Raw genomic sequence first — 144,179 nt, 5'->3', positions numbered from 1 at the left:
CAGTGTAGACAAGATAGACATTAGTGGCATGAATGCCCAAATAAAATAAATCAAATACACAAAAGAGAAAACCAAAGGGGCCAGAATGGGCGAAGAGAGAGACAGCTTGAGAGGGGCCATGACATTGACTGTGAGGGGCCGTGACATTGACTTCATAATTGACACTGGAGCGGCATCAAAAGCAAGCAAACGTTAGCCTTAAACAAGAAGTCCAAACACTGAGCAAAGTTCTTCAAGCCCAGCATCGCTTTGTCTTAAAAAATAAGCCCCCAATTCCCATCACAGAAGTTCATCCTTTCCAACCAAGAGTTAAAGTATGAGTTAAAGAGGGAAAAATAACCCTTTGACTCCCAGATGGAGAGGACTGAGAACTGTCATACTTTCCACCCCCGCAGCTATGAAAGCAGCTGGAGTTAAACCCTGGATACATTAGATACGAGTCAAGAGAGCAAGAGGGGGAGAGTAGACTGTAAACAGAAATCCTGAAAATCCTTTAAAAATCATTCTGAAAAAGCAGTAAGAAGACTCAGGCTAGACCTTACTGCGGACACACCGGGAGACTGTCCCCCTGCGTACGGTCAGACCTGCAACTGGAAAATTGAAGAAGGGGACTAGACCTTACTGCAGCTTGCCAGGTGAATAGCTGCCCGGCGTACGATCAGATCTCAAAGAAGATAAAACATGCGTGTTGTAGTGTTAGTAGTGTTGCATTGTGTTTCCTTAATAAGGTGCAAAAAGGGGGGTCTGCGCCTGGAAGGAGAAGTTTGTCCCAGTGATTTGCTGATAATTACTGGCTCCACCTGGCTAACATCACGAGAATAAAACATTTTTGTTTGCCAAGAGGTATACCTGCAAACAGGCTTATTAGCTCTTGCCTAATACCTGTCTGTAGATATCCTGGGAAAATTCAAAAAGATACCATGTTAAAAGTTTATGGTGTAAGTTTAACTTATTCCCAAAATGCTAATTGGGGCGTGGTTGCAAAGATCCTACCCCCTACAGAGTTCACTCTACGCACCCCCATCGTTGCTGAAACAAATACTACGTGTGCATGAATGCTTAATTGTCAAAAATTTTCCAGAAAATATAAAGCTATCCCTGGCCCCCTTCCACTGTAATAAAATTCAAAACATATCTTTTAATGATGCCCACATACTTTTGCCTCATGGATAGTTTTAGACATGTAGTTCCCGCACTTAGTCATTCATTCCTGCCAACTTGTCTAATAACCACCCATGTTGCCTCAGCCGCCAATTGAACTGGTGCCAATTCTTCCCCTGTGGCCCGAAAAAATCCGTTGACGGCAGCCTCGAGCACTCCAACTAACTAAAAATTGTAATAGTCATGTGCAGTTATATTCTGACTCAGAAAAATTGGCCTTAACAATGTCACTGGTTGAGGTTCCAGGTTTAGCCTTGGCTGATGGTCTGAAGATCAACCGGTTAGCTTGCAGCTTAGCCAAAAGCATAAATGCCACCTCACGAGCATTGTCATTGTTAAATAAAGAGCTGCGTGATCTAAGAGGTGCAGTTGTAGAAAATAGAGCTGGTATAGATTACCTCTTCCTTCTTCATCATTTAAGTTGTGAGACACACCAAAAGCTCTGTTGTTTTAACTTAACTGATAATAGCAATGCTGTAGATGAACAGATCAACAAGCTGCACAATATAGTAGCTAACAAAACAATAAGACAAAACAGTTAGCTCAATTAGTTAACCCCTTGGCTTCCAAATCTTAGCTGGCTTGAAAGCATTGTTCATCCTAATTCTACCAGTGTTGTTCACAGAGATACTGTTATGTCTCTGCGTTCCTTGTCTTATGCGCTGTTTAACCAATCTGTTTTATGTCTCAGCTAGTAAAACTGCTGCCCTCTACGCTCTAATAGCCCAACAAGAGGCTAAGTAGTATGTATGTCACAAAAAGCTTTGTATAGTTATCAGAAATGCTATAATTGTAATGAAATTATGCATTTAAGGGGGGACTGTAGCAGCCATATCGGGGGTCAGACTAAGTAGCCTCATGCAGTCTCATGCTTCATGTTCTTGCTGAGCTCTTTCTCCCTTGAATATATTGTTGTAAGCTGACGAGACACAGGAATTCCTTATCTTGTCAAAGGTCATACAATTGTATATCTTGTTCTCTGCTGTTCTCTTCTGTTCTCTCCTTATCATGGCTACCCTATAACCCAGTTCTTGTATTATAAACAATGGTGCTAAAAGAAGAAATGTTGAGGACTGCAACCCCACACGGGAGGGGGAGGAGGAGCCGTTTCATATGTGTCACAATGTCTATAAAACCAATGTGCTGATGTATTTTGGGGCTTCTGGCTCTTTGGAAATGATTCCAGCCTTAAGCCCGCACGTTAAATAAAGAATCTCTTTTTCCTTCACTCTGTGGTCTCTCTGACTCTGGGTTCTGCAACACCCCCAACCTGGGAGTGAATGAAAATTTCTCGACCCATGAGTGACTCTTATCAGAAATGTTGTCAATGCATAATGTTGTACATCCTAGAATCATAGAATAGTAGGGTTGGAAGGGGCCTACAAGACCATTAAGTCCAACCCCCTGCTCAATGCAGGAATCCAAGTCAGAGCATCCCTGACAGATGGCTGTCCAGCCTCATCTTGAATGCCTCCAGTGTGGGAGAGCCCACTACCTCCCTAGGTAATAATTGGTTCCATTGTCGTATTGCTCTAACAGTCAGAGAGCCAGTGTGGTGTAGTGGCTAGAGTGTTGGACTGGGAGCTGGAAGATCTGGGTTCTAGTCCCCACTCGGCCATGGAAGCTCACTGGGTGACTTTGGGCCAGTCACAGACTCTCAGCCCAACCTACCTCACAGGGTTGTTGTTGTGAAGATAAAATGGAGAGGAGGAGGATTATGTACGCTGCCTTGGGTTTCTTAAAGAGGAAAAATGGCGGGATATAAATGTAATAAACAAACAAATAAATAACAGTCAGGAAGTTTCCTCTGATGTTCAGCCATTCATCCTGCTTGACAATGCCTCTCCTTCGTGTGTTGTCGTGTAGAATGCTAGCTTGTATTTGCCTGAAGACAGTGCCTCAGTAGATCTTTATGGAAGATGCCATTATCTGTGTTTTATGCGCAGCTGTATGAATTAAACACACATGGTACTCTTGTGATGTGGGTATCGTGATGTGTGCTATAGGGTAGCATGAAATTGTTTCCTGGTTTTGAGATTTCAACAGACAAGGGTGAACTCGTGGGGAGTGGATCATGGTGCACGTGTGTACGTGCATGTGGGAGGGAACTGGCCTCAGAAGAAGTGTATGCTCGAAAGTCATCTCTGGCCCTTGTAGTCTTATGCGCTCAGTAAACTTCTCAGTAAACCTGCATAGGACTGTGCTGCACAACTGCACTCTTAACCACAGTTAGGGTGCAATTCTATCGATTATACCCTAGCCGCTTGGAAGCTCTCAAACTCGGAGGCTTCTGAATTTCCTATGCCCTGCTGGGCTGTAGCTGGCAGGGTGGGAATAGAGGCGGAGGGGATCTTCGACTCCCCGTCCTCCATCTTTCCTGATTTTTACAAGATGTGCTTTTCAGCCCTCTAGTGAGGCTGCTTTGGAGTGGGAGGGAAAGAAGCTGGAGGAGGTCTGGATAACTCATATCCTGGCCTCTCTGGTCTCCTCCCATTCCCTCACACCGGAATGCCCCCTTTCCTCCTCCTCTGAAGTTGCTTTTCTGAGCTTGGAGAGGCAGGGCGCACACTTATCTCCATGCTGGCTGTGAAGGGGAGGGTCAGGGGTTCGATCTCTGACTCCCCTTTCTGAGCCATCCTGCGATTCCTGGGACACTCGCCCAGGGACGATAGGGTTGCTCTCTTAATAGAACTCAGAGGGACTTACTTTTGAGTGAACATGCTTAGCCTTGTGCTTTAACAAACAGATTCTCTGAATGTCTGCATACAAGTCCTGCTGGATGTTTCCATTTAATATAACTTATACTGAAAGCTCATCTGTTGAGAGACAGGCTGTTTGTGGAATGCTTTACCCTTGTGCTGTTCTTCGCCCATTGCTGAAACAACTTGTCCTGATACTGTCAATGCTTATCCCATGTTCAGGTAATCATGACCCATCCTGCAGTAAAGGCAGAAGAACTGGTGAGTACATAATATTCTAGATGCATTGTATAAATCAGACACGTTCTGTACTGAGTTAGAAAAGACATGGGTTGTTTCTATGTTAGTGCCCTTTAGTGCTGCAGAGACAATGCCTTCCCACAATCGGCTGTAAGTGGAATTAAAAAGTTGGATCCATTTGGCATTGAATGTAGTGTTCTTCTCCCCATAAAACTACAGGAATTCCCATCCTAATGGGCAGAGTCACTCTACAGGTTTACTTGGGCAAAAGTCCCATTCAGCAAAGGTTCAGCTTATCTGTGAAACTATCCCTCACATGGTAGCTTCTTTCTTGCCCCCTTCATTTAAAACATCATCTGCTTCTATGATTGCTTTCTTTGTAAGTCTACAGCATTACTGAACAGGCCCTGAATTGGTCAGTTCTTGTTCCCTGGCAAAGGCATGGGGCTTTAACTATTGGCTTCCTCTTTGCAGTTAGAAAAAAATTGATACTAAGTTTATTTCTTTTTATTTTGAAATGTTGATAATAAAAATACAATACAGTAATGACCATGTTTTCTGGTTACAAAGAAGAAACTAGTGATTAAAGCCCTCTCCAATGCAGGGAACAGGAACTGACTAATTCAGGGCCAGTTCAGGAATGTGAACAAATGGGGTGGAAACTACTTTGTTTTAAAAGTGGGAAGGAGGGAGTTGTTAATTCAAGAGACAGTAGCCCTGAAAAACCTGAAGAGGTCTTCACCAGTCCCATTGGACAGGTTACTACTGCAACCGTGTTTTAAGAACAACAAATCACCACAAATTAAGTCTGAAAAATGATGGAACAAAGGAATGGAAGCACTACAACAGACTTGCAATAATATCATATAGTTTCTTCATATAAATTAAATGAACCAAAGGGGAGGGCCCATATGTGCCAACACCAGCACATATCAACCAGAAATCTTTTGGAATTTCCTCTGCAACCAGGCTCCACCATCTGATATGTCCCAGTTCTTGCTCCCTGGGCCTACCTAGATTCCAGAATAAATAAAAATCTGGCAATGCAATTTTCAGGCCTCTGTTCACCTATCCTTAGCTCAAATAGAAACTACACATGGAAACGTGTATTGCATATCAGATATCTGTCATCTAGCAGTCAGGGCTTGCACCCATGGGGTGCTCTTGAAAATGCAGGAATCATATATATCAGCTGTTTGAGCTGAGGACAGCTGGATCTATTCCCCTTGCTTCCTTATTCCTACTGAGCAGCTCACAACTGCTGCTTTTTGAAAAGGGCTCTGTGAGTGTTGCTCTGGCTGCTTTGTGCGCATACAGCTTGATCAAGGCCCAACTCAGACAGACATGACAGGGTAGCAAGCAACTCGGTTGTGGCATCAGTACACCCACATGGAGGGTGGGGTGGTGGGATAGGCATTTTATATTATGCTCTGACCATGTCTCTATGTATACACATATAATGCATGCTGCTCTTTCTCTCTTTCAAAAGATGTCTCCCTATGCTTGGATTCTCTGCTTCACAATGGTGCTTCTCCTTCTGGTCAACAATAATCCCATGCTACTTGAACTGGAGCCGGTGTGTGATCTGAATTTGAATCTCGGAACCCCCTTTGGAAGCATAACACATTGCCAGTTGCGCATCTGCCATGTTCTTTTGCTCCCCCTCCAATTCTAAATGAACATGATTGGCAAGTGGCAGGCCAGGAGCTCAATCTGGCCTCTGAGGGTTTCCACGGGGCTCTCAGAAAGGCTTCTAATTCCAAGATCCTCCCCCTTGAGGCACAAGCCAGTGGAACTGAGTAGCTGAAGACTATAACAAAGGGGAAACTTTGCTAAAGCCTCTGTTGCACTGGCAGGAAGACGTTTAAAGAGCTTGTGTCATGGAGTAATCATTTCATGTGTATAAAAAGTGGACCGTTTTGACAAAGACTCTCTAGCTGTTCACATAGCACACAGAGTGCACACAGAGTAAAGAGCACATTGTCTTGGCCTCTGCTTGCACAGGAATGCATCAGTAAGTGGGGCCACTTTGGCTAGTCCATCAGTCCTTGCCCAATACAAAATGCATCCCTTGTTAAGAGAAGTAGCTGCCAGCCAGAGACTTACAAGCTTCCATTGTCTCTTCCAGATTTCATTTGGTCCATGGAGCTGTCCTGAGCATCCTTTTTAAGGCTTGTTTGTCTGTAAACCAATGTTGCTCTGCTGATATTGCAAATAAAATGCCAAATGAATCACAGTTTGGTATTCAGTTAAGACCAGGGATGCTTCCAGATGGAGGCTTGCTAGTGCTAACAATCAACATTCATCATGCAGTTCCTCCTTCTTTCCCTCCTGAAATGGATTTTCTATGGAAAGAAAAGAAAGGTGAAAGAAGGTGCTTCCAGATGAGGCTTTTATTGTGCAGTCATCCTGCCCCAAACATGTAATATTATGACGGATTCAGATGCCATTGTCTCCAGTTTATAACTTCCTACGTTTTGCCACTTCTTCCTCTGTCTTTTTTCTTACCACAAAAAATATGTTAAGGAGGACAAGGCAGAATAGTTGCACAATGCCTTTTGATTGCTTGCACTAGGAGTTGTCCATCTGGAAGCAACTTGGGGATTGTTTAGGACCCCCCCCCCCATGCTCTCTGAGAAGAGGCTATTGAATTTCTGCTCATGGTTTTGTGGACGTTTTCTTTCCAAAAATTATGGAGATCCTAGAGGTGTTTATAAGTAAGAAACCAGCAAAGTTTCAGAAGAGTAGGTACAGCCATTCATGTGGAAGGGGAGCTCTGCAGTTTGGCGGGGCGAAGTGATTTGGTTCTACTTCCTTTTGTACACACACCTGTGTATTTTTAAAGGTGAATTTGTATAAAATAGCACAGACCATAGAAGTGTCCCCAGGCAAGAAAGATGCAACATTTCAGAAGATTAGGAGCAGGGGCTAGGGAATTATAATGTTTTAAATCAATTTTATGGTGTTTTCATACTGAAGCTTGATGTTGTCAGAACAATGGCCATCTCATGGTCCCATCCTTGCCTTCCCCTGAAGCACAGTGATTGGAGCCCATAGTAAAGTGTGTGCTAGGATTGAAAGGTGGACTTGTTAGTCACTAAACCACAGTCTCTTCCTCCTCTTGCAATGTTGCAAAAACCTAACCCAGAATATGTCATTTTGAGAAATAAAGTCTGCTTGATACTGCTTGGACTTCAGACTTTGTCTGAAACCAATGCACATTCCTGATAAAATGTGTCTCTCATATATATACGAATTACTTGAATTTATTTACATTTCATTAGCAGTGAAATAAAGAGTAACCCTGAGCTTATGCATAATGCTTTTCTCTCATCACTGAGAACTTACAGCATCCCCTCCCCATTCTGTTCCCCTCCACACAGCAATCCCTCGTCATTCTTTCATCCTCCAGTAACTCTTCATAAAAAGCAGATGCTTTGTTTTTCTTTTGTGTAACTCTCCTCTACCTCCTCCTTGTTATGTGCAAGCTCTCATCGTCTCTTCCTCCACATAACTTAATTTGTGCCAAGACTTCACCAGGATTCAGCCAAGGAGTCTGTTTCCAAAACTAAGGCTTAGTTATGGAGAAATTCTAAGCATGTTCTAAGTGCCTTTCCCTCACCACTGAATCTAGAGTCCATGCAAAACGAAAAAACACAAATGACAAAACATGCATAGGATTGGGCTAAAAGGGGAATCCATTGGATTAGAATTGGGTGGGCAGTTTCTTAAGTCTGCAGTACCATGCTCACAATGCAGGACTAATTTCTGAGTGAACATGCAGAAAATCAGGCTGCAAACCTCCCTGCAAAACTGCTGGAATCCTATGTATGTTTTCCTGGGAGTAAGCCTGATTGAACATAATGGGACTTACTTCTGAGTAGACATACATAGGATTGTATATATGAGCACTATCTATCTCCCCTCGATACCCCCAAAATTAACTCCTATTTTTATTAAAGCTTTCTGTTTATAGGAACATAGGAAGCTGCCTTATACTGAGACCATTGGTCCATCTAGCCCAGTATTGTGGCCACTGACTGGCAGCAGCTCTCCAGGGGTTCAGGCCTGATTCTTTCCTAGCCCTACCTGGAGATGCCGGGCTTTGAACCTGGGACCCTCTGCATGCTAAGCATGTTCTCTTCCACTGACCTATGGCCCTTCTTACACATACTTGAATTAATGTTATGAGGTGAGGCAGCAAAGGGCTTTTTCTTAATTTTTTTTTTAATTGTAAAGCCTATTTAAAAGCCCCAGCACTTCTTGGATCATGATGTCAAATAATCATAACCCTCCTTTTGGTATAATCTGCTGCCTGCAGCTACATGGGAAAAATGAAAGTGGAAGGGGGCAAAGATATTTGTAGAGGTTGCTGTGCTGAAGCTACTGATGTTCTGCAGAAGCCAAAGGTTCCAGTTTGAGGAAGTAAAATCAGATACTGTGTGAAATACCACTATTTCACAAGGAGCTCTTCCTTTTCTCCCTGCTCCCTCTTTAAATTTCATTGTGAACAAACTCTCAGCGGTAGACATGTAAGAGTAGAAAATACAGAGAGGTCTCTCCTGTAGTTGAAAAGCAGATGTCTTCATGTTACACTCTGTACTGGACTGCTAAGAGAGTGAGTCCTAAAGTCTTCCTGCAAGGCTACTGAGGTCAGAGGAAAGGACCTGGGTTGTATCAAGGCAGGTGATGGCATTGGGGCAGCTCAGAAGATCCAGAGCACATGCTCAGGTATGTTTACAGAAGAAAATCCCATGGGCCTTGGTATGTATCATTCTATTGGACCACATACGGAAACCCTTGCAGTGGCAAGATATACTTTTGTGGCTGTAAAATTGAAACAGATTAATTATGAGAAATGTTAACAATGGAGTGAAGAGTGTAACTAGTAAATTCGTCAAAACAGATGTTAGACTTGTGACAGACATGACTACACTGATTCAGCCTAACTTCGATTTTAAACTTTGCACTACTTTTCCCTTCTCAGAGGTTTTTTAAAAATGCACAGGTTAAGAATATGTTTAGCTTTTGCAGCTGCACTTCTCTACCCAGATTCATCTGTTTGTCATATGGTCTCTGTTCCTGCAGAGGTGGATATCACCGAAAATTACCCAGAGGTCTTGATTAACATAAATTCCTGACTGTTGTAGCTTCTCCTCAATGAAGAACTGAACTGAATTTGACTTCTATACCGGGGAGGGTGGTGGTGGTGGTGGCGGTCTTGGTCTTATTTGATAGGATACAAGCAGGTGAAAGGAATGTCTACAATGGAACACTTCACTCTTTTGTATTCTCTTCAAAACCTACATCACTAAATGGGAAATGAAATGGTGCAACATTGACCGAGCAGTATGTTCATGGTATCTTTCTTAGGATCTATTCCCAAATTGCCTCAGTGCTGTGGAGGCTGATGCTGCAGCATGGCTCCTTCTTGAATTGCTGGGGTACTGTAGCAACCCTCTGCGGTCAACTGAGAAGGCAGCCCATGTCCTCGTGTCGCAGGGGCCTTGGCTTTCTTTTAGAGAAGCATCAGCCCACAGCGGCTTAGGCAAACACTCAGAGGTAGGCTGTGAAATTTGGACACATGCAGTAACTGCGTCCTTTCATTCCCACTAATATTCAGTGAAGTTAAAAGGCAGTAATTATAGCATTTTGTTTAAAACGTAAAGGGGAAATCTCTAAAAGATACTTTCCTGGCTCAACTATCTTCTTCTTGTGGTAGAGGAGCAACCATGCATGCTCCCTTTCAACACCCACCAACCTGGTTCCTGCAATCTCCTCCCCTTTAGGGAGCTGAGCACAACCACTCATGACAGGCTTCCCTTACAACAGTGCTCACATTACAAAGGGGCTCTTCCATCACAGGAAAAAAATAGCTGGACTGGGTAATCATGTGACCTGGTCCTTAGACAATTCCTCCTTTTTCAAACACTGCTGGAATTATTTCCACATCAGACTTGGAAAGGACAACTGCATGGCAGGATTAGGCAACCTGGGAGTAGAACTACCACTATGCCCCATGTTGGCAAGGGCTTATGGGCGTTGTAGTCCAAAACACCTGGATGGCACTGGGTTGCCTATCCTGGCTTCAGTTCAAATACTGGATGAATACAGAGGTGGCTCCCAGTCAAAGGCCCCTGCTCCACAGATCAGACATTCTGTGCTATAAGCATCCTGACTAATGCCTGTCTACCCAGTTCTTGAAAACGTCTGTTAACGGACGGGCCACAGTGCAGCAACCTCTGCACCACTGAGGTAATTTTTGAGCTGAGGTTAATACTGTATCATTGTGTTCCACTTTTTGGGGCAGGGGGTTAAAAATGCTAACTGCAACAACTGCTCGGAGAGGAGCTGGTTCTTGTTATACCATACATTGAGTGTCTTAGTCTTGCTCTGTATATTTTTGTATTTTCAGACTTTAGCTTATCAATATTGTTGTGAAGCTCCTGGCGATAACTGAACATGTTTATATTAAGTATTTTGGTGATAAGCCATTTTTTTAAAATTTTGTTTTTATAAATTGAACGGTATTTGTATTGTTTATTGTTTTTGCATGATTGATACGTTATTGGGTTTTTGATATCATGTTGATGCAAAAGTGACCTCCAACAGAGCGTTGCAGTGTATGCCCACCCCTCAAAGGGCTGTGCTCCTGTTCATGGCAACAGGCAGACGGGGACAGGGGCCTTGCAGTGCTGTTCAGGCTTGGGGTGGTGGTGCGGGGGGGGGGGAGAGTTTCAGCAGTGGGGAAGGGAGAAAGGGCACTGGTTTCCATGCTGCTCCCTCCCTGAGGCCTTCTCTTTCTGTGTCATACAGTGAAATGGATCACAAAGAAGAGAAATGGGTTCTCAGGATGCAAGATAGAATTTATTATAAGAAGCCCAACACGTTTTGGCTTTTTTTCTTATTATTTTAGGCCTTCTTCATGGGGCTGTAACATAAATGATAATAAAATTTACAAATAGGACAACACATAGTTAAAACATTACTGCAGTACAAATTGCCACAGGGGCTAATACATGAATAACTTTATTTTAAAAATCATATGAAACCTATTTTATTCCTGAAAATAACATATAAATACATACTTATTAAAGAAAAAAGGCTGCAGAATTTAGCAGGATAACCCTGATATAAACAAAGAAACAAGCAAACAAAAATAAGATACAATCTTGGATTATCTGCTGTTCTCAAGAATCTGAGGCCCAATGTTACTGCACTTCATGAGGTGTACTACAGTATGAACAAACTGAAAAAAATCTAGCTTTTCTAGCTATTATTGTTGCTTTTGTTGTTGTTATTATTATTACTATCATTCTTGTAGAACAAAATAATAATTTTGGCCCAGAATGTTTCTGACAGTCAAATGGAGTGGCTCACTAGAAGGAGCCATGCAAGACTTGTACATCCTTCCCTCCCAGCTACAGCCATATCGTGTGCTTGTAAATGTGCTGGAGGGAGGGGACAGAGGCAGGCGTGCTTTAAAAGCCCTGATGGTCTCTGTCATCCTGCAACTGTAAGCGAGTGGGACTGAGAGACTGGGGTGGGGGAGAGAGGCCCAGCTGCTTCTGCACATTGGCATATCAACTTCGACTCTGTGATGAACCTGTTGTGGATTCTCTGTGAGTTGGGGAAAGGAGTGAAGGGATTTTGTGGAGCTGGCCTGCCACTAACCCGCGGACTGGACTGTGGGAAGCACATTCCAGAGTTCCCTGTCGCATCTTTCCTAGGATAAACTCTCTCATAATATTATATTATGTTACTATTTGTGATTCTGTACTTGCTTCCAGTCTGTTTCTGGTCCAGTTCAAAGTATGTGGGTATTAACCTTTAAAGCCCTAAGTGTCCCTAGGCCAGGTTACCTCAAGGAGTGCCTCCTCTTATATATAGCTGCCTAGACCCTAAGACCATCTTTAGAGGTTCTCCTCTGGGTGCCTTTGCTGAATGAGGCGAGGCAGGTGGTTGCTAAGGAGAGGATGTTTTCAGAGGTGGCATCCCAGCTGTTGAATGACATCCCAGGAGCGGCTCATTTGGTGGTCAAGTTGTAGTATTTTGGTTGCCAGGTGAAGACATTTTTCTTCTTCCAGTCATTTTAGTCCTTCAGTTTTGAAAAATGGTGTGCATGCTTTTTAGAGCATAGTAGTGCTGTTGGATTTACTTTGGTTTTAGGCTGTCCCTGTTTTTTCTTCTTCCAGGTTTTATTCTATGTTTTGTGATGTTCTGAACATTTTATGGGTTTAAGTTCTGTTTTGTTAACTGCCCACAGCACTTCAGTATAGAAATGTTACAAACAAAGAAACCAAGGTTACTTTGGCATGTGTCTCTTTATGGTATGAAATTGGCTTTTGCATATACTCTGATGGTTGCAGATTTCCCAAAATAAATATAAGCCACTTACACTAGATTACTAATCCCAATAGGGCTCAACAAAAATAAAATGGGTTAGGGGGCTTAGGTTGAGAGCTATACTATTCATTTTCTTTATAGAGGACTAGGGGACGGACCCAGCTTCGCACAGGTTGGAATTGCCTTTAGGCTGATCCAGAGAAGCCTTCAAGCAAACTCACACAGCCGTCACAGTTGGACGTATTGTGCCTGCCCCTTCTGAGTGAAGCCGTGCTTGCTGGTACCCTTAGGCACAGCCCTGCCATGGTCCACCCTTATAGCCCCCTGAAGGAGGGGTATGTCCACTCCACCCCTCTCAGATGGAGCTGCCCCACAGCAGAGGGGAGGGAACAGGCCTATAACTTGGCCCATTAATCTTCCCTGGCCTCAAACTGTGCGTGTTTTCTCTCTCTCCATACTTTATTCCCCCACCCCCAATATTTGGAGCTTGATTTGTTTTTATGTCAAAAAACCTCATGGAAAACATGAATATTGTATAGTTAAAATCTGCTCACTGCAGTGCTGACTCATGATGTGAAGTTTGGTCGAAATCGATCAAATGGTATTGAAGCAGTAAATCTTTAAAAATGTTGATTGGCCACCGTTGTGTTTCAAGATGGTGCACAAAATATTTACTATGCCTAAAACTATCCCAAACAGAGGTAGAACAAATCCTAAAAGTTTCATAACAGTCAGATGTACAGTTTCAAGTCCATCGAGGACATAGAAAGAAACACCCCCCTTTGTTTATATAGCCATAGAGAAGAAGAGAAGATAATATCTGAGGCCACAGTCCTATACACACTTATCTGAGAGTCTTTCCGATTGAATGCAATGGGATTTACATCCAAGTAGACATGCACAGGAATGTATTATTAATTGGTGCATCCATGTTATTGCAGGTGGTGTCTTTGCAACTCACTGGTGTTTGGGCAAAGGTGCTGGTAACACCAGCTCAGGGCTGTGCAGCGCTACAGGTGAGCATGAGACTGAGATGTGGCAGGCTATGCCGCTTCGAACATGCATTCCCTTGCCATTTTCAATTAAATGCATATTTATTTCACCTAAATGCTTAGTCTAAAGGCAGGCCAAGGCTACTTATGGGGGGATAAATTTGGGGAAATAAATGTTTCACATGATTTCCTGTGTTTTTCTCTGGCTGTCTTTCTGTGGGAAAAGCTACTTTTTCTGGGTGCACAATGTGTTCAAATTGTTTTCAGCATTGGGACCAGTGCTTTTTAAATTGTTCGTAAATGATCTGGAAGTAGGAGTGAGCAGTGAGGTGGTCAAGTTTACTGATGACAGCAAATGATTTAAAGTAGTTAAAATAAAAAGGGATTGAGAATAGGCAGTTCAATGTAAGCAAGGGTAGAGTGATGCACGCTGGGGCAAAAAACCCAACAAACTTCACATATACACTGATGGCATCCAAACTGGTGGTGATTGACCAAGAAAGAGATCTTGGGGTTGTGGTGGATAACTTAGTGAAAAGGTCGACCCAGGATGCAGCTGCTGTGAAAAAGACCCATTCCATGCTAGGCATAATTAGATACGGAATTGAAAATAAAACTGCCAATATCTATACTGACACTTGTATACTATCCAGTGTGACCACACTTGGAATACTATGTACAGTTCCGGCCACCACACCTAAGAAAGGATATTGTAGAATTGGAAAAGCTGCAGAAAAGAGCAACCAAATTGATCAAGGAGCTGGAGCAACTCCTGTATGAGGAAAGGTTACAATGTCTCAGACTGTTTAGCATAGAAAAAAGGCAACTATGGTGAGACAGGAGAGAAGTGTACAGAATTACAGTATGCATAGTGTGGAGAATGTGGGTAGGGAGAGATTTTTCTCCTTTTCCATAATACTAGAACCTGGGCTCATCCCATGAAGCTGATTGGTGGGAGATTTATGCCCGATAAAAGGAAAAACTTCACACAGTGCATAAACGATGGGATTCACTTCCGCAAGATGTAGTGATGGGCACCAATTTGGAGGGTTTTAAAAGTGGATTGGACAATTTCATGGGGGAGACAGTTGTCAATGGCTACTAGTCATGATGGCTATATATTATCTCCAGTATTGGAGGCATCTGTATACCACTTATTGGGAAACGCAACCAGGAGCATCCTATTGCACTCATATCCTGCTTGTGGGCTTTCCACAGGCAGCAGGTTGGCCAGAATGGGAATAGAATGCTGCACTTGATAGGGCTTTGGTCTGATTCAGCATGGGTGTTCTTACGTTCACCTCAGACCTGTCTTAAGTACTGGTTTTTAAACTGAGAATATGGGTCCTCAGTGTGAATAGTGAGATAAGTTTGTCTTAAGTGGAAGGAGTAATGAATTAACATGTCTTATATACCATGTTTATGAAACAAATAACTTACAGTAGTGTGTAACCATGAACAGTTAAATAGTATTCAACCTGAAATATTAAAAGAATTAAAGCAAGTACTAATACAAAGAATGTTGGTGAGACAAAATGAAAGGTGATAAATTATCATGCTTTGACAGGATTAAAAAATGGGAATATCTCAACAAGAGAACCTGAAGGTTCATGCCCAGAACTCCTTGTAACTAGGTCTGTGCACCAGTTTAGTCCGAAGCCTGAGCTCTGAACTGAAGCCTCCTAGGTGAGGCAGAAGGGGCACGAAGGGGCACAAAGTCAGTCAGGTCTCTCCGAAGTGCTTTGATGCACTTTGGCGCGGTCCAGAAGCCCAGCTACACCAGCCCTCAGCTCCTCTGGATGTGTGCCAGCAGCGTGCTGGCAGCTGTCTTCTTGTTCCTGAGGGTGGGGGGAGCCAGTCTAAAGATGGCTCCCCCGCTCAGAATAACAATTCAGTTGCTGGCAGGTGTTCAGAGGGCCCAGGAGTTGGTGGCAATGGCAGTGGCAGCAGCTCCCTCAGCGTTGGCTGGCTCCCCGGCTGGCAGCGTAAGGGTCAGGTAAGGATATGGTGGCTGGGCAGTGGGTCGCCCCCCCCGAAAACAGGATTTGGATGTCCGAAGCCCCCTTTGGCTCTGTAGGCCAAAGCGTGTTGGCCCCCCCCCCCAAATGCATCCCGAAGCGAATTGGGCCTGCTTCGGAAGCCCCGAAGCGGCCTCCGAGGCATATCAGGGTCCATGCACAGCCCTACTTGTAACCCTCTGTTATGTTTAAATGTTTTCTCTTGCTTTGTTTTCACATACTGTCTTTACATTGCTTTAGGCGAACTTCCAGCCCCTGACTTTTTCCTGAATGCAACTTCAGTGCAAGAGGGAGACTGGGTCTCGTTGCGATGCCTGCTTTCCACCAACTCTTTGGTGACCATTGTTTTCTTCTGTAAAGATGGGCGCCCCATATCATCCCAGAAAGCATTGCTCAATGATGGGACACACTCTCTGCCACTCCAAACCTCACATCAGACTGCAGGCCAATATGCCTGTGGGTATCAATACAAAGAAAGAAATAATCAGGCAAAGACGTCCACCCTCAGTGCTGCTCGGAATCTTACTGTCTTGCCAGGTAAGGCTGCTGAAATGATCAGCGTGGGGAGAGATCATGAGCTGTCAGTATCTTGGATGGGCCGTTTAGAATGTGCACAGAGAATTATTTCTGTTGCACAAGGGGAGTACATTTCCCTTGGTGGCACAATGAATTTCTAGGTTGCCAGAACAGATGTGTGACAGTGTAGCAGGTTCATATTGCAGCTTCACCCTCTGCCTCCTTCCTTGCTTTTGTCCTCATTCCTTAGCATTGATTTGCTGTGATTAGCTTGGTCCATCTCCTGCTACTTCTCTGCTTGTCATTTCTTGCCATGTCACAGAGAACATGATGGCCATGAACTGCACTGGATCACCTTGCTGTCCTCCATTAGCACATGCCCAGTCTGGGGGCATCTCTACACCAGCCTAAAATCCTGCATTTAAAACGGGGCTTTCTGCTTCCATTTTACATACAGGATCACAACGACTTCCTTTTTCACATGCTTCCTTTCCCCCTCACCTTTCCCCCTCCTTCTTCCTGTATCTGAGTCTTCCATTAGCTTTCATTGATCTCACTCCTCTTCCTGCTGCTTTTCCTCTTTTCATGGAAGAAGCTCAAGCGGAACACAATGGGGTAATTTGATAGCTCATTATCTGTGATCTATTTAAAAACGGAACAAAGGGTTTTTAGTACAGGAGAAGCCTTGGATGATCACGGTGTCATGTAAAGAGCCCACAAACTTCCGTGGAGCAATCTCAATTGCAGGATAAAAGCTCTGTGTGAAGAAAGCCTGGCTTAAGTAAGAGGAAGTAGCTTAAACACCCAGAGGACCAAAATAATGAGTGGGTTATGAGAAAGAGGATGCTAACCTCTGAAGGAAAATGAGCAAATAATTTATAGGTAGATGACATATATCTCCTCATGCTATGGAGGTGACTACTTCATATGTAAATCCTCTCCCTTTCAATATGTCGCTGATTCACAAAAAATGTTTTGAACCTTGTGCACAGTTCATAAATTGCAAGAACATATTTTGGTCTGTTCTTTTTGTGAAGGTTGCTTATGCTATGCGTAATCTCTGGCCCATGTTTTGCTTTAGTGAAATGGCTCACAGACATTCAGCCTGCTCCTAAGAATGGATAGTTAGAATTATATCCCATTGATATTGATGGGAGTCACTTCCCAGTAAGTGTGTTTAGGATTGCAGCCTTAGGCTGAAATACTTTGCAAAATTACCCTTCAGTGAGCCCTAGTGGGACTTCTTTCTGAGTAAACATGTATAAGATTGGGTTTTGTGCTTTGAAATCTTGCCTGCCCCATAAACACAGCAGGTAGTTTTAGGCAAACTTCTATCTGGGCTTCATCACACGGAGCTTTTATCCTGCGATTGAGATTGTTCCTTCACAGAAGTTTGTAGGCTCTTTACATGACACCATGATCATCCAAGGCTTGTCCTGTACTAAAAGCCCTTTGTTCCATTTTTAAATAGATCACAGATAATGAGGCATCAAATTACCCCATTGTGTTCCGCTTGAGTTTCCTCCATGAAAAGCAGAAAAGCGGCAGAAAGAGGAGTGAGATCAATGAAAGCTAATGGAAGACTCAGATATGGGGAGAAGGGTGGGGAGGGGGAAAGGAATCGTAGAATCATAGGGTTGGAAGGGGCCTACAAGACCATCGAGTCCAAGCCCCTGTTCAATGCAGGAAGCCTGATTCCCAGGCGGTCTCCCATCCAAGTACTAACCAGGGCTGACCCTGCTTAGCTTCCGAGATCAGATGAGATCAGAAGTGCATGTAAAGGGACTCAGTGGTGATCCTGCAGAAAGCCCCATTTTAAATGCAGGCTGGTGTAGAAATGCCCTCTGTCTCCCTCAGCCCCACATCCCTCAGTATGCTATTACTGAGCATATTACTCAGTAATATTTCTCTGCTTTACTGGATTGTTCTAAGGATTGCTGAGATCATGGATGTTGTAATTTGCATTCTAAAATACTTCCCTCCCTGAGGCTTTCAGGTGTACAGTAAAATCACAACATTTGGTCCATGACTGGGTCCACAAACATCATTCCCTGTCTTTGTGGTGTTTGAGGGGAGGGCTAATCTTTATGTAGCTAAAACAACACCAGCTGTCCATGAGGGAGGCATCAGCAGGGTTGGGGGAATCTGAAAGTTTGCAGAAATATCTTTAGAAAAATAAACATAACTCTGTAGAAAAACGCCAAACAGCCCAATGATGACTGAGCATGTTTGGTGGCCACAGAATGTTGTTGGTTGAGTGTGTGCGGTGTGTGCAGTGTGTGTGAGGGGTGGGGGGTGGGGGACAGAAAACCAGTGGGGAGGGGAAATGGACTGGAGTGGCTGGCTGACTAGCTTGAACCAGGCCCCTTTTGTATTGTTCTTTATTGTAATACAAATCATTTTGCAGTGGCTTGGCCTTGAATGGACTATATGACCCATCACATTTACAAAAATTCTGCTCCTGGTGGAGATGAAAACTGCAAGGAGTGGTTTGTTGATGTGGATCAACACAACTGCCTTAGGGAGCATTCCTATGGCTGCTAGACAGTGGCTAGACTGTTTTCTTGTTTTCCAGGAACTGACCTCAGAACCCACACTCTGAGGTTGGTTGCCAGAGAACCGACCTCCCCACACTTCTGTGCTGCCTCGGAGGCAGCGTGGAACAGCCCCATCCTCCATGCGCGCAGGAGGAGTGCGGAGCGGCCCAAAAGGGGCGTGTCTGGGGGCATTCCAGGGTGGGGAGGGCGGAAATACCAGTATGACACATCTGATGTGTCGTACAGCAACCTCCTCCCCCGCTCGGCCCCCCCCCCCCCGTGGCTAGACAGCCAAAATTAGCTGTCTAGCAGAAGATGGAGGGAACAATCTCCTCCACACTTCTCCTGCCCTACATTGGATAGGTGGTCGCCTATGAGTTCTGAGGCAGCTGCCTATCTGAGTAGGATTGCGCCCTTAATTGCTGGGCTCTCCTTGTAGGTGTAGTTATGAGAAGTATCATGATGAGCACCTGCACTTCACAATTTACCCCTACACCACTGTGTAGAACATTTGTCGTTGTGATGTTCTTGGCACATTGTTACTGTTACTGCTTATTTCTTGTCCAGGAAATCCTGATCAGTCCAGTGGCAAAGGCTTTAGTGCTGGTGAGTAAAAAGTTTGCCCATTAATAAGTGGCTTTGAAACTTGAAGGAGTCTAGTGCCCAGATTAAGGCTGCAATCTGGTTCACACTTACCTGGGAGTAAATCCAATTGAGCTTAATGGGGCTTACTTCTGAGCATGCATGCCAGCTCCTAGGAATGGTTACTTAGAATTATGTGCCATTGATATCGATGGGAGTCACTTCCAAGTAAGTATGCATAGGATTGCTGTTTTAGGCTGAAATACTTTGCAAACAATACCCTTCAGTAAGCCCCAGTGGGGCTTTCTTCTGAGTAAACATGCATAAGATTGGGCTTTATGCTTTGAAGAGAAGCCATTCCAGTTCTGAATACCCATGAGTGGGATTGGCTTTTGTGCTTTGAAGCAGGAAGCCTTTCTAGTTCAGATCTTGCCTGTCAGTAGGCAAAATAAACTCGAAGGTGGTTTTAGGCAAGCCTCTATCTCTCTGCCCCCCAAATGTGAGTATTGGGCAGAAATTCACACAAAAATGTATATATTATTAGAAATGTGCACACAAATGGTTATGAATTTTCATGCAAAACGCATCTGGTAAGACACAGTGTTTCTTGAATTCTTTCTCCTTGTGTTGCTCTTTCAACACTGATGAACCAAGTTGTTGTGATAGTGTCTGTGCTTAATCCCTGTCCAGGTAATCATGATCTGTCCAGTTGTAACAGCAGCTGCATTGGTGAGTAAAATGTTTTCCTAGCCCTGTGGTGAATGGTGAATTTGTTCAGGGTTATTTTAGGCTACTGTAATTGAATAACCAAGGCTGAAGTTCTGTGTGCGCTTCCCTGGGAGTAAATCTCATGGAACACTGTGGGACTTACCTCTGAGTAAATCTGCATAATATTGCTCTATCAATTGTGCTCTTGCTGCTCGGAAGCCCTTGCTGGGCTTTAGCTGGCAGGAGCAGCAGAGGCGATCATCACCTCCCCGTCCATCCATCTTTCCTGATTTTCATAAGATGGGCTTTCCGGCCCGTCTAGTGAGGCCACTTTGGAGGGGGAGGGAAGGAGACTGGAGGAGACTCAGGAGAACTCATATCCAGTTCTCCCCTGTTTCCTCCCCTCTGCCCACAGGAACGCCTGCTTTCCTTCTGCTCTGAGGTCACTTTTCTGACCTTGGAGAGGCAGCTGGGTGTGAGAGGGAGGGGTCTGGGGACCATAGGATTGCTCTCTTAATAGAACTCTGAGGGGCTTACTTCTGAGAAAATGTGCGTAGCCTTGTGCTGTAACAACCAGATGCTCTGAATTTCTGCATATAAGCCCTACTGGATGGTTCCATTTAATATAAATTATTCTGACAGCTCATCCTCCATGCTCCGCCCGCCCTGCATTGGATGGTCAGTCGCCTCCAAGTTTGGAGGCTGCCAGCTGTACCCATAGGATTGCACCCTAAGTTTTAAAATCGCATAAATATATCTGATATTGTCAATTTTTCCCCCACTATTCAGTACATCATGATCAGTCCAGTGGTAACAGGAGCAGCAGTGATCAGTAAAATGTTTGCTCGTCATAGTCCGTTTTGATGATTATACAGACTCTCAGCTTTAATTTTGTTTATCAAGGCACCCTTCAACTAGGGATGAGTGGATTTCCCAGTTCTGTGACGTTATTTTTCCACCATTCTATTGTTCCTTGGGTTGTGCTCCAACTGTCCTTTGGCAAGACAGAAGAATTCTGAAATGTTTTGAAATGTTACTGTTCCCACATCACGAGGCAGATTGAAATTTGTTCAGGAGACGCACAACTTGTGAAACACAAAACATGTGGGTGTAACGTGTCTCTGTGTTTATATTATTGGTGAGATTTTCACAGAAATTAGAAAACAGACGTTAGCTAGCAGGCTACATGAAAACAAAGAGAAACTGAAAATGTAAAGGGAAGGGAAAATTGAAGATGGCAGTTCATGATACAGACTGGCTTGTCTCTTCAAAAGACAAGATGGGGGAATGTTGCTTGGCTTACCCAGGGCTGATCCTGGCTCCGTGACAAGAAAAGGGCAGCATCCAAGCAGGCTATTGTGCAAGTGAGGGCACTGCTGATTCTGTTCTGCAAGTGGAGCCCACCATTTGCACAGCGGGGATTTATCACTATCTCTAGCAACTGGAAATGAGCAGAAACACTCATTTCTGGAACAGGGCAGGTTGGCGGAGGTCGCACCAACCTGTCCTGATCCAGAAAAGTGAGTTTCTGCTCATTTGGGGGCTTCCTAAATGAAGTGCTAAATTCCCGTTCCACAAGTGGTGGGTGCCACTTGTGGAATGGAATCAGTGATGGGCCCTGGTTGGATACTGCCCATAGACTCCTAAGGTTAGGGATGCTTTCGGAATCCTCTTCTGTTGCACTGGGCCCCAGGCTTTGAGGTTCTGCTTTGGCTGTTGTATCTACCAGTGCAGATCTTAAAACATTGGGATCCATTATTCTTCAGGAAATATATTTCCAGAATTTTGTAAGCTGAGTGAGGGGAGATTTCTGCTTGCTTTCCTGTGTTTTCCAGTAAAGAACAGCACAAGTCAATTATGAAATGAAAATACATTCTCCCCCTACCCAACCACAAAGGCAACCCAAATTATTTATTCGTTTTGCCAAATATGCAGGTCCGACATTCCACTCTGATTATATAAAATGATAGTTAAAAGGAAACATAGGTAATTGTGGCTTACGCGATCTTGACAATGCATCTGATTGGGTGTTCAGTGAGGAAACCACAAACGTGGGGACAGGGAGAAGAGGAGGGAAGGGAAATACATGGTTGCAACATGTGGACGGGTGGTATGCGGCTGCCTTGATAAAGCTCTTAATGTAAGTATGTAAAGTGGGGAGACACCACAAATTCAAGAGGAAGTTGGAAATCTAAGCCACCAAACTAGAGAGTGTGAGATTCAAGCGGTGCAGAAGAATGGGTGAGGTTTCTAAAGGTGTTCTTGACAACCCTTTGCCATTATTGCTGCTGAAGTGGATCATTTCTATTGTTGTGATGTGAAGGAGTAGAAGAGAACAGAGCTTCTCGGACCTCAGATATCCACATTTTAAATATAGGTACAATCCAGTCAAAGTTAAGCTCCTTACACACACACACACACACACACACACACACGGTATATTGTATGATGAGACTTACTCTGTCTTTGTTCTCAGATGCCAGGGTTGTGGGGCTCTGAAGAACTGTGGTGAGTAACTGTGTCAGACAAATCTTGGGTAATCTGTCATGGAGATTCTTCAGTAGAGTGTACCACATTCACTCCAGACTTTGACTAATTGGTTATGAGGGAATGCATAGATTTAATTTCCTTTCAGAGCGACCTAAGCTTATGATTAAGGGCACGATCCTATGCATGTTTATACAGAAAAAAGTCCTACAATTCCCAGCATGCTGGCTGGGGTATGCTGAGACTTGTGGGACCTTTTCCTGTCTAAACATGAATAAGATTGTACCCTAAATTAATACAATATTGTGCTCTTTATTGTTTTGCATTATATTGTATTTTATTCTTTAAAATATTTTTATTTTTAATTGTTTTTTTGTTATTTTAGCTTTCTAACTGTTTGTAATTTACCCAGAGAACATTAGTTTTTGGGGGGTTTAGCAGTGTAATTAATTAATATGGATGCCTGAATTTATTGGAGAAGACTAAAGGAGGGTGTGTGTGTGTAAGAATCAGTAGTTCAGGCCTAGGCCTGAGGGTAAAAGGTAGAAGTTGGAGGTGGATTGTGAGTGGGTGGGGTAAGAATTCATGCCCAGTATACACTTCACTGCTTAGGATATGTAAGTATGTACTCATTACTTCATTTAAGATATTTTAGCCCTTCACTCCAAGGCTCCAGGCGGTTTCCCGAGAACATAAACAATAAAGATAGCAATAAAAATAAAGATAACCATCAATAAGAACAGGAGCATAAAAAATAGCAACAACACAGGGGCATGTGCCTTGGATCATGGATTCCTGCAACAGGGGAAGATGACTTTGTTAGCATGCAACCAGGTCACATCACCAGGGGTTTCCATCTGACACCCAATGTTACGCATTATCATGTATGTGTGGAAGCAGAGAGTTAGCAAGGAGAAGTGGGTCATTGTGTACCCCATGTAACATGTAAAATTGCCCTAAGGTGCTGCCTTATTCATAGTCAGAACAACGGCCCATGTAACTGAGTTCTATTCACCTTGAGACATAAGATCTCTTGAATTTCAGGTAGAAGCCTTTGTCAGTCGTGCTACTTGAAATCCTTCACTGGGAGATGCCAATGACTCAGAAGTGCAAAGCATGCTCATGGACATACTCCCTTTCCCCCTTCCATGAACATAATGAGATCCCTGGACTACTCCTCCGGTTTCCAAGTAGGTGTTCCAGCTCGTTGGTAGAGCATATGATTTGCAAGCAGAAGTTCCCAGACTCAGTCCCTGGTATCTCCAGGGAGAGCTAGGGAAAAATCCTGCCTGACATCTGCAGAGGCGCTGCTAGTCAGTGTAGATAATACTGGGCTGGATGGACCAATGGTCCGACTGAGTACAAGGGAGCTTGCTATGTTCCTATGTGACAGGCAGACATTTTTGATGGCTGTACCAATAAAGCAACGCAGCAGAAGGAATGGAGTGGCATGAACCCTTCCCCATAAGTGGTGATGATTAGGAACCACATCCATACTTCCTTTCCCATAGAGTAGTGTTTTGTTTTTGGTTTGGTTTGAAATTCTGCTGTTTTGAAGCAACACTTTCCTTTGCTCTTCTTTGTATTTGCACAAGTCAGGGAAAAGTCAATAGTCTGGGGCAAGCTGCATATCAGTGGAGCTTGACCAGCATCTCTGACCTCATTGAGGAACCTTTGATAAGCTGGGAAGGACCGCAAAATGTTCCCCAGAACACATCTTGGAAGCCATTGAGGGTGAATTTGCATTTTTAATTGTAATTTCATCAGGGACAATTTAACCAGGTGTTAGAAAAGTTGGCCCAACTGAATTCTGTAAATGAGTCCATGGCTGGCATTTTATTAATTTCCTGTTTCAATTGTTGAGGCAAAGCCACCCTTGAATGCAGAAGGCACAGCCTATGCAAGCATTGCTCTGCTATGCAGAAAACCTGGCTTGGAGACCTCAAATGCATCACGTGCAGATGGAGTATCCTTGGAAGGGATGGCGTCTTGTGGGGCTAGATCATCTGGGAGGACTGGAGGTAAATTTTGAAAGAAGAATTTGGAAAACGTACACACCTGAAAACATCTGAGGAAGACTGTCCCATCTGATTCTCTTCTGTTATTTCACTTACTCTTATCTGCTTTGAAGTATTGCCAGTGTTCTCTGTATGTGCTCCTTCACCTTTTCTACAGTCCTCCTTTTTTCTTTTGTTAGGTGGTGACAAAACACATATTCATTGGGTGCTTCCAGATGATGTTTTTATTGCACCATCACTCTGCCTCATTTACATAATTTTATGAGGAGTTAAGATGATGTTGTTTTCCACCCGTAACCCTCCCATGTTTTCCCACCATCTCTTCCATCTTTTTATTTCAAGCAAGAAAATATGGAATAGCTGCACAGTGTCTTCTGACTGGTAGGACTTGGAGCCCTCCAGCTGGAAGCACCCATTTTTGCAATAAATATGTGTAAAATTCTTCTCTGTTGCTTTACAAGGCACCAAGTCTCATATTATGAACCAAGGAACTGTGAACTCACCACAACTTGGGATTTCAGTTTGCTGACAGGGACTCCAACCCTTTGACAATGGGAAGGATGGGGTTCTTCTCTTATTCATCTGACTTTTTATCTTTCTCATCGTATGCATGAATGAAATTTTATGGAATATTTGCTGGTGGTTTTCATACTTTGTGAAGTACTTCAAAGTAATAGGAATAAAGCATCTCCATACAAAATACCAGTTGTGGGTGAAACAGTTCAGTATCCAGAGCATCACAAATAGAGAGGAAGTACTGTAGCAGAGGAAGACGTAGCTGTCTGTAGTGAAAGAAGGCTTGTTTTTCAACCAAACTTTATTTTCCGCTTTCCACAAAACCCTGGCAAAACACAAATTACACACACAAAAAAGTATTTCAGATATAAAATGCCACAGATCTTTGGACTCACTTTAGATGAAAAAATAAAAGAAAATGACATTTGATATGTAGTCCATACCCAAGATATAACTTTCAAATGCAGTAAATACACATGCTGGACCAGCCAAGGGTCCATTTAGTTCAGTATTCTGTTTACAGTGGCCAACAAGCTGCCCATGGGAAACCCACAAACAGGAAATAACTGCAACAACACCCCCCCGCCCATGTTCCCCAGCAACTGGTATTTATAGACATGCTGCCTCTGATACTGGAGGTAGCATATAGGCATCAGAACTAATAGCCGTTATAGCCTCATCCTCCATGAATTTGTCTAATTTCCTTTTAAAGCCATCCAAATTGGTGGCCATCAATGTTATTCTCATTCATTCAAACACTATTCTTGTTCATATGTGGGTTTAGCAGACATATAGTGCCTGGAAAAGTTTGTCCTCAGAGTCAGGAATCAGGAAGATGCACCAAAGTCCCAATCTTTATTCCAATTACAACACAACCTCGAACATGGCTTGCTGAGACTGTAATTCTGTTCCCATTCACCTTGGAGTAAGCCCCCCCCCCATCCCAAGCTCAATGGGATTTACTTCTGAGTAGACTTCTGTGTTGGTAGGGATGATGTGGGAGTTTGAAAAGGGGGTGGAATCCAATGGATGTCCTCTGTGTCTGGCTTCTCAGACCCTGCTCACCGAGCCCTGAGGCGCTGACAGACCCAGCTGCCGAGTTCCCCAGAGCTTGACGAGTGGCTGGGAGTGTCCAGCGTGCTGTGGGCTGGCTGTGCCAGGACCTGTCCTGCCTCTCTTGGCTGTCAAGGGCTTCCTTAATAGTTGTTGTGGGCAAGAAGGGCCTCCACAGCACACCAGCACTCTTACCTTGGCTTCCTCAAGAGGAGGCCAGGGCGAGAGTGCTCGGGGCTGGCCGCGCCGAGGACTTGGCAGTCAAGTCCTCGTGTGCATAAAGCACAAGGGCCTCACTGCTGGAGTCCTTGGCATGGGGAAGAGGGGAGGCTCATGTGGCTTGGCAGGCCACATGTACTGGGTCCGGGCCACGTGAGCTGGGGGGCAGCTCGTCGTGCTCCCCTGCAGCCCAGATGGAGATGGGTCCATCCATTCCTATGTGTTGGTCTTTGCTTTTAGCCTTTCCCTTATTGCTGAAAGTAGTTGGTCAGAAGAGCCCATAATTGTTCAGGGAAATCCCAGCCTTTGTCTTGGCAGATGGTGAGGGGCTTCTCACTGTCACCCCCATCAGAGCAACCAGGGCTGAAGGATGGGTGCAACCTCTCAGATGTCTTGAACAAAATTTTCACAATAGCTTTCATGCCTTTGACATTATAGAATGAGACAGAACTCTCATTTCTGTCCAGATAAATCCCAACCACTTGAAGCTGAAAGAAATATTCTTGGAGCTCACAATATGCCTCCTTGGGGTGATATTCCCATCTGATCTCCTCAGTGACCAGTATTGATCTTCTTCAGGTGCATCAAGCTTTCCTGCTTTCAGTTTGTTCCTTGTGTCCTCTGTCAGCACCCCCTAGTTCCCAGTTTGGTTTATTTTATTTATTTATTTATTTAATTTATTACTCGCCCATCTGGCTGGTCACCCAGCCACTCTGGGCGATGTACAACATACAATAAAACAATAAAATTCTACAATAAAAACATTTTCTAAAATACCCTAACCCACCCCAAATGCCTGCCTGAACAACTACGTTTTTAATGCACGATGGAAGCTCATTAAAGAGGGGGCATGACAGAGTTCCCTAGGGAGGGAGTTCCACAGAGTGGGGGCCACTACAGAAAAGGCCCTCTCCCTCGTCCCCACCAGTCTAGCTGTCCTGGCTGCTGGGACAGAGAGAAGGCCATCCGAGGCTGATCTTGTTAAGCGGCCTGTCTGGTACTGCTGGAGGCGCTCCTTAAGATAGGCTGGGCTGGAACCATATATTATCCTCTACCTCACCTCCCAGTACTGCCTCCCATCCTCAAACACCTCTGTTCCCAATATAATCAGTACACCAGGCGTGACAGCTGACCCTCGAGATGTGTGTTGATGATAGACGCTGCTACAGTCCTGAGACACTGAACGTTCAGGGTGTTTACACTTTGGATCCAGATGAACATCAACTGGGGAGACAAACCAAAACTGATAAGCAAATGGTGCAGTAGTTCCAAAATGATATACAATTAAAGGAAAGTTATGCAGGGGTCAGCCAGGGAGTGAAGAATTCATGTAATCTCAGATCAGTGTTCCAAATGCCACATAGTGCTATTGTATATAGTATATGGAAAGTAATTGCTCTTCCCCTGGCAATCTCCAAGTGATTTAAACTCATTCTTGCTGAGCTTTTAAAGCAAATATCTTGGGGATGTGCTACGAATGATGATTGCTGAGGGAAACACATATGTGCACTCATCTCAAAAACCCGTTTGGCCCAGGTTTCCCAGATGCATGTACACGGGTGTTGACGTATATCTGAGCCTATGTCTGGTTCAGGATTGGGTGTGCAGCCTGTCTTAGATGGGGTTGTACTTCCCAAGAAAGATCTGGTTCATAGTTTGTGTGTGAGCCTTCAGCTGACGCTTCCATTGCATGTACAGGTGGTGTCTGTGTCAAGGAACGCCTTCCTCCAGCTTTGGCTGATTAGCCAACTATGACCCTTCCTGATGACTTTGGAGCTTGCCATGGCTATTCATGCCTTATTTATCTCCAGATTAGACTACTGTGACATGTTGTATGTGGGGCTGCCCTTGAAAACCATTCAGAAACTGCAACTTGTGCACAATGCTGTGGCTGGGCTGCTGACTTGAACTAAGCATTCAGAACACATGATGCCTATTTTGTTTGACTTGCACTGATTGCAGACTTGTTTCTGGGCTCAGTTCAAGATGCTGGTTTTGATCTTCAAAGCCATCAGTGGCTTTGGACCCAGGTACTGTAAGGACTGCTTTCTTCCATATGTTTCTTCCTGTGTGTTTGGTTGAACATCTGCGGCCATGCTCCAAGTTCTTTGGCTACATGAGGAATGATGGGGTCATCTACTATGAGCAGGGTCTTTTCTGTCATGGCATCCAACTTGTGGAATGCCCTACCAAGTGAGATTGCTCAGATTGCAACACATGATGCTTTTAGGCAGTCAGTTAAGACATGACTCTATAAGAAGGCATTTGGCTGAGTATCCTCTTGCCTTATTATGCTGATGCTGTTCTCTTTATGATGTTGTTTTATAAATTGGTGCTATTCATAACAGTGCAATGGTAACAATGCTTGCTGTGATAACAATGTTCCTTTATTATTGTTTTTGTTGCTGTTGTTGTTAGTACCAAAATTTATAATCCATCCAATAACCAATGTTTTCTGGGTGGATTGTTGTTGTTTATTCGGTGAGTCGCTTCCGACTCTTCGTGACTTCATGGACCAGCCCACGCCAGAACTTCCTGTCGGCCATCGCCACCCCCTGCTCCCCCAAGGTCGAGTCCGTCACCTCCAGAATATCATCCATCCATCTTGCCCTTGGTCGGCCCCTCTTCCTTTTGCCTTCCACTTTCCCTAGCATCAGCATCTTCTCTAGGGTATCCTGTCTTCTCATTATGTGGCCAAAGTACTTCAGTTTTGCCTTTAATATCATTCCCTCAAGTGAGCAGTCTGGCTTTATTTCCTGGAGTATGGACTGGTTTGATCTTCTTTCAGTCCAAGGCACTCTCAGAATTTTCCTCCAGCACCACAGTTCAAAAGCATTTATCTTCCTTCACTCAGCCTTCTTTATGGTCCAGCTCTCGCAGCCATACAAACCCTTAAAAGACTAAAATGCCATAGAAAAAGTTAAATATATTAAATACAATGCAAATATTTAAAAGAATACAATACAATACAATACAATACAATACAATACAATACAATGCAAGACAACAAACAGCAAAGGAATTAAAAAATAGCCATATGGTTTGATATTGTGAGGTTTACCTCCTTCTATATATTGTATAATGTTTTAATTTGCAGACTGTCTTGAATCTGTTTCCTTGTTGTTGTTTTTTAAAGTCAGATACATATTTATAAAGCAAATTAAAAAAAATATCAGTAATCCTATGCCCCTTAGACAGTGTCTGTGGAGACATAAGATTGTTTGGTTTCTGGGCTCCAAGGTTGGAAACAAGGTTCTGACCTTGGAACCCAGAAACTGTGGTCCCCACCTCTCCCCCTCGTAGCCAGTGTGGTTCTGGCTATGTTACCACACTCAAAAACAGAGCAGAAAGACAAGAAAAGGCCATTTCTGGTGGTATGGAGGGAAGGAGACCAGGACATCAGCCATACAACGTTTCCTGTGGCCGCCCCAGCATCCTTTCCTTCTCCGCTGAAGTGCCCTGCTGGATGGGAGAAATCGCCCGATCCTCTGTGGTTCACGACTAGCAGAAATGCAGGGTGGCTGGAGATCGGAGGTGAAAATAGCCTCTGCACTCCAGCTGCTCTGCATTGGATTCTCAGCAGCCTCTGAGTTTGGAGACTCCTGACTATCTTCATAGGATTCCGCCCTAAGTCTATTGCTTTGCTCTTTGCTTCAATAAGCACAGCTGATGTAACACTTTGGATTCCCACCGCAGTTACAATACATAGCAGTGCTTTTGGATTTGTGGGTTCACTAGGCACATTAGCCCAGTGGCTAATCTGACCTCTGAGAGTTTTACTCACCTAGGAAGCTTCAAGCCTTCCTGAACTCTGCAAAGCAAAAGGAAGAAAGATTGTTAAAATAATTTTGAGTAGACTCCTAAGTTTTGTCACAGTGAATCTTCCTAAGAATATAACATTGTTTTCGAAATGTCAGCCTATTTTTCATAATACTCGAGATTCTATTCTTTTCTCATAGCGCCATCCAACTCAGAGGTCAGCAAAAGAAAACAAACCAGTTTAGCCATCTCCTCAGGGCAAGCCAGTGAATGAAGAGTATGATGTAACCTTGCAAGCTAAACTGGGCAAGAGGCCTAGAAATGTACTCTTCATATTTTCTCTCATACTCTGTCATGGAGCATATATGCCCCTTTTGTGGCTTGAAGCTCCAGTCCAATGACCGTTTGACAAATGACAAAAAAAAGTTTTGTTTTTCTCCAAACATTTCCTTCAAAATTACTAATTGTTTGGGGAAAATGGCACATTTTGGCAAAGCAACAGATGTGTTGATGATTGTATTAAGAATAGTAACTGTTCAACTAGTAAGACTTTTGAGAAAAAATGATTAGAATTCTTAGCTGTGAACCTCTACTTTAACAGGTAATGTTTTAATTACAATACATTATAGTTCCAGTCCTGAGAAAGGAAGCTTTTACTTAATTCTTGAAAGCTTTTTTCAAGGACAACAGGAAGGAAGAAACAGTACCTATCCTCTACTTTTAGATGCACAATAACAATCTGGAGAGGGTTTAGAATGGGGAATTAGACAAACATTACTAAGCTGGCCCAACTTTAAATAGTATTCTGTGATAATTGAGTGACTTTTCTCCTTAATCACAGAACACTATTTTCATGTGTGTGTGTTTTAAAATGGAAGTGTATATGCTTGTGTAAAATACACAATAATTAAAAAGCCTCTGTACCTTCAGAATGAATGGGAAACAGTGCACACTACAATCCACAGGAATGTGTGAAATGACCATTTGGGAGCTTGCATTAGCTACAAGAAATGGGGAAAATGCATTGTAGGATGAGCATTAACTAACAAGTGCATAACTTTCCATTCACTAAAAGATATGTTACAGAACAGTACATTTTCTCAGAGGTTCTATTGAGTTCAATATGACTTTCTTCTAGGTTAACATAATTGCATTGCTTATGGGATTTTGCATATTATTTTATGCTGGAAAAAAACAACAACCCAACAACAACCAACCCTTGCTTGTGTTTTAAAGAGCAGTTTCCGTCATGACTTACACATAATGGGGAAAAGTCACAGCAATGAAAAGTAGGAACACAAAATGTTGGAAGACAAAACTGTACATGCAGTATTTCCACAATATAATATAATATCCACGTAGAAACCAGAAAACAGGTGGAATAGAATGCCGGACAAAGCCAACCAATGGAAAAGTTATGGAATAGAAGGGGGAGCTCTGTCCATATCTACAATAAGGAGGATAGAAACTGATATAGATATATGGTGTCTTACCTAGTTCAGTACATACTCAAATAGAAAGAGATGGTGTCATTATTCCCTTTAATCTTTAAAAACATTTCCCTCGACAAATACAGACCTTATGAACATCAGTTAGCTTGTTATGTATGGACGGTAGCAGACTAAATAACTCCTGCCCCACATATCAGTACTCTTGAGATTACTTTCCAGATGGGTGGCTTTGTTAGACTTTTGTTACAAACACAATCAAAAGTCTTGTGGCACTTTAAAGACTAACAAATGTAAGCTTTAGTGGACCAGAGTCCACTCCATCAGATGTATTCACCATGTGGTTGTTGGTAACTCTTTCATGGTGAGCAATATCTTGATTAGGGGCCCCTCAGTATGCTATGATTAAGGCCAAACCTAGGATTCATTCCCCATTTCTGTGTCTGATCAAGGCCACCTGCAGTTGTCTCTGTCCAACATCTCTCTAACAGAAGGTATAAGAGCTTACCAAGCATCCTTTGCAGGTCCTGGGTTTCTAGAAGAAGCAAAAAAAGAACACCAATCAATTATGGATCAGTAAGAAGAAAGTGATCCTCATTCAGTCAACCTTTAGAGTCATCTGCATGCGACAACTGAAGCAACATTTGAACATGAAGAACCTAGGCTCCATCTCCCTACATACTGTGGCATCCCAGGTCTCTGTCAACATGTTATTTCTTGATAGATCACCAGCATTAGACTCTGGCTCCTTCCTTGTCAGATTTACAAAGTAGGGCAAAATGGAGGGTGAAATGCTCAATGCTTTTTCTCCTATGGTTTTCATTGCCCCCCCCCCAGTTTTTGTTTTGTTTTAAAAGGGGTTCTTTATATCATCACTGTCAGGGTTACAGTCTGGAAGCTCACTGAAGGCTGAAGCTCAGTTATCACCAAGTAGGTGATGGATGTGGTGTCGAGGTTATGAAAAATTTCACACTAGTATGGCCCCCTGTCCAGAGATATTCCATCTAAGGAGCTAGGATAGAGCCTGAGGGGTGGTTGGAACCTCATTACTCCCTTCTGTGACCTGACAGCCACACTGACCTGGTTCTCACAAGACGACAACCCACCATGGCTGATGAGCCATGGTGGGTTGTCATGTTTTTTGACCTGGGATCCATCTGCATGGGAGGTTTTCTCCAATTCTGCTGTGGCTTAAAGTCGTTAGTGACACATGATGTCATGGCCATGCTGCAGCCACCCTGGAGTGTATGTGGGGAAGCCACAGTTTTGCAGGGTACTTTTCTTTAATTCAGCTCCCCTGTGGTTCACCTGCTGCATGCCCATCCCTCCACTTTAAATTCAGTATGATCAGGGTTTTCCTAGGGGTGTGTCTTTCACCTGGCCCTGCCCTTGGTAACCTAGGTAACAAAAGTAACTCGCCTCCCTTTCCAATGCATCAAACCCCTAGAGTGCTCTTTTGAGCCCTCAGAATCGCCCTGGACTCCAATTTAGTCAGTGGGAATAATTAGCATCTGTGATTATGGATTTCTCTGATGTTGCCTTAATTTGCTTCTCCGATGCTGTGTTAAATCCCTCCCCCGATGTTGTGAAATGTCACTTCTCTGATGCATTAGAGCTTTATTAGAGTGGTGATCTCATGAGCTCTCAGGATCAAGGGAGCCTGTCATTGAGGGCAGGGAGAAAGTGCCCAGAGAATGAGAAAGTGGGGGTGGATGCTAAAACTCCATGACAGTTTGCTGGAATGGGGTGAAACTGGGGGTGGTGGGATGCTCCCATAGGGAGGCTTCAGATGCTGTACTTGAGAATCAGGGATTTTGGCTACTTCGGGCAAAAGTTCACACACTGGGAAAAATTTCACACATTGGTGGGAGCAAGAAGTCTGTGACAGTTTGCTGAAATTGGGGAGGTGGGATGCTCCCATAGGGAGGCTTCAGATGCTGTACAGGATAATTGGGTTGTTTCTAGAGAATTGGGAATTAGATATTCTCCATTCTTAATAATGTAGTAGCAGGGGGGAGCCTGGACATGGGCCAGGAAACAAGCCTCTATCTCTGGTTGAGCAGCCCCTGCCTGGTTGTTGATGTTCAGTTCTACTCCCCACACCCAACCTGGAAGTATGTTTCTTTCAAGTGCTGTGTGACCCCTGAAAACTAGATTTTAAAGGTATGGTACACTTGGCTTTTCTTGCTTCATGTGTCCCTGATGGACCAAAGCTGATTCCATGAAAATCCGGATAATACTCCAACATGTTTCTCATTCCATTGTCGTGAAAATCCCCCTGCTCCCAGTATGGTTTCTGCAGGGTGGCTTATTTTTCCATGAACCAGCCACCCTGAGAACCCATGGCTTTTTTTAGGGTTCTTGATATCTGTGGTGGCTTGCCCTGTTGTCCGAACCTGGGAGGTTCATCATGGATTTTTGGGAATGGTTACAGAGCTGCTTTTGTAAACGTAGCAAAAAACCCTGCCACGTCTCACAATTTTGCTAGTGCTGCCACCATCCCCCCTCCTCCTATCTCAGTGTCCTCTCTACTCCATGCTCCTATAAATAGTGAAGAAGAGACACCGGGGAGTGTCCTGAACACGTTCCCAACTGTTTTTATTATTATTATTGGTCCTGTGCAAGTGCATAGGAGTAAATAACAGGTGTAGAAAATTTGTACAATTTTCACCTCCTGTTGACTGCTCTGTCTTGAAATTTGTGCAGTTCTTGTCTCTGTTTGACTGCTGTGCTATGGGATTTGCACAATTTTACACCCCGGTTTACTGTTTTGCCATGACATTTGCATATATTTAGACATCCTGCTCGCTGCTCTGCAATCCATATGCATATGTGACAGCTAGCAACGGAGGGAAGCAAGAGGCAGGAAGCTCAGGGTGGGGGGAGCTATACGTGGCTGGAGAGAAGGCATTTTGCCAGTGGGTGTCCTTCCTTCATGGTAATGTGAAGCAGCCTTTTTTTTTTTTTTAAGGTGTTGGCTAGCAAGGGAAGTGCCCAAGTGGAGGACATTGACAAGAGGGTTATGCTTGGCTAAATATTGGAGAGGCGGCCTTGCTGTCTTATGCAACAGCAGAAGTCTCTGAACATATTATTTTTAAAAAGAAAACAAAATTGGTGAATGCGTTCCTGCATTCATAAGGGCTTGGAAAATTTATTTCATTTTTGCAATCTGATGCAGGGGTGGGTGGGGGAGCCAAAAGCAGCTGGCAGCTGGAGGAGAAAAGGCGCTTCATTGCAACTTAAAACGGCCTTATTTTAAAAAACGAGTTTGCTAGCAAGGCAAGCACCAAAATGGAGGATGAGATTGACAAGGGCATTGACAAGAGAGGGATATCAGGATGCTGGGCTAAATACTGGAGAGACAGTCTTGCGTTCTTGCACAAGAGTGCAATTCCCCAAAATTTTGTTTTAAAAATGTTTGCAAACACGTTACCACATTCATAAAGGCTCTGAAAATATTTGGCAGTCTGATGCAGGGTGGGGGAAGTTTCCCTAGAGAGCCAGCAACTGCAGCAGACCAACTGCGGAAAGGGTGCTGATGTAGGGGCCAAGGAAATGAGGAGTTCCTCTGCAAAAGTGCCTGGGATCTATGCCTGAATGGGCAGAAGAAGGGCAGAGGTGGAATGGGGGGGGGGAACAAGCCATGACAAGTTGGATCCTCTGTGGACCCTCTGTGGACAAGCCTGTCTCATTGGTTGAGCAGCCCCTGCCCGGTAGATGAAGTTCAGTTCTACTCCGCACACCCAACCTATGGGAAGTATGGTCCTTTCACATGCTGTATGACCCCTGAAAACCAGATTTGAAAGGTATGGTCACTTGCAAGAGGAAAAGGTGGGGTATAAATGCAACAAACAAACAAACAAACAAACAAACAAACAAACGGGTACACTCAGCTGTTCTTGCTTCATGTGTCCCTGATGGAGCAAAGGCAATTCCCTGAAAATCCAGACAATACTCCAATGTGCTTCTCATTCCACTGTTGCGAAGACCCCCGCCCCCCATGCGGTGTCTTCATGGTGGCTTGTTTTTCCATGAACAAGCCACCCTGAGAACCCATGGCTTGTTTTAGGGTTGTTGATATCTGTGGTGGCTTGCCCTGTTGTCTGAACCTGGCAGGGCGACTTCATCATGGATTTTTGGGAATAGCTACAGAGTCAGCCAGCAAGAGCAACAAAAACCCCTGCCACTCCTCACAGGTTTGCTCTTGCTGTGCCATCCTCCCTCCTCCTTTCTCAGTGTCCTCTCCACCCCATGCTCCTATAAAAAGTGAAGGAAGGAAGCTGGAGAGTGTCCTGAATGAGTTCACAACTGCTTTTACTATTAGTTTTGGTCCTGCACAAGTGCACAGGAGTGATTGACAGCTCCATCTGACTGCTCTGTCTTGAAATTTGCACAATTTTTGCCTGTGTTTGCTCTGCCATGAGATTTGCACATTTTTTGCCTCCATTTGACTACTGTTCCTTGAAATGTGTGCATTTTTACACCCCAGTTTACTTCTTTGCCATGACATTTGCATATGTTTAGTGATCCTGCTCACTGCTCTGCAATCCATATGTATATGTGACAGTCAGTAATGGTGAGATGTGACAAGCAGGAATCGCAGGGTGGGGATGGGGAGCCAAAAGTGGCTGGACAGAAAGTATCTTGCCAGTGGGTGTTCTCCCTTCACTGTAATGTGAAACAGCCTTTTTTTAAAAAGGTGTTTGCTAGCAAGGTAAGTGGCAAAGTGGAGGACATTGATAAGAGGGTTATGCTTGGCTAAATATTGGAGAAGCAGCCTTGTGCACTTGCACAAGAGCAGAAGTCCCTGATTTTTAATTTTAATTTTAAAATAAAACTGGTGAATGCATTCCTGCATTTGTAAGGGCTTGGAATATTATTTCATTTGTGCGATCTGATGCAGGGGTGGGGTGGGGTGGAGCCGAAAGCAGCTGGCAGCTGGAGGAGAGAAGGTGCTTCAGTGTAACATGAAATAGCCTTTTTTAAAAAAAGGTGTTTGCTAGCAAGGGAAGCACTGAAATGGAGAGTGAAATTGACAAGAGAGGGATATCAATATGCTGGGCTAAATATTGGAGAGACAGTCTTCTGCTCTTGCACAGGAGCACAATTTCCTAAAATTTTTGTTTTAAACATGTTTGCAAACATGTTACTATGTTCATAACGGTGTATTATTTGAAAATTATTTGATGCAGGGTGGGGAGAGTTTCCCTAGAGAGCCAGCCACCAAAGCAGACCAATTGCAATAAGGGTGCTGATGTAGGGATCAAGGAAATGAGGAGTTCCTCTGCAAAAGTGTCTGGGATATATGCCTGAGCCGGGAGGAGGATGGAAGTGGAATGAGGAGGTAAACAAGCCACAGCAAGCCAGATCCTCTGTCAGGTTAGCAAGCAAACAACCAGCCCATGATGGCTTATTCGCAGGATGGCTTAGTATGACATGTGAACCTACCCACCAAGTCAATAAGGTGCAGTACCTCTCTCCATGCAACAAGCAGCAAAGAAGTGGTCCCAACATTTAGAAATTCACCATGCTAGTTGAGAAAATATGGCTGTGAAAGTTCAGTGGTGCTGCTAGCTGGACCTTGGGGTGAAAATCCAGAGTGGCAAGTGCAGAAGCAAACTCCATTTTATTCTTGAAGTCATGACAGTGCTGTGATCTGGGTGAGTTTAAAATGCAAAACTGCCTGTGAGGTTTTTTTTCTTTTTGTCCAGGGTCTAAAATTATTTAGCTGCACCACTGTGAAAGCCCCAGATGAAGACTCATGGTGCCTTAAAAGTCCACCTCTTTCTCCCCTTTACTTTCCCAGCTTGCCCTTCTGCCAGCATTGCTACATTTGGCGTTATCCCATCCTTATCCCTTTCAAATGGATAACTTGAAATTTAGTCACTATTTTTCATGTGGAACCTCACAAGTGAAAACTGGGTCAGACCATGGGGTTGATGGCAATTGCTACCTAACTGGGATTGGAAAGACATACCTGATTCCCTGACCTTCATGTTGCATTCTGAAAAGAGAAGCAAAAGAAAGAATTATAAAAAGAAAGAATTAGTAAAAAGTATAGAGTGAAGCAGCAGCATTCAGCCTATCCAGAGGCTTCCTCCCTCTGCTTGACCCCACCTGGAACCTACCTTGAATGAATCTTTCCTCCTCTTCAGTCTGTTTCTTCAGGGACTCGTTCCGCTTCTCTACAAGAGGTAAAGGAGATTTCCAGCATGTAAGAGAAGAAAGGAATGGTCCACACATAGATTAAATCAATATAAAGGGAAAGCCAGAGAACAGGAAAATCTAAGGAAGTCCGCTTCTCCCTTTACTGCCTCTCGGTGCTGACCAACATCCGTTACTCCTCTACGCTGCCTTTTATCTGCACTGACTCTGTCCATTGTGACGTTTTAACAATTCAAATTTCACCTGCTGCTGGTCCATGCTGAAATAACATGCTGTCATGACAGTGCAGATTAGGCAGCCCCCTCACTCCCATGGTCAATTTGTTCCAATGGGGGAGAATTCCAACTCAACAGGCAATGAGATAAGCCTACACTGTGGCACTAGGGTTGTGAGGGTGTTAGGGATGTGCACTGACTACACTGTTAGATTGGACCCTGACTGAGCAATCCAAAAAACAGCCCAAACTTGGTTTGATTTGGAAGCTGCCCACTTCAGCTCAGGTCTGAATCCGAATTTCTATTTGGAAATCCAGATCTTCATGCCTCCCACTATGATATATGCATTGCTTTTTGTGCAAGGAGAATTTTCAACTATATGTGTGTGGGTAAATGAAAATGTAATAGATGCAGGGGCTAGGGAATTGCAATGAATGAAAATAAGTTTAGACTTTTTTTTCCTGCTCAGTTGGCACCAAAGTCACAGAAAATGCAATAGGGCAGCAGGGGGTGGGGGGATGATGGATGTAGGGCACACAGTGGCTGAGGAAAGACAGGCTTAAACATCCAGCATTTTCAAGCAAGCACCCAACTGGAGAGAGTACTAGCAAAGAACACTGAACACTCAATCAGTCCTGCAATATATTACTTCATCATCCTTCCCCCAATGCACTGAGATTGGAGAGCCCTGGTGAAACCAGTCACTGTGATTGGAGGCTTGAGCTGCCAGTCACAAAACTACACCCTTCTCCTTTCCCTCTCAACAATCCCCACCGTGGTGTCTTCCTTATATGGAGAGCTTGGGGAGATTTGGATTTGGTCCTCTTTGGAGGAATTCTGCTTTGATTCAGACATCTCCCAAATCTGAATCTGAATCTGTCTGATTTAGTTCTCGATTCTGGATTTGGCCAAATCTAATGCAGAAATGCACATCCCATGTGTGAGGGCTGCTTATCCACAGTGAAACTACAACAGACAGGCAGGTGCTTGCTGCTTATTCAAAGCCCAGTGCCCATATCTCATTAGTCATCTGGCACAAGGCAGGATGGCTCAACTTTTTGGCCCATCTCCTATGACCAGCCCTGTAGAGGACAGCACAAAATATGCACTTGTTCCCACGCCGCCCTTCTCCTAATGGCTGGGAGGAACACTGTTGCTGAAATTTTCTGCATACATTAAATTTGGTAAGCTTTATTCTATTTATTTATTCAGAACATTTGTATCCTGCCCTATATCATTAAGATCTCAGGGTGGCTTACAGTTAATCAATTTAAACAGTATAAAACAAATAATTTAAACAGCAAAAAAACATATTAAGCCATTAAACAAGCTAAAACCAATTAAAAAATCTGAAACAATAGAACAGTTAAAACAGCGTGCAACTTTAGGGCATTCAGTTAGCCCTCAAAGGCTTTGGTGAAAACCCATGTTTTAACTTAGCGCTGAAATGAAGCCAACATCTGTGCCAATCGGGCCTCCAAGGGGAGGGCTTTTCACATCTCTGTCAATGTTTAAAAGGGATTGATGATCCAAATATAAGACCTCACTTTTCAAAAAGTAGTGTAATTCAAGTATGTAAAATGAATGATTTCATCTGGAAACCAATCATGATCAATATCATTTATTTAAGCATGTAGAAAAGGATGGATGGCATAAACACAAAATCCTGTGTTTTCAACCTATTCAATTGGCTGTACCTTACAGTACCTCTGTATATGAAATATGCTATGACTCCCAAACCTAGAAATGCCAGTATAAACAAGATCCAGAATGCAGGGAGCCAGGGAGAAGTATATGGGAAAATGTTTCCTGCAAAAACAGAGATAACAGAGAATGAGCTGAGGCTGAGATGGACTTAGATTTTTTTTTAAAGAATTCCATTTTATTTTTATATTATTATAATCACAATATACAATGTTTACACAACAAAATCAGTTACATTGATTATTTAAGAATAAAAAGGCTCATAACTTTATATTGTCCTCTATAATTCCTAATTTAAAAACAAAGTCGAGCAGCATTTTGCAGTTTGTTGCTCCAGAACAGTGTACACGTTCTCAATGTTTTCCATAAACAAGTTCTCTGTCTCCCTGCCTTCTCGTATTCTTATCATATTTTCCAGAATTTTCCTGTGGATTTTTGTATCAAAACTTTCCCTCTTGATAAAATTAAACCCATCACATGGGATTTCCCACAGCAAAACCTTCCCCAGAAGAATAGGACAGTCAGAGGATTATTCCATGGGATCTATCCCTTCCACATCATTTCACTGTTTCATATGTTACGAGAGCAGTTTGGCCAAGAGGAATTCAGCCAAGGAGAAGGGGAAACCACGTTGCTCAGGTAATACATTAATCAGACATGACATGACAAACAACAACTAGTTTTCTTTTCCTTGCTATTGAATTTCTGCATAAAGCAGATTTGGATGAACTCTCTGGCAAACTTGCTTCGACTTTTGTATTTCTATGCTTGTATGCAGCAGAGCCCCTTCATGGATCACTGCCTTGTTGTGGCGAAGGGGCTTGCGTAACTCAGTGAAGCCATAAGCTATGCCGTGCAGGGCCACCCAAGACGGACAGGTCATGGCAGAGAGTTCTGACAAAATGCAGTCCACTGGAGAAGGAAATGGCAACTCACTCCAGTATTCTTGCCAAGAAAACCCCATGGAACGTATCACAAGGCTAAATCCTAAAGGAAATCAACCCTCAGTGCTTGTTGGAAGGACAGATACTGAAGCTGAAGCTGAAATACTTTGGCCACCTAATGCGAAGAGAAAACTCCCTGGAAAAGACCCTGATGCTGGGAAAGATGGAAGGCAAAAGGAGAAGGGGACAGCAGAGGATGAGATGGCTAGATAGCATCACCGATGCAATGGATATGAACTTGAGCACACTCCGGGAGAGAGCGGAGGACAGGAAGGCCTGGCGTGCTATAGTCCATGGGGTCATGAAGTGTCGGACACAACTGAACGACTGAACAACAACAATGCAGCAGAGGCTCTAGAATTGATCCACTGGTGGAGTGGATCACCAGCTTCCGCTACTGACCATCATTGATGGTGGGGGACCAACCGCCCTCACCAGTGGTTGGCAGGCGGTAAGAGGCAGCATGGGGCCTACTTTACCACCATGCAGGTGCCTGCTGGTTAAGTGGAGAGCTGGATGTCATCATCCTGTCCTCATTAGGCACTGCCCTTTGCTCAGCAGCGCTGCAATTGCATGGTCCTGAAGTAACAGCTCTAGTGCTTCTGTGGTTGCCCCCTTCCCAGTGTCCTCCAGTAAGGGTGCCCATAACATCCTCTGTTTTGCAGCAGGATGAGCTTAAGACAAAATGGTGCCTCAGTCCTCCATACTCCCCCTCCATTGCATTAGCTCTTTGCATTCCTTGATTTTTATTGCATTTGTGGCCAATTTCCCAGTGCTGATGTAGTATTTTTATGCATGACTTATCCCTGTCTTGTAATACAAAAACTTTACAGGCTAGCATCAACAATTTTAGATTGCTGGAGGAAAATTCTGAGAGTGCCTTGGACTGCAAGAAGATCAAACCAGTCCATACTCCAGGAAATAAAGCCAGACTGCTCACTCGAGGGAATTATATTAAAGGCAAAACTGAAGTACTTTGGCCACATAATGAGAAGACAGGATACCCTGGAGAAGATGCTGATGCTAGGGAAAGTGGAAGGCAAAAGGAAGAGGGGCCAACCAAGGGCAAGATGGATGGATGATATTCTGGAGGTGACGGACTCGACCTTGGGGGAGCTGGGGGTGGCAACGGCCGACAGGAAGCTCTGGTGTGGGCTGGTCCATGAAGTCATGAAGAGTCAGAAGCGACTGACCAAATAAACAACACAAAATCAACAATTCTATATTGATGCCATATGAACTGTTTGTACTATTTGTTTCAGCTACTGAATGGTTATTTGGAAGATACTCTATGCTGGGTGTCCCCAAGACTGGCACCCCAGGTGGTTGCCTTGGTTGCCCACCACCAAATCTATCACCAACACTCAACATTGACTGAGGGAGTGCATGGGGGATACATTTTCTTTCTTAAATCATGACTAACTTAAGTCCCACTGACCTCAGTCAGTTAACTCTGAGTGAGACTAAATCTAGATCCATGCCAATGCATTTTTACAAATGAGCACAGATGCCAGAAACAGATTGTTTTTTTGTGACTCAACCATGGACTTTCAATAATAGGTTGGATCCATACTTCGTCATACTCAGAGTAGAACCACTGAAGTTAATGGGATGGGACTTAAGTTAGGCATGAGTAAGTTCAGTCCCACTGATTACAATACATCCACCTTAAGCATGCCTAAGTCTGGATCCAAGCTATGGAATACACTCAAGTGTTGATCTGTACCACTCTGATTTAGAACCAATGTGATCTAGAGCAGCCTTTCCCAACCTGGTATGCTCCAGATGTTTTGGACTACAACTTCCAGCATTCCTGACCATTGACCATACTGGGTGGGGCTGATGGGAGTTGAGGTTCAAAAAGTCTGGAGAGCAGGCTGGGGAAGGCTGATCTTGAGAGTGCTATGTAAAGGGGTACATTTGGCCAGAGGAGCTAAAACTGGATATCCAAGAACATTTCTGGCTCAGTCATCGGTATACAGCTCATATTACACTCAGCTCATGTGAAAGGAAGATGGTGAAGTTCTGCCTCTTCTGTAAACGGCTTTCATGGACCAAGCAGGTAATTTCTCCTGCTCCTGCATCTCTCAAGACTGTGATATTGCTTGAAACTCTGAACAGCTGCTCATGATCCTGCTTTGATTCAGACTGATGGCTGTTAGGCCTGATTTTTGCCAACCAATGCAGTTCAGGTTTGGGGAACCACCCTGCAGATCTGCAAGCCACTTTGATCCAATCACCTTCTGGACCCAAAATCTCAGTGGACACATTGCCCACAGCTGAAACAACGAAGACAGTCTGGTTATTGAGTGCAAATCTTGTATTTCATTGCAAAGCAAAGCTTCCATCAATGAGAGAGTGGTGTGTGAGAGAGACTGAAAGAATTGGGAAATTACTGTAATCACTTTGACTGATTTCAAATTTCAGGAGCTGGGCTAGTAAATTAAGTATTTAATGTGTGCAGCCTGTTAGTTGGTAATAGACATTGATGCTACCATAGGCTTAGTTCTCACAGAGAGCAGATGAGGTAGTAAATGGTATCTGGATTCTCCCATTTCAGAATGTATAAGGAGGCTTTCATGAATGGATGCTTCTCCCCCCCCCCCAATGCACATAGAAATCTGACTATCAGGGAGAAGGGTTCCAGTCTAGCTTTCTCTTTGATGTGCTCTTTTTAAAGAAAATGTGGAAGGATTGTATGTATGTATATATTTATTTATTTTGGTATGGAGAAGTATTTATCATGTAAGCCCCCACATGCAATCGGATGTGGTACAAGTTTATCTATTCAGCTGCTGTTTATGACAATGAAGATATATTAAGATGTGGTCTGAAAAACAGTGGATGGGTAGGCAGGGGAGAAGAAAATTTTCCTGGATGTCCTCCTTAAATGAAACTCCTGGTGGACAAAAAAAAATCATAAATAAAAGTCATAAAAAGTTGTTATAAAATGTTCACTAGTCTTGAATGTAATATTTGTATTTTGTAACAGTTCACATCATTTCATTTTTTCTCTTTCACTTATTTTAGTTGCATGATGAAGATATGAGGCAATGGCCAAATTGGCTGTTCTTCTCTTGGAACTTGCTGGCTCCATCCCACTTGTCCAACAGATGCTGGGAAAGTGGTAGGTATGAGCAGGTCCAGACCATGGCCGTATTCTCCTCCACTGAGGTGATGCTAATCAAAAGCAATGTGGATTGAGTCAAGTCTGCATTGGTTTCAACAGGCAGAACCCACATATGTAGAAATATGCCCCTGGGAACATAGAAAGATGCCCTTACAGTCTCATGAGGCAGTATCCCTTCCTTAGTTTTTGTACTGTGTCCATTCTCCAGCCTATAGAGGAAGTGTGCTCTGGGAATAGGGCGAGTGAGGAGAAGAAGTAGAAAAACAGACATCAACAGGGCTGACCCATGACATTTTGCTGCCAGAAGCAAAGCAGCAAATGGTGCCCCTCAGCCCAAGTCAAGGTGCCTAGTACCCAAAGCCAATGAAGTTATTTTGGCACCTGAGGCAGAAAATCCCACAAGCATCTCTCACCATCCCTGGCAGTAAAAATACAATTCACAATAAATTAAATCATTAGCAATCTGCTGCCCTGTCATGGCATTAAAAATCTGCTGCCTGAATTGGCTGCTTCACTCTATCTCATGGTAGGGACAGTGAGGCAGTGTCCCATTTTACCTTGAATTTGAAGCCAAAACACTAAAGCTGAACCACGAGCATAAAAATAAAACCTGACTTTTTCCTTTGCACTCTCCTCTGCTCTTGAGATCCGCACATTCCTATATCAGAACATATCCCTGGGCTACTTGTTTTCTGACCTGCAACAGGAAGAACTGTTCAGGTGGAAGCAGTCCAATCAGTGGACTTGACAATGCAACTGTAGGTTCCTTCATCAGTGACTTGAACATTCTTCAGCATCAAGGACACGTTTCCAGATGCCATTCCATTCTTTGCCAACACTGCCCTGTCTTGGTAGCCTTGCCCAAATGTTTCCTGGTCAGTGAGGGCTGTGAACTGGTAGATGTTATTCACATGATTGTCACCAATTTGTTTCCATTGAATTTCCATATTTTGGGGTTGTTTTCCAAGAGAGATCTGACATAGCAAGACCACATCTTCACCAACCTTAGCAAGGACAGATGGAGATGAGCTTAGTTCAAAATTTTCTACAAAAATAAATTATATATTAGTTTTTTTTAAAGTCAAAGTAGGGATGTATGAACCCCCCACCTGATATCTCTCTACAATAGCATTTTATCAGGAGAAACAGTACCATAGTCCTGTAAACATTCTAGAATTGTTGTAATGCCAAAACATGGGGAAGATCCCCTTTCGGTTGCATCCTATAGACCCATCACCTTGGTCAATCAGGATGCAAAAACTGCTTTATTAGCTCAACGTCATAACCGATTTATAACAAATTATTCATCAAGATCAAACTGGCTTTATGCCAGGCAGTTATATCAGTGACTCGATCAGAAGGGTATTAAATGTAATAAATTACTGCCAGAAATCTAGCACTCCTGTGGCTTTTCTCTCTTTGGACATACTCCAGGCCTTTGATAGCTGGGAATGGCCTTTTTTTTTTTTACTTACAATGTTGATTAAAATGAATTTTGGAAATTTCTTAAACTAATGCATCAACTTTATTTACAATCCTTAGCCAAAATTAGGTGAAATGCATTTGACTCTGCACCTATATCCATGGAGAGGGGGATGAAACAGGGGTGCCCCTTATCCCCTTTGTTATTTGCAGTTGCCATAGAAGCACTTGCAATATCTATTTGATCAAATGTATAGAAACAAGGATTAACTGTTCACAATGAAAAACACATTATGAACCAGTTTGCTGCTGATACCTTGCTTATGCTAACCGACCCCTCTAACAGCCATAATGAACTCATATGCACACTTGATGCCTTTAAGAAAGTAGCTGGTTTAGAGGTGAATTACTCAAAGTCACAGCTCTTGTGCCTAAACATACCAAGATCAGAGCAAACTGCATTAGTGGTAAAAGTTAACTTAATCTTACAAGAAGCTAGTTTTAAATATCTTGGAGTGCTTATTACAAAGGATTTATTGCAGCTTAAATGGCAAGACATAAAATCATGACAGGCATCATCACTGACTTGGTTGGGGAGAATCACTGCGGGAAAAATGATGTTTCTTCCAAGGATCCTCTATCTGTTTCAAGTGCTCCCAGTTTTCATCTCACTCTCCCAACTCCAAAACTGGCAGCGATATATTGAGAGGTTCGGCCATAAAGGCAAACAGGCCAGGGTGAACAAGGAAGCTCTTTATAGACATGTGAAAGATGGAAGAGTGGGTGTAGCCAATTTAAGAATACATTGGGAGGCCTGCCAAGTCCGCCAATTAGTTCCTATTATTCAAAGAAAATTGAACTGCCATGGGTCAGATTAGAAGGTCAACAAGTGTCTGCTATGTTTCAGGCACTTCCATTTGGCCCACTTTCACAGCAAGTATTGGACAATTTACACAACCCATTTTTTAAGACCATTTTAATGGCATGGAAAAGATGGCGAAAAGTTTTTACACCTCCACCTTCTCTTCTCAGTCCCATTCTGGATCACCCAGATTTTAAGAAGATAGAATGTTACAATCAATTTAAAGACTGGGAAGAAGCTGGGATCAAGCGTATGAGACATTTATATGAAAATGGTTGCCTGAGATTTTACACCAGTTTGTTGTCAGCACTTCCTGCTTCTAGCATGCAATGGTTGAAAGTCTCCCAAGTCCAAATCTTTGCTAAAAAATTAAACCTCTCTCATTTAGGGATGTCAGAGAATTCTGTGACGGATCTCGGTGAGGCCGAATGCCAGTGCATTCGGCCCCCCAAAATCCATCGCGGAATGAAGCCCCCCCCACGAAAGGCACGTGGGACGAAGTCCCCACCGCACCCACCCCACGAAAGGCACGTGAAACGGAGTACTTACCTGCTCCCGTCCGCGCTGCTTTGTGAATGGCGGCCGTCCTGCGGCCACCATTCGCTTCCTCCTCTTCTCAGCCATGATAGGCTATGTAAATACTTATGTAGCTTATCACGGCTAACTCAGGGACGCCATTTGCATCCCTGTGGAGGCCATGATAGGCTATGTAAGTATTTACGTAGCCTATCACGGTGTGTGTGTGGGGAAACCCCAGCGTACGCAAATGGTGGCGGCTACTGCCATTTGCGTATGCTGGGTTCCCCCCCCCCTGCTGTGATAGGCTACATAAGTATTTACGTAGCCTATCATGGCAGGGGGGAAAAAACCCCAGCGTACACAAATGGCGGCGGCTACCGCCATTTGCGTATGCTGGGGTTTTTCCCCCTGCCATGATAGGCTACGTAAATATTTACGTAGCCTATCATGGCTCAATACAGGGATGCAAATGGCGGCGGCTATGATAGCCGCCATTTGCGTCCCTGCAGGGCTGCCCACCCCTTCATGGATCACTGCCTTGTTGTCGCGAAGGGGCTTGCGTAACTCAGTGAAGCCATAAGCTATGCTGTGCAGGGCCATCCAAGACGGACAGGTCATGGCAGAGAGTTCTGACAAAATGTGGTCCGCTGGAGAAGGAAATGGCAACCCACTCCAGTATTCTTGCCAAGAAAACCCCATGGAATGTATCACAAGGCTAAAAGAGATGATGCCGGAAGATGAGTCCCTCAGGTCAGAAGGTGTCCAATATACTACTGGGGAAGAGCAGAGGGTATTTCCAAGTAGCGCCAGAAAGAGTGAAGTGGCTGGGCCAAAGCTGAAAGGACACTCAGCTGTGGATGTGTCTGGTGGTGAAAAGAAAGTCCGATGCTGTAAAGAACAATATTGTTTAGGAGCCTGGAATGTAAGATCAATGAATCAAGGTAAGCTGGAGGTGGTCAAACATGAGATGGAAAGATTGAACATCGACATCTTGGGAATCATCGAACTAAAATGGAAAAGCATGGGCGAATTTAATTCAGGTGACCATCATATCTACTACTGTGGGCAAGAATCCCTTAGAAAAAATGGAGTAGCACTCATAGTCAACAAAAGGGTGGGAAAAGCAGTACTGGGGTACAATCTCAAAAACAATAGAATGATCTCAGTACGAATCCAAGGCAAACCACTCAACATCACAGTAATTCAAGTCTATGCCCCAACCACTGATGCCGAAGAAGCTGAGGTTGATGGGTTCTATGAAGACCTACAACACCTTCTAGAACTAACACCAAAAAAAGATGTCCTCTTCATCATAGGGGATTGGAATGCTAAAGTAGGAAGTCAAGAAATCACCGGGATAACAGGCAAGCATGGCCTTGGTGTACAAAATGAAGCAGGACAAAGGCTAATAGAGTTTTGCCAAGAGAACACGCTGATCATAGCAAACACTCTTTTCCAACAGCACAAGAGATGACTCTACACATGGACATCACCAGATGGTCAATATCGAAATCAGATTGATTATGTCCTTTGCAGTCAAAGATGGAGAAGCTCTATACAGTCAATAAAAACAAGACCTGGAGCTGACTGTGGCTCAGATCATGAGCTCCTTGTTGCAAAATTTCGGCTTAACTTGAAGAACGTAGGGAAAACCACAAAACCATTCAGGTATGACCTAAATCATATCCCTTATGAATATACAGTGGAGGTGAGGAATAGATTTCAGGGATTAGACCTGATAGACACGGAGTGCCAGAGGAACTATGGACGGAGGTCCGTAACATTGTTCAGGAGGCAGCAACTCAATCCATCCTAAAGAAAAAGAAATGCAAGAAAGCCAAGTGGCTGTCTGATGAGGCTTTACAAGTAGCTGAAGAAAGAAGGGAAGCGAAAAGCAAGGGAGAAAGGGGAAGATATATCCAACTGAATGCAGAGTTCCAGAGAATAGCAAGGAGAGACAAGAAGGCCTTCTTAAATGAACAATGCAAAGAAATCGAAGAAAACAACAGAATGGGAAAGACTAGAAATCTCTTCAAGAAAATCGGAGATCTCAAGGGAACGTTTTGTGCAAAGACAGGCATGATAAAGGACAAAGAAGGCAGGGACCTAACAGAAGCAGATGAGATTAAGAAGAGGTGGCAAGAATACACAGAAGAACTATACAGGAAATATCTTAATGTCCCTGATAGCCATGAGAGTGTGGTCACTGGACATCCTAGAGAGTGAAGTCAAGTGGGCCTTATGAAGCATTACTAACAACAAAGCTAGCGGAGATGACAGTATTCCAGCTGAGCTTTTTAAAATCCTACAAGATGATGCTGTTAAAGTGCTGTACTCAATATGCCAACAAATTTGGAACACTCAGCAGTGGCCACAAGACTGGAAAAGGTCAGTTTACATTCCAATTCCAAAGAAGGGCAATGCCAAAGAGTGTTCAAACTACCGTACAATTGCGCTCATTTCACATGCCAGCAAGGTGTTGCTCAAAATCCTACAAGCTAGGCTTCAGCAGTATGCGAACCGGGAACTACTGGAAGTACAAGCTGGGTTTCGAAGAGGCAGAGGAACTAGAGATCAAATCGCCAACGTTCGCTGGATCATGGAGAAAGCAAGAGAATTCCACAAAAACGTCTATTTCTGCTTCATTGACTATGCTAAAGCCTTTGATTGTGTGGATCACAACAAACTGTGGCAAATTCTGAAAGAGATGGGTGTACCAGACCACCTTACCTGTCTCCTGAGAAACCTGTATGAGGGTCAAGAAGCAACAGTAAGAACCGGACATGGAACAACCGAGTGGTTCCAAATTGGGAAAGGAATCATAGAATCATAGAATAGTAGGGTTGGAAGGGGCCTACAAGGCCATCGAGTCCAAACCCCTGCTCAATGCAGGAATCCAAGTCAGAGCATCCCTGACAAATGGCTGTCTAGCCTCGTCTTGAAGGCCTCCAGTGTGGGAGAGCCCACCACATCCCCAGGTAATTGATTCCATTGTCGTATTGCTCTTACAGTCAGGAAGTTTTTCCTGATGTTCAGCCGGAATCTGGCTTCCTGTAACTTGAGCCCATTATTCCGTGTCCTGCACTCTGGAATGATCAAGAAGAGATCCTGGCCTTCTTCTCTGTGACAGCCTATCAAGTACTTGAAGAGTGCTATCATATCTCCCCCCAGTCTTCTCTTCTCAAGGCTAAGGAGAGCCAGGGCCTGCAGGAGAAGCCACCACCATCACCGGGGAAGAGGCGTGCCTGCTACTGCTGGGCCTGCTGCTGCCACTGCCGCCACCGCCGCCGCTGCCACCACCACCAGTTCCCTGTGGACTCCTGCCTGGCATTATTTTAAAGGGGATTTTTAATTTTTTTTTTCTAGGGGATTTTGTTGTGTTTTTAGGGGTGGGTAGCCTGCCTGATAGGCGGGAGCGAGGGGGCATGTGTCCACCTGATGGAAGCAGTGGGGGGAGTGTTGGGGGCCAGAACATACCGAGGCTGGGTGGCAGGCGCTGGCGGAGTGCTAGGGGCAGGCCATGCCAAGTAAGGGGAACAAGGGAGAGATGTGTAATAACTGTCCCCTGCTCCAGGCCTGTCCAGAGCCAAAGGATGGTTGGGGGAGGCATGACCCCATCTTCTGGCCTTCGTTTGCTGCTCTGCAATGCCAGGTCTGTTACCCAGAAAACCTCCCTCATCCATGACATGATCCTGGATGAGGGTGCAGACCTGGCATGTATTACGGAGACCTGGCTGGCCGAGGCTGCTGCTCCAACCCTTGCAGCCATGTGTCCAGCTGGATTTTCGTATGCACAGCAGCCGCGGGCTGGGGATCGGGGAGGGGGAGTGACTGTTATCTACCGAAAGTCCTTGGTCTTCACCAGACCCCCTCTCTGGGAGACCAAGGTTGCTGAGTGCATGTACTGGAGGTTGGGCCCGATGGCCAGTCTGGGGATTCTGCTCGTGTACCGTCCACCCTGCTGCACGACTGACTCCCTGGCCGAGGTGCTTGAGGTGGTCTCTGATGTGCGTGTACAGTCCCCTAACTTATTGGTGTTGGGGGACTTCAATGTACATTCGGAGGCCATCCTCACAGGAGCACCTCGGGACTTCATGGAGACCATGGCCTCCTGAGAGCTGCACCATATTCTAACTGGGCCCACCCATGTAGCCGGTCATGCACTAGACCTTGTGTTTGTTTCTGGAGAAGCGGGGAGTGATCTGAAAGTCGGGGGTTTATCCACCACCCCCTTGTCATGGTCAGATCACTATCTGGTGACGTTGGACTTCTCGGTTCCACAACCCCTCCGCAGGGGTGGAGGACCCATTAAAATGGTCCGCCCCAGGCGTCTTATGGATCCAAATTGTTGCACAAAATGCTAGTTTCGCCCCCTGGAAGCTAGTCCAATTTGCCCCACAGAGGAGAGTCAACTTCAGGCTGGGTCCAACTCGATTTTATTGTTTGCAAACAGTTCGACAAAGGAGCTCACGCTCAAAAGCAGAGTCGACCCTGGGCAACCCCTGCGTTACAGTTTTATCACCTCAGCTTGCATTCCTCAGCCAGCATGTCACTTTGATTGGTTGCTAGCAGTTTGCTTGGCAACCTTATCTTAGGGTTACTGTCTGCTTATTTCAGGCATGCGCAGTTCTTACAATACTACGTGCTGCTTAAGACACATACAATGGCTTTTAGGTTACATTTTTACTACAATTCCCCCCTCAAAAGGCTTTTTTCAAATTTATACTCTCTTTGGTCCTGCGGTGGACTATGCACTTAAAGGCGCAAACTATTATTGCTGTGGCATTGATGGTTTTTTCTAAACAGCAAGTGAGGCCTAGGACGCCTTTGTTCTAGCTACTAGAATGTTGACAACAAAAACACTTTTTTTTTGAACTTTTGGAACTCAGTTTTGTTCTGTTCATCAGGAACCCTTGAAACGAGAGCGCCCCCTTTCTGTAGAGCTACTTGAGTCCTTTCAGGGGTTCATTATTCTAACGGTGACCTTCAGGTGGGTCAGCTTCCAGTGTGACCCTTTCTGGTGCAGGTGATGCCTTTATTCAGTGTGATGAATCCACTTCTTTTTTTTGGCGACTTTCATAGCAATGGGAGTGGTAAGTAGGATCTGAAACAGACCCTTTTGCTTCTTGGTAGGTGGTTCATCTTTCTAGGACTGGATTAGCACCCAATCGCTGGATTGAGATTATGCACTGGAGCATCTAAAGGCCAGGATTGGTGCGGTGTTGCAAACCTGTGAAAACAAAACAGACTGCAAGGCAGTAACACAATTTTGAATCTTAAAACTCTTACTTCTAAATTCACATTTAAGCTATCAGCCATAGGTAATATCTGAGGTGGGCACTTATGGAACGTTTAAAGGGTGTCAATTTAATACTTCCCTTGGGGGTGCACCGTACTCGAGTCAAGGTGATTGGCAAGGCCTGTGGCCTTTTAACTTAATCTTTCAACAAATTCTAATGAGCATTGTCTTTAAGGTGCGGTTCATCTTCTCAACTTGACTTGTAGATTGAGGTTTCTAAGGGGGGTGTAGCTTCTAGTTAGTTTGTTATGCATGGGCCACTACTTGCGTCACTTGTCCAACAAAATGGGGCCCCTGATTTGATTCACTCTCTTTAGGTAACAAGAGCTTAGGGATTACTTTTTAACAGGATCTTGGCTACTGTCTGTGCAGTGCAGTCAATTGCTTTTATCATTACTAGCAGGTACCGATAGCCATGAGTCTGGGGCAACTCTGAAAAGTCAATTTGAAATCTCTGAAAAGGATAGTAAGCGCATGGGCGACTTCTCATTTGAGCTGGGGGCTCAAACATCTTTGAATCATTTTTGAGGCACAAAGGGCAGTCAGCCACTGTTCTCAGGTCTTGGTCTAACCTGAAGGAGGTACTATCTGCCTCGGGCACACCCAAAATCGGGGTGTTAAAGGCGGATGATCCCTTTATTAACTAACCATAATTTTTGAACTTCTCAATGAGCGGCTTCAAGCCTGCACAGGTGGCTTTTTTTAGAGGATACTGCCTCACGCACACAGGGCTCTCCCTTTTTAAAGAAGATTTTAACTGGTGTCATGCATTTGCTCGGGCAGGGGTTCTGTCTGCCCACACACATGGATCAACATTCTCTAAAATCTCAGTCCCTTTGGCCTCTGACACAATTTCGATTGCTTGAAGGGCTATCTGCTAATTTGAGCCCTGCATTGCTGGCAGCTGTACTACAATCTGATTATCACGGAAGAAGATTTTAGCTTGCAGTTTTGTTAACAAGTCCCGCCCCAAGAGGGCAACCAGGTATGCAGATGAAACTACAAAGGCATGTTCCAGTATGTTATTTCCAGTCTTCGTGAGGAGGGGCTTACACATGGGCAATTTAGTTTGTTTTTTTTCCCTTTAATTCCTTTTATAGTTACATGCTTTCCACTTTCTCTCGCCCGGGGGGCTTCATAGGGATCATAGAATATGTGGCTTCAGTATCTACTAGGGCCTCACAGTCCTTGCCACCAACCCTTACTTTTACCTTGGGATTCTCCCGAGCGTTTGTTCGTAGGGTGGTGGCCCTTCAGCTAGACTCCCCCGCAACCCCGGAGGATCCTGCCCGCATTTGGCAGCCTTCAGGGTGAGTTTCTTTTCTCTTCTCTTTCAACTCTGGAAAATCTTTTTAGTGTCTCTTCTCTTGACAATACGCACATTTATTGAGCCTCGGTCGGCCCTTTCCTTTTCTGCCCCCCCCGGTCGCTTCTGTGCTCTCAAGCCATGGTTTATATCTCCGCCCATGGTGGCTGCCAGCATTGCCTTTTCCTTTTTCTAGGAATGGCACTCTTTTCATGTGCTCTCATGTGCACCATAGCTCTAAAAACTTCATGATCTGGGGTCTGATAAGGCTAAAGCAGGCGGTGATATTAAGGCTTGCTTCAATTTAAGAAAAGCCTTTTTTATTTTAATTGTCCACTTCTAGTGGGTAATATTTTTGTTAAAGCTTCATACGGGGGCTTCACCTCGGAGCATACCATCATGACTTTACAATATTGAACTTTATATTTAACCTTTTCTCGCCTTCAGTGGATTTTGGTTGGCACTCATCCAAATGCTGATAACCTCACCTTCCCTGAGGCAAATTTATTTCTTACTACTTGATTCAGACACTACCCGGGGTCTCTTGCCTCTGTGGTCCTTTGCCAGTAACACATTTACACATTTACACTTCTGTAACTAAGGGGGATTCTTTCCGCACCAATTTAACTAACCATCAATATAGGCAAATTGATCCCATTGCCCATTATTCACCACATTTTTATATACAGCATTTACAAGATTTACACCAAAGGATCCTATGTCTGGCCAACTAATTCCAAATGCTGGCCATTCCAATTGACAGAGTGTAACCAGCTTGCCTTTCAACATCTTAGTACACGGAGTCTGACAAATCTCAGATGCTTGACTTTGCTAAAGTTCTTTAGCATGCATCCCAAGGGAGTGGCAGAGCTTTCTAAACGGGAGCTACCCGCCCCCATTGTGCCTACCTCTATTTGAAACCATACACGGAGCCTGACAAACCTCCGACACTTACACGGAGTCTGACAAACCTCAGACGTTTACACAGAGTCTGACAAACCTCAGACGCTCCGAAGGCAACTCAAACAGAAAGACAGAAGGGAAATCAAGTACTTACTCTGCCCAACACCCTAGTGCCGTCTCTTCAGACCCGTTCAGCCTGGTTGACTCAATCAATGGAGTCCATGCCTTTAACCTCCTGGGTGTCCCGACCCCCGTTCTCTGGTGCCGTGGCAGACCTCAAAGGCGGTCCGGCGCGCCCCACAGGCACCTTTGCCGGTTCTGTCGTTTGACCCCAGGGTGGTCCAAGGGACTCCTGACTGCTCGCCAGTTTGTTGCACAAAATGCTAGTTTCGCCCCCTGGAGGCTAGTCCAATTTGCCCCACAGAGGAGAGTCAACTTCAGGCTGGGTCCAACTCGATTTTATTGTTTGCAAACAGTTCGACAAAGGAGCTCACGCTCAAAAGCAGAGTCGACCCTGGGCAACCCCTGCGTTATAGTTTTATCACCTCAGCTTGCATTCCTCAGCCAGCATGTCACTTTGATTGGTTGCTAGCAGTTTGCTTGGCAACCTTATCTTAGGGTTACTGTCTGCTCATTTCAGGCATGCGCAGTTCTTACAATACTACGTGCTGCTTAAGACACATACAATGGCTTTTAGGTTACATTTTTACTACAAAATGGATTCCTGAACGCACTTGGGGATTCTCTGGAGCACACCAACGGCCACTCGGTTGAGACCCTGGTGGGTGGCTGGAATTCCACAATCACTGGGGCATTAGATCAGGTGGCTCCGAAACGCCCTCTCCCCCTGAACAGGGCTCGGACTGCACCATGGTTCAATCTGCGGTTACGAGCTCTGAAACAGGAGGTGAGACGGCTAGAGCGCCGGTGGCGGAAGTCTCACTCCAAAGACGATCAGACACGGGCTAGAGCTGTATCTTCAGCCTATCACGTGGCGGTGAAGGCAGCAAAAAAAGAATATTATGCTGCCTCTATCACGTCTGCAAAGTGCTGTCCCAGGAGGCTGTTCCAAGTGGTCCGGAGCCTGGTCGGTCCTGTGGCTCCGGAACCACTGGAGCATTCTAAGGCCTCCTGTGAGGCCTTGGCAAGGCACTTTGCAGATAAAATTGATCAGATTAGGTGTGTTACTCTGCACGCTGTGGATACAGTTAGTGAGCAAGAGGCGGCCTGTGGCAAACCGGTTTTGTGGGATCGGTTCCAGCTTCTTCCTCCTGATGAAGTGGAGAAGGTGCTTTCATCTGTATGGCCGACCACCTGCTTACTTGATCCTTGCCCATCTTGGCTCATTATGGGCTGCAGAGAGAGACTGGGTGAGGGGATCAGGGCGGTGGTGAACACCTCCCTTGAGGAGGGAGTGTTGCCATCAGCCCTCAAGGAGGCAGTGATAAGACCGCTCTTAAAGAAGCCCTCCTTGGATCCTCAAGTTCTGAACAACTTTCGCCCAGTCTCAAATCTGCCATTTTTGGGCATGGTGATTGAGCGGGTGGTGGCGGTGCAGTTGAAGGCACACTTGGAAGAAACTGATTATCTAGACCCATTTCAGTCGAGCTTCAGGCTTGGGCATGGGACAGAAACGGCCTTGGTCGCCTTGGTAGATGATATGAGGAGGGCTCTGGATAGGGGGGAATGCTCCTTCCTTGTTCTCCTCGACCTCTCAGCGGCTTTTGATACCGTTGACCACGGTATCCTCCTGGACCGCCTGGAGGGGTTGGGCATTGGAGACACCGTATTGTGGTGGTTCCGGTCCTTCCTCTCCGGCAGGTACCAGAGGGTAGCACTGGGAGAGGAGGTTTCAGACCTGTGGCCACTTACTTGTGGGGTGCCACAGGGTTCCATCCTCTCCTCGATGCTATTTAACATCTATGTGAAGCCGCTGTGGGCTATCATCAGGAGGTTTGGGGTGCAGTGTCATCAATATGCAGATGACTCGCAGCTCTACCTCTCGTTCAAATCTTCACCAAGGTTGGCCGTAGAATCCCTGTCCAAATGTCTGGAGATGGTGAGTTGCTCGATGGGGAGGAATAAGCTGAAGCTGAACCCTGACAAGACCGAGGTACTTTTGGTGGGAGACAAGAGGAGGCTAGGGGATGTTGACCTGGTGTTGAATGGGGTATGGCTACCCTTGAAAGACCAGGTCCGCAGCCTGGGGGTCATTTTGGACTCCCAGCTGTCCATGGAGACTCAGGTGTCAGCTGTGAGCCGGACAGCGCTGTATCAACTCCATCTGATACGGCAGCTGCGCCCCTTCCTTCCCGACCATCTGCTCCCATCGGTAGTACATGCCCTGGTCTCCTCTTGTTTAGACTACTGTAATGCGCTCTATGTGGGGTTACCCTTGAAGACGGTTTGGAACTGCAGCTGGTACAGAACGCGACGGCTCGCTTGATTAAAGGCAGCCGCCGGCGAGATCACATCACTCCAGTGCTGAAGGAGTTGCACTGGTTACCAGTTGTTTTCCAGGCCAAATTCAAGGTGTTGGTTTTGACCTTTAAAACCCTATATGGTTCTGGCCCAGCCTATCTTAAGGAGCGCCTCCAGCAGCACCAGACAGGCCGCTTAACAAGATCAGCCTCGGATGGCCTTCTCTCTGTCCCATCAGCCAGGACAGCTAGACTGGTGGGGACGAGGGAGAGGGCCTTTTCTGTGGTGGCCCCCACTCTGTGGAACTCCCTCCCTAGGGAACTCCGTCATGCCCCCTCTTTAATGAGCTTCCATCGTGCATTAAAAACGTAGTTGTTCAGGCAGGCATTTGGGGTGGGTTAGGGTATTTTAGAAAATGTTTTTATTGTAGAATTTTATTGTTTTAAACTGTTTTATTGTATGTTGTACATCGCCCAGAGTGGCTGGGTGACCAGCCAGATGGGCGATTAATAAATTTAATAATAAATAAATAATAAATAATAAATAATAAATAATAAATAATAAATAAACATGCCCAGTTCTTTCAGTCTCTCTTCATAGGGCTTTGTTTCCAGTTCCCTGATCATCTTTGTTGCCCTCCTCTGAACCCTCTCCAGTTTGTCTGCATCCTTCTTAAAGTGTGGTGCCCAGAACTGGACACAGTACTCCAGATGAGGCCTAACCAGTGCTGAGTAGAGGGGAACTAGTACTTCCCGGGATTTGGAAGCTATGCTTCTATTAATGCAGCCCAAAATAGCATTTGCCTTTTTCAGCCACATCACATTGTTGGCTCATATTCAGCTTGTGATCTGCAACAATTCCAAGATCCTTCTCGCTTGTAGTGTGGTTGAGCCACGTTTCCCCATCTTGTAACTGTGCATTTGGTTTCTTTTTCCTAGGTGCAGAACTTGGCATTTATCCCTATTAAATGTCATTCTGTTGTTTTCTGCCCAGCGCTTCAGTCTATCCAGATCACTTTGAATTTTGTTTCTGTCTTCCAAAGTATTAGCTATCCCGCCCAATTTGGTGTCATCTGCAGATTTGATCAGCATTCCCTGCACCTCCTCCTCCAAGTCATTAATAAAAATGTTGAAGAGCACTGGGCCCAGGACTGAGCCCTGCGGTACCCCACTCGTTACCTCTCCCCAGTTTGAGAAGGTCCCATTGATAAGCACTCTTTGAGTCCGATTCTGTAGCCAACTGTGGATCCACCAGATCGTTGTTTCATCTAGCCCACTTTGAGCTAGTTTGCTCATCAGGATATCATGGGGCACTTCGTCGAAAGCTTTGCTGAAGTCGAGGTATATGATGTCTACAACATTCCCACAGTCTACAAGGGAGGTTACTTGATCAAGAAATGAGATCAGATTTGTCTGGCAGGACTTGTTCTTGACAAATCCATTTTGGCTTCGAGTAATCACGGCATTGTTGTCAAGGTGCTTCCAGATGGATTCCTTTATCATCTGCTCCAGAATTTTCCCAGGGATTGATGTCAGACTGACTGGTCTGTAGTTCCCAGGTTCCTCCTTTTTACCCTTTTTGAAGATAGGGACAACGTTAGCCCTCCTCCAGTCATCTGGCACTTCCCCCGTTCTCCATGATTTCTCAAAGAGAATAGACAGCGGTTCTGAGAGTTCTTCTGCCAGTTCCTTTATGACTCTAGGATGCAGTTCATCTGGCCCTGGAGATTTGAACTCATTCAAAGTAATTAGGTGTTCCTTGACCATATGCCTATCGATCTCAAGCTGCAATCCTGCCCCTTCAGCCTGTACTTCGCCTTTGCCAGGGGGGTCATAGACCCTCTTTTGGGAGAAGACTGAGCCAAAGTAGGAATTGAGCACCTCTGCCTTTTCTTTGTCATCTGTTATTGTTTTGCCATCCTTATTTAATAGCTGAACCACTATTTCTTTCCTCTGCTTTTTACTATGCACGTAGCTGAAGAAAGCCTTTTTGTTGTTTTTAGCATCCCTTGCTAACCTCAGCTCATTCTCAGCTTTAGCCTTCCTGAATTGCCATCCCTGCAATTCTGTGCTATCTGCCTGTACTCTCCCTTTGTTACTTGGCCTTCTTTCCACTTCCTATATGTATCCTTTTTTGTTTTCAGGTCATCCCTAAGCTTTTTGTGAAGCCACATTGGCTTCTTCTGTTGTCTTCCACCTTTTCTTCTTGTTGGAATTGTTTGTGATTGTGCCTTGAGAATTTCCTTTTTTAAAAGCTCCCACCCATCTTGGACTCCTTTTCTCATTAGCGTCGCTTGCCATGGGACCTTACTGATCATTGTTCTGAGTTTATTAAAATAAGCTTTCCTAAAATCCAGGGTACGCGTTTGACTACACTCAGCTTTTGCTTCCCTTAGAACCAAGAACTCAAGTACAACATGGTCACTTTCCCCCAGAGTTCCTGTAACTGCTACTTTATCCACTAAGTCATCTCTGTTGGCTAGGATCAAGTCAAGGATAGCCGATCCTCTAGTTCCTTCCTCTAGACTGCATATTGTTGCCCTGCTTATTTAACTTATATGCAGAGTATATCATGAGAAATGCCGGGTTGGATGAATCACAGGTCGGAATTAAGACTGCCGGGAGAATTATCAACAACCTCAGATACGCAGACGATACCACCCTAATGGCAGAAAGCGAAGAGGATCTCAAGATCCTCTTGTTGAGGGTAAAAGTGGAGAGTGCAAAAGCTCGTTTGAAACTCAGCATTAAAAAAACTAAGATCATGGCATCTGGCCCCATCACTTCCTGGCATATGGAAGGGGAAGAAATGGAAGCAGTGACAGATTTTATTTTCTTGGGCTCCAAGATCACTGCAGATGGTGACTGTAGCCATGAAATTAAAAGACGCTTGCTACTTGGGAGGAAAGCTATGGCAAACCTAGACAGTATAGTAAGAAGCAGAGACATCACCTTGCCGACAAAGGTCCGTCTAATCAAAGCTATGGTTTTCCCAGTAGTAACGTATGGCTGTGAGAGCTGGGCTATAAGGAAGGCTGAGCGCCAAAGAACTGATGCTTTCGAACTGTGGTGCTGGAGAAGACTCTTACGAGTCCCTTGGACTGCAAGGAGGTCAAATCAGTCCATCCTAAAGGAAATCAACCCTGAGTGCTCATTGGAAGGACAGATAATGAAGCTGAAGCTCAAATATTTTGGCCACCTAATGCGAAGAGAAAACTCTCTGGAAAAGACCCTGATGCTGGGAAAGACTGAAGGCAAAAGGAGAAGGGGACGGCAGAGGCTGAGATGGCTAGATAGCATCACTGATGCAATGAATATGGACTTGAGCACACTCCAGGAGAGAGCGCAGGACAGGAAGGCCTGGCGTACTATGGTCTATGGGGTCACGAAGAGTCGGACATGACTGAATGACTGAACAACAACAAGGGCTGCCCAGCGGCCAGATGTTTGGCTGCGGGTGGCTTGGCCGCGGAGCGTAGCTGGCTGGGCAGGATTCCGGGGGGAGGGATGGAGCGCCTTCCCCCCCATCGAGGATTCCAGGGGGAGGGATGGAGCGCCTCCCCCCCACTGCGGATGCCCCTGTGCGGAGCCAGGTAAGGGATTCGTACATCCCTACACTCATTAAATGACTAGGGATCTCAACTCATCTGAGAACATCTGCTTGGAATCTCCAAGCAAGAGAAAGGGTCTGATCTCCATTTTATATCACATAATGATAGATGCAAAATGTGACCAATTTTCCGGACTCAGGGCTGTTTGGGAGACAGACCTAGGTCTCACTATCTCTGACTCAATGTGGAAAAACATGTGGTCATCGCCTCCATTAAAATCTGTTTCCTGTTCAGTATGGGGAGTAACCTTAACATTGCTTCATAGATGGTATCTTACTCCGATGAAACTGAGTTTTATGAACCCTTCTTTATCCCCTAATGCTTGGAGAGGATGCACAGAATGTGGGTCCCTCTTTCACATGTGGTGGCTTTGCCCCCATGTATCAGATTTCTGGGATTGCATTTTTAATCAGATTTCTATTATTGCTAAACAATTAGATCCCAAAACCCCAATACTTGCACTCCTTTCCCAATTTATAGGTACAAAATTATTACATAGGGAACTTATAATTTTTCTTTTAACAGCAGCTCAATTTGCAACAGCAGGTGGGTGGAAATCTTCAGATTTTACTTTAGAGATTTGGTACAGTCATGTATGGAAGCTTGCCCTGATGGAAAAGCTAACTCACAACTTGTGTATGGGAAAGGGCATACTGATTTCAAGGCATATGATACTATTTGGCTTCCTTTTGTCACCTGTGTATCTGAAATCTCTTAATAAAGTGTTTTGTATTAAAAATAAAAATAAAAAAGATATCTGAAGCCGAAACTCATCCTTTAGAAGGTCTGGGAATGGCTATTTGGATTCCCTGGAGGAATCTGTGATTCTTTGTGCAGGGCTGGCCCTATCATTAAGCAATGTGAGTCAACTGCCTCAGGTGGCAGATTCTGGGGGGCAGTGGTGCCAGCCTCCCAGCTGTTCCTCATGATCTCTCCAGCTATGTAAGGCACACAACTTGTCCTGGGCTCCTTAAACTACCCACTGTTTCAGGTATGGTGGAAGTTGCTGTCCCATTGCTAGTGTTAAAGAAAGATTCACTGTATGTGGACTGGGGAGGGCGTGGCATCTTGTCCTTTGCCGCAAGCAGCAAATAGCCCTGGTATAAAGGTCAGTAGTGGGGATGGGTAACATAAGAGTTGCCTGTCTAAAGGGATTTTTAGACAATTAGACAATCTCTGGCTTGCCCCAAGCGTTTCCTCCCAGCTCCCTTTCTTATGCTGAAGGAACAGCGTTTTCATTTTTTCTGTTCTTCCTTTTCCTGAGCGAATACCTGGCTCCTTGGGACAGCTAACGCTTGGCAGACACCCATTTTTTTTTTTCTGAGGAAGAAGGTAATATGAGAGCAAGTGCCAGGGCAATGTTCCACATCTGACTTGGGTGGAGGTGAGGTTGTGGTGGTGGTAAGGAAACAGGTTATCTTGCTCCCTTTCACTTCATTTACAAGTTCTGCCTCCAGATTGAGGCTGCAGTCAAGAACTCTCTTGGTGACTGGGAATTAAATCCATTAGAAAATGTCCTGGGAGTTGCTTTGAACAAAACTTACTCCCTCCCCCAATTCACTTCCTCATTCTCAGGTAGTGAATTGGGGGTGGCAACTTCTCAGGTGAAAAAATCCATGGAAGATTCAAGCGAATACCACTGGAAGCAGCATCAATGATGCAGTAGACTCTCCCCCTCTCTTTTTTCTTTTTGTTTGTTTGTCTCTGTGGGTGCCACATAGGGCTTCTGCACCTTTGCTAGGGATGGATGAACAGGCTAAGTTTGTTCCCTTCCATATCTGTATGTGGCCCCCCCCCCATGGTTTCCCATCCCATTTCTGTGCAGTTGTTTAAGGAAAAGTCTTTTAAAATTGGTGTGGTTTTGTTTAAATTTTAAAAGTTTAACGTTTAAAAAATAATAAGGTAGATACTTACAAGGTGGTTTGAGGGCTCCATGCCCCCCTCCAGGTTGTTTTTTTAAAACAGTTTAAAGCTTCTTGCAGCAGCTACAAATTATTTTCAAAAATGTTCAGGAAGAGGCAGCATGTTATGATGTGCTGCTGCTTCCTGCATAAAAGTATGGAAAAATATGAATGTTATATTTTCCCCCCATACCATGTCCCTGGGAGGCTACCAGAAAAAAGCCCTGCTGTCCTAAGACCACCTCCTGAACTCTATCTATCTATCTATCTATCTATCTATCTATCTATCTATCTATCTTATCTATCTATCTTATCTATCTATCTATCTTATCTATCTATCTATCTTATCTATCTATCTATCTATCTATCTTATCTATCTATCTATCTATCTATCTATCTATTAATTGTATGGCACATTTACATTGCATTACAATAAAAACATAGAGCATAATAAATATGAAATGTAAAATATAAAATATAGACAGGAATATTACAAATGTATGTCTAGGTTACAGATATAGTTTTTTACTTCAGTTGTCACAGCCAGGAAATCAGCAAAGTCTCCATTGGAGGCTCGGTTTTGACACTCTGTCACTATATGTTGGATAGTTTGTTTTTCAGCCCCACAATCACAACCTGATGATGTTGTTTTGCCCCATTTATAAATGGCATCTGCACATCTACCATGACCCGTGCAAATTCGGTTCAAGGTTGTCCATATCGCATGGGGCTGGTCAAATCCAGGTGGTTTTTCCAAGACGCAGTGCAAGCTTCAGCATTGTGGAGGGCAGTTTCCTAGCCAATGTTGTTTCCATGTGTTGTGGATATTGAAATAATCTTCTAGAAGAGCTTTAGCAATAGAAATGGCTGGATGTCTCAATCTTAACCTGTTTCACTCCAAGTAGGTTACGTCATTTAATATTGGTAGCTAGAGATTGCTAATAATCTTCCGGTATTCTTGAAGAAGGGCGCTCTTTTGTCTTGCATCCGGAGGTGGTATATGGCTCAAAACAGGCAGCCAGTATGTGGGAGTAGGTCGTGTCGTCCCACTAACAATGCGCATTGACTCATGCAGTTGTGTATCGATCTTTCTCGTGTGCGGACTATTAAGCCAAACTGGGGCACAGTACTCTGCTGCTGAGTAAACCAGACTGAGTGCGGTCGTTCTCAGCGTATCCGCTGTCGAGCCCCAGCTAGTGCCACATAGTTTGTGTAGAATGTTATTTCTACTTCTCAGTTTGGCAGCAGTCTTCATCAGGTGTTCTTTATAGGAAAGTGTCCTATCCAGTGTGACCCCAAGATATTTAGGATGCATGTTGTGATTGAGCCGGTTTCCCTTAAATTGAATGTTGAGCTCTCTGCCTGCTGATCTATTACAAAGGTGGAAGCATGTTAATTCTGTCTTTGTTGGATTGGGCTGTAACCTCCACTTACAGAAAGATTTATCCACTATGTCTAGATCGGCAAAGGAAAAGGGGATGGCAGAGGATGAGATGGCTAGATAGCATCACCGATGCAGTGAATATGAACTTGAGCACATTCCGGGAGAGAGTGGAGGACAGGAAGGCCTGGCGTGCTATGGTCCATGGGATCACAAAGAGTCGGACACGACTTAATGACTGAACAACAACAACAATGTCTAGATCAGAAGTGAGGACATCTCCAGTTGTCTTAAAGGATTTATGTTGTGTGGCTATAGCCCAATCATCCACGTAGGCAAACTTCCTCGACTTTGTGTGTGGTATGTCAGCTATGTGTAGATTGAAAAGGAGAGGTGCAAGAACCGAGCCTTGTGGTAGTCCGTTGTTTAAAATTTTAGGGGGACAATGACTGTTCGTGTCTGTGACATTCCTTAAGTCACATGTGTCTCCTGGGTGGTGCTAAAGAACAGTCACTTCAAAGCAAACATCTGAAGCTTCGAAGTTATGGCAGCCAGTCAAGCCTAGTGATCTCCTGGCTATATTATATCGCATCAAATTATACCTCCTGAACTGCAATGAAGGTATGCAGAGTGATGTGAAACATGGTGAGGAACATGTCTATGCTGAGGTTCAAGGACAGGTCAGGAGGCATGCATTTACAAACGTCCACATAAAAATAAAATGAAAATGAAAACAATTCTCCCCCATCCTTTGCATTGCATTTGCAGCATTCTGCAGCTAGGCAGTGAAACGCTTTTGGAATTTTAGGAAAAATATCTGACAATGCAACTGCTGTGGTAGTCCATTAGGAATTGGAAGGGATGGTGGGGCCTGAATGTATTTGTATGTGCACTGTGAGGTTCTTCATGATGGGAATTGATTCAGTATTGCTGCCTCCTGTTAAAAAGGCAGTTAGCAGAGAAAAAGACAAAAGGCAGAACAGAATGAGCGTTTACCAGTCCCACATGCACACAAAGTTAAAATAAAAGGAGACCTCACCTTTCTTCAGTGAAGAAAAGGTAAAACAGTTTACTCACAATATTCTTGCATATAATATGCAGGTACAGCATAGAGTTTCAAACAGAGTTTGTCCAGTCCATTTCTTTGTGTTCTATAACACTGGCAGGAGTGAGAGAGAGCAAACCCAACTGCTCCCAGCAATGGAGTGGGGTGGGGAGGGGATGAGCAAAATCACAGGAAACTGCATTGTAGGCTATAGAGATCCTAAGGCTAGCTGTGGTCAAACTTCCCATGAACTAACTGCAACACTGCCCCTTTCCAGTAACTTGCAGACGAGGTTGCAATATTACCAACACTTCAACCAAACATGATTCATCACCTCACTCTAGAAGGTTCTGAACATTACCTTGAACAGGTGAAGACCCCACATTTGTGGTTGCATGGATGACCACTGGAAGAGGTATGGTTACAGGTAATCAATCTCTCTTTTAATGATGCTGCCTGTTATGGTGATGGAGGTGATGTTGATGATGTTGGCAGCACCAGGCAGGCATGCATTGGCTATTCACCCCTGCCGCCCCCAATGCCTGGAAATCGCATCATTCCAGATCATTCTTGGGGTGGCAGATGGTGGCCGTGAGAAAAAATGGCACCTGCCATTTCCACTCCCCCAGTTGACAGTTCAACCAGGGCATTCTGGTGGGTGGGTAGAAATATGGCTGTCAGCTGCTGGCTATTGAGAAGTGTTTAAAAGTAAAAACATCACTGGGCCCACTGCCAGTGGCAAACTCCTGAACATTTCAAAGATAAATTAATTAATTTCATTACATTTCTATAATGCCCAATAGCCAAAGCTCTCTGGGCAGTTCACAAAAATGAAAACTCTGAAATACAACATAATTAGACATAATATAACACCTGTACAATTTTGAAACATAACAAAACCAGAGTAAAAACGATCAGCAGGGAAATATATAAAAACACAAAACATTAAATAACAAACTGAAGGACTAAAAAGATTTTCACCCTCCCCAAAATCACAGTCCATTTTGCTGAAGGCCAAAATGCTCCACCCCAAATTTGAGCTGATAGTTCTCAAGTGAGAATTTTCAGCTTAGCCTTAAGTGGAATCTGTTTTGTTTCTTCCTTTTGGTATATCTTTCCCTCCAGTTCTCATACTACATTCTTGCACTCCTTTTGGTTACTTAATACGCCTTGTGTTACATGTATTCTACGATTAGATCTAAATTATTTAATATAATTTCTAAATCACCGGTATTAACAATTCATTACTAGAAAATTTAGGAACATAACATTCAGAGTGTAGTTATTTAATTTCACCTTTCCACTTTCCTCTTTTATTTTATTGCTGGCTAAAGGATTTAAGATGTAATTAAAATAGACACAAGTAGACAAAAGGCTAAGCAACTACTGTCCTACCTGGGTTTTTGAACTTCAAAATTCAGTAGTGTGGAGTGCGTGTGGGGAGAGAAATGAGAGCTTTGAAATGGAAAAGCAATGGATTTCTTAACCCAATAGATAAGATGTGCACAGTTTGGGGAAGAAGGGTTTGTAAATTTGCATTCTTGACTTTGCTTCTAGACTCACATAATAGCTGAACAACAGGGCCATTTATTGTTGTTGTTGTTGTTGTTGTTGTGGGAGGGGCCATAGCTTAGTGGTAGAGCATGTACTTTGCATACAGAAGGTAACAGGTTCCATCCGTGGCATCTGTAGGTAGGGCTGGAAAAACTCCTGCCTGAAACCCTGCAGAGCTGCTGCCAGTCAGTGTCAACAATACCGGGCTAGATGGACCAAAGGTTAGACTCAGTGTAAGGCAGCTTCGTATGTTCCTAGGGTCAACATAAGTTTGTGCCTCCTCAGCCCTGCCTTTTAAAAAATTTGCTGCCACGTTATCAGCTGCAGCGTGGGGAATCTCACCCGTCAATGCCACACCCTAGGCCAGGGGTGCACAACCTTTTTCCTCTGAGGGCCACATCCAGTGTTAGATGTAGGGCTGGGGGACAGATGTGTGCACACACACAGTGTGCAGCCCCCCTACACATACACACACACTCTCCCCCTCCCGATACGCAAGCTTACACATACTCTTCCCCCACACATCGAAACACATACTCACACACATACACAAACACACACACTCCCCCAGTAGGCACAAACACACACAGAGGGATGGGGAAGTTTAAACCTCCCCTCTCTGCCCACAGAAAACTAGAGACCACTGGGGATTGGGAGAGGCAAAAGCTTCTGCTAGCCACAAGTGATTTCCAGTGAGACTGCTATTTAACTGCTGCTGCTATTGAGAGAATAACAGTGTTCTTGCAGGCAAGGTTTCTGCAGGTTGGGAGTAGGGATGGCGGAGAATTCCACCACGGACTCCAATGAGGCTGGATTCTAAGAATCTGCCCCCCCAAAGTCCGCGGCGGAACGAAAGACTCACCTCTGCCACCTGGGGGAATCTGTGTCGGCTGGATCCTACCTGCCGCCGTCTGTCCGCTGCCGACCGCTGCTGCCTGTCTTCGGACACAAATGGTGTACGGCGTAGCAGACGCCATTTGTGTCCCTGCCTTTTGCCATGATAGGCTACGTAAAGATTTACATAGCTTATCACGGTAAAAGGCAGGGACGCAAATGGCGTCTGCTACGCCGGACACCATTTGCATGGCAGTGGCTGGAAGTCCAGCTGCGGATGGGCCCAGCCGGCAGCTCTGTGGACTCGCTGCAGAGCGGAGCCTGCCGGGGAGGCTTCCGGGGAGAGGGACGGATGAGCCTCCCCCCCCCCCCGCGGACCCCTTCAGCGGACTGGTAAGTGTGTTTCGTACTCCCCTAGTTGGGAGAGGCTTTCATCATTCCTAGCTGCCAGTCAACCAGGCTCCAATGGTGGCCGAAAGGTTTTAACTGTGGGAACTGTGGGGATTACTGAGTACTCAACAGTGCAGGTGAACTATTAAGAACATAAGAATGTAAGAAGAGCCATGCTGGGTCAGACCAAGGGTCCATCTAGTCCAGCATTCTGTTCACACAGTGGCCAATCAGCTGTCAACCGGGAATCCACAAGCAGGGCATGAGCGCAACAGCACCCTCCCATCCATATTCCCCAGCAACAGCTGTACATAGGAACACTGCCTCTGGTACTGGAGGTAGCACATAGCCATCAGGACTAGTAGCCATCAATAGCCTTCTCCTCCATGAATCTCCTCCAATCCCCTTTCAAAGCCATCCAAATTGGTGGCCATCACCACATCCTATGGTAGCTAATTCCATAGTTTAATTTATGCACTGTGTGAAGAAATACTTCCTTTTATCTGTCCTGAATCTCCCACCAATCAGCTTCATAGGATGACCCTGGGTTCTAGCATTTTGAGAGAGGGAGAACAATGTCTCCTATCCACATTCTCCACACCATGTATATTTTTGTAGACCTCTTTCACCTCTCCCCTTACCCTCCTTTTTCCCAAGCTAAACAATCCCAGCTGTTGTAACCTTCTCTCACTGGGGAGATGCTCCAGCCCCTTGATCATTTTATTTGCCCTTTCCTGCAGTTTTTCCATCTCTACAATATCTTTTTTTTAGGTGTGGTGACCAGAACTGTACACAGTATTCCAAGTGTGGTCGCACCATAGATTTGTATAGGAGCAGTATGATATTGGCAGTTTTATTCTCAATTCCTTTTCTAATTATGCCTAACATGGAGTTTGCCTTTTTTACAGTGGCCTTTTTTTACAGAGGCTGATCTTAGACACATGTTGCATATTTTGGTTAGAAGATCAGCGATTTCATATTTGAGTTCTTTGAGAACTCTAGGATGGATACCATCTGGGCCCGGTGATTTATTTGCTTTCCATTTATTAATAAGGTTGAGAACTTCATCTTTTGTCACCACTATTTGCCTCCATTCTTCAGACTCCCTTCCTAAAAACATAAGTTCAGGCACACGTCTCTGTCCTATAGCTTCTGCAATGAAGACAGATGAAAAGAATTCATTCAGCTTTTCTGCACTCTCCTTGTCCTCCTTCAGTACTACTTTAACTCCATTGTCACCCAGTGGTCCAGCTGCTTCCCTACTAGCTAGTTTCCTGCTTCTGATATATTTGAAGAATCCTTTATTGTTGGCCTTGATGTTGTTGGCGATACGCTCTTCAAAATGCTTTTTTGCATCTCTTCTTACCTGCTTGCATTGCGTTTGTGCAAGCTTGTGCTGCATTTTGTTTTCCTCACTTGGGCAAGAATTCCATTTTTTGTTGGAAGCTGTCTTTTCTCTAATAGCTCCCTTAACACTGCTCGTTAACCAAGCCAGTGACCTCTTGGACTTGGTGCTACCTTTCCTAACCCGTGGTATACATTTTACCTGGGCTTCTATTATTGTGCTTTTGAGTAATCTCCAAGCATTTTGAAGGGATTTAATCCTCTTACCCTTATAACTTCCTTTTTACCAGTTCCCTCATTTTAGAGAAATTTCCTCTTTTGAAGACAAATGTGACTATGTTGAACTTCCTGCACAATTTTCCACTTAAGTATATATTAAAACTGATAGCACTGTGATCACTGTTTCCAATTCATTCAACAACATTTACATCTCGTATTAGGTCTTGGGCAATGCCACTTAGGATTAAATCCAAGGTCCCCTCCCCTCTGGTCAGTTCTATGACCAACTGTTCTAGGGCACAATCGTTTCAGGCATCGAGAAATTTAACCTCTTTGTCATGGCTGGAAAATGCATTTATCCAATGAATGTGGGGGATAATTGAAGTCACCCATTATAACAACACTTCCTTGTTTGGAGGTCTCCCTGATTTTGTTTTGGATCTCAAGGTCATTCTAAGTATTCTGGTCTGGGGGATGATAGCATGTTCCTAGCACGAAGTTAGCTTTGGAGCCTGGTATTGTCACCCACAGTGCTTCTGTGGAAGAGCCTACCCTTTTAGGTGTTCTACTCCACTCGATACTATGTCCTCTTTGACCTACAGGGAAACACCTCCCCCAGTATGCCCTTGCTTGTCCTTCCTATGGAGTTTATATCCAGAGATGACCATATCCCACTGGTTCTCTCCATTTCACCAGGTTTCTGTAATGCCCACTTGTATTGGCCCCAGGCCTGTAGTTTTAGAGGGGCATAGAGATCCATAATGCTCTCTGACTTTAGTCCATCAGCTGCAGTTTTCCTCCTAGTAGGTCTCTTGATTGGTAATATGAGTCAAAGGTTGATATCACTGCCTCAGCACATTCCATGCTAATGAGCACTGGTCTTATCAGGGCCTAGGATGCGCTTGAGAAGGGAGGCTATGTTCATGCTGAGCTACAGGTGTCTGTGCTGGGAAAGTTCTGATTGTTTTCCTTCTGACCAAGCAACTGTTTAGCCTATGCCACAGATGAATGCTAATTAATGCCTGCTTCTGTCATGCTGCCTCACTGCTGACATGTACGGTATAAAACCCATTTTACCCCTTGGCTCTGGGTTCAGAGAAGCTGTCTGATCCAATCACTGGGTATGCCTAGGGATGTCAGAGAATTCCACCATGGACTGAAATGGGATTGAATTCCCTTCAGTCCATGCCATGGAATCCTCTGCAGAACGGCACCACGAGGTCCTGCAGAGCCAGCAGTCATGCAGCTTTTTTTCGGCGTCTGCAAAGAGTCGCGGAATTTTCATAAATAAAAATGCAGTGTAGTATATTCTGATAATAAATACATAAGTTTTTTTAAAAAATGAATTGTGCTCACTGCCTTGTTTGTGGGTGTTCTTTTTAAATTGAAATCCTCTGTCTCCATTTACTTTCAGCCAAAACACTTCCTCTTCCTAGGGGCTTCCCAAAAGAAGGCTGTCCTAGGTGTGCCTGAGAGATAAACTATTGGTTTAAAGCAACACTGTTTTAAAGAAAGACAAAACCTTTTAAAATGACCATGCTGGTCCTGGAGCATAAATAGTACGTAAATAAAATTTACATAAAAATCCATAAATATTTACGAAAAATAGCGATTCTTACGGAAGTTATGCAGACTCATGGAGACGGCTGGGCACCGGAATTATGGTTTTCGGTATGGATTTATTTTTGTAATTTTTGGAGCCGAAAAAAAGAGGAGAATTCTGGGGACTTGTGAATGGTGGAATGGAGCATTGGCCGCAAACTACGGAAGTCAAGCGGCATTGAAGGTACACAATTCGTACATCCGTAGGTATGCCTGTGTGCTGTAAGTACTCAATACAGTCTCCTTGTAAGTAAACCTGGATCTGGCTTATCACTATCTTGGCACCTCTAAATTAAGAGGCCTACTGCAGGGGCAGTACACCACTATATCCAGGTTTTCCTTTAAAATCAAGCAAGCTAGCTCCCCCATTTTGGCTCAGAGGCTTCTAGCATCTGCAGAAAAACACCTATACACAGTATCCCTCCCAGATGCCTCTGGCGTCTGCATCTTTTGTCATGAGACATTGGCCCCTTTGATTGATTATTATATTCTCCCATGTACTCTTGGCCTATTTCCTCCCCTTTTACATTTGGGCAATCAAAAACATTTTCATCTTCATCCTTTTGGGATGATTTAACCCGAACTGGATGCTTCCCAGCTCCCGTCGGCTTTCCCCCAAGGGTTTAGTTTAAAAGTTGCTCTGCCACCTTTTTTATGTTTAGGGCCAGCAGTCTGATTCCATTTCGGTTCAAGTGGAGCCCGTCCCTCTTGTACAGGCTCAGCTTGTCCAGAAATGTTCCCCACTGTCTAATGAATCTGAACCCCTCCTTCCTTCACCACCATCTTATTAGGGATGTACGAAAGTCACTTACCTTTCATGGATTATGTTGATGGTGGGGGGGGGGAGGCGTTCCGTCCCTCCCCCCGGAATCCTCCGCGGGGGGGAGGCGCTCTGTTCCTCCCCCCCGGAATCCTCCGCGGCTGGCTGTGCTCTGCGGCAGCTCCGCGGAGCAGCCAGCCAGGCCCAGCCAGGCCAGAGCTGCCCGGAGCCAGATTTCCAGCCACGGAGGGCTCTGGGAAAAACAACAACAACAACCGCGTACACAAATGGCGGCGGCTACGGCCACCGCCATTTGCGTTCCTTAGTTTGGGCCGTCTTAGTCTACGTAAATATTTACATAGACTAAGACGGCGAAAATAAGGGGAACGCAAATAGCATAGCGGACACTATTTGCATTCCTTAGTTTGGGCCGTCTTAGTCTACGTAAATATTTACGTAGACTAAGACGGCCCTAACTAAGGAACGCAAATGGCAGCGGCCGTAGCTGCCGCCATTTGTGTATGCCTTTTTTTTTTTTACCCAGTCATTTTAGGCTATGTAAATTTTTACGTAGCCTAAAACATCTGGGTAAAAAAAAAAAAAAAGCGGTACGCAAATGGTGGGGGCCGTAGCCCCCGCCATTTCCGTATGCCTTTTCTTTTTCTTTTTTTTTACCCAGATGTTTTACGCTATGTAAAAACTTACGTAGCCTATCATGTCTCTGTAAAAAAAAACAAAAAAACCTGCAAATGGCGGCGGTGGCAGCCGGTCGGAAGACCAGCCTCCGCCACCTCCGCAGCTGCTGCCGGAGCCACTGCCACCTGGAAGATCCGCCCCAGGTAAATCTCATCCTGGGAGGGATCCGTGGGGGCGGGCAGGGGGGTGGAAGGCCGTTCTGCCACAGATTTTGGGGGGCCGAATGCACTGGCATTCGGCCTCACCGTGATCCGTGGCGGAATTCTCTGCCATCCCTACATCTTATTCATGCATTGAGACTCCTCAGCTTCACCTATCTAGCTGGCCTTGCATGTGGAACAGATAGCATTTCAGAGAAAGCCACCTTGGTGGTCCTGGATTTCAACCTCCTATCTAGCAACCTAAATTTGGCTTCCAGGACCTCATAACTACATTTCCCCACATCGCTGGTACCAACATGGACCACAACCACTGACTCTACACCAGCACTATCTACTAGGCTATCTAGACAGCCCGTGATATCCGCAACCTTCACACCAGGTAGGCAATTCTTCATGTGGTCCACACACCCATCACAAACCCAGCTGTCTATGTGTGTAATGATCGACTCTCCCACTATCACAAGCCCCCCTGTCCCCGAAGGCACATCTTCAGTGTGAGAAGATATTGTTCACCTTCTGAAGAATGAGTCCATTCTAAGGGATCATTTCTCTCTTCCTCAGAATGATGCCCTCCTTCCCCGAGACCTGCATTGTCCATAACAGCAGAGGAGCTGTCACCCTAGGAGGGTCCCTGAAGGTCTCATCCACCAACCTCTCTGTCTCTCTTAGCTTCTCCAGGTCAGAAACCGTGGCCTCAAGGGAACGCACTTGTTCCCTCAGAGCCAGGAGCTCAATACACCGAGGACACACCCATGACTTCCGTCCAGCAGGTAGATAGTTGTACATGTGGCACTCAGTGCAGTACTCTGGATAGCCCCCACCCCCTTCTGGCTTTCTACCTGTCAGGGTTGGATTGGAGCCCAGAGAGCCCCAAAGCAATTCTGATTCTGAGGAAGAGATAGAAATCATGGGAGAGGAACCCGTGTGCTGTTCAGAGGTTCAGCCATGGGGAGACCCCCTCCCGGTACACATTCCTGAGAGTGATAGTGACCCTGGCAGGGAGAGGGAGGCACAACAGCAGTTTCTGGACGCTAGGCGCTGGTGCAGCATCAAGCGGGAGATGGCGGGTGCTGAGAGGAGGCATTCAGCCCACTTGGCGCAGTGGCAACAGCGGCACCCCAATGCCCCATGGGAAAGGGGTGGACTCTCTCTTCCTAGCCCATAAGTTCAGAGGTTTCCCTCCTTCCCCTCCAAATGGAGATCAACTGATTCCTAAGGTTAGAATCCCTGAGTAGGCAGCTCTCTTAGGTCTCACTCGTAGGATCAAGCAGTTAGCATCTGTAATCCATAACTGGTTTTTTATTTGGGTGTGTTTTCCCTGGAAAAGTTGGTTGTTTACTACAAGAAGTTGGGGAAATGATTTATAGTTATTTATTTACAGTTACTTATGGTGAGTAGGGAATAGGGAGGAAAGAGCTGACTGCTCTGGCTTCCTCTCCCAGTTGCTAATCTTGCATGGTTGCTTAACTCACTTGTTTGCTGACGCTTTGTCACTACGGCTGAGATGCTTCATAACTAAGGCTCCTCAGGCATGGAGAGTTGAGCCATATTGGCTGTGGCGTTTTCAGTGGTGGTTTTTCTGGTGGTGGCACATGGTGTTTTTTTTTTGCAATAGTGGCAGCAATGGCTGGGGATCTTGGGGGCCCATGCAGCAGGGCTTGGGGGCCTGCATGCAGCTCATTGGTTGTGCACCCCTGCTCTAAGGGGTCCTTCCTCAGAGAGAGTAACTGTGGGCGAGGTGGTCATGGGGACCACCTGCTTGGCCATCACTTTGCCACAATAATATGGGATACTGTTTAAAGTAACTTTAAAGCAACTTGAAACAATTATTTGCTGTTGTTATGAAAAAAAAACACCTGTTGTGGTTCAGGCAGTCTCTGAGCTACTCCACACACAATGCATCTCCCTGAGGAAGGACCCAACAGAGCAGTCTAGAGAGCTCCACTGGCCATATTCCTGATGTGAAAAATGCTGTCACGGCTTCTTCAACCAGAAGGAAAATGCAAGCTGCCCTATGGGTAGTAGATAACAAAGTGTTCCATATGCTGCAACCTTCTATCCACCACCTGTGCCATGTGACCCACCATGGAACATAGGAGGGCCAGGCCTGTTTATAATAATAAAACAGTAGAAAAATCTTAGGTTGCCTATCCATTTCTCTTTATTAGCTGATCCTTAACATTGAGTTCAGGCCTTATTACAATTATATAACATTTGGGACTAAAGATACACACCAGTAGTCCAATGCTAGAAGCCAGGATGGAGAAAACCTCCACAGCCACCATGTATTTCCCCTTTGTGCCTAGGTAAGTTGGAACAAAAGTGACCCACACACTGCAAAACAGCAATAAGCTGAAAGTGATGAACTTGGCTTCATTGAAAGTGCTGGGCAAGTGCCTAGCAAAGAAAGCCACAATGAAGCTCGTGAGAGCCATGAATCCCATGTACCCAAGAGCACAGTAAAACATGATGGGTGACCCTTCATTACATTCTACCACGGTTTCCTCAGGCAGAGAATGAGTGTCGAGGTCTGGGAATGGAGGAGCAATACAGAGCCACACACCACAAATCCCGACTTGAATAAAGGACCCGGAAAGAACAACAGCATTTGCCAGTCTTGTCCCCACCCATTTCCTCATCTTGCTCCCTGGCTTTGTGGCCATGAAAGCCAGAACAACAGTGATAGTTTTTGCTAGCACGGAAGAAACAGCCATTGAGAAGATGATGGCAAAAGAGGTTTGTCGTAGATAGCAAGTCACAGTGTGAGGTCGGCCAATGAAAAGCAGGGAGCAGAGGAAGCAGAGGAAAAGAGAGATGAGCAGTGAGTAGGTGAGGCTCCGGTTGTTGGCTCTGACGATGGGAGTGTTCTTGTGTTTAATGAAAATTCCTATCACCAAAGCTGTGATCAGAGAGAAAAAGAGAGCCAGGAAACCTAAGGCAATTCCCAAAGGTTCTTGATAAGACAGGAAGTTTGACATCTTAGGAAGGCAGTGATTGTGGTCCTTGTTTGGATATTGATCTTCTGGGCATTTGAAACAGTCATCCATGTCTGAAAAATAGAACAGGCAGGCATCACTCAAGCATATCACAATTTCCCTTCTTTCTGCATCATAATGACAAAACACAAATATTGCAGTGTGCAGAACCATACATGCAGCAGTCACATATTGATGGGTATGCCTGGCAATAGACAGGCCTCTGTGCTTTTAGGGAGGGTGAGTGATGGTGGGCATACAGCAAAACCCTTCCTCACTCACCTCAGCTGCATAAGCCCACTATTAAAACCGCCAGCAGCAGTTATCCGCACATGTGCTCACTGCATATGTGAGGTGTACATTTCTCAGAAGTAAATGCTGTGAATGCCAGGCTTTACAAAAACAACAGCATGGCTACACATGAGCATATCATCATACTGTAAAGCCAAGATGTTGTTGCATCTATGCCATTCTTTTATAAGTGATTCCTACAGTTACTGTGATACTGAAGAAATCATCATCACAAAATGTTCAGCTTCATGAGCACTGAAGAAGATCGCAAGCCCAAAAGATGCAAAAAATCTAGAGGATGATAGTGGAATATTTTGTTTTTATCTGCTGTAAGATTTCTGGCAGAGGTATGATGGGAATGGAAGACCAAGCTCCCAATACTGCTACAGTGAAATCCAACTAGTCACATGCAAAAAAACAGTGGCTGTGGGGATGCACACTCCCATCTTTTTTGAAAGGCACATGAGACAGTTCAGTGGGACCCAGATGAGCACTGCAATGTGGATGAAGATGGAATTCAGATGTGCCCATGCAACCACCTTTGCTGTGCACGCTTAACTCCCTAAACGGCTTTCTTTTCTGGATCATGGCAAATCCTGGGATGAGGACTGGAGGAAGGAAGCTTTGGGATCTGACTAGTAGTACTTAAATTGGAAGAGTGAACAAACAAAAGGATCACGTTAAGTAGAAGCTGCTGTGCGGGGGGGGGGGGGAGGGCCTCCCTTGCATGAAACGCTAATGCCCTGGAGCCTGTGGGACAGGGTAGAACATTTCATAAGCCACGACTTTCCTTTACTATAATCTTGTTTACCCTTAAACATCCCATGTTATTAATATTTGCAGCTTTGCAAGGACAGGTGCCATGTTTACTCCCCCCACCCAATGTCTCTTGGAAAATTTACATCTAATTTACTTTATTCATGCATTCCTTACACGCTCCAAGGAGGTCAAAGAATCTTACATATGGATCACAGCTAGTCTCCCATTCATGCATTATGTAGGGTCAGACCTGCTGGGCTTCAGCAGCACAATGGCATCACGAACCACATCTGAGCTGTGTGCAGGTTCAAAGATATACCCATGTAGGTGTGTTATTAGTCAAATCAGTTGCTTTGTCCAGACATCCCTATTATTTTTTTAACATTCCAAGAAGTGGTGATGCAAACTCAAACCAAGTTATTTGCATGGACTGAATATTTTCCAAAGCTCAGCATATTGCATCTCTTACCCTTCTGGTCTGCAATTTTCCCTTCTGGGCATGGTAAACAATCATAGCAACAAAATGGCTCCCCTTCTTTCTTTTTCCTGCTGTACCCTGGACGGCAGTGGTTGTTACACACAGCAAGTGGCAAGACCTATCCATAAAAAGTGGACATTTTGTATGTGCTCCATTTTTGTGATACTGTCTTTTCGACGTATGATTAACATGCCTTGAATTGAGATAACTGTATAATTGTCATGAGAAAGAACATGGCATGGAACTCCATTTTGTACCCCATGAACTGCCATTGTCCAGTCATATATACTTCTCAGATTAATATCCAGTGGTCCAAAAGTGTTACTAGTTTAATGGTGCCTGCAAGCAAGAAATCCATTGCAAATCCCCCTCCCCTAATTCAACATGATTCTTAAAGGACAGAATAGGACATAAAATGAGGATTAAATGAGTCTTCACATGTCTGTATGAATAAAGTAATAACCCTAATCTCAACCTTTTAAAATATTAATTTTATTGTATCACAATAGCAATCCCCCTAATTATACTAAATACCAAACCGGTTGATGATTATCTTCTTTGTTGTTCTAATAAAATGAATTCTTCTAAAAATACTTACTCATCCTTTCACAATATCAATCCCCAGTCAACTGACCAAATATTTTTTGACCATACAAGGGCCCAAGCCTAGTTCCAAACTCCTATACTTAGGTTAGTGGTTTCCAAAGGTTTTCAAATAGAAAGGGGAGGGGGTATGGATGTTTATGGGATAGTATTGGACCACTTTCCTCTTCAGCCGGGTTAGAACCTACAGCCAGATCCCACCTGGTTAAATTTTCTGTGCCATCTGATGGTCTTCTTGTTAAAGGTCACTTCTTTGCCTGGTGAGGCCTGGGGATCCATGCGTCCAACTGTTATTCTAATGATAGATTGGTTTGGAAAAGTGACCCAGTTGATAATGTCAAATCCAGCTTCTAATTCACCGTTGCTGTTAAAAAACACCTTGTCTCCAGCACTGTTGTTAAATGAGGTGCTCCTCAGAAAAGCGTGAAGCTACAAACAAATGAAGTAAAAGCAGACTGCATGACACTATGAAAAGGGACAACCAGTGTGCATGTCTCTGTGTGTGCATTTAAAGTATGTGAAGTAATTGGATTTCTCTTTGGGGACAATTGTACTTTAGATCAAGGTAGGCAACATCATGCCTGTGGGCTCCAATGTGCCCCTGGATACCTTTCTTGGGGGGCATCAAAGTGCCTGATCTCTCCCACTTTTAAGAAAAAAATAACTTAATTCAATGTAAGAAAAATTAGGATATTTTCTTATCAGCAGCTGGGATTGTTTTGAAATGGGTTTCTGTTGGTGCTATTGTTTAGTGTGTTGTTTAGCATGCTGGGACTTAGACCCCTTCTCTGCCTTGTACTCAGCCTTTGCGGTAGGTTACTTGTCCTTTGCCATGCCTCCCATAGCAGCCATTTTGTGGCAGTGCCTAGGACAGTTTCTCAAGTTGCCCAATGTTCCCATGGTCCAAAAAGGTTGTCTACCCTGCTTTAATGTCAGGTATTCTAGACAGAGATGTGAAAGCCTAGAAAAAAACTGAAAAAATTAAGAAAAAAACAAACTTTTTTTCTCCCCCCTCCAAGGCTATTTCTGTCTCCCCCCCACAAAAAACTGGAAAAATTGAACAGCTTTGAATGATCAAATATTTTCTTTTAGAATGTAAGACTATTGTTACCAAGCCTTTACTCCCCTCCAAATGATTTCTAAAAACTATGTAACAGGAAGACTTTTATAGCAAGACTAGAGAAGTAAAATGTCTGGAAATAATGAAGCCATGGGGAAAAATGTTTTTTTTTTTTAAATCCTCTCTGTAAGTTTCTCAGTATTGTTATTTCTTCCATTTCTTATTAAAATTATTGATCCAATGTATCTTTTACTGATACACATTTTGGGATGCTCCAAGTCATGCTAAGTTTCCCAGCATGTGAATAGAGTCACCATAGTGTAATATGGAAGAAAATGGACATTCTTCACAGATGGGGTTTTGTTCCATCGTGTCCTGTGTTTCTGGACATATCTTCCTTTGCCTCCAGTTCTTCCGTGCCTTCTGGCATTTAGGATGATTCAGATGTTTCAGGGACTACTTGCTGAAGTTCTCTCTGGTCAGACATAAACTAGGAACCTATATCTTATGTATAACTTGGTTAGCTCATAAAATTAATCATGTCTGGTAAATTACATTTTAAAAATTAAGTTTATTCAGACAGGAATTACACATTTACTGAATTTACTTTCTAAAGTGTTCAAAAATAACGATAGTTTTATGAGCACATAGTATAACTCCTCATGGATCACTGCCTTGTTGTGGCGAAGGGGCTTGCATAACTCAGTGAAGCCATAAGCTATGCCATGCAGGGCCACCCAAGACGGACAGGTCATGGCAGAGAGTTCTGACAAAATGTGGTCCACTGGAGAAGGAAATGGCAACCCACTCCAGTATTCTTGCCAAGAAAACCCCATGGGACGTATCACAAGGCTAAAAGATATGACGCCGGAAGATGAGACCCTCAGGTCGGAAGGTGTCCAATATACTACTGGGGAAGAGCAGAGGGTATTTCCAAGTAGCGCCAGAAAGAGTGAAGCGGCTGGGCCAAAAGCCGAAAGGACACTCAGCTGTGGATGTGTCTGGTGGTGAAAAGAAAATCCGATGCTGTAAAGAACAATATTGTTTAGGAACCTGGAATGTCAGATCAATGAATCAAGGTAAGCTGGAGGTGGTCAAACATGAGATGGCAAGATTGAACATCGACATCTTGGGAATCAGCGAACTAAAATGGACAGGCATGGGCGAATTTAATTCAGGTGACCATCATATCTACTACTGTGGGCAAGAATCCCTTAGAAGAAATGGAGTAGCACTCATAGTCAACAAAAGGGTGGGAAAAGCAGTACTGGGGTACAATCTTAAAAACGATAGAATGATATCAGTACGAATCCAAGGCAAACCATTCAACATCACAGTAATTCAAGTCTATGCCCCAACCACTGATGCCGAAGAAGCTGAGGTTGATGGGTTCTATGAAGACCTACAACACCTTCTAGAACTAACACCAAAAAAAGATGTCCTCTTCATCATAGGGGATTGGAATGCTAAAGTAGGAAGTCAAGAAATCACCGGGATAACAGGCAGGCATGGCCTGGGTGTACAAAATGAAGCAGGACAAAAGCTAATAGAGTTTTGCCAAGAGAACACGCTGATCATAGCAAACACTCTTTTCCAACAGCACAAGAGACGACTCTACATATGGACATCACCAGATGGTCAATATCGAAATCAGATTGATTATGTCCTTTGCAGTCAAAGATGGAGAAGCTCTATACAGTCAGTAAAAACAAGACCTGGAGCTGACTGTGGCTCAGATCATGAGCTTCTTGTTGCAAAATTTCAGCTTAAATTGAAGAACGTAGGGAAAACCACTAAACCGTTCAGGTATGACCTAAATCATATCCCTGATGAATATACAGTGGAGGTGAGGAATAGATTTCAGGGATTAGACCTGATAGACACGGAGTGCCAGAGGAACTATGGACGGAGGTCCGTAACATTGTTCAGGAGGCAGCAACTCAATCCATCCTAAAGAAAAAGAAATGCAAGAAAGCCAAGTGGCTGTCTGATGAGGCTTTACAAGTAGCTGAAGAAAGAATGGAAGTGAAAAGCAAGGGAGAAAGGGGAAGATATATCCAACTGAATGCAGAGTTCCAGAGAATAGCAAGGAGAGACAAGAAGGCCTTCTTAAATGAACAATGTAAAGAAATCGAGGAAAACAACAGAATGGGAAAGCCTAGAGATCTCTTCAAGAAAATTGGAGATCTCAAGGGAACGTTTTGTGCAAAGACGGGCATGATAAAGGACAAAGAAGGCAGGGACCTAACAGAATCAGATGAGATTAAGAAGAGGTGGCAAGAATACACAGAAGAACTATACAGGAAAGATCTGAATGTCCCTGATAGCCATGATAGTGCCGTCACTGAACTTGAGCCGGACATCCTCGAGAGTGAAGTCAAGTGGGCCTTAGGAAGCATTAGTAACAACAAAGCTAGCGGAGATGACAGTATTCTAGCTGAGCTATTTAAAATCTTAAAAGATGATGCTGTTAAAGTGCTGCACTCAATATGCCAACAAATCTGGAACACTCAACAGTGGCCACAAGACTGGAAAAGGTCAGTTTACATTCCACTTCCAAAGAAGGGCAATGCCAAAGAGTGTTCAAACTACCGCACAATTGCGCTCATTTCACATACCAGCAAGGTGTTGCTCAAAATCATACAAGCTAGGCTTCAGCAGTATGCGAACCGAGAACTACCGGAAGTACAAGCTGGGTTTCGAAGAGGCAGAGGAACTAGAGATCAAATCGCCAACGTTCGCTGGATCATGGAGAAAGCAAGAGAATTCCAGAAAAACGTCTATTTCTGCTTCATTGACTACGCTAAAGCCTTTGATTGTGTGGATCACAACAAACTGTGGCAAATTCTTAAAGTGATGGGAGTACCAGACCACCTTACCTGTCTCCTGAGAAACCTGTATGAGGGTCAAGAAGCAACAGTAAGAACCAGACATGGAACAACTGATTGGTTCAAAATTGGGAAAGGAGTACGACAAAGCTGCATATTGTCACCCTGCTTATTTAACTTATATGCAGAGTACATCATGAGAAACGCCGGGTTGGACAAATCACAGGTTGGAATTAAGATTGCCGGGAGAATTATCAACAACCTCCGATATGCAGACGATACCACCCTACTGGCAGAAAGCGAAGAGGATCTAAAGAGCCTCTTGTTGAGGGTGAAAGAGGAGAGTGCAAAAGCTGGTTTGAAACTCAACATTAAAAAAACGAAGATCATGGCATCTGGCCCCATCACTTCCTGGCATATAGAAGGGGAAGAAATGGAAGCAGTGACAGTACTTTCTTGGGCTCCAAGATCACCGCAGACGGTGACTGTAGCCATGAAATTAAAAGACGCTTGCTCCTTGGGAGGAAAGCTATGGCAAACCTAGACAGCATAGTAAGAAGCAGAGACATCACCTTGCCGACAAAGGTCCGTCTAATCAAAGCTATGGTTTTCCCAGTAGTAATGTATGGCTGTGAGAGCTGGACTATAAGGAAGGCTGAGCGCCGAAGAATTGATGCTTTCGAACTGTGGTGCTGGAGAAGACTCTTACGAGTCCCCTGGACTGCAAGGAGGTCAAATCTGTCCATCCTAAAGGAAATCAACCCTGAGTGCTCATTGGAAGGACAGATACTGAAGCTGAAGCTCAAATATTTTGGCCACCTAATGTGAAGAGAAAACTCTCTGGAAAAGACCCTGATGCTGGGAAAGACTGAAGGCAAAAGGAAAAGGGGACGACAGAGGATGAGATGGCTAGATAGCATCACCGATGCAATGAATATGAACTTGAGCACACTCCGGGAGAGAGCGCAGGACAGGAAGGCCACGAAGAGGTCACGAAGAGTCGGACACGACTGAACGACTGAACAACAACAACAAGTATAACTCCAGGAACATAAAGGCTGCTTTACCTTCCTAAACTAACCTTCCTCAACCTGATGCTCTGCAGATATTTTGGACCACAATGGCCAGCATTCCTGAGCACTGGCCATCCTGCTGAGGCTGATAAGAGCTGAAGTTCAAAATATTTGGAGGGCACCAGGTTGGGGCAGGCTGTCCTAAGGCAACCAAGTGACTTTAGATCTGCAAAGAATGCTTAAAAATAAATATTGCTTATTTTTCATTCCCCCCCAAAAAATTTGCCCCCCAAATCTCAGGATCCCCCCCCCATTTTTTCCCCATGGTTTCAAAATTTCTGGAAATTTTATATCTGTAATGTTTGAGCTAGTAAACTGAAAATGGGCAGATTTTATTTTATTTATGCCCTTTGGCATAATATTAAAAGTTATTTCAATGGCAGAAAGATGTTGTGTAATGATGAGATATTAGCTTGATAGCTGAATCATTGGCTTAATGGCCTTTGGTGGCTGGGATTATAAATGGCTGTCCCCAGTGACCTGATATTGGTGGAGTTGGAAGTAGAACACAAAAAGAGTTGTAGTGAGTGAGAACAAAGTCCATCTAGTCTACAGTCCTGTTCCTAAGAAAAGACCAGAAAAAGGGACTCACATGCCACCTGTATTGGTGCTGCTTATTCAGTGCCTTCAGTTACATAGCCCCATGCGATCAGGATGCCCAGTTGCATGGGTGTTTCAGTTGGGTGGAGCCCTTATGCGTGACCACTTGCTGAGGCACAGAGGTTCCTTTGTAGATGTCCATGCTCAGTGCAAGTGAATAAGGGAAGCCATGTCAGGGGTGGAACCCCATGGCTTCTCTCTTGCTTCAACATGTGATTTCCCTACACAAGAGTAATAGGGGGTAAACTCACGTTGTTTGTGTTTACATGAATGGAAGGAGGATGAGCTCATGCAGAGAAATGGAAGGAAAGGATCCTATTTATGAGAAAGAGTTTGGCAGTAATCGTGGGAAATACCTTATTGCCCAGATGTCTCTTGTACATCTAAGAGGCCAGAAAGGGAGGCAGGAGGACATTTCAAGGAAAGGTTATCTGTGGACATAGATGCTCTCTCTGATCAATGTTCTTGAACATATTAGCCATCTCATTGGTTGCATTGGATGTGAGACATTACCTGCCAGTGTTGCCAGTTTGGAAGCTCACACCTTTCTCTTTGTTTGGGCCTGGATGAGCATGTGGCATGGATGGCATGTGCTATGGTATGGAGAGCATTGTAGATGCTGTAGCTTTGTCCAGTCATGGTCATTTCAAAAAATGGCCCAGGAAGGTGCTCCAACTTCTCCTGTCCACTGCAGCTTTCTCTGTTCTCCTCGCCCAGATTAGAATCTGAGAATGAACAGTTGAATGCCTGCTCCCAGAAGACCCTGATAAAACCATCTCCTTTTGGATAGCGAGGGTTTAGGGTCTGAAGGAAATGTTGGAACTCCAACACCTCACTGGAGTGAATTGCGAAGGACAAGGAGCCATGGAAGACCTGAGAATCTAACCCCTGCTGAAATGTGTTTGATGTGAAAGCCCATTCAGTGGTCATAATCCACACCTTGCTTATACCTGTCATATCTACATTTGCTATTACTCCCAGAAGTATTAATCCAGTCAAAGCAAACATAGTATGTGTATGTGCATTTACGATAATGACACTGGTCATGTTTAGAAGAGATGCCATGTTCTCCATGTGTCCCATTAGGTGGAAAACGTCAAACACAGATGACATGATTGATATTCTTTCAGTGAAAGCTGCACAGATTCCACTCTGGGAAAGCATTGGTGTCAATGTTTGCATGAAATGTATCCCTTTGTCATCATCCATTGCAATGATCCCAACCCATGTCCATTGGAAATGCAGAAGTAGCTGGACAATTCCAGAGTACTGATACTCTTCTTTGGGGACCATCCGGTAAATGGAAGGGAACTTGGTTTTATCACTCATCACTGGAAGGAGGAAGCAATATGTGACCTAAGCAAAAACAGAATAATATTCACTGTGGAGGCATAGACTGTGTAGGTTTGAGCTGTGCGGTCAACTGCTTGCTAAATTTTAATGGGTTTTCCCAGATACAGTTGATGAATTGCTTCTGAGTAAATGCTCCATCTTACTGTGTTCAGCAGCACAATGAGGATCATACTTTCATAGAGATGCTGTTGGGTGGAAGGTTAGAGTGCTTTTCAGTATTTGGTATTTCTTCTCTGTCGACATAGCCATAAAAAAACCCCTTAATTCAGATATATGGTTCATAATTGACATGACTTCAAGGAGAGATGCTATGCTCTAGAACTATAAAGCCCTGCAGTTTCCATGCCTAGTATTTTCTTTTTAAAACAAATGAGACCTGCCTGCTTTATGTCAACAACAACAGCAACAGCAGCAACAGCAGCAGCAGGAACACTTTAAAATGTATGGATACGTTGCTTTGCTGTCAGCCACACCTGCAAAATGATGTACAATTTCCCTTCCCCTCCCAAGCAGTTGCAATTCAGGGAAGGGGTGAATCATTTGTCAAACTGTGAGCTCTAACTTATGACCAAGTCTTACCTGTGGAATCTTGTAGGTGCCTATGATGTTGGCTATGTGGAAGGAGGTTTCGGAGTCAAGTCCCCCAATGACAGCTACCAGATTCTTCTGAATGCCACATTTGTAGTTGGGAGCAGGCCTGTGCCGGGTGGACAGAAGAATCAGTGTGTTCTGATAAGTCAGCCTTGCATCAAAGTAGCTGTCATAGATGTAGAACCCCAAGGTGACATTGGGTAATATCTTGGGTGTGTCATTGATCTCCTTTACAGCAAATACCAAAGCCAGGACATGCTGGTAGTTCTTTGGCACTGAACTGAAATGACAGTTACACAATTTAGAAGCTGAATCTACTCTTTATGGCTTTCTTGAGTGTCTGCCTCAAGGCAAGTACCTGCCTCAGGTCAGCTGTGAACATCATTTTAGGATCAAGGTGTACATTACATCAACATTATACAGAGACAGGAGAGACATAATGTATCAGAAACTGGGAGAATGTACTGGGATCTCATGTCACTTTAAACACATCCATCTAATTCTGAAGTTCAACCATATAAATATGAGGATATGGCATGGTGCCTGTGACTGAGATAGTATAGAAGGGCATGCCTGTGGTTGAGAAGACTAGAGAATATCAGGCACAGTGTCATTCAAAAACTAATATAGAAAGGGTAGTAACTGAGCGGATCCGAAAGAGAAGGATGCTGAAAACCAAATAGTGAAGAAATGCTGAAAGCAATATAGTAGTATGGAGTGCTACAAAAATACAGAACTTATAAAAGTAAAGCAAAGACAAAGTCAAAACTATGGGTTTATGGTATAGAAGGATGAACATACACAACTTAGAAGCTTACATGCACTGGATTTCAATCTGTTTCTGGGCCCAATTCAATGTGCTTGTATTAACTTTTAATGTCCGAAATGGGTTGGGGCCAGGAAGAATTATGTCCTTTCATATATACTTGCCTGGACCCTAATCATTTCCAGAGGCCCCCCTCCTCCTGGTGCCCCTGCCAAATAAGTGAGGGGGTGGTTACTAGGGAAGGGAGAACCAGGGATGCTTGAGTTCAACAACGATCTCCAAACTCAAAGCTGTGGGGGGCGGAAGGGGGAGACATTTTGTTACCTGAGCAAACCAGAAAAAGATGCCCCGCCCCACACCATACAGCCTAACTAGAACAATCACGCAAAGACACTCTTCTTCAAGCGCCCCTGCCAAATCAGGTGAGGCAGGTAGCTACTAAGGAGAGGGCCTTTCTAGTGGTGGTACCCTGGTTATGTCCTCTTCAGAGAGGCTCACTTGACACCTAAATTGTAGTGTTTTGGGTGCCAGGTGAAAATAAAAAGCCTTTTTATTTTCCCAGGCTTTTTACTTCTACATTTTTAAAATGTGTTAGTGACGTTTTAGGTCTTTGCACGCTGCTCGTTTTTATCTTGTTTCCTGCTTTTTGTTCTTTTTTATTCTGGTTTAAATGTATGGTTTTTATATTATGTTTTCCTATCAAATTATTGTAAACTGGCCCAAGGGCATTTGCCAGTTGTTCAGTATATAAATCCAATCAATTAATTAATATACCTGGCTTTGAGAGACCCTGAGAAGGCAGCTAAGACAATGATCTATGCACACATACCTGGAAGAAAGCCCAACTGAACATAGAGGGACTGACTTCTGAGTAAGAATGCCTAGGATTGTGTGGTAAATCCTAAAAACTAGCACAAAACTTTTACAATTATTATGCTAATAATTTAGTATTTGAACAAGACATTGTCTTACTTCTCATTTGTCTTCATTGTTTGCATGAATATCAAGGGCCCAATCTACATGGAGGCATCTTCTGATGCAGTTCAAAAACACATTTTCCTGAATTCACATTTAGTCCTCCCATGGCACAGGTAGCCAATTAGTGCTTTGAGACTTGGTATAAATCCCACTTCCCTGAGGCAAACGGAACCTTAAACCACATTAATTTGGCTATATGTAGGCGGATTCTCATGGCATCAACAAGCTTCCTTTTTTTCTTTGTTTCAAATATTCATTAAAAATGTGCACATGTGATGGAGCTTTGGGAAGGCAAAGAGGAAGGGAAGGGGCTTCTCTCCTCAAAGCTGCTGCTTTTTACCAGGCTACCCCATGCTGAGTGGAGCCCTCTGAGATGTGTATGTTATTCACAGATTCACACATTCGCACCTGCGCATTAGTAATACTCTTTAAAAACAACAACAACCTGATCTTGGTCAGTGCATGGTGGACCTGACATGAACGTATTAACTCTTCTCCAAGTTAACTTCTCCTTTTAGGTCCACCTTTCACTGATGGCAACTTTCCATTCCCCCTTGTAGCGCCGCTATCCCCAGCCAGCACTGAAGCCAGCTGTGAAAAATTAGGACACACTGACTCCCAAAACTCAGTGAAGATCGAGTAAAGGGAGAATCCTTCACAAAAGGACTTTCTAAAAATGCGGTTTTTACAGCAAGAAAACCTGGGATAGATGCAGATCGGGTGGCATGTGTCATGTCCGTGTGTGAGATGGAGTAGCACTGCAGTAAATTTCCCATGTAGACTCCACCAAGATATCAAAGGAATGTTGCTATTAACCCCTCCCCCCATGCTGTAAGACACAACTCCGTTCTCCTGTTCTGCACTGGAATGATGGGACTGGGGTAGTTTTAGCTGGCTACAGCTGTCAGTGCTGCAATATAGTTTTAAGAATGGTCAAGAACAAGTTTTCGCATCCGAGTTTTAAGAGCGATTCAGTAATGAGAACAGGAGCCACAAACCTCAGGGAAGTCTGCAATGCTATACCTATGTACCTGGGAGTAACCCCATTGAACTCAGTGGGACTTACTTCTAAGTAGAGATACACAGGATTGCACTGTAAGACTGTGGAAATTAATTTTATGAGTTTTTTTTAAAAACACACAACAAAAATTAAAAGCAATGGGGGCATATTTTCAGAAGGAGGATAAGGGGCTGGCCTTTTACATCTCTACACACTTACTTCTGAAAGGCACATTCTATCTAAAGGGGTGAGGAAAAAGCAGTGCATCAAAAAGTGCACACTGCAAAAATTTAGACAGTGATCTAGAAGCGGAGAGTTGCCTTTTTCATGACAACTCCCTAGTCACTGCAATCGGTATTGCTTATAGTGCCAATATCAACACATATCAATAAAGAAGATGTTTTGGAGCAATTATGGGAGCCATAAATACTGCATCATTTTCACTACTATACTGGAGTTATCTTTCCCAGTCTTCTTTCTATCCTGTCTCCATACAGGTTTCAGCTTCACACCAGTACTAGGCGTCCTTCTTTTCCTGTTCACGGTAATACTCAAATATGAATTGAAAGAGGTGGTGGCTGCAGTGGGAGACAGGGGAGAATTAGGAGAAAAAGCCAGCAGGTTTGGAAGGATTCTGAAATCAAAGCAACAGAAGTTCATAAGTCCATCAGAAATTAAATTTCGAAAAGCGATTGTTTGCCATTGACTTGATAAGAATTGGCACTAATTTCTATTTTTAATGTCTGTGCAGTTGCTTCCATTTTGTCTCATCCTCATGATCCTCTGCCCAACCCAGACCACACATGGGTGCTGCACCCGCTGCCCTTCCCCTCACCAGGAGCCTCTCTGCTTACAATTTCCCAGGGGGAAGCATACGGACCATACACTAGAATTGGTCAGGCAGCGGATATGGTAGGCATGCTCAGTGGCTCATCTCCAAGCTTGACTGAAAGGAGGGGATGGCAGGCTGAGGCTCTCCTCACCTGGGAGCCGCCACATCATTGGGTTGTATTGGTCCCCCCCCTTTCATCATTGGGTTGTATTGGTCCCCATCCCCTTGCTTCCCAGTGGCACGCTGTGGGAGAGGAGAACCTGAAGTTCACTCCAGTCTCCATTCTCTCCTTTCCTCTGCAGCAGCACACTGCAGTCCAGACCGGGTGGGTGGGGAGGGAATGGCAGCCTAGTCCGGCAGCTTCTCGGTGACCAGCACACAGTCCCCCGTGGCAACCGCTTAGCCAGTCGAGGAGGCAACCCAGTGGCTGCGTGCAAGGCAAGCAGCACAGGCAGGGAGCAGAAGCCTGTCAGGGTGTGCTGCGTGCAGGTGAGAAAAAGCAGAAGCACATTGAAGGACAGGTCTGGAGAGCAGCAGGAGCAGCGCCATGGCCTCAGTCGCCACAAGCCGCCATCCCTGCTCCTCGCAATGTCCACCTGAGGTGAGCGCTTTGCTCTGCAGCACAGAAGGGCCGACTCTGCAAGGTTGGAGCCCAGCTCATCTCATTCCCGCTCTCATTTGCAACCTCTTTCTCGGTTCGTTCGACTGGGAACATTGTGAGTGGAAAAAGGGCATATTGTCATGCACATTTTTGACAAGTGTGCACTTTCCTCCAATTGACTAAAGCAAGAAAATGCGTATAATTTAAAGATTGCACTGTTTAAAGTACACATTTTTCAATATATGTGTTTTTTGAAAGGAAGATATTTCCGGACATTTCTGAAGAAAATACATTCCTATTCACATTCAGCATTATGAGCCTGGGAAGTTTGAACAATTTGCAGACTGAGAGAGCTTTGGCTATTGGGGGGTATAGAAATTAAATAAGTAAGTAAATAAAACAAATAAATAAACTGGAACAAATCTATAGTAGCTACTAAGGAAAGGACCTTTTTACTAGTGCCTATATTGTGGATTTTTTAGTGCCAGGTGAAGACCACTATGTATGCCCAGACTTTTTAATCCTTCAGTTTTGTTTTTGAATGTGCTATTGTGTCTTTTGATCTTCACCCTCCTGCCAGTTTTTATTCTGGTGTTATTGTTTTAAACTTCGGATGGTTTCATATTATGCTTTATCATGTGGTATTTTAGAGTTTTAGTGAATTTTTAGAGCTTCAGTGATTGGGCAGTACAGAAAGGTAACAAATAAATACATTCTCGATTATATATCCTGAAGCATATACATTGCTTTCTGAATGTGGTCTTCTTACAAATAGACAGATCTTTCCAGGTCGTTATTTCATTACTTATAACATGACTACATATGATGGAAAAACATTTTCTTACATCGGCTCATCGAGTGGCTTGATATTAGGGTCTTCCAAGAAAGATACCAAGTCAGCAATGGAGAACAGCTGAGAGACCATCCCACCAATGACAAGGTCTCCTGGCTGATAGTATTCATGCACGGTTGGAAGGGGATCATTCATGTTGCATAGAATGTGGTGTGCCTTGGAGTCAGCAAGAGGCAGCAGCTGCAGTAAAAGCAACCATAACATAAAGAAAACACACAAACCATGATTTTTCAACATAGAATCCATGATTTCCACCAAACTCATCATCACCCACTGTACAGCCTGATTGCATGATTCTGCTTTTGGCTTTCAGTGGTACCTTACTTTCATGACCAATTGATAAATGGCGTTAAACTCTAAAGGGGAAACTACTAACAGAAAGATTGATGGAGTGCTGCATGCCCATAGTCCTTTACCCCATTCTGAATGTTACAAGGGTAATTTATATAGATTTGCAAACTTATTTTTGAGATTATAAAGTGGGCTTTCTCATGAAAGCCATGTTTGGTTTGGAAAGACAAATTATTCACCACAGTCATTTGAAGTAATTACAGGGTTCACAATTACTTCCCCAAGGTATTATTTTCTTTGTGGCACTGTGAAAGAAAACATGTTTTCACTTAATTAGCAATGGGTGGAATCTTCTCCAAGTCTTTAGTGGCCACAAAGCCTAAGGAGCCAGGAAAAAAAGAAATTACTTTATTCAGGTCCTGTCCCCATTCTTGACACTGGGATATTCATACTGACATCCTATCATATATGCACATTGGTGGCTGAAGCCCAGTTGCAATTATATAGGGTGTTTCTTAATTATGTTGTGACACATCTCCTGATTGCCTGCACATCTGTAGTATATAGTCTGTGGGCTACAGGTGTAAAAATGTAGTGATAACAAATAAGTGAACAAGCACGCAACTGTAAAAAGGTCATAACAATATGAACACACAATGAATGTAGTGGGTGTTAGTGATCTATTTAAAATAGATTATTGTTGGAACAATATAATTATACATATGAAAACAATATGAATACAATTGTGCATATATTGGAAGATTGTTATATATTGTTATAACATTATACTATTATTACCTGACCTATTTACAGTTGTGTGCTTGTTCGCTTATTTCCTATCAGTTTTTACAACTGTGGTCCTATTTGTATTGAAGAAAAATGTAGCGGACATCACCATGTGGAGTGATTAAATGGGGTAGCCTTTAAAAAAAGAAGCTTATGGCTAGTAAAACTGAGAATTTGGGGGTTAACTGTTTCAAGCCTGTGGTGCAACTTGAGGCTCTGAGCAACTGTAGATGTCTTGGGATAAGAGAACATACCCACTTAGGGGTCAGTATCTGGTTAAGGAGCAGAAAGCAACGATTAGGAAGAAATGGACAGTTTTCATCATGGTGGGATGTAAATCGTGGGGTCCCTCAAGGATCTGTATTAGGACCGGTACTTTTTAATTTGTTAATGAATGATCTGAAGTTAGTGGTGAGCCAATTTATTTTGGGTGGCTAAAACAAAAAAAGGGTCAGCAAAGAGCACATGCAGTTCAGGTAAACAAGTGTAAAGTGATGCACATTGGGTCAACCCCCCCACTTCACTTGTACACTGGTGGGGTTGAACTAGCTGTGACTGATCGGGAAAGGGATCTTGGGGTTGGTACACTATCCAGAAGCTGTCCAACTGGGGAGCAGAATGTGGCTGGGAGAATGTGCCCCCTCTTTCCTGTGGCACACCATATGTAGGTGGGGAAGCCAGTGCTAAATCTTTCCTAGAAGGCCTGATTCTCAGCCAGAGTTTGGTATGTGCAAGAGCAGATCCCTCTTCGTTACGTAACGAAAGTCAGCCCCAGTGGTGGCTGGTTCCCACTGGGTCTGGTGGGGCAGAAGGGAGGGCGGCTAATAGTAGGTGTAGCCAAGGGGCTGACACTGGCAGAGTCAAGGTGTCTGCTTTGCAGCAGGTGTCTACCCACCACCCAGAAAGGATAAACTGAGGCATGCAAGTGAAGTTAAAGATCATGAGTGAACGTAGACGTCAACACAAAAGGACTCCTGTGAACCTACAGTTGTATGCTGCAGCAGTCACTCATTGCTCTGAAAGGGTAAAAGGAGGCATGCAAGTTAACTTGAAGCTTCCTTCCTTCCATCTATCCTTCCTTCGATCCCTCTTTCTCTCTCCCCCAGGCAGGCATTCTCTCTCGTCTTAAAACACATGCATGAACACAGGGGCAGATATTCTGTCCTGCACCCTCTCCCCCCTGAAATCACAGACCATTGCTACCTCCCATTGCTTTCACCATCCTACAATTGCCCAAGCCCTCCACCTCCACAACTTCTTTCTAAATGTTCCGAGTGTATATCTTACCTCCACACTCCATAAGGTTCTGTGTGGTGCTCACAGTGTGATCAACTGGGAAAATCACAAAAGTAAAGAAGTGCGTGTCACTCCCATCCTTTCAACGCCCCCAGAACCCCACACCTGCTTTCCTGCCATTATTTCTCCCTCTTTGACTGATCCACCCTCCTGACCCTTGGTCGGGGTTTTGTATGTCACACAGGCACCGCCTTGTTCTCTATTGACATTCAGCTAACACGAGCTTTTCCATTTGTGGGTTGTCATGCTGGAGGGGAGACCCATATGGGCCCCCTCTGTGTCCATGCTGCACCCCAGGTGGGTTCAGAGGTACTCCTCATGCAAGGGGTGTCTGGCCCGTTCTGGTGGCTGATGTCCCCCTCTCTCCCTGCTTCGCATTCTGGGGAAAATGTGGCTGTTAATTGGTGGCTGCCTGTCATGCCTTCCCCTGATGCCATGGTCTCAGCGGAAGAACCTGATGTAGGGCCTAGTTAAGGTATGGGATGTCAGGGTGTTGGCAGGTTGTCTCTGCCTGGTTTCACAGTTGGGGAGGCTGCTACTGCTGCTCAACTACAGCCAGATCAAGTCTGGGAAGAAGCAGGCAAGTTGCTGCAGCCCAAGGAACATAGTTTGATAAGTGGGCTAGAGGCAGACTTGGCTGAGGAAAAGTTTTGCCCAAGGTTACCGACGAGACAACTTGAGAGAATATTTGCTGCTGTGAAGGAAAAACTGTAGAGACACAGGCAGTTTCTGAACCAGCACACCCATAATGCATCTCTCTGAGAAAGGACCCCTCAGAGCAGACACTCTGGAGAGCTCCACTGGCCACATTCCTGTTGTGAAAAAGTGCTATCACTAGCCCCTGCAATTAGAAGGGAAATGTGGTCAAGTAGCCCTCTTCGTGGCAGGTGACAGAGTCTTTAATCTGCTGCATCCTCCGATACACCAACCATGCCATCTGACTCACCATGGCACATGGGAGAACACAGTAAAACATGATGGGTGACCCTTCATTGCATTCTACCATGGTTTCCTCAGGCAGAGAATGAGTGTCGAGGTCTGGGAATGGAGGAGCAATACAGAGCCACACACCACAAATCCCGACTTGAATAAAGGACCCGGAAGGAACAACAGCCTTTGCCAGTCTCTTCCTCACCCATTTCCTCATCCTGCTCCCCGGTTTGGTGGCCATGAAAGCCAGAACCACCGTGACGGTTTTCGCCAGCACGGAAGAAATAGCCATTGAGAAGGTGATGCCAAAAGACGTTTGTCGTAGACAGCAAGTCACAGTGTGTGGTCGACAAATGAAAAGCAGAGAGCAGAGGAAGCAGAGGAAAAGAGAGATGAGCAGAGAGTAGGTGAGGTTCCGGATGTTGGCTCTGACGATGGGGGTGTTCCTGTGTTTAATGAAGATTTCTATCACCAAAGCTGTGATCAGAGAGAAAAAGAGAGCCAGGAAAACGAAAGCAATTCCGAAAGGTTCTTGATAAGACAGGAAGTTTGGCATCTTAGGAAGGCAGTGATTGTGGTCCTTGTTTGGATATTGATCATCTGGGCATTTGAAACAGTCATCCATATCTGAAAAATAGAAGAGATGCTACTCCAGTCGTTCAGAGATATCACATACATGTAGGGGAGGAGGTACCTGGAGGGTGTCTTTGGCCCCCTTATTTCACCTGGGGCTCCTGATTCAGGCTGTTTCATCTCCCTCCCATCCAGGTGATATATAAATCTTGGGCCTGGGCAAAGGCACGAGTCCAAGGGCGAAAGCGCAAGGGCTCCCATCCCACGGCTCTCAGCAGAGGCGAGAAGCCAGAGAGAGGGCCTCTCTTCGATGAAACACTAATGCCCTAGAGCCTGTGGGACAGGGTAGAACATTTCATACTCCATGACTTTCTTTTACTATAATGTTGTTTACCCTTAAACACCCAATTATCATTAATATTGGCAGCCTTTCAAAGAGAGATATCAGGTTCACTCCTTTCCCCCCACGCCTCTTGCAAAATTTAATCTAATTTGTTTACTTCCCACATTCCTTACACTCTCTGAGGAGGTCAGAGTATCTTACATGTGATTCCAGGTAATCTCCCATTCATACGTCATGTAGGGTCAGACCTGCTGGGCTTCAGCAACACAATGGCATCGTCAGTCTTCAGGTCATGCATCGTGAGCTCTGTGTACAGCTTTGAAGATTTACCCATGTGGGTGTGTTATTTGTTAAATAAGTTGCTTTTTCAAGTCATCCCTATTATTTTTTAAGCTTCCCAAGAAGAGGTGATGCGAACCCAAGCCAAGTTATTTTACATGGTCTTAATGTACTCCAGACCTAAGCATGTTGTGTCTTTTACCCTTCGAGTCTGCAATCTTCCCTTCTGAGCATGGTGCACAGTCGTAGCAACAGAATGGCTCCCCTTCTTTCTTTTTCTTGCTGTACCCTGGATGGCAGTGGTCATTACACATAGCCAGTTGCAAGACCTATCCATAAAAGTGGGCATTCTGTATGTGCTCCATTTTTGTGCTCTTGTCTTTTCTACATATGATTAACATGTCTGGTATTGAAATAAATGCATAATAGTCATGAAAAAGAACGTGGTATGGAACTCTATTTTGTACCCTATGAACTGTCATTGTCCAGTCAATAACCATTTCTCAAAGTAATATCCATTAGTTCAAAAGTGTTACTTTTTAAATGTTGCTTGCAAGCAAGAAATCCTGCCTTCAATGGTGCCTGCAAGCAAGATTAAAACATTTATTAAACCAAAAAAGAGATATTGTCATAATGAACAATGGAGAGAAATGGGTCTGGCCCATTTTCAGAAGAAGTCCTAGGAAGTTTTGGGCTTTAGTGTCTAAGATGGAAGGGAGGTCAGACCAAGTTTTCAATGGATATATTTCAATGTCCAAATGGGAAAGTCATTTTAGGGAGGTGTTTAATGATCCGACCACTTCCATCCGAAGGAATAGGTTCAAAAGTTGGCTTTGACTCTAACTAGGCTCCTCATTGGGATTGTGTTATGATAGATGAAGCCAAAGCATTGTTAAGTCTACGGAAAGGGAAGGCTCCTGGTGAAGATGGCCTCCCCCCAGAATTATTTCTCTCTTTTCCAGATTGGTGGGCACCTATACTTTCAACGCTGTTCTCCCTTATAGATTGACCTGGTATCCCCCCATCCAGCTGCTTTTCAGCTATGGTGGTTCCCATCCATAAAAAGGGTCCTAAGGATGACCCAGCAAATTATAGACCCATTAGTCTTTCTGATGTGGCAGGGAAAATTTATACCAGACATCTGTTAGAGAAACTGGAGGACTGGGTTGAGGAAAAGGCTCTGCTCACTCCAGAGAAGGCTGGATTCCGTGCAGGGTGATCAACACTTGATTATTGCCTCTTACTTAAACATATTATAGATAAATATTTGTTGGCTTTCACCAAACAGATTTTCATTGCTTTTGTCGATCAAAAAGCTGCTTTTGATTCCATTTCGCGGAAACATCTGTGGATTAAGTTACAATCCTTGGGAATCGATGCACATCTACTAAATTGCATTATGGGTCTATACTCAGAGACTTCTCTTAAAATTAGAGTAGACCAAGAGGGTCAACTATCTAATATGGTGTCTGTTTCAACAAGAGTTAGACAAGGATGCTTACTGGCTCCACTTCTTTTTAACCCTTTTTAAAATGATGTTGTAGAGTTTTTAAAAAGGGATTGTTATTTTCCAGTTAAAGTTGGTCACAACAAGATTTCTATCCTTCTTTATGCAGATGATACCATTGTTATATCTCATGCTCTCATAGTAGTCTATGTAGGATTGCATAGACTACTAAGGCAGTTTAGTCATTATTGTAGAAATGAACAGCTTTCTATGAATTACAGTAAAACTATGATACTGGTGTTTGGTAAATCAAGGCATGTTTACAGTTGGAAAATGGATGGGAATATTCCCCTCTTTTAAGTATCTTGGGGTCATATTCCAGCAATCAGGGTCTGTCCCTCCAGATACAAACCAACACTGTGTTGGCTGATAAGATTCTTAATGGGCTGTTAGGCTTTCATCATACTAAAGGAGGTAAACTTTTGAATTTGGTGCTAGAACTTTACTGGGTTAGAGTCCTGCCACAAATAGTATATGGTGCTCCACTGTGAGCAGTGGCTAAATTAGATCCAATTGAAAAAGCCCAAAATAAATTTCTACCCAGACTCCTTTCTGTCCCAGTTTCTACTAAATTGGTAACAATCCATGCTGAATTAGGACTGATGTCAATAAAAGTTGAAGCCCTTAAATTAGCCTTGTTCTTTTGGCTAAAGGTGTTACTTAAGCAGACGTCTGACTTTGTATTGACTGCCGTTGAGGAAATGGGCGCCAATTCTTGGAGACAGAAGATTCTCTTCATTATTGCAAACATGGGGTTTTCCATTCCCTTCTTACTGACACTGAGTTATGATAGAGCAAAGTCAGTACTACTGCAATGCCTTAAAGATATTGAGATGCAGTTGCAACTGGCTGAAATTTCAAGCTGTTTATCGAACAAGGTATATGTGAATTTACTTAGTCCCTTCTTTTCTTAAACTTCCAAATTATTTTGCTGATTTACCCTCTAGTAAGATGAGACCAGTCTCATTCAGGGCAAGGCTAAATGTACTCCCATTGGCAGACTGTATGGGGCACCTTCATGCTATCCCCAAGAAAGGCAGAGTTTGCTCTTGTAATCCTTTAATCTTGGAAGATATTACCTATTTTATTTTAGAATGTGATGCCTACTCTGATATTAGGAAAATATGTAACCTTCCCTTCTTGGTTCAGATGAAAGGATGGTCACCTATTGAAAAGTCAATGCTTTAGCTTATGGAGAAATGTGCATTTTTGGCTGTTTTTTTAATTTTGTGTATTTTTCAATGACGAAATTTGCACAAAACTTTGGAATGTAAGAAAAACAAGTCTGCAAGTCTGTGGAATCTACCTGAAAGGGAAAAGCCAGTCCACTTCAGAATCCATGGGTGGGATTCATGAAATTCCGAACTCATTTGGTTCTATTGCGGATTTCTCCAACATCCCTAGCTGTTGTTTAGTATGTTGTTCAGCATGTTGGGGCTCAGACCCCACCTCTGCCTTTTACTTGGCCTTTGGGGCAGACTACTTGTCCTTTGTCATACTTCTCAAAGGAGCCATTTTGTGGTGGTGTCCAGGACAGTTTCTCAAATTGCCAAATGTTTCCATGGTCAGAAAAGGTTGCCTACCCAGCTTTAAAATCAGGTATTCTTGAGCTAGTAAACTGAAAATGGACAATTTTGCGCCATTTAGCATAATGTTAAAAGATATTGTAATAGCACAAAGTATTATGTTGTGCAATGATTAGATATTAATATCTCTCTAGGCTTCAATTTAGCTTAAGAGTTGAAGTGGTGGCTTAAGGGCCTTTGGTAGCTGAAATTATAAATGGCTGCCCCCGGTGACCTGAACCTGGTGGAGTTGAAAACTCCTAGAAGTGGTTCAAATACAGAGAAACACAGCTGCCTGGATCTTTGACCTCTCCTTGGGGGTGTAGCTGTGGGGACTGTCATGATGTGTCCCTGACCTTCAACATTTGCCACTACACCACTGCGCTCTACAAGCTATAGCAGGCACCCATCCCCCACAAAAGGCACATCTCGCACTACGAAGTCGAGCTGAGTTCTTACACATTCTAAATAAAAGATATGACCTCATACTTGCATGACCAAACAGCAAGAGGTACACAAAAATGCATACGTGTTGAGATTGAGAATGGCAGTTTCTGCCAGCAAACAAAAGAGTGGAGTATGGTACTTGCTAGAGCCACACTAATTACAAAAGGGGAATATGAGGTGTGAATGAGTATTCAGTGCTGTAGATGAGGTTCATAAGGACCTTACTTGTGAAATCCTTTTCAGCCCATTCAATTCCATACCTTCATTGGTGGGTAAAGTTTGCCTATTCTAAAGGGGGAAATTACTCTGAAATAGGATTCTCTCAATAATTATTATTAATAATTAATAATTGTATATCCTGCCTCGCTCACAGCTTTCAGAACATTATGCAGCAATGTCCGATCAGATCATGTCAGCCTCAGCTTGCATACATGATCCAGGCCTGTTAGAGTAGCTTCCTCTGTTTAAGTCAAGTCTTTCTGTAGTAACTACATCAGAGTTCTGGAACATCCCATGCCTTTCAGATGAATGGTCTGACACACCTTTGGGTGACTTCCTTGTTTCTCTCCATTTTATTGAGCTGCTTGTATTATTCACACATTTCGAATATGCAGAGTTTAAAAAAAGGGGAATGGGGGAGTAGGGGACCAACTGGGGGTAATTAATAGGATGGAATTGACCAATAAAAAGAACACTTCTGTTTTATTTTTTAAAGGAAGAACACAGCAAGAGTCAGAGTGAGTCAGAAAAAGGGTCTGTCTAGTCTACAGTCCTGTTCCTAAGAAAAGCCCAGAAAAAAGGACTCACACGCTACCTGTATCCTCCTACTGGTGCTGCTTATTCAGTGCCTTCGGTTATGCAGCCCCATGTGATCAGGATGCCCAGTTCCATGGGTTTTTCTGCTGGAAGGACCCCTTGTGTGTGACCACCCGCTGAAGCACAGAGGTTCCTTTGTAGATGCCCATGCTCAGTGCTCGAATAAAGGGGAAATCAGGACAGGGCTGGGAAGCCATGTCAGGGCTTCCCTACGTATGAGTAATAAGGGATAAAGTCACTTTGTGTTTGCATGAATAGGAGGAGGATGGGCTCATGCAGAGAAATGGAAAGAAAGGAGCCCATTTATGAGGAAGGAGTTTGGCAATAATTGTGGGAAACAATTATTATCTACCTTATAGCGTGGATGTCTCTAATACTTACAAGAAAAGGGACAGGGAGGCAGGAGGACATTTCAAGGAAAGGTTATCTGTAGACATAAGTGCTTTCTCTAAGCAATGCTCTTGAACACATTAGCTGTCTCATATTAATACAGTTGGTTGCATTGGTGAGAGATATTACCTGCCACTGCCAGTGATGCAAATTTGGAAGGTCACACATTTCTCTTTGTTTGGGCCTGGATGAGCACATGGCATGTATGGCATGTGCTACAGCATGGACAGCATTGTATATGCTGTAGCTTTGTCCAGTCATGGTCATTTCAAAAAATGGCCCAGGAAGGTGCTCCAACTTCTCCTCTCCATTGCAGCTTTCTCTGTTCTCCTCGCCCAGATTAGAATCTGGAGAGGAACATTTGAATGCCTGCTCCCAGAAGACCCCGATAAAACCATCTCCTTTTGGATAGCAAGGGTTTAGGGTCTGAAGGAAATGTTGGAACTCCAACACCTCACTGGAGTGAATTGCGAAGGACAAGGAGCCATGGAAGACCTGAGAATCTAACCCCTGCTGAAATGTGTTTGATGTGAAAGCCCATTCAGTGGTCATAATCCGCACCTTGCTTCTACCTGTCACATCTACATCTGCTATTACTCCCAGAAGTATTAATCCAGTTAAAGCAAACATAGTCTGGGTATGTGCGTTTATGATAATGACACTGGTCATATTTAAAGAGATGACATGTTCTGCATGTGTCCCATTAGGTGGAAAACATCAAACACAGAAGCCGTGTGTTGTATTCTTTCAGTGAAAGCTGCACAGATGCCACTCTGGGAAAGCACTGGTGTCAATGTTTGCATGAAATGTATCCCTTTGTCATCATCCATTGCAATGATCCCAACCCAAATCCACTGGAAATGCGGAAGTAGCTGGACAATTCCAGTGTACTGATGCCCTTCTTTGGGAACCATCTGGAAAATGGAAGGGAACTTGGTTTTATCATTCATTACTGGAAAGAGGAAGCAATATGTGACCTAAGCAAAAACAAAATAACATTTACTTTGGAGGCATAGACTGTGTAGGTTTGTGCTGTGCAGTCAACTGCTTGCTAAATTTTAATGAGTTTTCCTAGATACAGTTGATGAATTGCTTGTGAATAAGTACTCCATGTTACTGTGTTCAGCAGCACAACGGGAATCATACTTTTACGGAGATGCTGTTGGGCAGAGGTTTAGGGTGCTTTTCAGTATGGTAGTCTTCTCTGTCTACATATCCATAAAAAAACTTAATTCAGATATATATGACTGTTCGCATCCGTGACGTTCCTTAAGTCACACGTGTCTCCTGGGTGGTGCTAAAGAACAGCCACTTCAAAGCAAACACCTGAAGCTTTGAAGTTACAGCAGCCAGTTAATCCTAGTGACCTCCTGGCTATATCACATTACACCAAATGCCATACGATAAATAATAAATCAGATATATAGTTCATAATTGACATGACTTCAAGGAGAGGTTCTCATGCTATGCTACAACTATAACACCGTGCTGTTACCATGCTTGGTATCTTCTTTTTAAAATAACTAAGACCTCTCTGCTTTATGTCAGCAACAACAACAACAATACCAACAACAACAGGAACAGAAGCAGCAACACTTTAAAATACATATATAAATTGCTATTTTGTCAGCCACACCATCAAAATTATGTACAATTTCCCTTCCCCCTCCCAAGCAGTTGCAATTCAGGGAAGGGGTGAATCATTTGTCAAACTGTGAGCTCTAACTTATGACCAAGTCTTACCTGTGGAATCTTGTAGGTGCCTATGATGTTGGCTATGTGGTAGGAGGTTTCGGAGTCAAGTCCCCCAATGACAGCTACCAGATTCTTCTGAATGCCACAGTTGTAGTTGGGAGCAGGCCTGTGCCGGGTGGACAGAAGAATCAGTGTGTTCTAATAAGTCAGCCTTGCATCAAAGTAGCTATCATAGATATGGAATCCCAAGGTGACATTGGGTAATATCTTGGGTGTGTCATTGATCTCCTTTACAGCAAATACCAAAGCCAGGACATGCTGGTAGTTCTTTGGCACTGAACTGAAATGACAGTTACACAATTTAGAAACTGAATCTACTCTTTATGGCTCTCTTGAGTGTCTGCCTCAAGGCAAGTACCTGCCTCAGGTCAGCTGTGAACATCATTTTAGGATCAAGTTGTACATTACATCAACATTATAAAGAGATAGGAGAGACATAATGTTTCAGAAATTGAGACAACGTACCTAATTCTGAAGTTCAACCATATAAATATGAGGATATGGCATGGTGCCTGTGACTGATATGGTATAGAAGGGCATGCCTGTGGTCGAGAAGACTAGAGAATATCAGGCACAGTGTCATTCAAAAACTAATATAGAAAGGGTAGTAACTGAGCGGATCCGAAAGAGAAGGATGCATGAGGCGATGAACTACGACCTCAGACCAGAGTGGTTTTCAGCCCAAACCTCATAGTTCTGTAGTGAAGTACACTGCTAATAAATGATTCACTCCAAGTTTCAAAGGTAGCAATGTTATGCTCCTGCATTTGTCAGGGCTGCTGAAGTACAATCTTGAACAGTTCACAGATGGTGACATGCTTGTTACGCTCCAGTTCCAGTGCCAAGGATCACTGCCTGAGCTCCGCATGTCCCTCCTGCCCAGCCACCCAGTGCACACACTATAACACACTGGAGAGTGACGTGCCCACCTCAGGTGGCACACTGCGAGGAGCAGCAGATGAGGGCTGGCTCCGCCCCCCTCTCCCGAAAGTTGCCTTTGCATTTCCGCTTCGAGCGGTTGGGGCTGTGGCGCTGCTACTGCTGTTCCTCCAGGCCTGTCCTTGACCTTGCTTCCGGTTTTTTTTCACCCGGGCCTAGCACACCCTCACAGGTTGCTGCTCCTCGCCTGTGCTGCTCGCCCTGTAGGCAACCACTGGGTTGCCTCCTCCACTGCTAAATGTAGTATTTTGGCACCTTTATTTTTCTCAGTTGGCCAGACAGCTTTGATTATTGGGCTCTACAGAAAGGTAATACATATATAAATGCATTTGGATAATTCTTTTTTTAAATTTATGTCAAAAAGCAGATAAATTTCTTTCTGAGGGTGGTATTCTTACAAATCGATAGAGCTATCTCAAATGATATTTCATTACTTGTAACATGGCTTTGTGCATATGACGGAAAATATTTCCTTGCATGGGCTCATCAAGCAGCTTGATTTTAGGGCGTTCCATGAAAGATAAAAGGTAAGCGATGGAGAACAGGTGAGAGACCATCCCACCAATGACAAGGTCTCCCGGCTGATAGTATTCATGCATGGTAGGAAGGGGATCATTCATGTTGCACGTATGATGGTGGGTCTTGGACACAGCAAGAGGCAGCAGAAACAGTAAAACCTGCAGCAATGTAAAGAAAACAGGCATCTTGAGGGAACTCCTAAACCATGATTCTTTAACACAGAATCCATGATTTCCATTGAACTCATTGTCACCCTTCCTGCAGCCTGGTTGCATGACTCTACTTGCCATGTTTCCTTACTTTCATGACAAATTGATAAATGGCCTGTAAACTCTAAATGGGAATTACCAAAGAAGGATTGATGGAGTGTTGCATGTCCATAGTCTCTAATCCCAGTTCTGAACATTACAAGGGTAATCTATATACATTTGCAAACTTGTTTATGTGATCATAAGGTGGCCTCTGCAATCCATGTTGGCTTGGGAAAGACAAATTATTCACCAGTCATTTGAGGTAATTACAGGGTGCACAATTACTTTCCCGAAGTATGTATATTTTTGTGTCATTGTGAAAGAAAATATGTGTTTCAGCAATTTATTCCTGACATTGGGCATCATTCCTGACATTGGGATGCACATACTGATATCCTATCATATAAGCACATTGGTTGCTGAAGGCTGAAGCTCAGTTGTGATTATATAGGATGTTTCTTAATTATGTTGTGACACATCTCTTAATTGCCTGCAAGTCAATGGTTTATGTTTATAGTTTATGGTGACACGTCTACAAATTTGGAGGATATGAACATGTGGAGTGATTTAACTGGGTAGCCTTTAAAAAAGAAAAGAAAAGCATATGACCCTAGTCAAATTAAGAATTTGGGGGCTATGTATTTCACATCTTTGGTGCATTTGGGGCCCTGAGCAACCAGGGTATCTTGGGATAAGAGGAAACACCCACTGTAACTGTAACCAGTCAGTAACTGGTTAAGGAGCAGAAAACAAAGATTAGGAATAAATGGACATTTTTCACAGTGGTGGGATGTAGACAGTGAGGTCCCCCAAGAATCTGTACTGGGACTGGCGCTTTTTAATTTGTTCATAAATGATCTGATTCTTGGTCAGGGTTTTGTATGTTACAGGGCCTTGTGATCTGCTGAAATTCAGCTGACACAAGCATTTGCATGCATGTACCCTTGCTGGATGGGGACACCCATGTCGGCCCCCTCTGTGCTAATGCTGCCCCCCAGGTGGGTTCAGAGGTGTTCCTCCCACAAGGGGCATCTTGTCCATGGTAGTACATGATTATCCCTTTCTCCCTTCTTCACATTCTGGGAAACAAATTGAGGCTGCTAATTGGTGACTGCCAAGAGGAGGTCTGTTGCCACTGCCACAAAAGAGCATCCATTTTTGGATGGCATGAGGTTAATTTCCTTCTCTGTGTGCTCAAACAAAAAGGTCAGAAGTTCAGGAAGCCAATGGATGACAGGGGCTTGTAGATCTACAGAGCAAGGAAGGGAACAGGAGGTTCAGCTAAAGGTCAGAAGTCTTGCTTATCCTTTTCTGACTCTCACTCTGCCTCTGCCTTAGCCTTTTGGTGCTGAAAAGTCAGCTCTGAAGGAAAAATAATTTTCTATTCAGCAAAGAGGTCAGCAGAAGGAATTTAAGGCAAAGGTAAGCCCTCCTGATTGGTCAGAGATACCAGAGCAGAGGCTAGCTTTAACATATATAAACTGGAACCCCGAAAAAGGATTGTTAGAAGAGAAAAGAAGTCTGGATGGAATCATAAAGAAAGAAAGCTACTAGGAAAGCTGGAACTCTGACAGTAAGATATGGGAAGAACTTGGATAAAATAGGGACAATCCAGTTGGGATTGTGACAAAATCACAATGCTTGCCATGTGGAGTTTATATTAATGTTAATATGTTTTTGCTGTGTTCAGTAGAACTCAGATAAGCTAGTGTTAACTGTCTGGTAGTGAGTGACTGAAAGGTGGGAGGGGCTTGTGTGTGTGGAGACTGAGTTTATAAAAGGTAGGAGCAGACGGTTGGTTGGATAGGGCCTTAGGGTCTGATTAAGCTACATCGGGACAGTGGGTCTGTGAGAATATGAATTAGAAGGGGTAGAGTAGGCAGGGTAAGACCAAGAGCTGAGTGATTAATTGTAAGATATAACATCTCTTGTATTAAATAAACTTTAATCTGTTTGTGTGTAAATTATAAAATCCCACATTTTGTTCATCTTTCTGCACTACCAATAGTCTTCATATTTCCTGGGTACCTCTGTTGGTTGGGTAAAGGGAACCAATTAGGCATATCAGGAGTCTCTTTTACTTGGTGAATTTATGGGTTGAAGCTTGTGGGACAGTGAGGACAGCTGTCTCAAAGTCGAGGCAGATGGACCTGAGGGAGGGTTACCTCACCGAAAAAGATAAAGAAAGAACGCTCCTAGGAAAGCTGAGAACTCTGACAATAAGATATGGCTGAGGAGAACATGGATGAAATAGGGACAATCTTGCTGGGAATAGCTGGATATATTTAATCCTGGTTATTTTTTTATTCTTACATTCTTATGCTTTTGTTTTTATGGTTTTTTGTATCCATCCTGTTATTGAAACATGTTTAGAAAACTTAATTTGTTATCTTATATTTTGTGGTCTCCTTTCTTTCTGGATTTCCCATCCCATGTCTAGCAACCAACTCCCACATGACCTTAAAGTGGTTTCAGGGGACCCAGAGGATTCTAAGGCTGTTTGATGGAGGCAGATAGGGAAAATAAAGATTTTCACCTGGTGGCAGCAGAAAAGTACCAGGAAGGGAAATGCAAAAGGAGCTGGGAGCACTGTTCTACTTCATCTCCCTTCCAGTCATGGACCAGGGAATTGCTGGTCTCATAAGAGGCAGTGGTACTAAAATAATTTCTTTTTAAAGTAAAAAGTCCAACGTGCATGCTGCCAATAGTAAGCCCCTAAGTATTTTGAAGATTTTCATATTTCCCAAAACCGCCATCCATTTCATGACTGGATTATCAGCAAAATTATCAGCAAAAATTTTTTTAGCGGTAACTATCAACTTCACCTTAGCAGGAATTCTGCTTATTTCCTTCTGCTAGTGTATCTTTCCTTCCAGATCATGCACTACATTCCTTCACTCATTTTACTTACTTACTATGACTTTGTTATATGTAAGCTATTAAATGTCTTTTGTTAAGTCATCAGTATGAGCACTTTATCACTAGCAAATATAGGTTTTATTCAGATTATAGTCAGTTCATTAAACCTTTCTTTTTCCATTGTTCGTTATTGCTAGGGGACTGAGATGTAATTAGACACCGGTGCTCAGAAGGTCAGACAACTTATCCTATCCAGATCCAAGAACCCCAAAACTGAGACAGCAGGATATATTCCTGAAATGTGGTATGAAAAGGCAGACATGAATGGATTTTTATTGTTGCAGAAAAGCAATCAATTTATTACACACAAAAAATGCCAAAGGTTTATGAAGTGTAGAATTTTTCCTTCTAGCATTTGCGTCCAGATTAACAAAATGGCTTTACAATAATACAACACTAGAAGATCCTTACAACTCCTGTTAATTTTTTTTAATTAGCTGCTCCTTAAGGTTTAGTTCTGGCCTTATTAGAATTATGTAACATTTGGGACAAAAGATACACACCAGTAGTCCAGCACTAGAAGCTAGGATGGAGAAAACCTCCACAGCCACCATGTATTTCCCCTTTGTGCCTAGATAAGTTGGGACAAAAGAGACCCACACACTGCAAAACAGCAATAAGCTGAAAGTGATGAACTTGGCTTCATTGAAAGTGCTGGGCAAGCACCTAGCAAAGAAAGCCACAATAAAGCTTATAAGAGCCATGAATCCCATGTACCCAAGAACACAGTAAAACATGATGGGCGACCCTTCATTACATTCTACCACGGTTTCCTCAGGCAGAGAATGAGTGTCGAGGTCTGGGAATGGAGGAGCAATACAGAGCCACACACCACAAATCCCGACTTGAATAAAGGACCCGGAAAGAACAACAGCATTTGCCAGTCTTGTCCCCACCCATTTCCTCATCCTGCTCCCCGGTTTGGTGGCCATGAAAGCCAGAACCACCATGATGGTTTTTGCCAGCACAGAAGTAATAGCCATTGAGAAGGTGATGCCAAAAGACGTTTGTCGTAGACAGCAAGTCACAGTGTGAGGTCGGCCAATGAAAAGCAGAGAACAGAGGAAGCAGAGGAAAAGAGAGATGAGCAGAGAGTAGGTGAGGTTCCGGTTGTTGGCTCTGACGATGGGGGTGTTCCTGTGTTTAATGAAGATTCCTGTCACCAAAGCTGTGATCAGAGAGAAAAAGAGAGCAAGGAAAACTAAAGTGATTCCCAAAGGTTCTTGATAAGACAGGAAGTTTGACATCTTAGGAAGGCAGTGATTGTGATCCTTGTTTGGATACTGAACTTCTGGGCATTTGAAACAGTCATCCATGTCTGAAAAATAGAAGAGGGGCCACTGCAGTCATCCAAAGATATCACAAACATATCTCTCAGACTTTATTTCTTATGGCTGGTATGAAATACCCATAGCATGGAACATTTTATTTTTAAAAGTATGCTTAAATGCTTCCACAGTCTAAACTAGGGATGGGTGAGAATATCATTAGGTTCACATATAAATACCCATAGGGCTTTTTTACATGAGGCTTTGAACCTGCCACTTTACCAAGGCTTCCATTTCTAGATTCTTTGCAGGATTAAAATAGGGTCCTTTACAGATGTTTATTTCTAGGATATCTCTTTCTCTTCGTTATGTTCCATTTCACAAGCACTAGCTCATGTTGTGGTATACCAGAATTGTGCAATTATACAAGGCTTTATCCTGCCATTCAAAAATAATACCAAACTTTCTTTGTGAGGAACCCCCCACCCTGCAAAAAAACCCAACAAATTATTGAAAAGCATGGGAGAGGCCCTGGAGGATGACGGTGTCATGTAAAGGACCCGAAAACTACCGTAAGTGAGTATTCATGAGTACATAATATATTCCTCCTGTAGAAAGGCTTATTAACACTGACTGACACCCGCCCCCCTTTAGTAGGGGGAAAATATAACACACAAGTCCACAGAAAAATAGAAGAAGACTGGTGAGCAATGGAATTTGGAAACATAAGGCGATACCATTTAAATCAAAAGAATGTATGAAGCAAGGGGGAATGTTCAGTGGAGTCCACAGAGGTGGATGAGGGAGGGTTCCTACTAGATGAAACACCAGGGCCCTGGAACCTGGACTTTCCTTTAATATCAACTGGTTTACCCTTAGTCACCCCAATAATAATTAATACTAGGTGTACGGGTTCCCCACCATCCATTCCGGTGGGGAATCCATGTGTGTGTGGGGGAGGCGATCCATTCATTCCCCCCCCGGAATCCTCTGGAGTGGCTCCGCTCCGTGAGGATTTCGTGGAGCCACACCAGCTATAGGCCCACTTACCTTGCTGGCCAGAGCCGTTGGCCTCTTCCGTGCCAATCGCCATTTCTTAAAAAGAAAAAGAAAAAAAGATGATGGGCAGGATGTGCCCATAGACTTATACGCAAATAGAGCCATGAATCTTGCGTATAAGTCTTTGGGCACATCTTGCCGATTGCCATTTAAAAGAAAAGAAAAGAAAAAGAAATGGTGATCGGCACGGAGGGGTCGAATGGCTCCGGTGGAAAAAGCAGCCGAGTGCCGTTCCACCTCCAATCCTCCTGGAGCGGAGGTAAGTGGTGCCAATCCGCTGCGGATTCCTGAAGCTGGATTCCAAAGAATCTGGCCTCATTTGAATCTGTGGCGGATTTCTCTAATATCCCTAATTAATTCTGGTTGTTTCTCAAGATATCAATTCCCCCTCCCCACACAGCCATTGTCCCTTATAAAATCTAGGTATGATTTATGGAATTCATGTTTACCCTACTCTGTCCAAGGGGGTCAGAGCATCTGACATATCCCAGGTAGTCTCCCATTCAGGTAGTAAGTAGGGTCAGACCTGCTGGGCTTCAGCAATGCAATTGCATCATGTGCCTTCAGACCATTCTCTGAATGCATCTTGAGCTCTGTGCACAGGAGGGAACATACAACCCCAATGGATGTGTCATTTATCTGCCTTTACAGGCCATCTCTGTTCTTCTTTAAGGTGCCCAGTGTGCCAGATCAAGCAAATCTTTCATATTTGCATGATCTTACTCAATTGCTGCTATAATTAAATGCCTCCAAGAGAATTCTGGGATTAAAAATGGGATCCTGATGCCTAATATCACCCATTATGGGCTTCTGACCCAAGAGTAATTAAAATGTCGTAGCTCTGAGGTTTGCCCAATGTACCAGGCAATTAGAAATAGATCCTGTTATTCTTTAGAAAGGAATCCAGATAAGGAGGTGTCAATGTTAAATTTAGGTTTACAACTTTCCATTAGTAGAGTCTCGTAAAGCCATCAGGTCAGATGGGCCATGAGATAAGTGACCAAGAGTCTTCACTAGAGACCATAAATATGTAAGAAAGACAAGCTCACAAAGAAAGTTGTTTGGATAAGTATATTGGTATGCACATTAATCTCAGAAAGGAACTTCAAAATTCGATACTCTGATGTAGACATATGAAGATTTAGAGCAGAAAGGTTATCTTTGGAATTCTTGGAGAAGAAATATAAGCTGTAGTAAAAATAGTTTAGACATGTTTTACGATATCCAAAAAGTATATAAAGGAGACTCAGAACATGCAACAGTGGATGCTATCCTTTATGATCAGCTTTCCCCAAGGTGTTAACTGTAGAATCAACCTGGTAAGCTTGATATTATTATTGAGAACTAGCAAACATACTTGACTCTGCTTAGAAGCTTTGTTTAAGAATGATGTTAGATGTTTTCATGTGTTTGAATTTATGCATGCATAAGCTCTTGTATTTAGCACTGTTATGCTAATACTTGGTAGTAAAAGACAAAATCTTGTCTGAGAGAGTGTTTCTTAAGAACCAGAATTCCGTATCACCTATATCAGCGTGAACGATTGAACTGGCTCTAGAAGGTACCTGGTTGTAAGAGAGATCTGACTGTTTACACAGTAGACAGATGATCAGTGGTTACCAATATACTGATAATATAATTTGAGAAAATCTCTGAACCAGGGCATATGCAACACCAGTAAGTGGTGATGCAAGCTGCGAACACAGACAACATTAATTTACATGGTCTTAATATTCTCTGTAGACCTGCATGTTATGCCTCTTACCGTTCTGGTCTGATATCTTCCCTTCTGGGCATGGAACACAATCATAGCAACAAAACGGCTCCCCTTCCTTCCTTTTTTTGATGTACCCTGGATGGCAGTGATTGTTACACACAGCAAGTGGCAAGACCTATCCAAAGAAAGCGAAGATTTTTGCCTTATTGAATTTTTTTTTACAGATAATCAACTTGCCTTGAATTGAAATAACTGCATAACATCCAAGAGAAAGAACATAGAATGGAACTCCATTTTGTTCCCTGCCATTGTCCATTCAATCTATACTTCTCAAATTAATATCCAATTCCCCCACTGTGTTCCTATTCTAAGAATGCCTGCAAGACAGAAATCTTTTGTTCAGATGGCAATTTCAAGTTCTCCTCCATGAGAGAGTTTGCATTTTGCAAACATAAATATTTTCCTGACTGGCAGTGCAAATCTCCTTCCCCCGAATCAAGGTGATTCCTAAAGTATGGGAAAGGAAGTTACTGTAGAAATCAAAACATGGATAGAAACATAGGTTTAAATACAGTAGTTGGAAAGAGAGCAGAACACATTCCAAATAGGATCAGCATGGCGGTCAATTGACCAATCAAACCTTGTCAATTGAGTACGTATTTTTGAACATCAGTTTTTCTCACAGTGCCAAGAATATTACTATCTACTTTGAAGTATTATCTAGCATCAACTGTCTTCTGGTCCTCCTTCTTCTAAGGAGGACCTCAGGGCCTGCTCCAGCTAGACTGCCCCCCTCTCCAGGGCCATGTACCATCAACTGCTCACTGGAAAGAATCCCAGAAGAGAGAGGGAGAGAGGCAGATTAAGAAGACCTGCTCCAGCTGGACTTTCCCCTCCATCCCAGGGCCATATATCATGAACTACCCTCTGAGAAGATTCCCGGGGAGAGTGGGAGATAGGCAGGACAAGAAGGCCTAGGGCCTGCTCCAGCCCCTCCACAGGGTCATCTACCATCAACTGCTCTGTAAAAGAACTCCAGAAAGTAGATGAAGATGACACCAAACACCTGCTCCTGCTCCAGCTGGACTCTCCCGGCCCCAAAGGACATTGTCCACCAATTGTCTTGTGGGTTTTTCAAATTTCTAAATATGTTTATTGTGATTTTATTATTTTTATGTTATTTTTAAGCCAGCTTGATAGTATTTATATCCTGAAAGGTGGCATATAAATAACTGCTAGAAATAACTAAACTAAATAAATAAAGTGTGGGTATTTGTTTCTATTTGTGACTCTGATCTCCTTGGAGGAAAGGTGGAATAAAAGATCTCATCAAACAACCCATTATTTCTTTAAAAGTTAGTTATTGTTTCACGATAATGATTGCATTTTGTAATAATCCTATGTATCAGACCTGTGGATTGTTTTCCTCTTTGTTGTTCTTGTAACACAAATGCTTTAAAATACTGAATCATAATTAGACAATATTTGGCCCACCAATTCACAAATATTTGTGACACATCAAATGCCCAAACCGAATTCCAAATTCCTATGCCAGGGTCAGTGCTTTAGAAGGCCTTCAACCAGCCAAGGGGGAGGGCATGGGATGGATGATCCTGGGATGATATTGGACCACTTTTCTTGTCAGCTTGGTTAGAACATACTTACAGCCAGATCCCACCTGGCTAAATTTTCTGTGCCATGTGATGATCCTCTTGTTAACAGTGACCTCTTTGCCTGGCGATGCCTGGGGATCCATGTGTCCAGCTTTTATTCTAAAGATGGATTGGTTTGGAAAGGTGACCCAGTTGATAATGTCAAATCCAGCTGCTAATTCACCGTTGCTGTTAAAAAACACCGTCTCTCCAGCACTGTTGTTAAATGAGGTGCTCCGCAGAAAAGGGTGAAGCTATAAGGAATGAAGTTAAATCAGATTGCAACATTCTATGAAAAGGGGCAACAGCTGTGTCTTTCTGAAAACAGCATTTGTGGCATTTGATTTGTCTGTCTCTTGAAGAGAGTCACAGTTTCAATTTAGCTATTCCTCAGCCAATGAACCAAAATAAAAGTTAACAGTTTTGCCATTTGGCATAATATTCAAGGAGATTGGAATGCACACACTATTATTTGTATAAAGATGAGAGATTAATATATCCTAGGGCTTCTACGCAACTGGATAGTTGAAGGCGTTGTCTTTATTGGCTCTGGGGCTGGAATTATACATCACACCACATCTGTCTAGCTGGGGGCCGAAGGAAGGTGCTTTGCAATTAGAATTTGGACAGGAACAGGGGACAGATACAGGGGACAGATGTGTGTGTGTGTGTATGTGTGTGTGTATAGTCTGAGTGTATGCGTATGTGTGTGTGTGTATAGTCTGAGTGTATGTGTATGTGTGTGTGTGTATAGTCTGAGTGTGTGTGTGTGTGTGTATATATATATATATATATATATATATGTTGAACTATACTTTCCATTTGCCACAGAGCTCACTATCCTCATGGTTGGTTTTCCATCTTTGGTAGGTGGGGCAACTGGAGCTTCTAGATGCAAGGCACTGGTGCTGAGACAAGTGGGAGGTTGCGGGTGCTGAAAGGAGGTGCTCGGCCCACTTGGCGCGACGGCAACAGCTGCGCCCTGATACTCCACGGGAAAGGGGTGGACTCTCTGCTCCTAGCTCTTATGTTCAGGGGTTTCCCGCCCTTGCCTCCCAAATGGAGATCAACTGTCTCTATAAGCTAGAATCCCCTGGTAGGCTGCTCCCTTAAGTTTTCCTCTTAGGCTCAGGCAATTAGCATCTGTAAGCATCATTAAGGTGAATTGAAATAAAGCCTTGGAAAAGAGCCCTTTTGTCTGCATGTTGATTCTGGCTACTGGAGGATTTCAGAAGGCAGCAAGGGTGTTCCTGACAGTTTTCCACCTTTGGTATCACTCGTATTTAGTATCCTGCCACACCATACCTGGGACTAACTAGTCTGGATTTGCAGATTTGATGAGACTATACCATGTAGTCACCTTTTCCTGCCCCTCCTTTTAACAACTTGCCTGAGAAGAAATCTGGGGATCTCAAAAGCTTGTGCGCTCATACGTGCGCGCGCGCGCGCACACACACACACACACACACACTGGGTGATATTTTGGTTGGTCTATCTGTCTATCTATCATCTATCTATCTATCTATCTATCTATCTATCTATCTATCTATCTATCTATCATTTCTATGCCTCCCAATAGCTGAAGCTCTCTGGGCAGTTCACAAAAATTAAAACCACAAAGCACAACATAAAATAATACAAAATATGAAAGCTTAAAACTACAATATAAAACTACAACCAGAATAAAACCTAGTAGTGATGCAGAGATTGAAAATACAGATTTAAAACACCAAAGCTAAAATACTAGGAACCTAAAATGCCTGGGAGAATAAAAAGGTCTTCACCTGGCACTGAAAGGAGTACAACGCGGGTGCCAGGTGAATCTCTCCAGGGAGCTTTTCCACAGCCAATGTGCCACAGCAGAAAAGCCACTCTTCCTGGTAGCCACCCACCTCACTCCCTTTGTCAGGGGCTGCCAGAGAAGGACTCCTGAATATGATCTTAGGGTCTGGGCAGGCACATATGGGAGGAGACAATCCTTCAGATAACCTGGCCCCAAGCTGTTTATGGCTTTGAATGTAAACACCAGCACTTTGAATTGGGCCCAGAGATGGACTGGCAGCGAGCGCAGCTGGAAAAGTACTGGTGTGATGTGATCTCATCGGCCAGTCCCTGCTAACAATCTCGCTGCCTTGTTTTGGACCAGCTGAAGTTTCCGGACTGTTTTCAAATGCATCCCCATGTAGAACGCATTCCAATAATCCAAATGAGAGGTTACTGGAGCATGGATAACTGTAGCTAGGCTATCTCTGTCTAGATAAGGGCTTAGTTGGTATATCAGCCTTAGTTCATAAAACGTGATCTGTGCCACCAAGTCCACCTGTGCCTCTAGTCTAGTGACAGTTCTGGCTCCAAGAGCATCTGATCCTTTAGGTGGAGTGCAACCCTCTCCAGAACAATTTGAATATCACCTAGCCGGGCAGATGAACCACCCACTAACAGTACCTCTATCTTGTCCGGATTGGGTTTCACTTTATTGGCCCTCATCCATTCCATTACCATGCCCAGGCACTGGTTGAGAACAGCCACTGCCTCACCTGGGTTTGATGAGAAAGAGAGGTAGAGCTGGGTGTCTTCTGAATATTGATGGTGCCTCAGCCCACCCCTCCAGATAACCTCCCTCAGTGGTTTCATGTAGATGTTGAACAGCATGCGGGATAAAATAGAGCCCTGTGGCATCCCTGTGGCATATGCCTTGATACAGAGATTCTCTCAAACTACATTGTCAGTACATTGGCAACCACTGATCCCCTGTCTACTGTGTATATAGTCAGATTTCTACTAAGTGAAAGTCGTAACCCTAAATTTAACAGTTGACACCTCCTTATCTGGATTCCTTTCTAAACAGTAAAAGGGTACTAATGATCTATTTCTAACGGCCTGGTACGATTGTCTCTCATCTGGCAAACCTCAGAGTTGAGACATTTTAATTACTCTTCTTGTGTGAGAAGATCATGTGGGGTGGAATTAGGCATTGGAATCTCATTTTTAATTCCAGAATTCTCTTGGAGGCTTTTATAGAATTTCCTGGTCGAGCAGCAGGAGTAAGATCATGCAAATATGACAGATTTTCTTGATCTGCCACACTGCATGGCATAGTTGCCAAGGAACAGAGCAACAATCCTCCAGCACCACCTTCTGGAATTTGCCATCCAATTAGATGTTGAACCACTGCCATGCAGTGCCTCAACTCACAACCCAGACAACCTATCTAGAAGGATACCATGGTCGATGGTATCGAAAGCTGTGGAGAGGTCTTGGAGAATCAAAGGGTTGCACTCCCCCTGTCTCTCTGCCAGCAAAGGTCATCCCACAGCGTGACCAAAGCAGTTTCCTTTTCAAAACCAGGCCTGAAGCCTGATTGAAAAGGATCTAGATAATCCATTTCATTCAAGAGTGCCTGCAGTTGTCCCGCAACCAGCCACTCAAGCACCTTGCCCAGGAAGGGGATATTAGCCACTGGCCAATAGTTGTCAAAATCCTCTGGGTCCAGGTTAGGCCTTTTCAGGAGTGGCCTGATTACTGCCTCTTTTAAAGAGGCCGACATCACCCCTTCTCTCAAGGAGGAATTTACAACCTCCTGGTCCCAGCCGGATATTCCTTCCTTGTTTGATGCAGTAAGCCATGAAGGACAAGGATTGAGCACACAGGTGGTCACCTGGACTTGGCCAAGCACCTTGTCTGCATCCTTGGGCCTCAGTAACTGAAACTCATCCAATAAAACTGGACCAGATGGTGCTCTGGACATGTCTCCTAATGGAACTGCAGTAATCGTGGTTCCCTATTCATGAGAAATCTGAGCGAGTGTGATTCAAACTCATCGCAGTGTGCTAATGAAGGTTCCACAGTTTCTCTCCCTGGCCCAGAATGTAGCACAAACCACTTGGAAAAGCTCTGCTGGATGACACTGAGAAGACGCAATGCTGGTGGAAAATAACTCTTTGCCACCCTCACCGCCACAGAGTAGGCTCAGTGATGAGCTCTAACCTGTGTTCGATCAGACTCAGCACAAGTTTTCCTCCGCCTGTGTTCTAGCTGTCTCCCCTCTTGCTTTAATGCCCTCAGCTCAGGTGTAGACCAAAGAGCTGGCTGTTCTATGCTCAGAGGGAAAGGGTGCTTTGGCACGATTGTGTAGACCGCTCAAGTCATCTTTGCATTCCACAGAGCAATCTGTGCTTCTACAGGCCACTGAGAGTCTAAACCCCAATAGGAAGTGATGTGACCATGACAAGGGCATAGATGTTGATTCCCCCACTTTCAGATCACTGTTCTCCTGCCCAGTTGAGAAAACCAAGTCAAGCGTGTGTCTTTTTATATGTGTTGGGCCAATGACATGTTGAGACAGACCCATGGTTGTCAGGGAAGCCATGAAGTCCTAAGCCACCCCAGATACAGCAGCTTTGGCATGGAAGTTGAGATACCCCAGAAATATCATCCTAGGGGTCCTCAACACCAAATCCGAGACCACCTCTGTCAGCTCAAGCAGGCAGTCTGATGGGCAGTGGGGTGGACAGCACTAAGTACCCCAGAGGACCCAGCTGGGAGAGAGTATGCCCTCCCAGTTCACCCAGTTTCTCTCTGTGATCCACCAGCAAAGTGGCCTGTGTACTTTGACCAGGATGGAAAACACTCCTGAGAACAGCTGGAATCTACAATCCTCAAAATGAAGGCTGCAACATTCCTCCCTCCTTCTTCAAAGCATAACCAGGGGGAAACAGAACCGTCCTACAACCTTCACGTAAGGGCCCAAGGCCCGAAGCCCGAGTCGAAGCAGTCTGCTTCGGGCCACTTTGTGCCCCTTCCGAGGTGAAGCAGAGGGGACATGAAGCAGCCCGGAGTGGGTTGGGGGCTTGGCACGTTTCAGCCCAGCCTCCCTCCGGAGCCTCCAGCTCCTTACCTGAGCCACCTTCTCCTTGCTGCTGCCGTGTCACTGCCGCCTCTGCTGTGCTGCCGCCGCCTCTGCTGCGCCTCTGCCTCTGCCACGCCCCCTCCTCCTGAGGCCTGGAGGAAGTTGCCTTTTAAAAATGGTGACTCCCTGCAAGAAGAGTTGCCATGTGTCCAGGCCTCAGGAGGCGGTGGTGAAGATGATGGCGGCCAAGGCGGTGCAATGGAGAAGGTGGCGGTGGCAGCAGAGGAGGAGGAGGCCCAGGTAAAGAGCTGGGGGGTTGCGTGGGGACGTTGGGGGGAATCTGCTTCTGGTTTGGGGCCGAGGTGTGTCAGGGGCCCCCCGAATCTGCCTGAGCTGGATCAGGACACTGTCAGGAATGCCCCTGTTGCCCACTGAATCCTCCAATAGCCAGAATCAACACTCAAACAAAAGGGCTGCTTTCCAAGCCTTTAATTCCATTCAACCTAATGAAGCTTACAGATGCTAATTGCCTGAGACTCAGGGGAAATACAAAGGAGCAGCCAACTAGGGGTTTCTAAGAGTTAGGATAGCAGTTGATCTCCATTTGGGAAAAAGCGCGGCAACTCTCTGAACTTAACGAGTGGGAGGGGAAGATCTCCTCCTCTCCTGTGGGGCCTCGGGGAGCAGCTGTTGACGTCGAGCCAATTGGGCTGAGCGCCTAAGCTTGGCTCCCGCAACCACTCGCTTGTGCCTGCACCTGCGCCTCACATCTAAAAACTCAAATTGTCCCTCCCTTTCCATGCCTGGGTCACTGTTGCTCTCAGGAATGTGAGCTGGGGGGCTCCCCCTCCAGCTGCGCCTCTGAAATCTGAGAGAGTTCCTCTCCCATAGAATGTATCTCCTGCTCAGAATCTCCTGCTTTGGGACTGTATAGGCTCAGATCCAACCCTGATAACCACCTCAAATTGGGGGGTCCCTGCAGAGCCCTACATCACATTATCTGCCGACTTGCAGATTTCTCCTTTCACACAACACCTGGGACTAACTAGACCAGATCTGCAGACTATGTGACTATACAGTCTAATAATATTTTTCCGTCCCCTTCCCCTCTCCCCTCCCCAGCTGCCTTTTTAATATCTTGCCCAAAGAGGAGATCTGGGGATCTTGAAAGCTGCACAAAAATGTGTTTGGTGACCTTTTGGTTGGCCTTATAATGGTATTACAGCAACACGGATGATGTATTTAGGGGTCATCAAATCCTGAGTTTACCCATTAATTATGAGTGGCAGACATTGGTGGGTTGGGATGGGATATTTCTGATTCACAGAATAAGTACTGCTGCTAAACGTTAAGCATAGGAGGGGAAGTTGGGATATTCATAACAATGATGGCGATCGCATGGCAGACCCAATCTGAAGCCCAGCCAGGTCTGAACATGTTACAGCTGGTCGGCCAGAAGCAGATTTAAAGGTGCTCCTGTTGCTTTGGGCTGCTGATCTGAAGACTACAAGCTTTTTTTGCTACAAGCGTGTCAGCTCCCCATTTAACAAACCATAAATTACGAAATGAAGAAATATTACACAGCTAGCAGCAGTCTCTGCCCTATGAATACAAGGTACTACATCCTGTGGAAGAAAATTCCATAGTTTAACTATGCATATGGTGTGAAGAAGTATTCCCTTTTGTTTGTGCTGAATGAATCTCCCACAGTTCATTTCACTGGATAACTCCAGGCTCCAAGTATAAGGGAGGGAAGACGTGGATGCTATCTCTGAACAATGGCCTCACATACAATATCCTGCTCATTTTGATAGAACTGCTTTGGAAGCAAGGCATTACCTGCCAATGTTGCCATTTCAGGGGCTCACACCTTTCTTTGTGTTTGGGCCTGGATGGGCACATGGCATGTATAGCATGTGCTATGGCATGGACAGCATTGAAAATGCTGTAGCTTTGGCCTGTCATGCTCATTTCAAAGAATGTCCCAGGAAGGTGCTCCAACATCTCCTCTCCACTACAGCTTTCTCTGTTCTTCTCACCTGTATTAGAATCTGGGAATGAACAGTTGAATGCCTGCTCCCAGAAGGCCCTGATAAAACCATCTCCTTGTGGATAGTGAGGATCTAGGATATGAAGAAATCTTTGGAACTCCAACAGCTCACTTGATTGAATTGTGAAAGATAAGGCACCGTGGAAGATTTGTATATCCAGTCCCCTCTGAAATGGGTGTGATGTGAAAGCCCATTCAGCAGTCATAATCCACACCTTGCTTAGAGCTGTTACTGTCACAACTGTTATTGTTACTGCCATAGAAATTAATGCACTCAAAGCAAACATAGTCTGAGTATGTGCATTTATGACAATGACATTGGTCATGTTTAGAAGAGATGCCATGTTCTCCGCGTGTCCCATAATGTGGAAAAGGTCAAACACAGAAGCCATGATTGGTATTCTTTCAGTGAACGCTGCACAGATGCCACTCTGGGAAAGCATTGGTGCCAATGTTTGCATGAAATGTATCCCTTTGTCATCATCCATTGCAATGACCCCAACCCAAATCCATTGGAAATACTGGAGTAGCTGGACAATCCCACTGTACTGATATGCTTCTTTGGGGATCATCCGGAAGATAGAAGGGAACTTGGTTTTATCAATCATTACTGGAAGAAGGAAGCAATATGCAACCTAAGCAAAAATAAAATAATATTGATTATGGAGGCATAGACTAAGTAAGTGTGCATTATGCGAAACAAGTGCTTGTTAAATTGTAATGAGTTTTCTCAGATACAATTCATGAATTGCTTGTGAATAAGTGCTGCATACTACTGTGTTGAGTAGCACAATGAGAATCTTACTTTTTATAGAGATGATATTGGGTGGAGGTTTAGGCTGTTTTTCAATATGGTAGTCTTCTCCGCCTACTCATTCATAATTTTTTAATGTACTATTAAGGTCGCAATCCTATCGGGATAGGCAGCCGTCTCCGAACTCCGAGGGGCAGGAGAAGTGTGGAGGGGATCCTCCCCTCTGGGTTTCAGCCACTCTGCATTTGCGGCTACACAGCCGATTTTGGATATGTTGTACTGGCATTCTGCCTTCCCCACCCCAGAATGTCCCCAGGAATGCCCTGTTTTCACTGCTCCATGCTCCTCTTCTGAGCCCGGAATGCGGAATGTTCCGAGGTGCCTGCGAGGCAGCACGGGAGCGGGGGAAGGTCGGTTCCTGGAAACCGACATATCCTATGGCCATCGAGCCGCTGAATAGCGGCCATAGGATTGCTCCGTAAGTGAGCCAACCTGATATCTGAAATAATGTCCGTTGTATTTTTATATCAGAAACACTTTCATCCTGCATCTTCCTTATAAGTTGAGGGAAGCGTCTTGCTGACCACTGTTGGAATAAGAATGCTGGACTAGTTCAATGTATGGTTCATTCCAGAAGGGCTTTTCTGATGTGCTTGTCTTATCCAAATAGGATAATATGAGACCCTTGAAACCTCTCAAGATGCATGCTTTGTGATATGTGGTTCACAATTGACATGGAATGAACAAAAGATTGTCATGGTATGACAGAATTCTAAAACCCTGCTGTTTCCATGCTTTACATTTTCTTTAAAAAATAAGGAAGACCTGTCTGTTTTATATCTATTATGATTATTATGAATACATTTGCTGTTGTTCAGTCATTAAGTCATGTCCGACTCTTCGTGACCCCATGGACCATAGCACGCCAGGCCTTCCTGTCCTTTATGAATACATACAAATCGGTTTTTGTCAACCCCATCCTAAAAGTGATGTACAGTTTCTCTTCCCCCTCCCAAACAGTTGTAATACAGTGAAAGGGTGAATCATTTGTCAAATGGTGAGCTCTTCCTTATGATCTGGTCTTACCTGTGGAATCTTGTAGGTGCCTATGATGTTGGCTATGTGGAAGGAGGTTTCAGAGTCAAGCCCCCCAATGACAGCTACCAGGTTCTTCTGAATGCCACAGTTGTAGTTGGGAACAGGCCTGTGCCAGGTGCTAAGAAGATTCATGGTGTTCTGATAAGTCAACCTCGCATCAAAGTAGCTGTCATAGATGTGGAACCCCAAGGTGACATTGGGTAATACCTTGGGTGTGTCATTGATCTCCTTCACAGCAAATACCAAAGCCAGGACATGCTGGTAGTTCTTTGGCACTGAACTGAAATGACAGTTACGCAATCCAGAAGTTACCGCTACTCTTTGTTGCTCTTGTGAGTATCTGCTTCAGGGCACGTATATGCTTCATAGCAGCTATGAACATCATTTTAGGATCAAGGTGTACATTACATCAGAATTATAAAGAGATAGGAGAGACATAATGTTTCAGAAACTGAGAGAATGTACTGGGATCTCATGTCACTTTAAACAAATCCACCTAAACCTGAAGTTCAACCATATAAATATGAGGATATGGTGTGGTGCCTGTGACTGATATAGTACAGAAGGGCATGTGTGTACCCCAGCCATGGGCTTCCAGAATTTAGAGGTGCCAAGAAAATGATAAGTCAGATCCAGGTTTGCTTACAAGGAGATTTTATTGAGTACTTACAGCGCACAGGTGTGCACAATGGTTGGATCAGACAAAAGCCCTGAACAAAGAACTGTGCTGCAAGATGACTTTTATCAGGCATAGCAGTGAGGTAGTATGACAGGTGCAAAGCACTAATCAGAGTTCATCTACAACTTTCCCAGCATAGCCTAACAGTGCTTAGTAACATATATGGCAGAAGCAAGACATCGTAATTTTCTCTGCATGGACACCTGTGGCTTAAGATAAAGTTAGCTTCACTTCTCAGGCACATGCCAGGCCCTGACAAGATGGTACCAGAGCTTGTTAGCATGGAATGTGCGGAGGGGGTACTACACTGGCCTTTGACTCATCTTACAGGCTGAGAGGCTCACTTGCTAGGCATTTGCAGCTAATAATGAATCAAAGCAGAGAGCATTATGGATCTCTAAGCCTCCCTAAAACTACTATTAGCTTGCTAACAGGCCTGGGGCCTTCCAGCATGTCTGTGGTTGAGAAGACTAGGGAATATCAGGCACATTGTTGTTTGAAAACTGATAAAGAAAGGATAGTACTGAGAGGATCTGAAAGAGAAGGATGCTTAAAAACAAATAGTGAAGAAATGCTGAAAGCCATATAGTAGTATGGAGGGCTACAAAAATACAGAACTTATAAAAGTAAAGCAAAGACAAAGTCAGAACTATGGGTTTAGGGTATAGAAGGATGCACATACACAATTTATGACCTTACATGCACTGGATTTCAATCTGTTTCTGGGCCCAATTCAATGTCCTTGTGTTAACTTTTAATGTGTGAAATGGGTTGGGGCCAGGAAGGATTGTGTCCTTTCATATATACTTGCCTGGACCCTAAGATCATCTTAGGAGGCCCTCCTCCTCCTGGTACCCCTGCCAAAGGAGTGAGGTGGGTGGTTCCTAGGGAAGGGAGAACCAGGGATGCTTGAGTTCACCAACAATCTCCAAACTCAAAGCTGTGGGGGAGGGGGAGAGACAGTTTGCTACCTGAGCAAACCAGAAAAAGATGCCCTACCCCACCCTATACAACCTGACGAGGAGACAGAACAATCACCCGAAGATGCCCGTCTTCAGGCGCCCCTGCCAAATGAGGTGAGGCAGATAGCTACTAAGGAGAGGGCCTTTCTAGTGGAGGCACCCTGGTTCTGTAATGACCTCTTCAGAGGGGCTTACTTGGCACCTACATTGTGGTGATTCTGGTAAAAGATGGAGGCTGTTTTTATTCTCCCCGGCTTTTTAGTTCTTCATTTTAAAAAATTGTTAGTGAAGTTTTAGGTCTTTGCACTGCTGCTGGTTTTTAACTTGATTCCTGCTTTGGTTTTATTCTGTTTTAAAATTCTGTTTTTTATATTATGCTTCCCTATCAAATTAGTGCGAACTGTCCTAAGAGTATTTGTCGTTTGTTCAGTATATCGATCCGATCAATTAATTAATATACCTGGCTTTGAGAGACCCTGAGAAGGCAGCTAAGGCAATGATCCTATGCACACATACCTGGAATAAAGCCCAACTGAACATAGCGGGACTGACTTCTGGGTAAGAATGCCTAGGATTGTGTGGTAAATCCTAAAAACTAGCAAAACCAACTTTTACAACTATTATACTAATAACATATTTTCCTGAACTCACATTTACTCCTCCCATGGCACAGGTAGCCAATAAATACTTTGAGACTTGGTATAAATCCTGCTTCCCTGAGGCAAACGTAACCTTAAACCACATTAATTTGGCTATATGTAGGCAGAGTTTCAGGGCATCAACAAGCTTCTTCTTTTCTTTTTTAAAAAACTATTCATTAACAATGCGTAGATGCAATGGAGCTTTGGATGAGTGGATTTTTTTTTTTTTTAAAGCAATCCCCAGTTCCCCACCCCTCTCTCCTGTGCTGAGTAAGTGCAATGGAAGGCAATGTGGTTTTCTTCTGAGTAGACATTACATTGGGTGTTTTCAGCTAGTTCTTCCTTAAGGCAAGGAAACGAAAAGGACAAAGGAGAGAACTGGGAAGGCTTGAAAGGGCATTCCAAACTCTACTTCTTTTTTTCAAAGGCAAGGGCAGGGGAAGAGGCTTTGCATTAGTTCTTCAGTTCACTGGGAAGGCAAAGAGGAAGGAAAGGGGCTTCTCTCCTCAAAGTTGCTGCTTTTTACCAGGCTACCCCATGCTGAGCAGAGCCCTCTGAGATGTGTGTATTACTCCCAGATTCACACATCTGCACCTGTGCATTAGTAAAGGGCCGACTCTGCAAAGGTGGAGCCCAGCTCATCTCATTCCCGCTCTCATTTGCAACCTCTTTCTCCGTTCATTCAACTGGGAACATTGTGAGTGGAAAAAGGGCATATTGTCATGTACATTTTTTAGAAGTGTGCACTTTCCTCCAATTGACTAAAGCAAGAAAATGCGTATAATTTAAAGATTGCACTGTTTAAAGTACACATTTTTCAATATATGTGTTTTTTGAATGGAAGAGATTTCTGGATGTTTCTGAAGAAAATACATTCCTATTCACATTCAGCATTATGAGCCTGGGAAGTTTGAACAATTTGCAAACTGAGAGAGCTTTGGCTATTGGGGGGTATAGAAATGAAATAAGTAAGTAAATAAAACAAATAAAATAAACTGGAACAAATCTATAGTGGCTACTAAGGAAAGGACCTTTTCACTAGTGCCTATATTGTAGATTTTTTGGTGCCAGATGAAGACCACTTTATATGCCCAGACTTTTTAATCCTTCAGTTTTGTTTTTAAATGTGCTATTGTGTCTTTTGATCTTTACCCTCCTGCCGGTTTTTATTCTGGTGTTATTGTTTTAAACTTCGGAAGGTTTCATATTATGCTTTATCATGTGGTATTTTAGAGTTTTAGTGAATTTTTAGAGCTTCAGTGATTGGGCAGTACAGAAAGGTAACAAATAAATACATTCTCGATTATACGTATATCCTGAAGCTTATACATTGCTTTCTGAATGTGGTCTTCTTACAAATAGACAGATCTTTCCAGGTCGTTATTTCATTACTTATAACATGACTACATATGATGGAAAAACATTTTCTTACATGGGCTCATCGAGTGGCTTCATTTTAGGGTCTTTCATGAAAGATACAAAGTCAGCAATGGAGAACAGCTGAGAGACCATCCCACCAATGACAAGGTCACCCGGCTGATAGTATTCATGCACGGTAGGAAGGGGATCATTCATGTTGCACAGAATGTGGTGTGCCTTGGACTCAGCAAGAGGCAGCAGCTGCAGTAAAAGCAACCATAACATAAAGAAAAGAGGCATCTTGAGGACCCTCCCAAATCATGATTTTCCAGCATAGAATCCATGATTTCCAATTCCACCAAACTCATCATCACCCACTGTACAGCCTGATTGCATGATTCTGCTTTCGGCTTTCAGTGGTTCCTTACTTTCATGACCAATTGATAAATGGCCTGTAAACTCTAAAGGGGAAACTACTAACAGAAAGATTGATGGAGTGCTGCATGCCCATAGTCCCTTATCCCATTCTGAATGTTACAAGGGTAATTTATATAGATTTGAGATTATAAAGTGGCCTTTCTCATGAAAGCCATGTTTGGTTTGGAAAGACAAATTATTCACCACAGTCATTTGAGGTAATTACAGGGTTCACAATTACTTCCCCAAGGTATTATTTTCTTTGTGGCACTGTGAAAGAAAACGTGTTTTCACTTAATTAGTGATGAGTGGAATCTTCTCTAAGTTTTTAGTGGCCACAAAGCCTAAGGAGCCAGGAAAAAATGAATTACTTTACTCAGGTCCTGTCCCCATTCTTGACATTGGGATATCCATACTGACAATCTTATCATATAGGCACATTGGTGGCTGAAGCCCAGTTGTGATTATATAGGGTGTTTCTTAATTATGTTGTGACACATCTCCTGATTGCCTGCATATCCATATTTTATAGTGTATGGGCTAAAGGTGTAAAAATGTGGTGGACATTAAGATGTGAAGTGATGAAATGCGGTAGCCTTTAAAAAAAGTAGCTTATGACCCAGGTAAAACTGAGAATTTGGGGGCTAACTATTTCAAACCTGTGGTGCAATTGGGGCTCTGAGCAACTGTAGATGTCTTGGGATATGAGAACACACCCACTTAGGGGTCAGTATCTGGTTAAGGAGCAGAAAGCAACGATTAGGAAGAAATGGACAGTTTTCATCATGGTGGGATGTAAATTGTGGGGTCCCCCAAGGATCTTTATTGGAACCGGTACTTTTTAATTTGTTAATGAATGATCTGAAGTTAGTGGTGAGCCAAATTACTTTGGGCGGCTAAAACAAAAAATGGTCAGCAAAGAGCACATGCAGTTCAGGTAAACAAGTGTAAAGTGATGCACATTGGGTCAACCCCCCCACTTCACTTGTACACTGGTGGGGTTGAACTAGCTGTGACTGATCGGGAAAGGGATCTTGGGGTTGGTACACTCTCCAGAAGCTGGAGCAGAATGTGGCTGCATTCCAACTGGGGAGCAGAATGTGGCTGGGAGAAGGTGCCCCCTCTTTCCTGTGGCACACCATATGTAGGTGGGGAAGCCGGTGCTAAATCTTTCCTAGAAGGCTTGATTCTCAGCCAGGGTTTGGTATGTGCAAGAGCAGATCCCTCTCCGTTACGTAACGAAAGTCAGCCCCAGTGGTGGCTGGTGCCCACTGGGTCTGGTGGGGCAGAAGGGAGGGCAGCTAATAGTAGGTGTAGTCAAGGGGCTGACACTGGCAGAGTCAAGGTGTCTGCTTTGCAGCAGGTGTCTACCCACCACCCAGAAAGGATAAACTGAGGCATGCAAGTGAAGTTAAAGATCATGAGTGAACGTAGACGTCAGCACAAAAGGAGTCCTGTGAACCTACAGTTGTATGCTGCAGCAGTCACGCATTGCACTGAAAGGGTAAAGGGAGGCATGCAAGTTAACTTGAAGCTTCCTTCCTTCCATCTATCCTTCCTCGATCCCTCTTTCTCTCTCTCCCAGGCAGGCATTCTCTCTCGTCTTCCTTAAAACACATGCATGAACACAGAGGCAGATATTCTCTCCCTCCCTCCCTCTCCCCTGAAATCACAGACCACTGCTACCTCCCACTGCTACCTCCCAGCCATCCTACTGTTGCCCAATCCCCCCACCCACAGTTTACCCCCTAGCAATGGTGTTGGGGAACATTGCTCTTTCTTTCTTTCTTTCTTTCTTTCTTTCTTTCTTTCTTTCTTTCTTTCTTTCTTTCTTCCTTCCTTCCTTCCTTCCTTCCTTCCTTCCTTCCTTTCTTTCTTTCTTTCTGGCATGCTTTCCACAGAATCCCCTGCAAGTTTCTGCATTATACCCATGGCTTTGCCTTCCTGCCCCTTAAATCCCCGCCTTGCCCCTCCCTCATCTCTGCTGCTAGCATTGGTGGCTGTGGAGTTCCTGCATCCCATCTCAGAACTCACAAACACTTTGGCATCCCCCACCCCTCACACACATTACTTCAAAGATGTAGCAAGCAGCAATGCCCTTTTATTTGTTACTCTACTGCATGGCCCCCAGTCTGGACTGGGACCCTGGTGTGGTGGATAGGGGAGCATTAACCCCTTCCCTTCACCGTGGTCCCAATCTGGATCAGCCCCATCATGCCTGCAATGATCTTGCCAAATAGTGATCCATTAAAGCAAAATCATCACTATTTGGTAACATAAAGTACAGCTGGAGACAGTCCCAATCAGGACCTCAATAAGGATTAAAAGTTCCCTATGCCCTAAACTAGGGTCTCAATTCAAATTGGGTGTGTGTGTGTTTAGAGTAAAAAATAAAGGAAAGCGTGGCTTGGCTCCAAGGCTCCCCCAAGTGTAGTGGGGAAAGAGAGCAGCCATTCTTCTTCTCCAGAAACAGTCTCTGAACCAGACCAAGGGGGCTGGGGGAGAGGGAGCACTGGCCTCCTCTTCCTCTGGCCAACACAGTCTGCCTGCTGGCACTAGCAGGCTGGGGTGCTCAGTACACTCCTTGGCTCTGCCCTCACCTCAGAAACACCAATGACTGCTGTTGGCTTATGAACATTTTCCATGGATGCCAGTTTCACAGTAATTACCTGGTCCTGATTGGTTCATCATCACTGGATAAGGGCCATACTGTGGAGTCAGGCAGAGTGGTCCTCATAGATACTCTGCCTGACCATCCTTTCCATAATGCCTGTCACAGGAACCATAGAGAGAGAGTGTGTACAGTGAAGGAAAGAGGCAAAAGACATAATACTGATATGAGTCCTTACTTCATACACTTCCTCTCTTCTTATGGTGGAGGACTAAGGATTGGGAGACAGAGCTGGGGGCTCCGACAGGCTTGTAGTGGGAGGAGAGTGGGAGGTGCCATTCCTGACATATAGGACAAGCCGTGGCTAATCAGCCATTGCCACAAGCTTTTGTCTGTGTTCTGCAGATGTTCCTCTCAGGAGGTCTCCTTCCTGCCACAAGTAGACCTGGCCTCTGGGCTGGAAGTCCTTAAATTCCCCCACCACGAGGGGGTAGAGATCATGGGAACAAGTCTGCCAGCCTCCCTTGGAGGTGGGTCAGGCCTTCCCCATTGCTACATCACAGTAGTAGACTAGGCCTATGAGAGAGAGGAAGAGGGACAGTTGGGATGACGCCACTTCTCCAGGGGTAGACCTGGCCTCTGAGAGGCTGCGGCTCCCATCTCTGCAGGCAGACCTGGCCTCTGGACTTCTGGCTGCCTGGGACTGAAAACCTTAATGCCCCTGACACAATGTCATTTTATTCTTCCTCTTTTGTCATGTTGTCTTCCCTATATTTCCCTATATCTACATGTATTTCCCTTAAACAGTTATATTTATACCTTACTTTTAATACCTTATCACTTTTATTAATTTCTCTCTCATTTCTTAAATCCACCTTTACTTGATGTGTGTCAATAAAGGGTGCTTCCCTCTATAACTTCTCTCCCTGTTCCTAGTAGATAACCTTGTAGACTTCAGATGCCACAATGAACTCTTCATCTCATGTTGAAATGTAACAAATGTGGTGAGGAATGAAATGGATGTATGCAAAACTTGACCCTGAATGCAACTTAAAATGTAAATATCCTGAATGTACCCCATTCCCCAAAATGTTTAAGTGTCAATGGAGAACATCATGAAATGTGAAAAGCTTAAAGTGTCAACGATTCTGTGTGATATCCATATGAAACATTGTAGCTCAGGTCAGGAAAGGGGGAGAGTGTGAATGGAGAATGAATGGTTTATTACAGGAAGGCCTAATGAGGATGCTTTGGTATGTGCTGAAGATTGCCAGAGTATCAGTTACAAAAGATGGAGATGGGCCAATTCAGAAGGGGGTCAGCGAATGTTTTAATAACAAAGGACAGTGCTTTATGACGATGGAAACAACCTTGAGAGGTGTTGGGAATCAGAAGAATGTGTTGGTCTGTCAGTAGACAAGCATCAATATTGGAATTTCGGACATGATGTATTATCGACAAAGAACCCCTCTTTAATGCCATAGGCCCCAACGAAGGAACAAGACTATAAAACCCCTGAATTAGCCAGTGTTCAGGAGGGGCGTGGTTGCATCTGGATCATTGCATATGGACATACCAACAGTACCCTCAATCTATGGGACAGGTATTAAGTGCTCTGGCCAAGTGCTTCATAGTGTGTGGTGAGTATGGGTTGGGTAGAATTCAGGGAATAGGATTTTACCATCCAGGGCATATATAGAGCGCAGTTATCTGTGTACATACAGACAGCATGTTCTGGCTTGAACCTGGCTGAAACTCTATGCCTGTAACACCATCAGCAAGTTCTGGCATGAGCTTGGCTGCAGGGAAGCTGTGTAGCAAACAGGGACTAACTGTATATTTAGTTATTTAAGGCACCACGTTTGGATAAGTAAGTTGTGACCAAGGAGTGTAGAGTTCCTTGAGGTACTTGCTAGGTTGTGATTAAGGAGCATGTAATTCCTTGAGGTATTTATAACTAAATTTGTAACCAGGGAGCCTGCAACTCTCTGACAGTCTTGTGGCATAAGTTTGTAACCAGGGAGCGTGTAACTCCTTGAGTATGTTGTGTTTTCTTTGTTCATTTTGGGATTTGTGTTTGTTTACTTGACGTCTGTTATTCACTAAACCCTTAACTTCTTTTTAGATGTTCTGAGTGTATATCTTACCTCCATACTCCATAAGGTTCTGTGTGATTCTCACAGTCTGATCAACTGGGAAAATCACAAAATTAAAGGAGTGCGTGTCACTCCCATCCTTTCAACGCCCCAACAACCCCACACCTGCTTTCCTGCCCTTATTTCTCCCTCTTTGACTGATCCACCCTCCTGACCCTTGGTCGGGGTTTTGTATGTCACACAGGCACCGCCTTGCTCTCTATTGACATTCAGCTAACACGAGCTTTTCCATTTGTGGGTTGTCATGCTGGAGGGAAGACCCATATGGGCCCCCTCTGTGTCCATGCTGCACCCCAGGTAGGTTCAGAGGTACTCCTCATGCAAGGGGTGTCTGGCTAGTGCTGGTGGCTGATGTCCCCCTCTATCCCTGCTTTACATTCTGGGAAAATGTGGCTGTTAATTGGTGTCTGCCTGTCATGCCTTCCCCTGATGTCATGGTCTCAGCGGAAGAACCTGATGTAGGGCCTAGTTAAGGTATGGGATGTAAGGGTGTTGGCAGGTTGTCTCTGCCTGGTTTCACAGTTGGGGAGGCTGCTACTGCTGCTCAACTACAGCCAGATCTAGTCTGGGAAGAAGCAGGCAAGTTGCTGCAGCCCGACGAACATAGTTTGATAAGTGGGCAAGAGGCAGGCTTGGCTGAGGAAAAGTTTTGCCCAAGGTTACCGCCGAGACAACTTGAGAGAATATTTGCTGCTGTGAAGGAAAAACTGTAGAGACACAGGCAGTCTCTGAACCACCACACCCATAATGCATCTCTCTGAGGAAGGACCCCTCAGAGCAGACACTCTGGAGAGCTCCACTGGCCACATTCCTGCTGTGAAAAAGTGCTATCACTAGCCCTTGCAATTAGAAGGGAAATGTGGTCAAGTAGCCCTCTGGGTGGCAGGTGACAGAGTCTTTAATCTGCTGCATCCTCCTATACACCAACCATGCCATATGACTCACCATAGCACATAGGAGGGCCTGGCCTGTTTAACAATAATACAACAGTAGACAAACCTTAGAGTACTTATTGATTTCTCTTTATTAGCTGATCCTTAATATTGAGTTCAGGCCTTATTACAAGTATGTAACATTTGGGACTAAAGATACACACCAGTAGTCCAATGCTAGAAGCCAGGATGGAGAAAACCTCCATAGCCACCATGTATTTCCCCTTCGTGCCTAGATAAGTTGGGACAAAAGAGACCCACACACTGCAAAACAGCAGTAAGCTGAAAGTGATGAACTTGGCTTCATTGAAAGTGCTGGGCAAGCGTCTCGCAAAGAAAGCCACAATGAAGCTTGTAAGAGCCATGAATCCCAAGTACCCAAGAACACAGTAAAACATGATGGGTGACCCTTCATTGCATTCTGCCACGGTTTCCTCAGGCAGAGAATGAGTGTCGAGGTCTGGGAATGGAGGAGCAATACAGAGCCACACACCACAAATCCCGACTTGAATAAAGGACCCGGAAAGAACAACAGCATTTGCCAGCCTCTTCCCCACCCATTTCCTCATCCTGCTCCCCGGTTTGGTGGCCATGAAAGCCAGAACCACCATGATGGTTTTTGCCAGCACGGAAGAAATAGCCATTGAGAAGGTGATGCCAAAAGACGTTTGTCGTAGACAGCAAGTCACTGTGTGTGGTTGACCAATGAAAAGCAGAGAGCAGAGGAAGCAGAGGAAAAGAGAGATGAGCAGAGAGTAGGTGAGGTTCTGGTTGTTGGCTCTGACGATGGGGGTGTTCTTGTGTTTAATGAAGATTCCTATCACCAAAGCTGTGATCAGAGAGAAAAAGAGAGCCAGGAAAACGAAAGCGATTCCCAAAGGTTCTTGATAAGACAGGAAGTTTGGCATCTTAGGAAGGCAGTGATTGTGGTCCTTGTTTGGATATTGATCTTCTGGGCATTTGAAACAGTCATCCATGTCTGAAAAATAGAGCAGGTGCTACTACAGTCATTCAAAGATATCACAAACATGTAAGGGTGGAGGTAGCTGGAGGATGTGTTCGGCCCCCTTATTTCACCTGGGGCTCCTGATTCAGGCTGTTTCATCTCCCTCCCATCCAGGTGATATATAAATCTTGGGCCTGGGCAAAGGCACAAGTCCAAGGGTGAAAGCGCAAGGGCTCCCATCCCACGGCTCTCAGCAGAGGCGAGAAGCCAGAGAGAGGCAGGACAGAAGACACAGTGGGAGACTGATCTTAGCTTCATAAACCCACTACTAACACTGACAGTAGCAGTTATCTGCACATGTGCTCAGTGCATATATGAGGTGTACACTTTTCAGAAGTAAAAGCTCGGAGTCCTAGGCTTGGAAAAGAAAGCAACATAGCTATGTGTCCATGACCACATCTTACTGTAAAGCCAAGGTGTTGTTGTCTATATGCTATGCTTTTAGAAGAGATTCCTGCAGTTACTGTGATAGTTGCTGCTCCCTAGCTGAAGACATCATCATCAAAAAATGTTCAGCTCTGTGAGCAGTGAAGAAGATTGGAAGCCCAAAGGATTCGAATCATCTAGAGGCTGATAGTGGAATATTATCTTTTTATCTATTGTAAGATTTCCTGGAGAAGTACGATGGGAATGGAAGACCAAACTCCCAGTGAAATCCAACTAGTCGCATGCAAAACCCTGCAGCTGTGGGGATGCACGCTCCCATCTGCTTTCAAGGGCACATCAGGCAGTTCAGTGGGACCCAGATGAGCACTGCAATGTGGATGCAAATGGAATTCAGATGTGCCTGTGTAACCACCTTTGCTGCACACGCTAAACTCCCTAAATGGCTTTCTTTCCTGGATCATGGCAAATCGTGGTATGAGGACTGGAGGAAGAAAGTGTTAGGATCTGGTAAGTAGTACTTAATTTGGAAGAGTAAATGAACAAAAGGATCATGTTAAGTAGAAGCTGCCAGGGGTGGGGGGTGGGGAGTGGAGGAGGGCCTCCCTTGGATGAAACACTAATGCCCTAGAGCCTGTGGGACAGGGTAGAACTTTTCATACTCCATGACTTTCTTTTAGTATAACGTTGTTTACCCTTAAACACCCAATTATCATTAATATTGGCAGTCTTTCAAAGAGAGATACCAGGTTCACTCCTTTCCCCCCATGCCTCTTACTTCCCACATTTGTTACACTCTCCGAGGAAGTCAGAGTATCTTACATATAATTCCAGGTAATCTCCCATTCATACATCATGTAGGGTCACACCTGCTGGGCTTCAGCAGCACAATGGCATCATCAGTCTTCAGGCCATTATATGCATGCATCTTGAGCTCTGTGTACAGCTTTAAAGATTTACCCATGCAGGTGTGTTGTTTGTGAAATAAGTTGCTTTTTCAAGACATCCCTATTATTTTTTAAGCTTCCCAAGAAGAGGTGATGCGAACCCATGCGAAGAAATTTTACATGGCCTTAATATACTCCAGACCGTAGCATGTTGTGTCTCTTACCCTTCGAGTCTGCAATCTTCCCTTCTGAGCATGGTGCACAATCGTAGCAACAGAATGGCTCCCCTTCTTTCTTTTTCTTGCTGTGCCCTGGACGGCAATGGTCGTTACACACAGCAAGTGGCAAGACCTATCCACAGAAAGTGGGCATTCTGTATGTGCTCCATTTTTGTGCTCTTGTCTTTTCTACATATGATTAACATGTCTTGCATTGAAATAATTGCATTATAGTCATGAAAAAGAACATGGTATGGAACTCCATTTTGTACCCCATGAACTGCCATTGTCCAGGCAATAACCAGTTCTCAAATTAATATCCATTAGTCCAAAAGTGTTACTTTTTAAATGTTGCCTGCAAGCAAGAAATCCTGCCTGCAATGGTGCCTGCAAGCAAGATTATGAAATTTATTAAACCAAAGAAGAGATATTATCATAATGAACAATGGAGAGAAATGGGTCTGGCCCTTTTTCAGAAAAATTCCTAGGAAGTTTTAGTCCTTAGTGTCTAAGATGGAAGGGAGGTCGGTCCCAGTTTTTGATGGCTATATTTGCATGTCCAAATGGAAAAGTAATTTTAGGGAGGTGTTTAATGATCCGACCACTCAAGGAATGGATTCAAAAGTTGGCTTTTACTCTAACTGTGGCCCTCATTGGGATTGTGTTATGATAGATGAAGCCAAAGCATTGATGTTAAGTCTACAGAAAGGGAAGGCTCCTGCTGGAAATGGCTTCCCCCCAGAATTATTTCTCTCTTTTCCAGATTGGTGGGCACCTATACTTGCAACTCTGTTCTCCCTTACAGATCAATTGGGTGTCCTCCCATCCAGCTGGCTTTCAGCTGTGGTGGTTCCCATCTATTAAAAGGGTCCTAAGGACGACCCAGCAAATTATAGACCCATTAGTCTTTCTGATGTGGCAGGGAAAATTTATGCCAGACATCTCTTAGAGAAACTAGAGGATTGGGTTGAGGAAAAGGCTTTGCTTGCTCCAGAGCAGGCTGGATTCCATGCAGGGTGATCGACACTTGATCATTGCCTCTTACTTAAACATATTATAGATAAATATTTGTTGGCATTCACCAAACAAATTTTTGTAGCTTTCGTTGACTTAAAAGCTGCTTTTGATTCCATTTCACGGAAATGTCTGTGGATTAAGTTACAATCCTTGGGAACTGATGCACATCGACTAAATTGTATTATGGGTCTATACTCAGTAGGGGTATAGGGAACCCTGCTTACCTGGCTCCGCTGGGTTCCGCGGTGGGGGGGGAGGCGATCCGGTCCTCCCCCCTGGAATCCTGCCTGGCCGGCTCCGCTCTGTGGTCAGTCCATGGAGCCGCCGGCCAGGCCAATCCTCAGCGGGGCCTCCATCTGCTGCCGGGCTGCTGCGGGATGCCATTTGCGTCCCTATGCTAGGCCATGATAGGCTATGTATATATTTACTTAGCCTATCACAGCTAAAGCAGGGATGCAAATGGCGTCCCCTATGCCATTTGCGTCCCTGCTTTAGCTGTGATAGGCTACGTAAATATTTACGTAGCCTATCACGGCTAAAGCGGCGATGCAAATGGCAGCCGCTACGCCATTTGCATCCCTGCTTTTGCCGTGATAGGCTATGTAAGTATCTACATAGCCTATCACAGCCTAGCGTAGGGATGCAAATGGCGTCCCCTACGCAGGATGCCATTTGTGGCCACAACAGCCCAGAAGACGACCTGGAGCCTCCGCCGGAGCCGCCGTCGGAGCTGCTGCTGCCACCGGAGCCGCCACTAGGTAGGTCCATTCTGGGGGTTTCGGGGGGTAGTGGGGGGGTAGTCCATTCCGCCACAGCCTCACAGGAGTCCGTGGTGGAATTCTCCAACATCCCTACTACTCAGAGACTTCTCTTAAAATTAGAGTAGGCCAAGAGGTCAGCTATCTAATATGGTATCTGTTACAATAGGAGTTAGACAAGGATGCTGTAGCTCCACTTCTTTTTAACCCTTTTTAAAATGATGTTGTAGAGTTTTTAAAAGGGGATTGTGCAGACGATACCATCCTTATATCTCATGGTCAGGTATGATTGTGAAGACTGCTAAGGCAGTTTAGTCACTATTGTAGAAATGAACAGCTTTCTATTAGTTACAATAAAACTGAGATACTGGTGTTTGGTAAATCAAGGCATGTTTACAATTGGAAAATGGATGGGAATAGTTTAGAGTAAGTCCCCTGTTTTAAGTATCTTGGGGTCATATTCCAGCAATCAGGGTCTTGGTTCCTCCAGATACAAACCAATGCTGTGCTGGCTGATAAGATTCTTAGTGGGCTGTTATGCTTCCATCACACTAAAGGAGGTAAATTTGTGAAATTGGTGCTGGAACTTTATCGGGTTAAGAGTCCTGCCACAAATACTATATGGGGCCCCATTGTGAGCAGTGGTTAAATTAGATCCAATTGAAGAAGCCCAAAATAAATTTCTGCGCAGACTTCTTTCTGTCCCAGTTTCTAATAAATTGGTAACAATCTATGCTGAATTAGGACTGATGTCATTAAAAGTTGAAGCCCTTAAATTAGCCTTGTTCTTTTGGCTAAACGTGTTATTTAAGCAGACGTCTGACTTTGTATTGATTGCCGTTGAGGAAATGGGCTCCAATTTTTGGAGAAAAAAGATTCTCTTCATTATTGCAAACATGGGGTTTTCCATACCTTTCTTACTGACACTGAGTTATGATAGAGCAAAGTCAGTACTACTGCAACGTCTTAAAGAGATGCAGTTAGGAATGGCAGAGAATTGCGCCACGGAGTCCATGGCAGAATGGACCACCCCACCCCGCCACCCCTCGAAGTCCGACCTGGCCGGATCCTACCTGGCAGGCTGGCACCGCCGGCTCCGGCTCCAGCTCCAGCTGGGTCCACCACAGCCGGTCTTAGGACGTGAATGGTGTCTGGCCTAGCAGACGCCATTTGCTCCCCTTCCCCTTCTGTGATAGGCTACGTAAACTTTACATAGCCTATCACGGAAGGGGAAGGGGCGCAAATGGCGTGCGCTATGCCATTTGCATCCCTTCCCGTGATAGGCTATGTAAAGCTTTACGTAGCCTATCACTGAAGGGGAAGGGACGCAAATGGCCTTTGCAAGGCCGGACGCCGTTCGCATCCGGAGACCGGCTGTGGCCGGAAGTCTGTGGCGGAACAGACCACTCCCCCCCCGCGAAATTTTCCCGGGATGAATCCTAAGTGGCATCAGCTGGTCCGATCTGTCTGCTGCCCTGGTCTGCAGCTGCCATTTGCCTCCCTACTTTAGCCGTGATAGGCTATGTAAATATATACGTAGCCTATCACAGCTAATGCAGGTATGCAAATGGCGTCTGCTATGCCGGACACCATTTGCGACTGCAGCCCAGCAGCAGTCGGACGTCCGGCTGCGGATGGGCCTGGCTGGTGGCTTTGCGGACTTGCCGTGGAGCGGAGCCGGCCGAGGAGGATTACAGGGGGGAATAATGGATTGCCTCCCCCCCGAAAGGATGCCCCAGAATGGAACCAGGGAAGTGATCCGCCCACCCCTAGTTTTTTATTAAATGATTTTAACAAATATGTAACTTTCAGAACTGCTAAATTTCTTGTACTGGCCTTGCACTCACATGCAAAGGCCAAGGGGATGGATGTGATACATCTATGTGAAGTTGTATAATGGCTGGCTGCTAATTACACTAAACTTTTGCTTGCTTGCTTGCTTGCATGAGTTTATCAAGTGGCACCATATTCTCCCTCCCCTTCCAGTTTCCTTTAGAGAGACAGTTTGCATTCTGCAAACATCGATATTTACCAGACTGCCATTGCAATCGTCCTCCCCCATTTCAATATGAGTCCTAAAGGACAGGATAGGAAATTATTCTAGAAATTAAAACATGACCATTTAAATGCCCTAGCCGAGAGGAAAAGTGGTTGAAATATGGTAGGTGTAAAGGAATTGACATGCTATTGAAATGACCAGTCAGATATTGTCTATCAACCACCTGTCAGTTGAGAGATGTCAAATTTTTGTCAAATACAGAAATCACTGCGTAGGTGACAGCATTGCATCCTGTAAAATTACGTTTTTGTGTCATTCATTACCTTAGTGAGGGTGTGTATGAGGGCATCTTGTCCCCTATCCCTGAAGCAGGCGGCAGCTAGCGTCATAGCCAGGCTTGTCCCACTAGCAACCTGGTATAATTGGAGGCATCTCCAGGCAAGACCACTGAGCGCAGGAGTAGGGAGGGGAGCATAAGTAGGCTGTTACGTATGGAAGTGCAAAGGTATGCAGAGCCGTACCGATTTTAAAAGCTTCACTGAGTCCGGAGGGGGGGGGCGGGGAAGGGTGGAGAGCAAGCCTTTTCCCTTCTCCACACCTACCATTTGATGACATTCGGTTCTACTCATCTGCCTGATGCAAACTGATTTTTTTTTTTTTAATGTATGCACTTCATTACTGGCTACTGTTTGCCCTGGGAGGAGCTAAACGGATTTCATGAAAATCTGCATTTAAACGGAACCACCCCAAAACCCATTTCCATGTAGATTGGCTCCCAGGTTGACATGAAGCCCATTCAGTGACCTTGGGGCAGTTATACACTCTCCGTGTACCAGCATTGTTGTGAAGATAAAAGGGGTCTTGGTTGCATGTCTGTATGCTACCCTCAGCAACTTGCAGAGAAGGTGGAATATAAATCTCACAACATGATAACCCTAATCCTAACCTTTTACATTGTTAATGGTACTGTTTCACAATAACAACCCTCCGTAATTGTACCAAATATCAAACCTGCTGATGATTATCTTTTCTGTTGTTCTTATAAAATGAATTCTGTTAAAAAAAAAAAATTAGCCATCCTTTCACAATATCAACCACTAGTCAATTGACCAAATATTTTTTGACAATTCAGATGCCCAGGCCTGTTTCCAAATTCCTACACCCAGGTCTGTGGTTTCCAAAAGCTTTCAATTAGAAGGGAGGGAAGGATGTTCATGGGATAGTATTGGACCACTTTCCTCTTCAGCTTGGTTAGAACCTACAGACTGCCAGATCCCACCTGGTTAAATTTTCTGTGCCATCTGATGATCTTCTTGTTAAGGGTCACTTCTTTGCCTGGTGAGGCCTGGGGATCCATGCGTCCAGCTGTTCTTCTAAGGATGGATTGGTTTGGAAAAGTGACCCAGTTGATAATGTCAAATCCAGCTTCTAATTCACCATTGCTGTTAAAAAACACCTTGTCTCCAGCACTGTTGTTAAATGAGGTGCTCCTCAGAAAAGGGTGAAGCTACAAGCAAATGAAGTAAAAGCAGACTGCATGACACTATGAAAAGGGACAACTAGTGTGGTGTGTGTATGTTGAAAGAATGTATGGAATTGGCTTTCTCTCTTGAGGGCAGTAGTAGTTCAAAGCAGGGGGAGGCAAACTGGTGCCTGTGGGCTCCCATGCACCCCTGCATAGCTTGCTTCGGGGCCATCAAAGTGCCGTACCCCCTTCCTCTTTTAAGGAAAAAAATTAACTGCATGTAAGAAAAGGAAGACATTATCTTACCGGCAGCTGGGATTGCTGTGAAAGAGGTTTCTATTGGTGCTATTGTTAGGGATGCACGAATTCTGTAAAATCTGTTCCGTCTGTGTTTTGCGGATTGTAAGGCGCCTTTCGTTCCATTGCCCACCCATCGATGGAATTGGATTTTTTTCTTTCCAAATTTGCCCAAATTTGTAAGTGCACAAATCCACATCTGCGCAAATTTGCACATGCAATTCCCCCCAAATGTGCATTTTCACACTTTAGCTTATGGGGGAAATGTGCATTTTTGTGTGGTTTTTTTTATTTCGTGTATTTTTCAATGACAAAATTTGCACAAAACTTGGGAATGTAAGAAAAACAAGCCTGCAAGTCTGTGGAATCCGCCTGACAGGGAAAAGCCAGTCCACTTCAGAATCCATGGGTGGGATTCATGAAAATCCAAACTCATTTGGCTCCATTGCGGATTTCTCTGACATCCCTAGCTGTTGTTTAGTATGTTCAGCATGCTGGGGCTCAGACCACACCCCTGTCTTTTATTCAGCCTTTGGGGCAGACTACTTGTCCTTTGTCATGCCTCTTGTGACTCAGTGACCTGAACCTGGTAGAGTTGAAAACTCCTAGAAGTGGTTCAAATACAGAGAAATGCAGCTGCCTGGATCTTTGACCTCTCCTTGGGGGATGTGGCTGTGGGGACTGTCATGATGTGTCCCTGATCTTCAGCATTTACCACTACACCACTGCGCTCTACAAGCTATAGCAGGCACCCATCCCCCACAAAAGGCACATCTCACAGCACAAAAATCTGAGTTCTTTCACATTTTAAATAACAGATGTGACCTCACGCTTGCATGACCAAACAGCAAGAGGTACACAAAAACACATACGTGTTGAGAATGGCAGTTCCTGCCAGCAAACAAAAGAGTGGAGTATGGTACTTGCTAGACCCACACTAATTAGAAATGGGTAATATGAGGTGTCAATGAGTATTCGGTGATGTAGATGGGGTTCATAAGGACCTTACTTGTGAAATCCTTTTCAGCCCATTCAATTCCACCTTCATTGGTGGGTACAATTTGCTATTCTAAAGGGGGAAATTACTCTGAAAGAGGATTCTCTCATCTCTTAATAATTGTATATCCTGCCTAGCTCAAGGCTTTCAGAACATTATGCAGCAATGATTGCTCAGATAAGGTCAGCCCCAGCTTGCTTATATGATCCAGGCCTGTTGGAGTAGCTTCCTCTGTTTAAGTCAAGTCTTTTTGTAGTAACTACATCACATTTCTGGAACATCCCATGCCTTTCAGATGAATGGTCTGACACACCTTTGGGTGACTTCCTTGTTTCTCTCCATTTTATTGAGCTGCTTGTATTATTCACACGTTTCGAATATGCAGAGTTTAAAAAAAGGGGAATGGGGGAGTAGGGGACCAACTGGGGGTAATTAATAGGATGGAATTGACCAATAAAAAGAACACTTCTGTTTTATTTTTTAAAGGAAGAACACAGCAAGAGCCAGAGTGAGTCAGAAAAAGGGTCTGTCTAGTCTACAGTCCTGTTCCTAAGAAAAGCCCAGAAAAAAGGACTCACACGCTACCTGTATCCTCCTACTGGTGCTGCTTACTGTGTAGCCTTCAGTTACACAGCCCCATGTGATCAGGATGCCCAGTTCCATGGGTTTTTCTGCTGGGAGGACCCCTTGTGTGTGACCACCCGCTGAAGCACAGAGGTTCCTTTGTAGATGCCCATGCTCAGTGCTCGAATAAAAGGGAAATCAGGACAGGGCTGGGAAGCCATGTCAGGGCTTCCCTTCATATGAGTAATAGGGGATAAAGTCACTTTGTGTTTGCATGAATAAGAGGAGGATTGGCTAATGCAGAGAAATGGAAGGAAAGGAGCCTATTTATGAGGAAGGAGTTTGGCAATAATTGTGGGAAACACCTTATAGCGTGGATGTCTCTAATACTTACAAGAAAAGGGACAGGGAGGCAGGAGGACGTTTCAAGGAAAGGTTATCTGTAGACATAAGTGCTTTCTCTAAGCAATGCTCTTGAACACATTAGCTGTCTCATATTAATACAGTTGGTTGCATTGGTGAGAGATATTACCTGCCACTGCCAGTGATGCAAATTTGGAAGGTCACACATTTCTCTTTGTTTGGGCCTGGATGAGCACATGGCATGTATGGCATGTGCTACAGCATGGACAGCATTGTAGATGCTGTAGCTTTGTCCAGTCATGGTCATTTCAAAAAATGGCCCAGGAAGGTGCTCCAACTTCTCCTCTCCACTGCAGCTTTCTCTGTTCTCCTCGCCCAGATTAGAATCTGGAGAGGAACATTTGAATGCCTGCTCCCAGAAGACCCCGATAAAACCATCTCCTTTTGGATAGCGAGGGTTTAGGGTCTGAAGGAAATGTTGGAACTCCAATATCTCACTGGAGTGAATTGTGAAGGACAAGGAGCCATGGAAGACCTGAGAATCTAACCCCTGCTGAAATGTGTTTGATGTGAAAGCCCATTCAGTGGTCATAATCCACACCTTGCTTATACCTGTCACATCTACATCTGCTATTACTCCCAGAAGTATTAATCCAGTTAAAGCAAACATAGTCTGGGTATGTGCGTTTATGATAATGACATTGGTCATATTTAGAAGAGATGCCATGTTCTCCATGTGTCCCATTAGGTGGAAAACATCAAACACAGAAGCCGTGTGTTGCATTCTTTCAGTGAAAGCTGCACAGATGCCACTCTGGGAAAGCATTGGTGTCAATGTTTGCATGAAATGTATCCCTTTGTCATCATCCATTGCAATGATCCCAACCCATGTCCATTGGAAATGCAGAAGTAGCTGGACAATTCCAGTGTACTGATACTCTTCTTTGGGGACCATCCGGTAAATGGAAGGGAACTTGGTTTTATCATTCATCACTGGAAGAAGGAAGCAATATGTGACCTAAGCAAAAACAGAATAACATTTACTTTGGAGGCATAGACTGTAGGTTTGAGCTGCGCGGTCAACTGCTTGCTAAATTTTAATGAGTTTTCCCAGATACAGTTGATGAATTGCTTGTGAATAAGTGCTCCATCTTACTGTGTTCAGCAGCACAACGGGAATCACACTTTTACGGAGATGCTGTTGGGGGCAGAGGTTTAGGGTGCTTTTCAGTATGGTAGTCTTCTCTGTCTACATATCCATAAAAAAAAGTTAATTCAGATATATGGTTCATAATTGACAAGACTTCAAGGAGAGATGCTATGCTCTAGAACTATAAAACCCTGCTGTTTCCATGCCTAGTATTTTCTTTTTAAAATAAATGAGACCTGCCTGCTTTATGTCAACAACAACAGTAACAACAGCAGCAGCAGCAGAAGGAATGCTTTAAAATGTATGGATACGTTGCTTTGCTGTCAGCCACACCTGCAAAATGATGTACAATTTCCCTTCCCCTCCCAAGCAGTTGCAATTCAGGGAAGGGGTGAATCATTTGTCAAACTGTGAGCTCTAACTTATGACCAAGTCTTACCTGTGGTATCTTGTAGGTGCCTATGATGTTGGCTATGTGGAAGGAGGTTTCGGAGTCAAGTCCCCCAATGACTGCTACCAGATTCTTCTGAATGCCACAGTTGTAGTTGGGAGCAGGCCTGTGCCGGGTGGACAGAAGAATCAGTGTGTTCTGATAAGTCAGCCTTGCATCAAAGTAGCTGTCATAGATATGGAACCCCAGGGTGACATTGGGTAATATATTTGGTGTGTCACTGATCTCCTTTACAGCAAATACCAAAGCCAGGACATGCTGGTAGTTCTTTGGCACTGAACTGAAATGACAGTTACACAATTTAGAAGCTGAATCTACTCTTTATGGCTCTCTTGAGTGTCTGCCTCAAGGCAGGTACCTGCCTCAGGTCAGCTGTGAACATCATTTTAGGATCAAAGTGTACATTACATCAACACTATAAAGAGACAGGAGAGACATAATGTTTCAGAAATTGAAACATTGTACTGGGATCTCATGTCACTTTAAACAAATCCACCTAATTCTGAAGTTCAACCATATAAATATGAGGATATGGCATGGTGCCTGTGACTGATATGGTATAGAAGGGCATGCCTGTGGTTGAGAAGACTAGAGAATATCAGGCACAGTGTCATTCAAAAACTAATATAGAAAGGGTAGTAACTGAGCGGATCCGAAAGAGAAGGATGCATGAGGCGATGAACTACGACCTCAGACCAGAGTGGTTTTCAGCCCAAACCTCATAGTTCTGTAGTGAAGTACACTGCTAATAAATGATTCACTCCAAGTTTCAAAGGTAGCAATGTTATGCTCCTGCATTTGTCAGGGCTGCTGAAGTACAATCTTGAACAGTTCACAGATGGTGACACGCTTGTTACGCTCCAGTTCCAGTGCCAAGGATCACTGCCTAAGCTCTGCATGTCCCTCCTGCCCAGCCACACAGTGCACACACTATAACACACCGGAGAGTGACGTGCCCACCTCAGGCGGCACACTGCGAGGAGCAGCAGATGAGGGCTGGCTCCGCCCCCTCTCCTGAAAATTGCCTTTGCATTTCCGCTTGGAGCGGTTGGGGCTGTGGCGCTGCTACTGCTGTTCCTCCAGGCCTGTCCTTGACCTTGCTGCTGCTTTTTTTCACCCGGGCCTAGTACACCCTCACAGGTCGCTGCTCCTTGCCTGTGCTGCTCATCCTGTAAGCAACCACTGGGTCGCCTCCTCCACTGCTAAATGTAGTATTTTGGCATCTTTATTTTTCTCAATTGGCCAGACAGCTTTGGTTATTGGGCTCTACAGAAAGGTAATACATATATAAATGCATTTGGATAACTCTTTCTTTCTGTCAAAAAGCAGATAAATTGCTTTCTGAATGTGGTATTCTTACAAATCGATAGAACTATCTCAAATGATATTTCATTACTTGTAACATGGCTTTGTGCATATGACGGAAAATATTTCCTTACATGGGCTCATCAAGTGGCTTGGTTTTAGGGAGTTCCATGAAAGATATAAGGTCAGCGATGGAGAACAGCTGAGAGACCATCCCACCAATGATGAGGTCTCCTGGCTGATAGTATTCATGCACAGTAGGAAGGGGATCATTCATGTTGTTCATACGAAGGTGGGCCTTGGACTCAGCAAGAGGCAGCAAACACAGAAAAACCAGCAGCAATGTAAAGAAAACAGGCATCGTGAGGGAACTCCTAAACCACGATTCTTCAATACAGAATCCATGATTTCCATTGAACTCATTGACACTCTTCCTGCAACCTGGTTGCATGACTCTACTTGTCACGTTTCCTTACTTTCATGACAGATTGATAAATGGCCTGTAAACTCTAAATGGGAAATACCAAAGAAGGATTGATGGAGTGCTACATGTCCATAGTCCCTAACCCCAGTTCTGAACGTTACAAGGGTAATCTATATACATTTGCAAACTTGTTTATGTGATGATAAGGTGGCCTCTGCAATCCATGTTGGCTTGGGAAAGACAAATTATTCACCACAGTCATTTGAGATAATTACAGAGTGCACAATTACTTTCCCGAAGTATGTATATTTTTGTGTCATCGTGAAAGAAAATATGTTTTTCAGCAACTTAATTAGTGATGGGTGGAATCTTCTGTAAGTCATTAGTGGTCACCAAGCCTAAGGAGCCAGGAAAAAATGAATTACTTTATTTGGGTCCTGTCATCATTCCTGACATTGGGATGCACATACTGATATCCTATCATATAAGCGCATGTAGGTTGCTGTGGCTGAAGCTTAGTTGTGATTATATAGGATGCTTCTTAATTATGTTATGGCACATCTCCTATTTGCCTGCATGTCCATGGTTTATGTTTATAGTTTATGGCCACACATCCAAAAATTTGGAGGAAATGAACATGTGGAGTGATTTAACTGGGTAGCCCTGTTTTAAATTAAAAAAATTGCATATGACCCTAGTCAAATTAAGAATTTGGGGGCTATGTATTTCACATCTTTGGTGCATTTGGGGCCCTGAGCAACCAGAGGTTTCTTGGCATAAAAGGAAACACCACTTATAGGTCAGTAACTGATTAAAGAGCAGAAAACAAAGATTAAGAATAAATGGACATTTTTCACAATGGTGGGATATAGATAGTGGGGTCCCCCAAGGATCTGTACTGGGACTGGCACTTTTTAATTTGTTCATAAATGATCTGATTCTTGGTCAGGGTTTTGTATGTTACAGGGCCTTGTGATCTGCTGAAATTCAGCCGACACAAGCTTTTGCATGCATGTACCCTTGCTGGATGGGGACACCCATGTGAGCCCCCTCTGTGCTAATGCTGCCCCCCAGGTGGGTTCAGAGGTGTTCCTCCCACAAGCGCCATCTTGTCCATGGTAGTACGTGACGTCTCCCTTTCTACCGTCTTCACATTCTGGGAAAAAAACTGTGGTTGCTAATTAGTGACTGCCAAGAAGAGGCCTGTTGCTACTGCCACAAAACAGCATCCGTGTTTGGATGTCATGAGGTTAATTTCCTTCTCTGTGTGCTCAAACAAAAAGGTCAGAAGTTCAGGAAGCCAATGGATGGCAGGGGCTAGTAGATCTACAGAGCAAGGAAGGGAACAGGAGGTCCAGCTAAAGGTCAGAAGTCTTGCTTATCCTTCTGACTCTGACTCTGCCTTAGCGTTTTGGTGCTGAAAAGTCAGCTCTGAAGGAAAAATAATTTTCTGTTAGCAAAGAAGTCAGCAGAAGGAATTTAAGGCAAAGTTGAGCCCTCCTGATTGGTCAGAGATACCAGAGCAGAGGCTAGCTTTAACATATATAAACTGGAGCCCCGAAAAGGGATTGTTAGAAGAGAGAAGAAGTTGGAAGTCTGGATGGAATCAGATAAAGAAAGAAAGCTACTAGGAAAGCTGAGAACTCTGACAGTAAGATATGGGAAGAACTTAGATAAAATAGGGACAATCCAGTTGGGATTGTGACAAAATCGCAATGCTTGCCATGTGGAATTTATGTTAACATTAATATGTTTTT

At 44.2% G+C, this 144,179-nt stretch overlaps 3 protein-coding genes across 3 annotated transcripts; all 3 read right to left on the bottom strand.

The window, feature by feature from the left end:
* Window positions 1-73,833: 73,833 nt before the first annotated feature.
* Window positions 73,834-99,219, bottom strand: LOC146341685 (vomeronasal type-2 receptor 26-like). Its single transcript, XM_084807613.1, has 8 exons — window positions 98,680-99,219; window positions 97,387-97,497; window positions 89,320-89,507; window positions 84,286-84,577; window positions 82,867-83,709; window positions 76,994-77,221; window positions 76,181-76,307; window positions 73,834-74,735 (listed from the first exon to the last, which is right to left on the bottom strand). Exons 1-8 carry the CDS (start codon window positions 99,217-99,219, stop codon window positions 73,834-73,836), a joined length of 3,231 nt encoding a protein of 1,076 aa, XP_084663739.1.
* A 6,133-nt stretch (window positions 99,220-105,352) lies between these two features.
* On the bottom strand, window positions 105,353-126,083 carry LOC146341684 (vomeronasal type-2 receptor 26-like). Its single transcript, XM_084807612.1, has 7 exons — window positions 126,039-126,083; window positions 123,095-123,282; window positions 119,369-119,660; window positions 117,318-118,163; window positions 110,656-110,883; window positions 109,026-109,152; window positions 105,353-106,251 (listed from the first exon to the last, which is right to left on the bottom strand). Exons 1-7 carry the CDS (start codon window positions 126,081-126,083, stop codon window positions 105,353-105,355), a joined length of 2,625 nt encoding a protein of 874 aa, XP_084663738.1.
* A 3,131-nt stretch (window positions 126,084-129,214) lies between these two features.
* Window positions 129,215-142,359, bottom strand: LOC146341683 (vomeronasal type-2 receptor 26-like). Its single transcript, XM_084807611.1, has 7 exons — window positions 142,133-142,359; window positions 140,682-140,973; window positions 140,249-140,341; window positions 139,262-140,110; window positions 136,686-136,913; window positions 131,639-131,765; window positions 129,215-130,116 (listed from the first exon to the last, which is right to left on the bottom strand). Exons 1-7 carry the CDS (start codon window positions 142,357-142,359, stop codon window positions 129,215-129,217), a joined length of 2,718 nt encoding a protein of 905 aa, XP_084663737.1.
* Window positions 142,360-144,179: the final 1,820 nt, after the last annotated feature.

The sequence above is a fragment of the Heloderma suspectum genome, chromosome 6, assembly GCF_057233095.1.
Source record: "Heloderma suspectum isolate Gila_16-S chromosome 6, 16-S_ref, whole genome shotgun sequence".
In the NCBI taxonomy this organism is placed as follows: Eukaryota; Metazoa; Chordata; class Lepidosauria; order Squamata; family Helodermatidae; genus Heloderma; species Heloderma suspectum.
Note: the sequence above shows the minus strand (reverse complement) of the source record. Positions and strands in the feature narration are given on the sequence as shown.

What these genes read in the sequence shown, in the direction of transcription:
- LOC146341685 (XM_084807613.1), bottom strand. Translation starts at nt 99,219, where the DNA reads ATGACCAGTGTCATTATCATAAACGCACATACCCAGACTATGTTTGCT. An exon ending in TGCATCACTGGCAGTGGCAG is followed by an intron (nt 97,498 to 98,679) that starts GTAATATCTCTC and finishes TTTTGTAATTAG; the next exon opens with TGTGGCTCTAGCAAGTACCA. An exon ending in AAGCCACTCGATGAGCCGAT is followed by an intron (nt 84,578 to 89,319) that starts GTAAGAAAATGT and finishes CTGTCATTTCAG; the next exon opens with TTCAGTGCCAAAGAACTACC.
- LOC146341683 (XM_084807611.1), bottom strand. Translation starts at nt 142,359, where the DNA reads ATGCCTGTTTTCTTTACATTGCTGCTGGTTTTTCTGTGTTTGCTGCCT. An exon ending in AAGCCACTTGATGAGCCCAT is followed by an intron (nt 140,974 to 142,132) that starts GTAAGGAAATAT and finishes CTGTCATTTCAG; the next exon opens with TTCAGTGCCAAAGAACTACC. An exon ending in GCACCTACAAGATACCACAG is followed by an intron (nt 140,342 to 140,681) that starts GTAAGACTTGGT and finishes ATGGATATGTAG; the next exon opens with ACAGAGAAGACTACCATACT.
- LOC146341684 (XM_084807612.1), bottom strand. Translation starts at nt 126,083, where the DNA reads ATGGAAAATGTTCATAAGCCAACAGCAGTCATTGGTGTTTCTGAG. An exon ending in AAGCCACTCGATGAGCCCAT is followed by an intron (nt 119,661 to 123,094) that starts GTAAGAAAATGT and finishes CTGTCATTTCAG; the next exon opens with TTCAGTGCCAAAGAACTACC. An exon ending in GCACCTACAAGATTCCACAG is followed by an intron (nt 118,164 to 119,368) that starts GTAAGACCAGAT and finishes ATTTTTGCTTAG; the next exon opens with GTTGCATATTGCTTCCTTCT.